We start from the raw sequence: 141,621 nt of genomic DNA, 5'->3' as shown, positions 1-141,621 counted from the left end.
ACTAATATCCAGTGGGAATTAATAAAAACAAAACTACGAGCCACACTGAAAGAGGAGAGTCTATGGACGGGTAAATATGTGTGGAAGGTTGGCATTAATCTTTGATGAGCAGGCTGCTGCCTCCTGATACTCGGGAAGAAGCTAGAGGGGGAAGAAAGCCAACAGCGTCACAGATACGGCAGACGTGAGAGCTTTTAGCTAAAAATCCCCGGAGGGACACAAACAAAATTAAGTACTTCAAGAAGGTACATATGGTTAAACTAAACCCAGACTGACTTCTTACATGAAATAACAGAGACAATTAAAGGAGGGCTTGGGTAGGACAAAGCTCGTGGTCTGGATAGAAGATATTTCATTGTAGCCTTCAAACTTGCAAGAAATAAATGACTCTCTAATTAGCAAACTTCCTCCATGACTCATTAAATAATTGGACACTATGAATTAATACATCATTACTCTAAATTAAATGAATTTTAACTAAAATGAAGATAACGTTTTTAAACTGTTTGCTTAGAATTTATTTTGCTTTAGCTACAAACAATAACCAGTTCAACAAAGGGACTCGTGTCCCTGGACGTTTTTAATTAAAGAATCAAACTGGCATTGTAATATTCTATTTCTGAAGATATCCTGGTAGTGTGGCATTTTGAATGCCCTCTTAAAACGCAGGGAGGGCTGAGCTAACACTGAAGGGGCAGGGAGAGCCAGCTGGGATGCGGGTGCTGGCAGCAGAAACAGCTTGTGTTCCCGAAGTGATCATTCCCAGAACTGTTAATTTTGGGGTGTTGTTTTAAAAGATGGAAAAACATTTCTAGAGCAAGCAGCATGAGGTTTCAATGCTAAACAGTCTCCGCGTACATATCAGTGCATTTGACTCATTTTTATCCATGAAGCTTTTTGTTTCCAAGTAAAGGAACAAATGAGTAAGTTGCTAAGATTAAATTGGAAAGCAGCAAACTCTGGCAACGTGCCCCAAATGATTAATTATTTAGTAGAACATTTGGTAATATGGTCATGCCCAGAGCCACTTTTCACAGAGGGAGATTGATGACATTAATAATAAGGTGATCAAGGGTATAGTGTAAAATTTATCACCACTTGACACAGTTCAGCTTTGTTAATGCTTGAGTACCTCTTTAAATTCCTCTCTTGCATTTTCTCATACCACAGATATACTGCCAACCTAGCACGATAAATCAGAGTGCCATTCAGGTATTAATAGTATGATAACCCCCCAAAACTGAAATTTCCAACTAGAGGAAGGCACATAAGTGGGTTAGGATCTGTAAAACAAGCTGCGAGGCGCGCTCTGCAACACTGCCGCACCCCGGAACCGCCATACCATGAGAAATTGTGTCACCCATGGAAAATCAGAGGCAGGATTAAAAATAGAATTTATTTCTGCTCTTGAACTGTCTTGCTCAAAAGCTGCCTGTCTTTTCCTAGGCCAATGAAACGTTATAGTGGAGCTGACGGCGTCAAAGGCAGCCAAGAGGAATCAAAAGCATCGAACAATGAACAGTGGCTCGAGCCTGCAGAAAAAAAGGTGATCCCTATGGGCTCCAGCGACAGCGATGTCCTGAGCGACCAGTGTCTTACAATACACTGTAATCATCAAATAGACCACAGAAATGTCCAAGCCCAGGTCCGCGTCCACGTCTGAGCCCTCCACACTGTTCATGCACCAGCGGCTGCTCGGGCTTTGCTCCGTGGGCACGGATGCTTTGGGCATGCGGCAGCCCAGTCCACCGACACCCCTTCCAGCCTCGGCTCTCCTGGGCACAGCACAGATTTAAGATTGCTTCTTCATTAAAGCAGCACCGGCCACAGAGCCCTTTTGTTTTTTAGACCACCATAGTAAGCCTCACCAGATTTGTCTGGATTACCCTGTGCCCACCAGGTCTTTGAGAAGGAAGAAGGGAAAAAGCCACTGCCTGGGACAGACTTGCTTTCTTCTGCAATTCTGAATAAGTAAACGCGGTAAAGATGCAGTGTTACAGATAGAGCCGGTAGTTATAAACCCTGTAATGCAACAGTGAGTGGCTAAAACGACCCAAGAGCGCTTTCCTGCTGTAGCAGGTGAACGCTGCAAAGGATTCTGATACTTTGCTTTTATTTAATGGGTTTTGTTTAGTCAACTACTGTGCAATGTTTGCATAAAGCAAAACCATTTTACAGTCTAAGACTTCAACCAGGAAACAAACGTGGCCAAGGGCTTCCAAAACAGAAGCTTAAATTCTGGCTTTTCTGCAAGTCGGATTTTTGGGGTTATTTGAGAAAATTGAGGTAAACTACCGAGTATTTAGCAGTTCGGGAAACACCATGACTTAATTAGGTGCCTGAATGTACCCGAGACGCGTTCTGGGAAAAGGTCCCCCATTTACCTGTCTCCTGTGCAAACCACATTCGTGGGGGAACTTCTCCCTCACATTCGCAGTGCGCTTTTTTGTCTTGAGAGGGTCTAAGGCTGTTCAACAGTTTCATGAAATAAGTCGCTACTACCCCATCATATTTGTCTAACGTTACTTCCAACATTCAAATCTGAGGATCCTAACCAGCAGGAAAAGTTCCAAGCTGAGAAGCAGAAAGAGGGTGAATGAATGCATTTTCTTTCTCTGGGATATTAGGTGGAGATGAGTATCAAAGATGCTTCAGAGCAGACCAAATTTCAGACACAAAGTTGTGACTAAGTGTAACAGTACTGGATTGATTTATACTGAAAATGAATTAAATTTATACTGGAAATTAATACAGAATTATAAAGGTAGGAGTGAAAGGATTTAGAGTCCCGCCTAAACTATGAAGCAAGCTGTGAAATCGGTCAAGCAATGGATGCATACACTGCAGGTTCATCAGAAGATGAACATCTGACTATAGAGAAGTTATTCCTAGAAAGACAAAGGTGAATTCTATATACAAACAGGAATTCGCGCTGTCTATCTCGTGATGTGTGAGAACCAAAAGTACAGTATACCTTTTGAGAAAGAAGGCTATTGCACTAAGTCCCAGGCCTGGTGTGTAAAACTCAAGTGTTTTGTGACTCGCAGACACCAAGGTGCTGTCGATCAACACACTCAGAGCCTGGTTATTCAAACCACATTATGCATTCGTACATGAAATAGATTTTGAATCCAGGGTTGTCTGAATCCTAACACCTGCATCTGATTTCATTTTGGCGTAACAAATCAATCATTTTAATACCTGTGAAATTTAGTCCGCAAAAATTAGAACACACTTGGATTTCCTTTGCAGTGAAGTACAGCACTGCTTCAATAAAATTGTGAAGCTTCAAAAGAATGGCTTTCAGTGTGCTTTGCATAGGAGGGAACAACTCCCTTCCCCCTGCCAGAGATACGGAAGGGCAGCCATCCCGCTGATTTCACTAAGCTCAAATAGGGGATCCTTCAAAAAGCTAGGGATATAGCAGAGGTGTCCAGCTTTGCAGGCCGTGCTGGTCACTGCCCGGCTGTCTGCTGCTGGACACCTGCAAGGCAACGGTTGGTTGTGTTCAGTGCGGTCTGTCCGTCACGCTTCTGCAGAGCACTTCGGAGACCCTGCAGCTACGCAGCGGCGGAGCAGTAGACCTGAGACGTGCTGGTAGTGGGTGGGAGGGGAAAAGAAGTTAACCGTTTTCTTAAAGCCTCATTTATGACATTTGTACACGTGTAAAAACAGGGGTTATTCAGGGGCTTACATGTCCTCGGGTTCTTCTGGGCAATGCTGAGCAGAATGTCAGATCTGCTCAATTATACGTTTACATCGTTCCTTACCGATTGCATCAGACAATCCATACAACCTACCGCTTAAGGGAACCTTCGCTCTTGAAGTTACTCCTCAGTAATGATAAGAGGAGGTTTATTTAAGTTTTGGCTGATGGACATACTCCTTTGCTGCATAGCAATTACTTAGATATCGAAAATCTGGTATCAGAAACAGCAGGCAATGAAACAGAACTTCGCTAGCAGCTAGATTTTATATGCCTAATAAAGAGTAGCTGCAAAATTCAATACATTTTAGGGCTGTCTCACTGCAATACCAGACAAAGGGATCACTGGTTTAAAAACAAAAATAAATTCTAAATCAAATACTAATATGCTTAAATACACACCAACATTCTATTCTGTATTAGAAAAGCATATTAGAAAACACATTAGAAAGCCTAAAAAGCACGTAGAAAGCATTAGAAAGCGTATAGACCTGAGCGCTCACAGTAACAAGTAAAATCAGAAAATATACGGAGAATAAAAAGAAAATACGCAGAGAATAAAGACAGGAGGATTTAAGAGAAAGGTCTCATTCAAGAATTCATAGCTGAAGGTGCAATAATGAAAGTATGATCTTATAATCCTCCTACGCCTTGGCATTATTCTGGAGTAAATCTAAGAAGGCATAAATAACTGAAGACAGTGCGATCTCTTTGATGATTAAAGCAATACAACACTCTGAGTTCAGATGTAGGGTGGTTTGGGTTTAGGGGAAATAGGCCGGTAATATCTGGGAGCACATGGAGCATTCATCCTCACCTGACACAGGAAAGGTCTAAGGATTAGAATTAAGGATTAAGATTAAGGAAGACAGTTCCCGCGTGAGGAAGACTACAACCACGCTTGCTTAACAGCACGTAAAGAGGACATCTGTGTACCGTGATCTGCAGCACTGCAAAATGTTTGCTTCATCAGCTAATGGATCATATGCGTGTTCTTCAAAGTACTGCATTCCGTACCTCTTCTCTCCTCCGACATTTCTAAGACATGAGCATTTCTTCTAAGAAATGAAAGTAGAATATATGCAAATGTCTATAAAAATTAGAAACAACAAATACTTTGTATGTGCAGTGAATATTTTTTAGGGATTGTTCCCTTAAATCTTTCCCTTAGGAGACCGAAAATCTATTACATTTGCAGGAGAACATCATAACTCAAAGAAATCTTGAGTCCCGAAAGGGTGATCCAGCTGAAACACGAGCAGTATTTCCTCCTGAATACTGACCTCTCTGGAGACAACCCGTTCCAAGAAGTTCTACCCCCAGTCCGAATATCCATTACCTTTGGCAAGAAGACAACGAACGTGAATTTGTCCTCTCGAACTATAACTTAACTCACAAAACGCATTTTGGGCTTGTCCGTGCTAGCCAGTTCAGCACGGGAAGGACACGATATGCTCAGTACTCAGCGTGGACAAGGACCATTGCGTTCCTGTGCAGCCAGCTGTCAGCCGACAACACGACAGCGCAGGTATTCACAGAGACCTTCCACAAACAAAAAAATGTGTGGTTTTAATATATTAAGCTTTCATGCTTATGCCAGCTTGGGATAAAAATGGACGTACTTTAGCTAGTGATCACCTAGTTACTCACTGTAAAATTTTGAAACTGCATCTGCACTTTGTTCGGTGTTATTTGGGTTGTTTTTAAAGGCATTTTGTCTCCTCTGTTTCTCTAGTTGAGACAAAAGCCTGGAATTGTAAATCATAGTCATTAGCACAGCTCACCAAGGTCATGTTCTCACATAACCTGTTTTGCTCCTGGGAGAGACAGTTCTGAGAACTCAATTGCACGTACTGAGTCAGCTCCCTTTTCTTCCAAAATAGGATGCTAACACAGGCAACAGCATTATTTGTGCTCGTAGTACGGTATCGCTGTTTACCATGGGAGGGTTTGGCAATAATTGCTCCTCATGTAAACAAGCAGAAATGAAGGATGGTTTCTGGAGGCCTAACTAAAAGTCTTGTTAATTTATTGAAAATATGCATAGATGTAACATCTTGCACCTAATAAATATTAAGTCATTAGACACTTGAAGTTCTATTTCATCTCAAGTTAAAGCAGTAAGAGCAATTAGTTTTGTAGTACGCTGATGTGTTAGAAATATCTGCAAACCATAGGGCTGGTTTAGCATACGGTATTCTTAGAACAAATTAGAGCACTATTTTTTCAAGATTTTAAGTCTGTAACAGACAACTAGACTACTCCGGTGATACTGTAATTAAGAGTGATGTAAATGTAATAGTGAATAATGAATGTAGTTACTGAAAGTGTATTGTGCAATACCTAATCAATGTGTGAAATGCGGATGCCTTCAGGATACGATCGGCTAGAAGAACTGTCATTGGGTGTCATTTGCTCTGTTCCTGCCGAGGCAAAGAAAGCATGATACAAACCATTGAGAACTAACATTTATTAAGAAACTTACTTTGAAAAGCTTTAAACACTCCTTATTACCTCCTTATTTTTCTTGTGCAGGGGATACCAGATTTTATAACAATATTAAGTTTCCTCTGACTATCTCAAAGAGCAAAACTCCTGGAAAAAAAGATGCTTAACTGCTCCGTCTTTATTTCTATCTATCTTTAACAGTTTGCAACACCAATTCATGAAGCCCTTTACACTTTTTTATTACTCCATCCATCTCCTCCTCAGTACACAGCCCTGAAGGTAACGATCAGCATCATAGTCATTACGCCATGAAAAGAGCAGTTATTTTTTAAGCGAGAAAAAAATCCCGCTTGCAGTTTGATTTTAGAAGTTGATTAGTACTATTCTGCAAATATACAAAGAATCATGCAGTGTGGAACAGATGACACCCCATCACCCTTATTTAATAGTTTGATATTATATTTAGTAATATCTTTTGCCTGGAGGAATACTAAATAGCCGCGCTCTTAATTCTAAGGCACCAAATGATCTCCCAACCTGCTGAAAAGCAGTGCTCCCAAAGCACTTCTAGCCCTCACAGTCAGCCTTGGGGGAACCCGTGGTTTTCTTGCGTTTCATTTACCACAGTCAAATACAAAAGAAAAACTAGTCTTCATCTAAAAAAACCCCAGCAAAGAAGACATCAGTGCTTGTATAAACAAAGCCTGAAATCTTGATGGGCTCCGAATCCAGAATGCAAAGGATGCAATCTTAGATTTGCTATTAACGCTCTTTAGATGTTCTGGGGCACAAGTAAAGATTTTTTTTAAAAAATTAGGCTTACAACGTGGCTTTTGAGAGACGCTTGCTGCCTACAGAACCCACTCCTTGATTTAGGAAATATATACATGCTATGATATCATGGGAATTGGCTAACGTAAGTCCCAAAGAAGTCATGTTTGAAGTGCCAGCTGTGGAGCAGCCCAGCGGTGCCCAGCTGGAAACGCAGGCAGGAGAACTGCCACTGCCATTTCAAGAAGGTTGTGTTATATTTCAACAATAGCTCTTCTACAAGAGCACAACAAAACCGGTGCCGAGGAAGGAGAGGCCAACGCATAGGTAATCCTCCTGTTTATAACTAAACTTTTGGGGTCCCCTGAAAATTCTGATTTTTCCCCTCCTGCAAGAACCGTAGTCCTCACGAACAACTTTATCTGGAGCAGGCTGTTCCCAGGGCATAACTCAAATGCTCCAACTCAGCTGCTGTAACCCCTGCTCTCCATCACCTTTGCCCTTTTTCTTTGTCTTCATCGCTTGTTGTGGTACATGGAACACAGCCCTTGGTCTTACAGCAGTTGCACTAGACTAAGATCAAAGTTTAGAGGCTGGCAAATTAGCGTAGGAGACTCCAGCCACAAGGAAAAGGCCTTTTCATACTTGAAAAAAACCATGCATACTTCTGCTGCCTTGTAACTAAAACCATAGTTATGGTTAGGCACATGATGATGAGTAACAAGGACACAGATTACTAGCTCTTGAGTGCATGGAGATGTGTTCACGCCATCCGAAATGCTGGCAGTGCCAGGATTCATCACTAGCTTTTAGTGACACCTCCCCCTACGCGCCTTTATTTTTCCATCATGAGCTAAAATTTCCAAATGTGACAGTAAGAGTTAGCTATGGGTATCCTGAACTGACAAACAAGTGGTTATCCGCAGAAAGCCGGATATATTTAAAAAACAATGGGAAGCTCGTGCGTCCATATCCCATCTCGTCGGCACTAATTGTGGTAATAGCCCCTCTTCATGACAGGTTTAATGATCACCTCTCAACGGCTGCATTCCCTGCCCCTTAGCTCGGCTAACCGCTGGCTGACCGCTTGTGCTGAAACGAGGCGGGGAGGGGAGTTCAAACCGACTCCGGTTCTCCAGGTCTTGGTGGCTCAGAGCAGCTCTTGCTCTTGGTTTTCAGTCAGTCCTTCAATGGGTGACGGAAAAGACGGGATAGTGGGCCTTTGATGTCATTCTCAGCGGTAATTCTGGGACCTGCAGCCGGTGCTGGCAGGAGGACAATTCTCACTGGGGTCAGCGGAGGCACTGCTGCTCCCCAAAGCCAGTTATTTTAAGTCACATCTAAACAAGGGATTATCAGCTTAAGATCAGCCTTTCTCCCCTGCAGCAAGTTCAGTTAGATGCAATACCTGGTAACTAAAAAGCAAAATTACATCCCTCTCGCTTGAGCCAGACTCCTGTTGGCTTCCGTGGGTGTTGGCTGCTGCTGAATTCACAGCCCGGCCGTAGGTATGTGGGTAAATACCTGGGAGGGTGACGTGCCCTGTGTGCCTGTTTGCATAGCTGGATACCGGCGACGGAGGCACAGCAGCCTCATTTCAGACACTACTCTGCATGCTAATTACAGACATCCTTGCCTGCAGGAGGGTAGGTGACTCCGCACCATCTCTTGTACCACCTGCCTGGCACCACCTTGCTTTCTGGTGGTAGTTGTTTGCCTCCTCTCTAGCTCATCCCCTGAGCAAAAATAAACAAACACACCACCAAAAACTATCAGTCACCGGACTCTTTACACTTCACAGCCTGCCCCATGCACGCTCCTTTCCCTCCTTGCTGTCTGTACCCTGCGTTCTCAGTGAGTATTTGCTGCTCCAGCCATCGTGCATTTAGTGGCAGCATATCCGCACCAGCGGTTTGCATCAGGTACACTGCTATAATCCAAGCAGAGGCTAAAAGCCCGCTGCAGACAAGGTCTTAGAAACATGAAGAGGCTTGCAATAAGGAAAACAAAACAAAACAAAAACGCTCTTAACACATCTGTGGTTTTTTTCTATGAAGCTATTTTATGGGGGGTTTTTTAATCCATCACTAGGTCACCTATACAGTATTATTGCCCATTAAATAAAAAGATTTACGTACCAAAACAAAAAGACATTTTATATTTGCTAACAACCAAATCCCAACATCTTTATTTTTGCCAGGCCCAGCTCAGGAAACCTCTTGCTGGGCTGAACGGCTAAGCACCAACCAGGGCACCCATCAGACATTTATATTGGAGATACCACCGGGCAGTGATGGCCAGCTCCAAAGAGTGAAGCTAGGCCCTCCTTTTCTCACCGCTGAATTGAAAAAAGCATGGGTAAATCCCCTTCCCCCAGGAGTCAGAGCATTTCTATTAACACCAGGTGGGTGAAGACTTCACTCTATATCCAAATACCTCTGGAGTTCAGGCGGGTGCAGATCCAGGGGTGACACTCATGTCTTATTGACAGCCATGATATTGCTCCTCAGCTTCCTTGCAGCTCTACCGGCCCATGTCTAAGGCTGTGGCTCCACCGAGCATCTCCTCCGGCAAGCCAAGCGGCGCTCACCCGGAGCCCCCTTCTCAGCTGCTGTGCCCTCAGCCTCGGTTACCCCCTCAGCTCCTCCAGCTCACTCTGGGTATGTCCGTCTTCTCGGCCAGATTTCTGAAATGATTCAGTTTAGGAAATAAACAAAATGGAGCTTCTCCCCCGGGGGAGAGGCATGAGCAACAGGTCAGCAGCGAGAATACCAGCAACCCGCCGTCACAGCCTACGACTCTCATTACCTTACGTTGCATATCATTAAGGCCGTGATTTAGCCTCGCTGAAGTAATTTGTTCCGTCCTCATCACTTGCTTTTATTGGAGGGGAGTGATCTGAAAGCAGCTGAAATCACGGCATTGGGTCACCAGACGTGGGCTTCGGCCGTGAAGTCAGGTTCCAGATTTGCACTCTTCAAACTTAAAACCAGGAAACTCCCATCCAGGCTCCTCTCTAGTTCTTTGTGCATATTTCTTTAGTTGCGAAGATTTGCTTGAAATCTATGATGAACCAGGAAACTTTTGAAGAATCCGACCAGAACAGAAATCCAGGTGCGTATATACATTCTGAAAGATTTCACTTAATTTCATCAATATTGCTGTACTAAGCACAATACTTTTGAGAATCCAGGTACGCACTTCATATAAAAAGGTGGAACAAGCCCAGGACTGATGACGAGAGTGCTGATGGAATTAATGCACATTTAAAACATAAACCCCTTCCCTTTAATTTGATCTGGGGTATAGTAGAGCAATGACAACCCTCAGGTTGCTTTACACACCAGTAAGTTAGACTTCAAGTGCTTTATGAGAGAACTAAGAAAGCTCATGAAAAGAAAAGCCATCATTCAAAATTACTAAGAGCTATTAGGAGTGGAAATTAGCTACAGAAAGTTCTGTCATTTTATTACATACCTGCACACGCATGTATAGATGTACACGTATGTGGAACTGCTTGTTTGCTCATTAATTAACTTTTTACATCTCCCATCCGTTGTAGCTCCTTTGCTGCGAGCCCCTAACCAAAACTTAGGGGTGGCTGCAAAGCCCTTTTCAAACGTTAAAAGGACCTGGACATTATGTTCTAATTCTTTTAATTTCAGATGTTTATAAATTATTAAACTAGGAGATCTAGCTAACTGTGCTGTAGAGAAATCATGTTTTACCAATGCTCAGCCTGATTTTTTAACAATACCATTCATTTCAACACCTGATAAATTCAAATATATTGCTAGTGAACACGCAACGGAAAGCTATTTTTCTGTTGAAAATTTAATTGAAAGTCATCCCAAGGAATAATGAAAAACCATAGCAGCATTGGCATTACATCAAACGTCAGTCCTGGTGCATTAAAAATGCACCTCTGTACCGTTCGTGATCAGAGAAAAGATTAAACGATACAGCGGGTCGGCTGGTGGTTTTTTAATAAGTTCTGGCAACCGGGTTACAACTCTGGAGGGTGGCCAAGAGTGCAGTTTTCACGTGCAATCGAGGCTACGGCTTAAAACAGAGAAGGAATCAAATGCCCCTCTGCAGTCAGGGCTGGAGAGGGAACAAGCCAGCAGGTGGTCGCGGTGGAGCCCGGGAGCCATGACTGGGGACGGTTGTACGTTACGCTCCAATTCGTTTTCATATATTGTTTTAATGCAAGCAATTAAATAAAACCACAGCTGTCCCTCTGCACTCCCCGATGGCGGCTGGTTTTGCCTTCTCACAGCTTAAGTAAAGCCAACCAGTCTCTTGTCACCCACTGAGACCGCTGCCCATTGATGTCAGTGACCGGTTCGGCCCCGTTCTCGCTCCACCCGTTGACCGTGAGCAGCGGGTGACTCCAGCGGGACACCACCCCGGCGAGTGCCATCTAGATGCCCTCGTAGATAGGCCAAGCTGGGGAGGCTGTGCCTGGCTGCTTCTCCACCATGGGGCAGAGCAGCCCTCCCCTTGCGTAGATGGGGTCAGGAGCGGCAACAAGCTGAACAGGAATTGTGAACGAAGCCAAAAGCATCGTACCCAACAGCCTCGCCTTTGAGGAGCACCTTAAATCTCAGCACACAGCTCAAATTATGCCCTTTTGCAAACACCCCTTTGCGTTAAGCAAAGAAGTTGCGTTTACAGCAGAAGGTGTCACAGGGCCCTGCAATACGAACCTTCACTGGAAGCAGAATCAGATTTTTTTTTGATGCAACTGTGCAAGAAGTGCAATGGCACGTGATTAGCAATTTTACACGGAAAGAGCCAATTTCACGCTCTTCTCTATTTTTCCTAGCTTTTACCACCTTGCACTGTGAAATCCTACACAGCAAACATAGCAATATAGTCAAGCGCTATTAGAAGAATATCCTTCCAATACTGAAAAGGGTACATCACATACAATGTTAGCAAAATTGGTAGTAATGCCATATGCATATTAAGCGTGTCAACATTAATATCCAGCTGCCGCCGTGAAGGACTGTAGACAAAGAGTGTAATAAACATTTTTAAAACTCCAGATTTCCATGCAGGTATCCAAACCAGTAACCTTTCTCCCAAAAGTTTACGAGTGCCAGGCTATCATCGTACAAAACCAGGTGAAGAGATTCTTGTAGAAACAAGACATGGGGTTTAGGATTCCAGTTAGTAAAACAATTAGTTGAACTTCAAAGTCACTTTATGTTGTTACATTCATACTTTTGGTTTTGTTCCTTCAAGCGTGGATCACTTTCTTACGTACTTTGTTTTTTACTAATGGTTTCACTATAAGTAATGTGTCCATTTCATTTTCCCGTCTCTTACAGAAAAGATCAATTACGGAGTTTATACCAGCTTTTAAAACAAAAATTATTGTCTAAAGGAGGAATCTAGGAACTGTCTCTTCTATGAAGGTAAATGTCAATGCTTCAAAAAGAAGACCCAAGTTGGTGACAATATCACTCACTAGTTTTATCTCCGCTGGCAGCATGCCCAGACTGAGATAAGAATCACAGCTTTTCACACCCACCAGTGGTTTTCTTCAGAGGGAGACGAGCTTCTCAAGAGACTCTTGGTAGGGCTACTCACCTCGCAGTGAGGGTCAGGTTTTCAGCACTGGATTTTGAGAGACAAGGAAATTTAGCGTTCGCTGGGATCGGGCCACTAAAATACCTTATTCTCTTCTACTTTTTACGCTAGGGTTTGTACCGATTGGTTATTAGAAGTGGGGGCCCCAGGTGCCGCAGGGGGAGCAGCCTGTGACAGAGCCGTACCCGCCAGCGAGCACCAGCAGGCTTTGGTATCTAGCTACACTTTCAGCAGTTGGCAGCAGTAGACGCCTGGGAAGCGGTAATGATGCTGCGGCCAAAGAGGAAAACCGAGGCGCAGAGGACGAGGGCCTGGTCCGAATCCCAAGGCAATCAATTAATGAACTCTGGTTTGTTTATTACAAAATGGTCAGCCCTTTGTGAACCCGTTCCCCGTTTGCCGACCCACTGTCCTGACTTCTGGACCACGTTCAGACTACTGGATCAGACCCGCTTTTACTTGGTTAAAAGGACTGAGAAGCCAGCAGAAGAACAATTTTCTCATTCGAATTTGGTTTTAAACGCATGAGGGAAGTCGTTGCACCGTCAGTACCTGTAAGTGGAATCCTCTTGAGCCGATTATCCACTGGCACAAGTAACTTCTCCCAAGTTTACTACGAGTTTTTGAGACTGAATTAGGGCTCTCTGAAGCGCTTCATTCCCATGGGGTTTGTGGCACAGCGCTGAAGCCCATCACACAAGGTTTCTGTTCACTTCAGCAGTACGCATTGTCTCGACGGTTCCTAAGACATCTGGAGTGCCGTGGGACCACCTGGGCAATGAGAAAACTTCAAGTGCTTTGCTCTGAAATGTCCAGTCTCCGAAGACAACACTACCAGAAAGGCAAAAAGGTCTTGAGAACACATTCCTGCGAGGCTCGCAAGAGGACCCCGAGTCTGAAAGTCAAACAAACAAGAAGCCCACATGGTCTACGAGGCAGCCCGGATCAGCCCTTCTTCCTTGAGCCCTACAAATTTCAGACGACCTGCTGGTGACTCCTAACTTTTGCCTTACGTAAAACTGAAACAAGCTTCACACGTAAGACCCGGGATAACACGCTATCTACTGGGGGAGTGGAGTCTTCTCAAGTTTTCCTGCTGACTTCAAGACCTTTCCCCTGGCACCGTATGTTTTCAAAGAAGGAGAAAATGCTACAGTCAAATGCATTTCACCCTTCCCTGCTGATTCAAAGCAGATCTGAATTAGCTGCATCAGATATATTTAAGGGTTGCCATACACCAGTGAAAAGACACGTCGCTTTGGACTTATTTCTGTAGTGCTTGTCGGGATGGATGCCTTAAAGGTTACAAGATGTTTGGTCACTGAGCAGAGTCCAGAACCTGAGGATAGCGGCTGGGGGAAATTATTGACGTGGCTACATTAGCATTTTAGTTCCGCTCGGGGATGGGCGTTTGAACTGAATCTCCCAGCACAACAGTAAGAGTTAGTTAAAGGTATGACTTGTGATGAGTAAACACTGTAAAAGTGAAGGAGTGAACCCCTAGGTACAACTTCACTTCTCACCTGGGAATAACACTTAACATAAGGTTGAAAATGGAGCCATTTCTTCCCTAGTCGTTTGGATTCAGTGAGAGCTGTGGATACCAGTGCCCGCACTGCCTTTTCAACACACCTGTAAGATATTCAGCATAACCTGACTCCTCAAAAACAACGACGGTTATTTGGGCTTGGCCGTGTGCATCTTCTCTCTCCCTCTCACTGTTGCTTGCGGCTGAAATTAGCTTCGTTTTCTTCTCCCCAGCTGCTCCCCAGCTTCCCACCTTACAGAGTCTCTGCACCACAATATAGAGGACACACTGCAATTCAAAGGCCAAAAGTTGCTAAAGCGCTTATGCTAGTTAATTACTGTGCCTGTTTAATCCCACATAATGCAGATTAGCGCTGTCGGCTACTGTTCGGAGAGCAGTTGATGTAACAGGCTGGCCCGTCAGCAGGGAAACCGCTCTCTTCAAGAGTGGCAGAGTTGCTTCAAGTGAGGAAACGCTGACCAGCACCGGCAACAGAAACCTCTCACGCTGTTCCCCGGTTGCTGTCAGGACGGAGGAGGCGGACGCAAAAGCTAGATATGACAAGCAGGCAGGTTTAAAGAAGGTATCGCACCCCTCATTTCCAGAGAAAATTGTCAGCTTTGACCCCTCGCCCCGCTTCCGCGTGTTCACATGAAAAACTTCTACGTTTCAGAGAACAGTCCCACGAAAGACATCCTTACGTCAAGACGTAAGCCAGAATGAAGTCAAGCCACTAGCCGCTATTTTCACCTGAAAGTAAAAATCCTAATACATGTTTCTATCAAAATTAATACCGATGGGCCAAAGAAAGCCGTCCAGTTTGAACAGCCAGCCATCCCTATGGGCAGGAGAAGGTGGAAAGGTGGAGGGCTTCCCGGGAACTTCAGCTTCTCACAACTTGAGTCCAATCTAATTGCATTAATTTACAGTCATTACTGGGGTAAAATGCCCTTTGGCATCGACCTTTGTTTACATAGGGCCTGCTTATTGCCCAAAAGAGTGCAAATACAATGTGTTCAGATGGGTAATTCCAGAAATTAACGGCATGTAATATTTCAGGATTTCCAACAATGCTTTTCCTGTTCTGGAGGGGTAAATAATACCGGTTATCTTGATTTGTAAGCGGTAGCCAGGACTACAGCATTTCATACGACACCATTGGTAACTGAGCTACGGTAATAACGCCCATTTCCCCCACCCATGCATTATATGACGGTTAAGCAAATATTTTCCACCTCAGCAGATTTTATGGTCAAATTACAGACTTTTCTCTCTCTGGTTCACAGCTGACAAAACTTTGTTTGATGGAGGCAATAATGACAGAATATGTAATAAGGCTGTCTACTGCTGGCTGAGAGCCAAGGCACGGGATACTAAGCTTCCACGTTTTTAAAAGCTTTTCTTATTCCACGTGACTTGTAGATGCAGTAAGATTGAATCATTATTTTAAAAAAAAAGGATAATTAAATACAAATCACATCAATACTTTTTCAGCATTAGAAATCCAAGTCTTTTGTATTCTAAAAAATGAGATTTTGCAAGCAAAAGAGACATGAGACTAAAAGACGAACAAGTGTCTAGAAGTTTTTAACCTCGCACAGCATGCTTCGGCTGTTAGCCCCGATGCCTGAGGAGGGACAAAAGTTTCTCTTAAACCTGCAGCCACCTACCTCAAGCTGAAGCTGGTTCCCTTAAAATCGGTCAGCTGGGACCCCCCCATGTGTGGCATCGCAGTGATGCTCTCCCGGGATGATGCTCACAGGTGAATGCGCACGAGTCTTGGCGGCGGACAGAGACGTTCCTGCCCACACCTGCCTCTTCCTCGCGCCCCTGCCAGTTGCTGCCAGCCTGAGTTTCGGTGATAGCTTGAGGTAAGATGCCAGGCTGAGATGCGGACACGCATCTTGTCCTACCAGCCCTGCTAAGGGAGTGCTGACGTCCACCGGGGAGATGGGGCAGGCAGCAGAGGGGTGACGTCTCAGCCGCCACAGCAAGACCTGCAGCAGCTCATGTACCAGACACCCCACTTCCCTCTGCTTGTCCCCAAGGACAGTGCGTATCCAAAGAAAGAGGGGCGTTACCTCTGACTTTGCAGGAAGAGAAAGGAGGCAAACGTATCGGTCAATCATTAGCCAAGCCACTCACTTCACACAGCACTGGAACGGAAAGTCATAGAATCATAGAATCATTAAGGTTGGAAAAGACCTCTAAGATCATCGAGTCCAACCATCGACCCAACACCACCATGCCCACTAAACCATGTCCCTAAGCGCCTCATCTACTCATCTTTTAAATACTTCCAGGGATGGGGACTCAACCACCTCCCTGGGCAGCCTGTTCCAATGTTTAACCGCTCTTTCAGTAAAGAAATTTTTCCTCAAGTCGCAAACAAGGGAGGCAAAAGCATCCCGCAGGGGCAACATGGCAAGTACAGGACAGCAGAGTGGGGCTTGGGAGAGAGGCTCAAAAGGATGAGCACGCTGAAAAATAAACCCTGCTATAACACAGGTTTCCAATTTGAGAATATTAAGGTTTTTTTCACAGGGTCTTTTTTTCTTTTTGCTGAAGATGATATATTTCAAATAGCTTCCAGAGCAACAACAGTTGTGTTACCTTGTCTTTGCCTTCCTTCCTCCTCCCAGCCTCAGGAAAAAAAAGGTCAAGCTACAAAGCCATATATAGAGAGGAATTTTTCAGGTGAAACACCGAACCAGAAGGAAAAAAGATGGAAGAAAGTGAGATAGTAGCAGGGAATGAAGCCATTTGAGCAGCAACACCTTCCTCAGCACAGGAACACAAACACGCAAAGTCCTGAGCACTCAGGAGGCAAGGACTCTGTGCATTTAGTGCCATAAAGCTTGAGCAAGCATCAGCCCCGTAGTTCCCCCAAGCAGGAACAGCAAGACGAACTCGCCTCCTCCACCATTCCCTCTCATCCCACCTGCCTTGGCTTCCTGCTCTGGAAGCGAGGAGAACCGGGAGTCACTCACGGCAGGCCACACGCATGCGGCGGGGCAGGGAACCCTGCCTGGGCACCGTTTCGTCCCGCTTTAGAAGCGCGAGTGAGCACATGCCTAAATCTTGGTGCCCAGGGACAGATACTCAAGAACATCCCGCCCTCGCCTGTCCCTTGGTGCCGAGGCCTGGTTGTTGGCTAGTCTCAAAATACTCATTTGTGACTCTAGTGACCAGGGTAAAACCAAAATTCCGCACCACTTTGAAAATTCGTTCACTGGTGTTGGAAAAACCACAAAGCTGGGCTCTTCAGGAAAGCCTGACTTCCAGGTCTTAATTTTCACAGATTTCACACGCCTCATATTGGCTCCGCTTGGAGCTTTTTGCAGCGAGCGCTTCTGAAAATCTGCCTCTAAAAACACAGGCGGGCGAACGCCAGCTGAGCAGCAGGCCTCCCTGCGGGGGCAGTCACGGGCAGCGCCTTCATCCTCCTGCCGCGGCTTCACCCTCGCGTTTCTGCCGAGGCACCCACCTCCGAGCGAGCTTCCGAGTGGCTGAAGAGGGACGTGCACCCGCGGTTAATTGCCTGTTTGTGCCTCTATAAAATACACGGCTTTGAGGCACGCTGCGAGCTGTTAGCGGCACGGGCGCGCAAACGTCAAGCTCTCCTCTGCGGCACCCGGCGAGGAGGGCCGTGACCCCGGCATTACGGGCTCCTCGCTGTAACTTGCCGCCCGCGGAGGGGGTTGGCGCTGCCCGCACGCCTCCCCGCAGCCTTCACAAGCCCGCCGCCGGCACCCCCCCGGTCCCCCGGCCCCGCCGCCGGCACCCCCGGTCCCGCCGTCCCCTCAGCCCCCCTCAGCGGGGCGCGGGCGGCCCGCGCAGCTTCCCGCCGTGGCCGCGGCGCGGCGGCGCCACCTGGCGGCGCGGCCGGGCGACGGCCGCGGTGCCCCGGCGGCAGCGGGCGGTCGGTGCCGCCTCTCCCGCCGCGGCCTGTCCCCGCCCAGCCGGGGCAGGCACGGCGGGAACCGGCGGGCCCTCACAGAGCCGCCGGGGCAGCTCCTTCCCTTGCTGTCAAGGGCCTCCTGCCTTTCTTGAAACCGCTAAAAAAAAGCCAATACTACGCGACTTACCGAAAAAGTTCCTTTTAAACGGCAGAGCCTTAGGCCTTCGTTCATCCAAACGCGTGCATCTAGTTTACCGAGCAAAGCACGCGCGTACTTACGTGGCAGGGTAAGGTTCGCCACGTGCCAAGCCCTCTCCTGCGAGCCAAAGGCAGTCCGGCACCCAGCTGCTCTGCGTCGGCTACGGGGGCGGCTGCCACCGGCTTCCCCTCGGGGTCAAGCCCCCGGGGTAGTGAGTAACGTCCTCACCCGAAACGTGTTTTTCCGGAGCTGAACCGAGGTCACGCGTAGGTAACTACCGGTGGTAAGTGATGCTCCGCGCAAGCCAACGGGCAACGCTCAGCCCGGCCTGCCTCTCATCTTCTGCGAGAACCACAGTGGTAGAGGGTACACAGGCCGCCCTGTTTTAACTGGATTCTTTGTTTAAACAGGCCTTTACTGGGCAGGAGTAATTTGGGAAAAATCATGACAAAAAATGCTTGCTTTAAATAGAAAAATTAGGTTTTACTGCGTACATATGCAGCAAGCAAATTTAGAGAAACAGCACATATTTCAGCCACGAATAAAACACCTAGTTCCGTTTTAATGCGGACTTTTACTTCAATGCATTTTGAAGCACTTATATGTCCATATTATTATGTCTAAGAATTGGTCCTTAAACAAGGAATTTCCCCAGGAAAACACTGCAATTCATGTCTTCACAGGACAGTCTCTGCCCTACAAATAGCAAGAATGCCAGTTTTCCAGCCAACAAACCTATTCTCTATATTTAAATACCTCTTGCTGACTGCAGAAGGAAAAGATGAGAGCACCGTCGATTCACGTTAGCCAAGCAAAGCTCACAGCCAACATGCCGGGCTCGCTCTTTGTTTATTAAATTTGATCGTAACCGTTCAAAAGGCAACGGGGCTCCATTCACGTCGGTAGGAAATTTAACTGAGAATAAACTGCACGAACAGAAGGCGTTATTTGGCTAACCAGTTGCATTTGTTTCCAAGACGGAAAAGGACCCAGGTTAGGTGTTGGCCAAACCGAGCACACACAGGCCACACAGGCCCTATTTCTTGATCCCAGCACGCATCAAGAGAACCTCTTCCTCTACGCACCGCAAAAGGTTCTTCCCGAGCTTGCGCTATTTGTGAAACTTGCTGTTAGGGTATGGAAGGCGACCGTAAAGCACGTGGTTCCGCACCTCCTTCTTTCTGCTTTTCAGATGGATATATTTCTCTGGCGTATGACTACATTAAGTAAACGAATTCCCTCCTTTTTCTCTTCTCCTCTTCCTTCTCTACAGCGCCAGTCAGTCTGTTGAACTGAGAAGAGACGAGGGGCTGCTGGGGGCTGCAATACAGGCAGCGCTCCGGCAGTTCAGCTGACGTGAAATTCGTACCAACCTTAAGAAACGGCAGCCGAAAAACCATCTACATCCTTCAGTTCACCCGATTCCCTTCGGAGCCGGCTACTTGGGTGCGGAGGTAGCATCACTTACCTGCCACAAGCAGTCATGATCGGGATTAGTGTTGCTGCAGCACTTCAAGAAGCAGGAAGATTCGGTTCTCCATTCCTCATTTTTCCCCGGATCCTGCTTTACCGGTATAACTTGCTTCTTTTTAGTATTTCAGCAAAAACAGGATGTGATGCTGATCCATTGATAAACCGTGACGCACCTTCCATTTACACACACGCGGGTATAATGAGACTCCTTCAAAGCAATCCAAGGCCGCTTCACTTTTCATCCATTTTTCCCCTTTATAGGACACCGAGATGCAAGGTGGGATCATTCCGCAAAGAAAGTATTAAAACAGTGACAAAACACGATAAGCCTTTCCCAGGCTTGGGAATTCATATCTGTCACTGCGGCTGTTAGTGTAAACGTTGCCATACTTTTAAACAACCCTAAAATACATCGCTGTTTTAAGGTGGCTGGTTTTCCTCTTCCCAACAGACAGGTGCAACGCTTTTTTTTTATTCCAAGCAGCTATTTAGTTCCCCAGTTCCTAGAGTTAAGCGGAGCCTCTGCGGGGTTTGTTCTTCTTTCTAGGGTACAGATACTAAGATTTGAACTCCTTGATGCAAGTTTCACTTAAAATTCAAACTTAAAGTTAAGCTGAATTCAACTCCAAAAGCTATTATTTCACCAATTCCTCAGAGGAGTCGCCCACCCTCCTGTGCTCCGGCTTGCCTTCTGCACCCCCTTGGCACTGCGTTCCTGGTCGTGGGCTGCTGCAGCCCAGCCCTTCCCTGCCGTGGATCACTTCTTCCTCAGACCCTTTGGGACTGCCAGCCGGAACCTGGCTTCAGGTGATCCCTCAGGAGACTGCAGCGAGCAATCCGTCCGTCCGTCCTTCTGTCCGTCCTCCCTGCCGCCCTGATTTCTCAGCACTTCTAGCTAGTCTGATATGACCTCGAGTTCAGTCAGGCTCCTAAGGTCCGAGGGGTGAAGCCCTTACCCAACAGCGGTGATGCCTATTTGAATTCCACTCAACACAAGCATGCTTTGGTACAAACCTTTATTATCTCACGCCTCCTTGCCGCAGCAATCATTGAGACAACTGACATTCGTATTTCACAGGTACCATAAAAAGTTACAAAGTGTAAAATACGCTTTGTAGTTCACACAGTAAAAATTCTTGAGGATTGGCTTTCTATAAACGAAATTTGGCAGTGACGTTCACCCACAAGGGAACAGGCAGGCATTGTCGCCTCGAGCACACTGGGGAGGCGGTGTTTGCATGGTACAGAGGCAGAGTATCTATCTTGTTGACAGATGACTAGCTTCCCTGAGATTACCCATGTCATCAAAAGGCACGAAGAGAAACACACCCCAAAGCAGGCCCCAGGAGGTGGGGGCATCCCACCAGAAACCCGAGCGCCGCCTGCTGCTTCTAATCACAGCTGGGGGGGGGGGGGTGTCACCATTCCTACTAGCTGCTCGCTCTTGCTTTGTCAAGCGTGAATTGCAACCGAGGTCTGCGTCGATACTTACTCTAACAAACACGGGAAGCCTCCTCCTTGGCCGCAGCAATGGTAGGATCGGTGCCCGCACCAGCCGCGACGGGTCTACAGCTTCCAGGGCTCTGGCCTTTAAGCTCAGTATTGCAGGGCTGGTTTACAAATCCACATACTGACACAGAGGTAAATATTTTAGATGACGCCATGCCTATCAGGTTTAGAGACCGATATCCCATTTTAAAATAGCCCTGCAGGGCTGGTTTACAAATCCACATACTGACACAGAGGTAAGTATTTCACATGACGCCATGCCTATCAGGTTTAGAGACCGATATTCCATTTTAAAATAGTCCTAGATACGCTAGACAATTTGTTAATAAAAGATAGTTTGGGAGGACCATCGTAAGCAATATGCAGCAGTTATTGAGCAACATATACATATCGAAGTAGCTTGGAGATTTTGTTTTCTTCTTTTCCTCCGTCGTCCTCTCTTACAAAGCGATGAAAATTGCAGGAGTCAGAGTGACACAATCCCTGCTTGTTCTAACTGTGCCAGTTATGGATGGTATTCAGAGCCCACAAATAATTTTCTCACGGAATTCAGAGGTAAGCCTGTTTGTAGGGTACCCTCTGGACCGGATACTGCCCCAAAAATCAGTATCCCTAGAAGTTTTGGCTAATTTGATCAACAACAATCCGTTGTTACTTCCCATCCTCAACCCAACACTAATGCTTTTAAATTTACATCCTGAGCTTCTATATCATTAAGGTAATGGGAAAAGAGCAGACTGAGAATGAGAGGAAATATCTCATTAGAGCAGATGATCTAGGAGAGAGCAGTCTGACACAGACTCCAAATTCTTCTTTCATGAGCAATTGGCACTACTCATCAGAGCAGGCAGCAAGAAAACCAAATCCAAAGGCCATTTCACACAGCTGGCTGGGCAAAAATGACTCCTCGGGGCTCATCACTTACTACAGTCCTCGGGACCCTGGAGACCTCTTCCCAGGTATCAAGCCTGCCGTGTTTGACCTCCCTAGACATGTGCCTTTCCAAGAGCTGAAACGATCCCGACCTTAAGCTCGTGTTAAACATGGACAGCCACAGCGCTTCCTCTTCCCAAGCCCTGCTCCTAAAATCCATTTCTGCTGAACGATAAGCCACCGCTCAGTATTTTGTATGCATACATAGTCCTTCAGAGATCTTAACCCAGGGAAAGATGGACAGAGAGTGAGGAAGTAAGATGTCTACACCACAGAGCAGCAAAAGCATGGGAAGGGAGGGCAAGCACACGCGGCGCCAAGAAAGCTCAAGTAGAGTAGAGGTGCATTGTGGGCACATCGACAGCAGTCTGTCAGGGAAGAGGGGGCTACTCCTTCAGGCATCACGAATTCCAGCCCTGGCTCCCAGAAAGACATCTGTCATCCTAGAGAAAGCGAGAGCGGGATTCACCGGCTCGGTGCGGGTCTCATCTGAATGACAGATAGGCATCAGAAGGAACAGCCTTCCTAAGGAAACCGACTTGTTGCGGGAGGTTTTTTCAGAGCACATCAGATCAACATACATCCGCTCTGTCTGGCAAATATTTATTCAGCTTTGGGGCTTTGGTTCATTAGGAGTCCACTCCATAGGAGTCGAGATATTTCCACTCTTTTCTTTAACCACCTTCCTCTTGCTAAGATCTTTTCTTTCCAGAGTTTTAACTTTTTCCCACAGTCCCAACCGCGTTTCTTCTAAGGAAACTCCAGCCCAGCAAGCACACAATGTGTCCAGTGCCTTTGTGGAGCCACTCCTGCTATTCCTGGAGCACCCCAGTGCTGAACTGACCCAGCTGCAGATGCCCCAGGCTGCCTGACAAGCCTGTGCATGTCCCGTCAGAGCACCTAACTGACATAATATTCAGGCACCAAAACTGCTTAAAGCAAACCAAACGCTTCAATAGAACCATATCTGCAAGGCCCACGTGCAGATAGAAAGCATTTACAAATACAAGGATTTATCTCGTAAAAAAAGCAATAATATACTGTAATTCTCTTCACACACCACCATCTCCAAGACCTAGGCATTTTAACTGAAAAAGAGTTTGGCTAAGATTTTTTTTTCTTTTCTTTTCTTACATGGATATCCACATTTAGGATAAACCTTCTCTCAAATTTAGGCACCTGCTTTGTATAGAAAGCATCCTCTTAACCTGCTGCACCCTAGAGCTGTGCTCACCCTGCCTTGGCAATTACAGCTGTGTCACACTGCAGCACACCTTTCCACATACTTCCCCACATCTATCGGTGGGGAAGAAAAAGGCATATATCAAGTACGCTTTCCTTGGTGAAGTTTCAGAACTAGACTGAAACTGGGATCCTTTCCTTCTGTGGAAGCGCCTGGCATATGATCATTTTTAAGTTGCACAAGATGTAAAGTTCACGTGATTCCCCCACTAGCTTCCTCGGTACACCTCTCCTGTCCTGTGCCTGCCATCTCCTCCGAGGCTGGAACCAAACAAAGCTGCTTCATCTTCCAAACTGGCGATCCAAAGCACAGCTTGTCCAAAAAAGTCACATCATTCAGTGCTTCCCACCACCCAGCATATACGTGCACACAGAAAACTCAACGCACTGTTCTCCACACAGAGGGTTTGCTCTGCTCCGTAACTTGGACAAACCACTTTTGCCGATATCCTATACAGGGCAGAAAGCTCCTATTTCTTCTTGAATTCACATGTAAATGGCTTATAATAGCCATCTGCTGAAAACATACACCTTCATGTCTATGAAGAGCAGCAGGGTTTTCTGATATTCAGAGAACAACCCGATGTCATGTTTGAGACATGCTGGTAAGTCTCTCAACTTTTAATCAAAGACTTCCCAGGTTTATGCTTTTCCTGCTTGTGATCTCATGCTGGGGCAATTTCCTCTGCTCAAGCTATGGTTAGGTACCATGGTGGTAAGAACATCTGTGTGGAGTCTCTCACTAGCATTTCTGGTACAGATGAACCTAAAAAGACAACTCAAAACAGTACTGGCTTCGAGGCTCACACCCTAAGGATTTTTTTTCCCCCCAAGAGTAAGATAAAAATCAATAAATCATCTAATAATCCCTTCTTAAAATTATTCCTTACACAAGGATAATTACAGATTGCAAAATACAGATTGCAAGAAAGGCATCTTTCAGCATACACTGTTTTTTTCCATGAGATTTGGAATTACAAATTGCAATTTGCTACTCAAAGATGAGAGATTTATGCTCAGGGATCCCATAATTTCTTTTGTGTTCTTCAAATAATTTTCTTAGTTTCTGTAGATACAATGCATGTAGCTCTTCAATCTCTTCAGTGGTGGGGTTCAAGTTCCGTTTTACAGGGATGGGGCTTCCCACTGTAAATCAAACACAACAGCAGCATTAGCTTCATTGACGTCTCTTTTCAAGTAGAACTGCTCTCCCTCCTGTAACAGCTCCACCACAGCTCCCAGCGAGATGGCAGAATCACAGCACAATTCTCTTGCCCTGCGGCCTGATCCTGCCTTTCACAAACCTGAGCCCCAGGTCTGGTTCTCCACTTCCTCTTGCTCAAGTTCAGATAAAATGAATTTAAAAGCCCCATCATTTCAGTCTGGCAGCAAAAGAGCAAATGAGAAGGGGGTTAAGCTCTAACTTGAAGGAGCAGTTTACACGTCAACATACAATCCCATGGGCTATGTGCTGTCTTGCCATTGGGGTAGTACTCCACAAGTTCAAAATAGCATTTAAAAAAAAAGTACCTTCTCACCGTCTTCTGTTCCGATCTGAATACTAAAGGTATCCAATGTGAGGGACATGCCTAAGCGGACAGTGGTGCCCTCAGCCACATAGCCACATGAACAGGACTGAAGGAAATGCAGGTATCTTCCAATTTATTCAAAATGGGTATCACTGCACCAGTGCCAGAAATGTTGTTGGCTGCTTCGGCCTAGGAAGTGGTAGCATGTACAACCCCCAAACCCTGTAAGGTGTCTCTGAACCATCCATTGCCCACAAATATCATTCCAACCAATATGTTCTCCAGGCACAGTGCAAAGCCTGCTACCTGCTCTGCCGGAGCGAGAGCAAGAAGGAGCATGGGAGGTAATTCCACGGAAGTCCAGAGGGCAGCCGCCTCCTCCGCAAAAAGCTATGGCTAAAAGAGTCTGCAATATCCTAAGAGAAGCTTCCCATGATCTCAGTCTTCCTTGTGTTGTTCAATCACTACAGATTTTGACAGCTGTTCTTGTGCTGACAGCACTGAGAGCTTAATAGACATCACCGAGATTACAGAGGAAGTCTGTAGAAAAGCAGAGAGTTAAAAGCACCCCCCAGGAGCTTTTACAAAGGCACCTGAAAATCCCTTTCAACAGATATTGCCACTTCAAATTGGATGGTGTTGACTAAAGGGAAAGGAAGCCTAGCCAGAACCACAAAGGGGCTGATCCTGCATTTTCATGCTGCAGCCTCAGCTGCCAACAGCTCTCGGGCCCTACACGGTGCTGAAATTCAGACTTTACATGGCTAGGGGTGGGAACCCAGCCCTGGCATGAGCAATACCTTAGGGGGCATGAAATCAATATACATCCAATACAGGATTTCCAGAAGCATGGCTGGAAACACCAAACAACCCCCAAGCCCTTCTGCAGCAGTCTCTTCTCCTAAGAGTGGAGATTTCTCATGGAATTGGAAACTACACATCTGTAATTTTCTGTGCAGCTTTAAGCAACCTGCTTAATTTGGTATTTTAGAGTGGATTCTATTTCTGAACAGCAGTAATAATTTTCAGGTAAAACAACAGTACTTCACTCATCAAGCCCAAAACACTCAGACTTCACAGACCGTGGTTTTGCTGAATTGCATCTCCTTGCTTTAGGAACCACGGCTTTTGAACCAGGAGGAAACTCACCGACACCTGGCCATGTTGTCAACACGGCTAACCAGCTCGGGTGGAGCTCAACGTGACTGCAGCTTTCAGGTGAGCTAACACTTTCAAAGCCGTGTTGAGCCATACCGAGACACCCCCCCCCCCCCCCCCCAAGAATGCAGGGACACAGTGATAGTTTTCAAACATGAGGAAACAGAGACACCAAAGATAAGGGATTTCTTGAGATCATACAACAAATTCTGTTGCCAGATTCTGGTCTTGCTGATTTGAAGCACTCCTGTGCCTTAGCCACGGACCACCTCTGTCCTTGCAGTAAATATTACAAAGATGAAAATTTGCCTCAAAGTGAAAGACATTTTAAGCTTCAGAACAGTCTCAATGTCATCCACCCATGGAAAAACCACAGAAAATACGTTGCACTCATTCCAATGCTTTGAAAACTTTTTGGCTTTAAGATAAGTGACGTTTTTAGCCTGCCTGTGCACAATATGGGCTTTAAAAATTAAATCTTTTCTAAAACATTTCACTATATGCACTGATAAGATACAAAGCTGCATAAAATTTAACATAAAAAGAGCTACATTTTTGTCTGAAACATTTTTATTTGATCCATACTAAAATCAAATCATCCCTCCGTTAAAGGGAGGGCCTTCTTAAGTGTCCCTTGTGGAATACCAGAAAAGCTCAATTTACTTTTCTGTAGAAATTGGCTTCATTAGTTCACTCAGCTCAGAACCTGTCTAAAAATGATTTATCCAAAATATATAGACAGCCAGTTATTCTCTTCGCATGATGCCCAGCACAACTTTTTCTAAAGGTGTGGTTGTCAATAGCACTAGTTAAAGCCATTAAAAAACCCAAAAGACATTCAGTCCTACGCTCCAGTGAGAGTAGATGACCAGGGATGAAAGCTTTTGGGGAAAAAACTCTCTTCCAAACTGCCTGTTGACATGGCATGCATGCTCTCAATTAAACATGAACAGATCTTTCCATGAGGGAAAAAAAAACAACAACAAAAGGGAAGGAAACGCCCTAGGGAGCTGCAATGTCATCTAAGCAGCAGCTTGCTGAAGCTGCCGCAAGGCGCCCTCTCCCTTCCCTCCTCCGTCTCTCCCCTGTCCTGATGAGCACTGGGTCAGGACTGCACCAGCTCTTTCCAGTAGCCTTGCTCTGGAGCACCGCTGCGGTGGCCGTGCATCAGCTGAAACACCCAACTGCTGCTTCTTAGCTCTGCAGGGCTAAGAAATGAAGGTGCTGGGCATCTTACAAAATAACTGCAGCATTCAGAATCCGCAGCAAGAGCTGCAGAGCTATGGCAGCCCTCTGGTACGGACTGGACAAGCCCTTGGGTTTCCTTGAGGATTGCTGAGGATAGAAGCATGTGAATAACTGTGAATGAAGAAGAAGATTTGGCCTGGGACAGAAAGGGGAAAGGGAGAAAAGAACCCCCTCTTTTAATTGGGGGAGGACAGGAATTTAAAAAAAAAAAAAGGAAATATTTATTTTAAAGCTCACATACTTGGCTTTAGATGCACAGTAACCAATTGTTTCTGTTAGAACAGATTTATAAATTTACACAGATATTAGTAGCACACTTACGCATTTTTAAACATTTGCAAAAGCATGAGAAAAGGCACAGGGAACTTACCAACAGTATGAATAGGTTGCCTGTAAGGTATTAAGCCAAAACTGTATTGAAATATTCCTCTAGCATGAAATAGCGGTAAAGCAAAGCCCATTATCTTTTGCAACTTCTCCTGTACATTTCTGAGCCATGAACCTTTGGGGTTTGCAACTTGCTTGAACAGTTCATTTTCACCAAAGGAAAACACCGGGACCAGATGAGCCCTGTAAAACAATGAACGCACAGAGAATCCCACATCAGCCTGCACTTGCACTGCGGTTCACATCAGCAGCGTGGAAATGGTTTCACAATAACCAGCACAGAAAGCTTCAGCAGCTCTAGACTTCATCAGCAACAAGCATTCAACTCTTCTGACACGCAGCTGCTTTGGGTTTTTTGGGTTTTAAAAAAAAAAAGTGATTGGCATATAACTAGCAACTAGCTTTTGGGCAGTATTTAGCTGGTTGCTACCCGTCACAAACTTTTATGACTGTTCATAATCCTAACAATGAATAAATGTATATATCATAATTATGATTATGATCTTATCTACCACGATTTCAGCAAGTCCACCCTTGTTGCACTGCATTTTCTCCCTTGGCAAGCAAAGAAGCCTCACTGCTAACCTTATAATGCTCCCAGCTGGGTGGCTTCAAAACCAGATTTTGGCTTTCCTCTGCCTTTTGACCTGAGTAATGCACACACTTGATTTCAGCACAAAAAACGTGATAGAAAACAGACATCCTTACAGACACGAGTGCAATGCCAAACTCCTCTGCTGTCCAATTCCCAGTGAAATCCAGCTTCCTCCAGACTTCTTCGAAAACACTAGCCTTAATACAGTATTACCAGAGGTCAAATCCTACCCACGTAAATTATACTAACTCACTTTGGCTCCTGCACAGCCTAATGAATTTTCATTCAGTTCATGAATTGGCTTCAGGAAAGGCACTGACTAGCTCCTGGACAAACTACTTAGGCTGATGGAATCAGTGCAGTTGTCTCCAACAGGCAAAAACACCACTATATTTAAAGCCTTGTCCTGGTTTCGGCAGGGATAGAGTTAATTTCCTTCTTCGTAGCTGGTACAGTGCTGTTTTGGATTTAGGACCAGAACAATGTTGATACCGCACCCATGTTTTAGTTGTTGCTAAGCAGTGCTTACACTAGTCAAGGACTTTTTAGTTTTCCATGCCCTACCGACTGAGAAGGCTGGGGGTGCACAAGAAGCTGGGAGGGGGCACAGCCAAACTGGCCAAAGGGACATTCCATACCATGGGACGTCATGCTCAGTACATAAACTGGGGAAAGCTGGCCAGGGGGGCCGCTGCTCGGGGACTGGCTGGGCATCGGTCGGCGGGTGGTGAGCAATTGTACTGTGCATCACTTGCTTTGTGTATTATTATTATTATATTATTTTATTTCAATTATTAAACTGTTTTTATCTCAACCCACGAGTTTTTCTCACTTCTACTCTTCCAATTCTCTCCCCCATCCCACCGGGGGTGGGGGGGGGAGTGAGTGAGCAGCTGGGTGCTCAGTTGCCGACTGAGGTTAAACCACAACAAACCTTGACTGCAGTATGCTTTTTGATTAATGTTTAGTTTCATTAAATAGTATTCTACACAGTTCAAAGAAAAAAGAGCAGGGTAATCCTAAGCAGTCTCTGAAGGATACAGAGCTGTTTTATTTGCTTTACTTAAGTCTTAGCTTCCGTATCTTAGCTCCATTCAGCCCACGCTATCTTTGAGAAAAACCTTACTGTAAAATAGCAGCATTGCTCTAATATTGTCAGGATGAATTACTGCAGAGCTCTGAACACCTGAGGAGGATGCACCTAGGACAGAGCTGGCTGGAAAGTACTGTGGACAATCAAAACCCACCTGTATGGAAAAAACAACTGCTTCTCCAGCTTCTCAAGCCTGAGGACCCCCAAAGACTATCATTCCCACTCACTATTCTGACTGGTGTTTGCTCAAAGGTTCTTTCTCAAATAGAGCATGTATCACCCAGCCACCTGCAGAGGAAATATCGGAAAGCCTGGTACATACTGTGGCTGTGCAAATACTCCACTTTTTACTACAACACTAAGACAAACAGGAACATCTTGTGGCGCAATAGCACCCTGAGACTGGGATTTGTTTTAACCTGGTAAAGGCTTTTGCAAGATGCTCTGTAGGAGGCTGAGACAGAGAAATAAGTAACTTAGGATTGTGAAACTAAAGATAAGTTAGCTGATTCATCATTTGTTTCATGTCTTTAGGATTTCTTCACCTCATATCAGATATCTGTACTACCTCGGACCAAAATGCCTTTTCCAGAAGTGCAGAGGACTTTTGCTGACATATTCAGACCACATTTGACAAGTTCCTAGCTGAGGAACCACAGCTTCTCTGGGCTGGCAGTACAGGAGCCAGGGCCAGAGAGCACGGGTCTCTGCATCGCCCCTTCCTCTCCTGGTATTTGATGCTGCAGATCAAAAGCACCAGAAACATATGCAGGCACCGATGGCAGGCGGTTCTTCTCATCCGCCTCCCGCAAGCCTCCCTCACCCTTTCATTTCCACGTGAGTTGGAAGCTTGTTCCATATTTTGTTAATTGTTCGAAACAAAATGTTAAAACCAGAAGCAATTACTGGACGCAGAGTCTTTGCACAAGAGCTCAGGATGGCCGACAGTGCTGCAAGAGCTGTAATGGCTACAGTCACGCTGTCCTACTGTCCCACAGCCCTACTGTATAGAAATGAAGTCAGGATTCCTACGCTTCACGTAGAAGCGGTTTTTCTTGCCGGTGCTCAGATCCAGAATGACTTGTAGCCTGGTGGTTAAGGTGACCATGTGTGAGGTGTAGGTTTCAAGTCACTGGGGCAGAGACAGGCGTTATCACCCTGGTGGAGGGCTCTAGACAACTAAGCCTCTTTCTTAAAGAGGAGAACCATCATTTGAAACAAAGGACTTCATAAGGAAAGAAGTAGCCATTCCCGTGTTTTGTGAGTGTCCTGATCTTGTTGTTGTGTGTTGAGGATGCTTTTGAAATCAAGGCCATGAGAGGCACAGGTGGATCTAGTTTCTCAATCCAAATCAGTTTAGATGAGAGATAAACACCAACCTTTGTGATCTGACAGATCAGACATTTATGGACGTGCTCAAAGAAAAAAAAAACTCATAAATATTCTTCTAAATTTATGGTTAAAAAAAAAAATAAAAGCTACTGATAGTGTTTAGGATCCCACTGGATTAATCAGCAGTTGAGCTGAAATTGAGTAGAGTCATTTAGGCACTAAAGTCCTAATTTAAATACACAAGTGTGGTTTCTGGGTACAAATTAGACTGAAATGTTACTTTCTATCAGAGAACAGGTCCTTTATGAGACTTCTAGTGAAACCCTCTTGGAACATTTTGACACGAAATAGTTTCTAGAAAAAATGGACCTTAGCATCCTGTGTGAAAACAGAGCTGCTCTTCTCAGAGACCACCTTTTTTCCAGTTAATAGCTTAAAAACCTGTTACTGATTTCTCAAGACTAATATTTTTTTTCTCACCATTTCACATGTCAATATATAATCCTGGGAGCTGTTCAGAAAGCTTAGCAGGAACAAGTCATTGGTTCCAATATTTCTGGTATACAAGACATTTAGATCAGTCCAGCACAAACACAATAGCTTATACTGTGTAAATCACTCAAGAGATATTAACACCATCTCTGTTTAGTTACACACCGATGGCTGTTTGATAGTAAAAGGTAAGCTAGTTTTTCTTGAGATTTTCACAAAAAATTCCCAGAAACTTACTTTTGCAAATAACAACCTTCAAAAGAAAGTCTTTAGAATAAAGGTGAAAACAAATCTTCCTAGACCACAATTTTCAGTGTTTTAATAAAACAGGGCCTAGCATTCTATTTTTTTTGTTTGCTTAAAATGATAAGAAAATTCTATCTTAACATAACTTCAATTTACAGAACAGGAAAAAGAATGTCTGCTCCACTCCGCAATAACAGCCAAGGTTTACTAATATTGTTTCATAATTCTTACTCTTTGCTAGTGCAAAAAACAACTGAAACAAAACACCAAGATATGCTAATAACACCTACAGCTTACAAATTATGAAAGTCAAAGGGAGTTTTCAACACTCCCAGATTGGATCTAGGTGGACAGACTGGCTCTTATGCCAGACATCTGCACGTTCTTAGACAAGTAACTCTTTCAAATTCTAATTATATGAGTTTACTATATGTAATATGAACTATATTTAAGAATCGGTCTGTATTCAAAGCATGCTTACCACAGCAGCCCAGACGGGAAACCTACCCATGTTTCAAGGCCATTTTAATAAAGCCCTTCCTCTTGAGGATGTTTAAAGTTAAACTTCCAGGATGTGCATTCAGAGATTCCTCTGCTCCTCCGATCACGATGACGGACGCGTGGCCACCTCCTTCCTTATTCAGGACGTACGAGACGCTCTCCTTGGATGCAGAAACCATTCCTTCAGGAGCAAACATTTTAAGAGTGACTCGCTAGATCTTCATGTACAAGTACAGTGGAATTTAAGAAACATTTTAAAATACCTAAACAATGTTTCGAAATGATTACAGCATAGGACAGTGTTCAAAGATTTGGGTTCAACCCCCTAACTCTGCAACAGATTTGCTCTTAGGTAAGTCCTTTGATTTAACACTGATGAGCTAAATGAAGGAATTTTGAGATCTTCAGGGAAGAGCATGCTCTTCTGCCAACTTAACTCCCCCTCAGAGAGATTCTGTGCCTGAGAACAGAAGAGTTGAATGGCAGCAGATACATACTGTCGAGAGGCAGTAGCTAAAGCCATAGAGCAGGTGCATATAAACACAGGCACAGAGGGTTTAACAGAATGAATAGAGGACTTGTTAACTGAAACACGGATCTATGGTGCCAAGCTGATCCCCTTCGTTCTTTTCAAAGCTATAAAGAAGCAGCTCCATCTAAGGCAATGGCACAACAGCGTCAGAAGAAGCAGAAAAGAATGTACCATTCCCGATGACTGCATCAGCTCGTTCTCTAGTAACCAGGACCCGGCATTCATCAATCTATTTAGGCTAAAATAGCAGAATACATGAAGCTTTCCTGATCCTAATACTTCTAATCAAAGGCACGCTGCTGTACAAGCCTTTAACATCGACTTAGACCTTGCTCTGAACTTGGTGCTTTGGAAAATCCCCTTTCTAACAGATATGCATCTGACCCCTCCAGAGCTCCTTTGTGCCCCAAGTTTTACTTCAAAGGCTCATAGTGGTACTATTTACCCAGATGCCGCATTTAATTACATTGTGTTGAATTAATATAGTCTAAATGACAATCTAGAGATCAAGCCTAGTTTGTGGTGGTTTGTTTGGGCGGGTTTGGGGGGTTTTTTTGGTTTGGTTTTTTTGGGAGGGGGGGTTGGTTGTTTGTTTTGGTGGGGGGTTGGGGTTTTTTGGGGTTTTTTTTTGGTTTTGGGTTTTGTTTTTTTTTTTTTAACAGGGATAGTATCAAAGCATGCTCTTTTGGACACCAAGCAAATACTTCATCTCCTGTTTTCTATAGGTACGTCGGGGATAAAAGGAACACAAGGAAAAATGTGGGCCCTCTCCAGAACAAAACGGGAGACCTGGTTACCTGGGACACGGAGAAAGCAGAGGTACTCAATGACTTTTTTGCCTCGGTCTTCACCGGCAAGTGCTCGAGCCTCACCACCCAAGCCGCAGAAGGCAAAGGCGGGGACTGGGAGAATGAAGAGCCGACCACTGTGGGAGAACATCAGGTTCGAGACCATCTAAGGCACCTGAAGGTGCACAAATCCATGGGACCCGATGAGATCCATCTGTGGGTCCTGAAGAAACTGGCAGATGAAGTTGCTAAGCCACCATCCATCGTATTTGAGAAGTCGTGGCAGTCCGGGGAAGTTCCCACTGACTGGAAACGGGGAAACATCACCCCCATTTTTAAAAAGGGAAAAAAGGAAGACCCGGGGAACTACAGGCCAGTCAGTCTCTCCTCTGTGCCTGGGAAGGTCATGGAACAGATCCTCCTGGAAGCTATGCTAAGGCACATGGAGGACAGGGAGGTGATTCGAGACAGCCAGCATGGCTTCACCAAGGGCAAGTCCTGCCTGACTAACCTAGTGGCCTTCTGTGATGGAGTGACTACATCAGTGGACATGGGAAGGGCTACAGATGTCGTCTATCTGGACCTCTGTAAGGCCTTTGACATGGTCCCCCACAACATTCTTCTGTCTAAGCTGGAGAGGTATGGTTTTGATGGGTGGACTGTCCGGTGGGTGAGGAATTGGTTAGATGGTCGCATCCAGAGGGTAGTAGGTCAACGGCTCAATGTCCAGATGGAGACTGGTGACGAGTGGCGTCCCGCAGGGGTCCGTATTGGGACCGGTACTGTTTAATATCTTCATCAATGACATAAACAGTGGGATCGAGTGCACCCTCAGCAAGTTTGCAGATGACACCAAGCTGAGTGGTGCGGTCGACACGCCAGAGGGACGGGATGCCATCCAGAGGGACCTGGACAAGTTCAAGAAGTGGGCCTGTGTGAACCTCATGAGGTTTAACAAGGCCAAGTGCAAGGTCCTGCACCTGGGTCAGGGCAACCCCCGGTATCAATACAGGCTGGGGGACGAAGGGATTGAGAGCAGCCCTGCCGAGAAGAGCTTGGGGGTACCTGGTGGATGAAAGGCTGGACATGAGCCAGCAATGTGCGCTCGCAGCCCAGAAGGCCAACCCTATCCTGGGCTGCATCCCAAGAAGCGTGGCCAGCAGGTCGAGGGAGGGGATTCTGCCCCTCTACTCTGCTTTGGTGAGACCCCCCCTGGAGCACTGCGTCCAGCTCTGGAGCCCTCAGCATAAGAAAGACATGGACCTATTGGAGCGGGTCCAGAGGAGGGCCAGGAAAATGATCAGGGGGATGGAACACCTCTGCTATGAAGAAAGGCTGAGAGAGTTGGGGTTGTTCAGCCTAGGGAAGAGAAGGCTTTGGGGAGACCTTATTGCAGCCTATCAGTACTTAAAGGGGGCTTATAAGAAAGATGGGGACAAACTTTTTATCAGGGCCTGTTGCGACAGGACAAGGGGGAATGGCTTTAAACTAAAGGGGGGTAGATTTAGACTAGATAGAAGGAAGAAATTTTTTATGCTGAGGGTGGTGAAACACTGGCACAGGTTGCCCAGAGAGATGGTGGATGCCCCATCCCTGGAAACATTCCAGGTCAGGTTGGCCGGGGCTCTGAGCAACCTGATCTAGTTGAAGATGTCCCTGAGCATGGCAGGGCGGTTGGACTAGATGACCTTTAGAGGTCCCTTCCAACCCAAACTATTCTATGATTCTATGTTACCCACTTTCTTTTTTTCCCCATTAGGGACATTACAACGTAGATTATAAAAATCTCACAAGAAAGGCAAGATGATCGTGATGTAGTTTTGAGGGCTGGCCACCAAGAAAAATAGCTTGCTCCTGGAGCAAGTTCAGAGACCTCAGTAAAAAGCTATTTCAATTTGCCATATATGTCTCCACAGCCACTGTTACTCTGAAAAATGCAGCTGACCTGAGACTCACAAATAATTTGAGTGATGCTCGTTCACCAGTCGGCATGCATTTTCTCTGGAAGAGAAAGCAAGAGCCACTGCCTTTCCCCAGGACAAATTTATGTTCCTGCTGAAGCAGAGATGTCAGCCTGCGTGCAGGGCACTGCTCCCCGCTCGCTCACACAGCAGCTCGGTAGTGCTGCAACTGCTCTTCCCGATGACGACAGCTGCAGCCTGGCAGGCTTCGGAGACAGGGAGCGAAAGACTAGGAGATGAAACAGTGTGCTAGGAGCATGGCTTTCAGTACATGGAAGATTTTGCAAGTGTTTTATGATTTGACTGATAACCTGCATTATACCGAAGGTCCCCTCTGGTTTATCAGCTACATACCTGTGAAAAACGAGCTACAATGCTGACTATTCTTTAGCATGCTTTTTACTCAAGTCATTTCTCATCTAGCAGGTAAATATTTGTTCCTATGGGTCAAGATGCCAAAAACGTGTAAAGCTGACTTCCAGGTTAGGCAATGTTTAAAATTGTTACCTTCCACCACTGCCAAGCCCTTAACTTTACAAGCCTGAAAGAATCCCCTCAGAAATAACATTTGCATGGAAGGGCATTCTCTATTATTTTGAAGTATACATGGATATACAATTCTGATATTAACCTGAACAACATCCTAGGCATGTTTCTACGAATGGAGCAGTTGCATAGCTTATCTGAAATCGCAGCATCTGTGCTGCGGTCAGGAATAAGAGCTAGTTCTCTGTCTCCCAAACCTAGTCTTGTGCACCAGACCGTACTTACTCAAATGCTCTAGCTTAATGAATTTAAGTAAAATAACTCCTGTATTAAACCACTGTGGGGGGACACTAGTCCTGATTTCATTACACATTCTTCTGTTCCCCAAACTTTATTGCTTGTTATTTTTATCTTTTATTACTGCAGTACCAGTCATGAATATCACCCCTTTATGACAAGTGCTGCTCAGAACAGAAAAAAAAAGTTCCTGTCTTTAGAGTTTACATCTCCATTAAAATTACACAAATTTGCAATATGGGACCTCACTCAGAAGTAGGTAATTAACTTCTGACTAGAAAGATATTTGAAAGGAGTAGGACTTTACGCCTTTCAGGTAAGAGATTATCCTCAATTTGTTTTACAAGTGTCTGCGCAATGACTAAATAACGTTATAAATTAATATGCCCTTCTCTTCTTGTAAATAACTGGTACTCAGTACTGCTGTCTCATAGTTCAAGGGAAAAACAGCAATTTCTTTCAGAAATAAAAAAAAGCTCAGTGATATAGTTAAACAAAACTATTAATAAAACCTTTCAAATCGTTTTGCAACAACAGTTCATCATAAAACAGCGGTTTAATTTAGCACCAACGCCGCTCCTGAAGTGAAATTACTTACCATTTATAGGTACAGGAATAGGCCCTACATTTGAAGCAGAAGCTACAATACAGAGCAACAGCTGAGACATTCTGCTTTTACCTACCAGCACTCATTACGTATTCTCTGAAGAAGGGACAGCTGAACCAGATGGGCATGATATGAAGATATGGAGTAAGCCCAGGAAATAAATTTTTGAAACTTGGACCGGTGCAAAAGTTTCCGAAGGCTCCAGCGACCAGGACCCCATGAGGGTGAAAGCCAAGTAAGTAGTTGTGATTTGGATTCAGATCAGAAGTTTTTATAAGCTGAAAAATAGAGACGGTGGAGGACATTATAATACTTACCTCAGAAAGATTCTCAAAAACAACAAGTATGGAGATTGCACATTGACAGGACGCAGAACCGATGACAATTCTTTCTGAGCACTTTAAACTACTGTCCCGTTACACAGCTGAACAAAGTTCAAATAGATGTGTCTCAAGATATCATGTCTAGCATTTACTGTGCTGAGGCAGTATCTTGTGACCCAACAGTCCAAGTAGAAAATCAGCCCCTGCTCCTTTTTGACGCTAGATCTCAGACTTCCCATGTTTTAAAAAGCAGTTAAGGTCACCCTGGAGTAAGTACTAGAATTTCACCAAAGATGAGTCTTAGACATTTGTCCACGCTCATGGCTATTCAAGCTGTCTCTGTTCCAATGTTTACAGTTCTGTGAGAAACGTTTTACTCACGTGAATGGGGAAGTATTCCCTAAAGTACTTCCAAACAGTCCAGCTTCTGACCCACTGGGACCGTCTGCCCCCTGTGCATGGTGTTTCCCAGTCGAGGTACAGCCACAGCAGGTACAGAACGGCAAGGAACCAGAAGTTGCCTAGGATCAGGATCACAAAGAATCCACAGCAAAACTCTGCTACAAGAGACAAAAAAGGAAACCATAACAAGCATTAATCACACCTGTCTCCTTTTAAGACCTCAAATTCCCAGCCCTGATATTTTTATTACGGATGCTACTCAAAACGCGTGCAAATTGAAGTTAGCTTATTCCACATCGTGTGAATGTTGTTACACTGGGGGTGAAACACCTACAAGGGTGCATCACCTCAGTCTATATTTCTTACCTACCACACAACTGGACAAATAAGCCTAAGGTCATGCTGGTTTACTTTCATAAAACAAAAGCATAAGTGGAGAACCAACACACTTGTCTTCTCCCCATGGTGAGGGTGAACACTAAGGTTTGGTAAAGAGCATCTGGGTTACCTAAGGCAGAATAAAAGGAGACCGCAAGAGCTAACAAACATGTGATGCTCCAGTGAGCGAGAAGAAGGGAGGAGGGCTAGGGAAGGAAAGAGGGGAAAGGGGGCCACAGCAAGATCTCTTTTCTGATGGGAGTGATGTCAGGCAATCATTTTCTTAATTTATTTACCTATAAAATAGGGATGATAGTTCTCCTCCCTGTGAAAAGTGCTCTGTAACTGGCCAAGGAGATGCACTAGACAAGGCCAAAACATTAAGAGGTTCCATTTCAGCCTCTAAACATGTCACTGTCAGTGGAAACTCACCATTGCTATGGGAACACAACAGGAGTTTCAAGTCCCGATACTTTCAGACGCAGATTAATAAGAATTGTAACATCCTACCACAATAACGACACATAGGAAGTGTATTATACACTATTCAAAAAGCCAGAAAAAGTTGTTTGATTAAACAGAATGTGTTACTTTGGGGCTCAACTCTGAAATAATTATTCAGGGCAACTCCTTATGGAAATACTACCTTTGTAGGACTTGCAGAATTTTGCACTCTTGCAGCGACTCAAGCAGCTACGGACAGAGTCGGCTGAAGCACAGTACAGCAGTACCTGCTGCTCTCCACCCTGTAGTACAGCCTGCAGCAGCCTGCACGCTCTGATGTCTTGTGAACAAAAACGCATCAGGCTCACAGATCAGGGTAATTCAGCAGATGCTGAATTCCAGGTTTGCAAGGGAGCCAGGGCTTTAGCATCGTGTATTTACACAGTGGCAAGCAGAAGAGGACCCAGTCCTCACTGGAAGTCTCAACAGGCAGAGTTGTATGAAACAGGCGTTTTTCTGTGATATTTTACAAAGCAGAAGTAGTACTTTGTCCCACAATTGACTGGCTTTCATGAGGGTAATATCCTGTTATGTCCTAAAAGGAGTTACATCAGTGAAATATATTGAGCTAAATACGTAAGTAAGTAGAGCGGAGTAAAAAATTAACAGAAGTACATCAGGCAGTAATTTGGCTAACACAGTGTAAATATTACCAGAACTGAAAACTTTCACATAAGCAGATGGACCAACAGTAAAAACCACTCATCCTTACTAAGATCAGCTTCATTCAAGAGAGAGAGTACTCGGGCATTGAAAACTCACAGCAGATTCCCTGTACCAAGCAGGTTTCAAGCTGCTGAAATTCAGAGCTTAACCTGGCCTATGGGCACTCTTGTGTCTCCTCCAACCTGAACACTTATTTTTTCTGAATTTCTGCCAACTTGCCCTTGTGCCTACTTTGACTGTGCCTTCAGAGAAGAAATGGATATATTGTCACGGGATAACTGAGAACTACTGCAGAATCCAGCAGCAGACAGAACAAGCAAAACTGCTGGTTAGATTGAGTGGGAAAGAAAAGGATAAACATTCCCGTTTCTGGCAGGGAATGAGCAGAAAAATAAGGAATTGCATTTGCTCTGAGGAAGGGAGAAGGGAACAACCATAAACAAAACCAGAAGCAGGATCAAATCTACTGTTTTGAAGGATACTCCATTCTTCAGTACCATCACTACAGAAGCTCATTGCTTCCTGCCTAAACAGGCAACGCTGGTCTTGCACAGAGAAGCACCTCAGTAAGAGCTCTAGAAAAATACCACAGCTAACTGAGGCCCACGGACCTCCAAAGTCGACGTGGAAAACTCTCAAAAGCTGCAACAACGAGTTCTAGAGAACATCGTTAATGCAGGATGAGTAACACAGGTGAGAGACGACACTCAATTCCACTGCTCTGGAGGGAGAACTCACCGGGAATCCCACACCAGCAACACTTCAAAATAGGGCACAGAAATATTTTGAGGGAAAGTCATTACCTGTTCTTTGAAGAAGAGATCCTGAAACTACAGAAATTTCTAGGAATGCTAATCTGTACAGGATGCCAAGGTTCACGGTCTAAGTTTGAGTAAGTGTGAGAAGTTTTCTTAATTGCCATAAATCAATTAATTTCAAGTTGTTATGCAAAAATTGGAATGTATTTATATTTCCTACCCTTCCTTTCAGAAGGACTTTTGGCTCAGTGTAGAATCACATGACTTTTTTTACTATCAGTTTCCTAGCCAAATAGCTGAAAGGTGCTTTGGATCGAAGCAACCTTGCTGTGAGAGCTAATTAAATCAGCAGTGGTAAGTGCCAGATAGCACTATTTAATACTATGTAGGCAAACATACACGAAGATCAACAAGCTCACTGCTTTGCTTTAGCTAGAACACGTTCCTGCATGCATGTAAGGTATGGGGAGATAAGTATGCTGTCAGCACTTCCTAAGGGGAGCTCAGCATCTCATAGGACAAATTCGCAATGAGACATGCAAAGCAAATTCCTTTTACCATACCTCCTTATTATTTCAATGCATTAACAGCCTGCAAGATGAGTTAAACACTGGTGACTCAAAACCAACCAACACAAAACCAGTGTTTTCTCCTTCAGAAAAGACACTGCGTAAATAAATGGCAACCACTTTACCTAAATTCATAAACAAATTTCAGGCAAAAGGTAACTTGGAAATCGGCACTTTACTATATCATTGCCTCCTTGGATGTAGTTCCAATGTACACTGTAAGCATAATTTTTTGCTTAAACTTGAATTAAAGTTTTGAAAATATCTCTGTGGTGTATTGGAACAGTGGGGGAAAAAGGGAAACAATATGGATCAAAAGACAAATCACTGCCATGGGACTCTGAACATTCGGTTTGCCAGCCAACATTGGCGAGACTTTACATCCCTTTTCCTCTATTTACAACATGTGGATATTCATCAGCTGCAGGAAAAGGATGAAAAATATTATATATAGTGTTAGCTAGCAGCACTGGCAGCCGTCCTGCCCAATGATGTTCGACCACCTGATGCTTCACTCATTAAATAGGCTCTACGTTTGCAGCTGTGGGCTCCAAATTCATAAAATAGTTAAATACCACAGAGATAGGAAGTAGGAAACCAGCACGTTGGGTGGGGAAATACAGGTGATCCAGGCAACTGGAAGCTCTGAATGCATTTGCAGTTACTAAGGAGTCAAAAATGTTTGAGTAATATCTATTGTGAGGGCCACCAAACTTAAGATTGTCCACTAGAAGAAAAGCCTCCCATTACTCTCAGAGCAGTCACAGACCATGTCGGCCAGTGCAGGCGTATCCTAGGTGGCCAGGGCGCTCGTCTCAATCCAAACAGCACTACAGGCCCTCCGCAGTACCCCAACAAAGCCACGCAAAGCAGCTCGCACCGAGACCTCCGGACTGCTCAACCAACTCAGGTCTGAACTATGAGCCAGTTCCTGCTGTTTCCCACATGCCCTTAGCAAAGCTTTCTCTAAACACACTGTGCTGCTATATCTTGCATGGGCTGGAGACTTTCACAGTTCAGTGATTTGAACCTCAGCCCACAAAGGACGTGATAAACAGGACATCTTTATCCCACTGGCATTCTAGTGAATACACAGGTAGAGATGTGATTTTTAATATTGTACTTCTCTGGGCTTTATGAGTACATGTGCATACCAATACACAAAGCAAGGTGAAAAGCTCATTTCTTACATCTACGGCCACAGGGGGGAAAAAATAAGAGATGGCACATTCTTTAACAACCACGTTGATGTACCTACAGCAGAACAGTCCTTTCCTCATCGTCAGCCTTCAGAGCAGCAACGCCTCTGAAGCTGGGTGCCTGAGGAACAGAACATTGGAGGGAACACACAAGGAAAATTGCACAGTGATGTTTTCATCCCTAACGAACATTTGCTCCTCTCTATTATCCCTCAAGGTACCACTGATAAATTGATTTTGGCATTAAAAAAAATTATTTTCCCTGCTTAATGGATTCTTTTATTAGGGGAAAAGAAAAACAAAATAAATTTAAAATCAGCCTTAATTTCTGGAAATACTTTCTAAATTATTTATAAATCATACACAAAGGGATAGAAATTTCAATGAAGTAACACATACAGCAAATAGACTCCAACAGTCCCACCAAAGGAAAACCTGAGACAACAGGCAACACCTGAGAGGAGGCAACCTGCCAAGGCAACAGTAAGCAAGTTCATGCCTCTGCAGAGTACTGTTCTGCAGCTTTTACATAGAAAGTGTCTTTTTAAAAAAATGCAGTCATAATGTTAGTACTATCCTGTTTAGAGCCTACTAGTCTATGCAATTCTGTCAATATACAGATTTCCAGCAGAAGCACAGGAACTTGCTGCTACTTTTTACCCATGGGAGATATGGACTCCCCAGCAAAGAACAAGCTGGGAATTAACTAGCTGCACTGGAAAATTGTTGAAGTCCACAGGAATTTGGTAGCCATCTCCAGGACTGAGGTGATAAAGAGGTCAGCATTTGTTGAATATGTATCAGTCTCCTGTAGTGGAGGTCCTTTGTCAGTTTATTGGTCACAACTGGTAGCCCCGGTCACAAGGATACGTGAGCATTCCTACCAAGGGAGCTCTATTTCAACACTACTATGATAACAAATACAAATCCTCAGATGCCAAGGTTTGGAGGCTTGTTTACTCTGGTATTTGGTTCCAGTTCCCAAGCAAGCAGACCTTCCATTGGCAAATACTGATAAACGAGAGATACGGAGCATTAGGCACTATTGACCTGTAGATAGAGTGGTCTGGATACAGTAAATCCCCGAGTTACTAATTACCAAATCCCGAGCCAGCGTGCCAAATTTAGTCTACATATTTCCCATTTCTTTTATTTCTCCTTAGGCATCCACTATCAGTTATGTTCACATACAGGTTGCCAAGCCAGGGCCTCTGGCCTGACGCAGCTCAGCCATTTTTCTCTTCTTATTCTTGAAGGATACAAACAAATATGCACAGAGACATGGTTAAATTCCTTCCCTAAGATGCAGGTAACAGAGGTAGCAGTCCTAGAAATACTAGTCAGTCAAGCATCAGTAAGTGCCCTGTTATTCTCTGTGATCACACACCAGTCCCTACGCATGGGCCAGCAATAAGCTTCAGGGATAGATGAATACAGACCAACAAAAACAAGTAGCAATACCAGCCAGCTTGCTAGGAAAGGCTCATAGAGCTCAGCTGAGTTTTCTTAGGTATCAAAAAAGAGCTTTTTAAAAAAGGCTTTGAGGAAGAACGAGACCATTTTAGTTAGCCAGCTACAGCTGAGGAATTAAATCAGCACCAGGTAACAAAACATGACATGTTTGGGGAAAAGGTTATTTTTTGCTTTAGCACATTACACTGACACCTGCTTTCTCAACACATAAGCCACTTACTATTCCAGCAGCAGTATCTCACTCTGTGGCAAAGGTTTCATCATTTCTATTCTTTTGGGGAAGCCAGATCCACAACTCAAAACTGTCTCCATCCAAGTTCAATTTAACAGAGGGCTTCATCCTACATGCTACATGCGCAGGAGTTTAATCACTAGAGAACAGGATGTACTTTAATATACACCAATGTTATTGTTTTGTGGCTTCATGCATATTAAAGTATACCTTTTATTATGTACTGATTTTGTACTATTAAGTATTTTGCAAATAAACACAGGAATGCATGCACAACAGTCACTTCCTAGGTCTCCAGCAAGGAGAAGACCAGCATGCCACTGCTGGACCTAGAAAGTGAGCCATAGAAGGTGCACCATTCTCCCCTACCGCCACCTTGTCAAAAGCAAAATCCTGGTATCCTTGTCACAGGGTTAAATTCTCTCTCATTTCCATCTCTCATTGTCTGGACCACGACACCACCACTCCACCCAAGCTACCCAGCTCTGCATTTGATTTTGTACATGCCCAAATTCCACTGTCCCTTTTCACATCACATGCACAGAAGCTGGCAGAGAAGCTCACCGACTCACCTTCTAGCTTTATTTTCTCCAAAATGCTGTCATTTGATTTGTGTACATTAGAGAGGAAGAAAAACAGAAGGCTAAAGCACCTGCAAAGCAGAACTTAAACCAAATCTCATTGATTTTTCTTTGTTTAAATTGTTTTGCCTTTAAATGAACCCTTTGATCTACCTCCTGCCTGGGTACTGATCACCTCCTGATACAAACTGAACCTCGCTGGCAGATGTGCAGTACTGAGGCACACAGCTCACCCCTGCAGCACGCTTACATACCAAGGGTGAATCGCTGCTCAACTACTGTGCAAGAAACAGAAAACCTACAATGGTTCCTAACAGGAGGATATCAGACATACTATTAACTGCAGCAAAATTAATTCAAAGTTCTTAAGAAAAATAGTTCCAAGCTTAAAAACAAAGATTTCATGCTAAACACCAGGGACATCCGTTGCATTCATCGATGGTGACAATTTCTTTTGTGTAGATGTACCGTGAAACCTACAGTACAAAAATGGGAGGGATGCAACCTCTTTGCTCTCGCCCCCAGTCAGTCCAGCAGCACTTACAGGCTTGGGAGATTTCATTTCTCCAGGTGACTTTCTGCCTGGGGTTGGGCTGGACAACGGCACAGAGAGATCACAAGCAGATATCAGCACACAGCTTCAGAGGTGCACACGATGTGGGTGCTGCACGAGCTTGGAATGGGGCCAGACCTGTCCCGGGACTGTCAGCCCCTGGCCAAGCCGATGAACCTCTAATAACAGTGATTACAGGCATAAAACTACATCAATCAAAATTGTCTGTTTCAGCTTTTTTTTTCCAAAGCAGGTACTCTGAAATTGCAAAACTTCACATATTTGCTGTTGCAGCAGTGAAACACTAATGACTTGAAATTACGCTTCAGCCTGAAGCTGTTTTGGATTTCTACTCAACACAGCAAGAAACAACATCATTTTAGCGTTTCCTGTTTTTCAGTTTTCACAGCTTTAGTTTTCTAGACTCCAGGCTGATGCCACTCTTCTTTTCAAAGAAGGAAACCCATTTAAAACACTTTTTCATTAAACTTTACCTAAAGTATTTTAGCCTGCTGCACTTAGAGCACGTAAGATAGGAAACCATATGGCAGTTTCAGCTGGCACACAGTGGGAAACTATGGGATGGGCATTTCTCTCATCTGATCCAGAAGCTCTTAGATGCAGATCACAGTATTTCGGAACTTATTTTTGCTTCTGGTGTCATGCCCCTGGATAACTAACAGAAGAACCACTGCTACAATGAAAACTTGTCTTTTCTGCTTGAGGGCGAAATTTGGCAACTTGCAGTACGGAGCAGGGAAGCACAGGAACCTACACCCGGAATTTTAAAGAGGTTCCTTTTGTATGTAATGAAATTCTGTGCACATCTGTACAGCTTTTTCGAGGCGGAGGCATGTTTATTCTGCCTACGCTCTACAGCGGAAGCAATGTATCTGTAGTGCCGACCCAGCCCAAGCCAGTACGCTGTGAGAAGGAGCAGAAATTTCTTGTTTGTACCATGCTACCGCAGCTATTTGTTCGGTATTCGTTGACTGATTCGCTCTTTCTACAAGTGGTGATGAGATTCACGGTCTCCAACAACTATTGCATGTATGTATTTCAGGCCAACTTGTAAGTAGCCTTTAGTCACACAAGCAAGAGGGCATTTTCAATCATCAATTCCACAGTCTCAGAAAACCACGCAGCATTACAACAAAGCAAGCCTGGAGAGCAAGGGGCAAAGACCAACACAATGTGCTTTTTACATTAAATTCAGCTACTCTTAAGGGTCTCGGCCAGGAAGATAAAACCAATGCTTGATTTTGAGAGTCTTCTATCCAAGTCACAGTATGGATTCTAAGTTGTAACAGACTCACGTTCCCCTTACGGCTTACTCTGTGTGACAAATCATGTTTTCACATGTCACTTCCCAGATTTAAAGGATATCATTACCCAATTCAGCTTTTGTCTTTCAGGGCACTAACTTTTACAGTTATCTTACTTTATCTGTTAGTCCTGTCAGTCCGTTTTATTAAGCTATGGCACCTCACCACACACCCAGATGGACAACTTTAGGGACTAAGCCAGTACCCTATTTATGCACTGCTCTAAAGAGAATCCCTAGACCTATAATATGAATCATTAGTTATCATGTGGCCTTGTCTGTTCATGTTTTCACATGCAGATACTTTTTACATAAGAAAGACTGAACCTACAGAAGATCTTGCTTGGCATAAGCTAATTCCAGCCGTATACCAACCCCCAAACAACGCCTACCCCTCTAACCTATCCTGTGACGAATTCACACAGTATTTCACTTGTACTGGGGCATCCCCTGTGTGATTTGAAAGTGTCACTTTTGAATTCAAGAGCTTACAAACAATGTTTCCATACTTTTTCTGCTCAGCAGGCAAAAAAAAAAAAAGGCTGAAAAATCCAGACATAATGGCAATCCAGAACATCAGAAACCAACCCATTTTTCACTTCTTTCAGCCATTTAGGATTCAGCCATCTGAATTTTCCTGGAGCTAATTGAAACTTTTTGGCCAGATCGCTCCGACTGTCCTACGACTGAAAGGGTACACCTACAAAATGACAAGGTGACCTTGGATAGCTCTAAAGATAAACAGCCCCATGAAAGCACAAGCAGATTATTATTATTAGAATCAATTTGTCCACCAAACTTTGAGCATTCTTGCAAACAGATTTTTTCATGATCACGTGCACTCACTATGTTCAATGTAACCTGCCATAAGACCACTTCCTTGTTGATTTTCCTTGATGTTTATTCCCAGGCAGCGCCAGCTGCAGAAGACAGCTGCCTGCTTCTCCCACTGAACTGCAGCAAAAGTGGATTTTCTGCAGCCCGATCACTTCTTGTAAGGACAGAAGGACATGATTTTCTGCAGCAGCATTGTTACCAACCAGGCTAGGATAAAAATTGTTTCCAATGCCACTGCCACTGAACTTCCACTGAATTATCATTATACTGGAATAATGGGATATGCCAAGTTCTAATTCAATAACAGAAAATTAAAAGCACAGGCTATTTACAATGTAGCCACAGACATGAACTGTTTATAGTCCAACCACATATAATTTAGAGGTAACATAAACCAGCCAAGTGCTAAGGAGAAATCTGAGAAGGTGCTTCATACCCTCCATGCTTCCCCCACATACCTGAATCTTGTATGTGTGGGCTAACAACCTAAAAAAAAATCGTCTGAAAGACATCAGACCACCATCTGAATGATAATGTATCTGCAAGATATACAAGGAAGATACGCGCACATTCCTCTTCTCCTTTTAAGTCCTAAAGCACAGGTGATTATAACACGTTCCACCGTTTCCAGTAACACACAGGTAGTCAGTCGCTTTACACCTCAGAACAGTTTTGTTCCACACAGACTATTCAATAACCGTTCGCCAATTTACACAATCCATGGATCTGGCCCCAGAGAGTTAACACTTAGCTTACCTTATCAAGTGACTCATTTTATCAAGTTCAAGATAACTACCCATGAGAATAAGATTTGCTGCTGTGAATAGATATTTAGTGATAGGAGTCTATTAAGGTATTAGGAAAATTCCCTATAGAGGAATAATCAGTGGAAAAAGTTTACCAAGTAAAATTGTTAGGAACACTTTCTTAAAGCAAGTGAGGACCTTTTTCATACATTTACGGAAGTGGCTGCATTTAAGCCAGTTCACTGTCAATCCTTATTAATTTTTGTCACCTAGTTAAATGAGCATTTTATTGAACTACAGTATATAAAGTTATTTTACAAAATCAGTAATGAAAACAGCATTAGTCATGTACCAGCCTTTATGCTCACATTCAATAAAAAGTTGTTAGTTGTCAGAAATCTAGTGGGCATCTCAATGAAAAGACACGGTCACTAGCTTTTTAAGATCATATTTGAAACAGAACCCGTGGAAAGAAATAGACCCCCCCAAAAAAAAAGAGAAAAAGCCATCCAAAGCCTTCAGGGAAGAGAAGGCCCAAGCCCAGAAGTGCGATGCTCTTGCCCGCCCCGGGACAGCCGGGGAGCTGCTCGCCGCCCGGCCACCTCTCCTCCCACACGGAACCACAGGGTGACACAGACCGATGCCCACGGGTGACGCCGGTTAAGGAAAAAGCCGATTCTTTCCCTTTTCTCTCTGGGGCAAGGGCAGGAAGGAGGAAGGCTGTTACCCAGCAGGAGGAAGGAGAAGATCCACTGCAGCACGGCGACTGTCTGGATCCTTCTCTTTAGGGGGACGTTGATGGGGGCAAACTCGACCTTCATGCTGACGGCGGGAGAGCAGCGCGGGGAGGCACGGACCCGCCGGTCCCGGTCCCGGTCCCAGCCCGCCGCACCTGCCCGCCGCCGCGCCGCTCTGCCGCCGGCAGCCGCGGCTCCGGCCACCGGCTTGTGGCGCAAGGGACGCGCCCCCTCCCGCCGCCGGCGCTGCCCACGGCCGCGGCGCGGCAGCGGGGCCCGGGCGCGGCCCCAGCAGGCGGGGACGGGGAGGCGACCGCCCCGGCGCAGCCCGCCCCGGGCCCCGGGCACCTTCCTCCCCCGCGCCCCGCCCCGGCCCGGTCGCAGGAAACCTGATCCTGAACCGGGAGCGGGCGGAGCCCGGGCGAGGCGCGTCTCGGAACGCCGCTGCACCCCCCTCCCTTGTCACAGAAACGTCCGACGCGGCTTCCACAGCCCGGCGCTGCCCCGGCCTCGGCTCCGAGCCGCGTAAACGCCGCACCTGCCCCCGGTTCAAACGGACGGCACTAGGCAACGGGGGCGGAGGCACCCGCGGCCCGCACCGGTCCGAGCTGCGAGCCTCGAGTCCGAGGAGCCAAGCTGCGCGGCGGAAACCTTTCTCACGCTGGGGAGTTTTGGCGGGTCTTTCCCCCTCAGAGCGGCCGGCGCCATTTCTGTCTCGTCCCCAGCGCCCCCCGGCGTACCCTCGCGCTTAAGAGCCTTCTAATTAAAAGGCTTATGGAAGTTGACCGAGAACTTCGAATCCCTGTGGTATTCGGGCTTAACTCTTTCGTTTCTAATCAAACCAGCGCACGCGCAACCTCCTCCCACCCCCGGCACTTAAGCCGGGGCGTCAGCGACAGGTATCGTCAAAAAAAACCCCACAAACCCAAAACACCCCAAAACTTGCAGAAGCGCTGTCCCGGTTGCACCCACTTTTCCCGTCGGGACAGCGGAAACGCCGCAGCTCGCCGTCCAACGCGGGCTGGTGCCGCCGCGGCCGGGCGGCCCCTCACGCCGCCCGCACCGGCCGCCTCACGCCAAAGGACGCCGCTGACAGGGAGCGGGGGCTCCCGGCCAACGGGCTGATGTCACCGCCGTAGCTGCCCGACGCGCTGCCGGTGCTCGGCGCGCTGCCCGCCTCCTCCCCGGGCGCAGGAGACGGGCGGACCCGCTCCACGGGCGTCCGGCCGGGCTGCCTGCGTAGCGTCGCGCCGGGGAGCGAGGGGGGGGGCGGCGGTGGCGGGCCGGAGGAAAGGAGAGCGGCCTTCAGGCAGCGCGGCGGGTAGGCGCGGCGCGGCGGGGGCCTGGCGGGCGGCCGCGCAGGCGCGGTGCGGGCGAGCCGGGTGCCGCCATGCCGACAGTCAGCGTGAAGCGGGACCTGCTCTTCCAGGCGCTGGGCAGGACCTACAGTGAGTGGCGCGGGCGGGCCGGGGGCTGCGGGGGACCGCGGGCTGCGGGGGACCGCGGCTCGCCTCACGCCGCCTCCCGGGCGGGCGGCCGGCCGCGGGGTGCCGGGTCGGCGGCTGTAGGCGGCGTGGTGCAGCCGCCCGCAGCGCGTCCTGGCTGAAGCGTCCCGGGGATCCTCCCGTTGTGCTTCAGGAGGCGTCCGCGGCCCTGCCGGGCGGCTCCCTCCCGTCACCGCGGCCACTGGGCCGCGATCGGCCACGGAGCCTTCCGCCGGCTGCCCGCCCCGCCCCGCCCCGGCCCGGGCAAACCCCTGACGGGCGGCGGAGATGGGGCAGTCCGGCCGTCCACCGACGGCACCCCTTCGCTCGCTGCTTATCCCGCGTCCACGGAGCTGAACTAACCCCCGGGGGAAGGCCAGGCTTCAGGCCAACAGCGGCGGCTGCATCAGGGCTGCCGCCCAGCCGTCCGCTCTTCACAAGCCGGCGGCACGCCAAAGCCATCTACTCTCCCCGGACCCTTCAGCCTTCTGCCCGCATACATGCTGTCTGAGTCCAAACCACTCAGGAAATCGGAACCACGCATTTCCAAATCGCGATTCCTGGTTGGAGTTTCGCCGTTTGTTTTAGGAACTGGTTAAATCAAAAAGGAGAGGGAAGAGGTGGGAGCAGGCAAAGCAAACCACTAATACTGTGTTCTCGTTCAGTCCTTCCCCGGCTCTTTAGAAATGGGGCTTAAGAACTGTTTGTTTGGCCGAAAGAGCGTTTTTTTAGGGACATGCAGCAGTTTATCTGGCCCTCACTGGAGTTGGTAGGCTCTTAAGACACATGGGTGCAAATCTCCATTTTCGGATCAGGGTTGTGTTACTCGCGTGTCACAACGCAGCTGATGCAACCTCTGTGTGACAAGCTGACCGATTAAAAAAGTAGCTGTTGGCAGAAACTGTCCAATTGCTCCCTCCTGTTGTCATTACCTGTTCAGGCCAGAGTTACTCTGACAAACTTGGCTGAGGAGCTGGTAGTAAAGCTAGGCTCGAGGCTCAGAAGCCCTTGCTGTGACTGTAAGAATAATGTGTCAATAAACGCAATATGTAGTAAAGAAACTGCTACTCAGATGCAAATATAAGCAAAATTCTTTAAATTACTTTCACCCTTTTTTTCAAAATAGCATTTGTTATCTTGTTTGAAAACATTCAAAGCAAACACAAAAAAATCACTTTAAAAGTCTGAGGTCTGCTTATTAACCAAAATTCACCTTCTTTCTTGACAGCTGATGAAGAATTCAATGAGCTTTGCTTTGAATTTGGTTTGGAGCTTGATGAAATTGTAAGTAACGTTTTTATTTGTTACTTTTTTCAGTACTGACAGCATTTCTATTTGGGAAGAGTTTGTACTGCATTATTTCCAGCATATTCCCTGGTACCGTGTTGGCCAATGCCCTCTAGCATGTACCAAGAAAATGTCTAGGCAAGGTTTGGAGGATGCCAGGCCCCAGGTATCCACAAAAAGCAGTGTGGACAAGACTTGAAGGCCCCCTTGGCCTATGCAGCCTTCCAGCAGTACCGCAGCAGGCTTTTCATCCTGAAACATCCTCGTGCATCTCCATACCGCAGGGCAGAGCATGTTACACATACCTTTAGGTTCCTGTTATAAAATACTGTTGTGATAGACTGTATTAACACAGGTGGTTTGAATCTGAAAAGAAAAACAGACATACAAAACTTACCGTCTTGGAAGCGAGAGACCCCAAGATGGCGTATCGCTATGCTTCGTGGAGGTCGGCAGTCTGTGCCACTTGGTCTTCAGTCTCTGGCCCCACTTTATTTAGCAGCATAAATATGGCCACAGACCATGTATTGAACATATTTTACAAGGTCTGTTTGGTTTTGTTTTGTATGCATTCTTCTGTGCAATGTCCACAAAACTGTATTTGTCCTGGACATTGTTACCTAAGTTGTAACTAATTTACATTTGAAGTTTTGATTTAGATTCTGTACTTGTGAAAATTTGCTGGCCCTGTTAACTGTACCCATGTAAATCTTGTTCAGGTAGACCTGTTTTGGTTTTGCTTTTTAATTTGAATTAATTGATCTTTTAATGACGTTTATCAAAAGACATCTGAACATCATAAGTTATGCTTTATCTCAGAACAGACTTGATATGACAAGTCATTTGCCCATCGATTGCCAAAGTAAGGTCTCAGTTCTCTACTGGGATCTGCTAGCCTCCAGACTCTTGCTTCTATAATCTCTTTTTCAAATTCTAATAGTGAATTTTTTTTTCGGTGTACTGCATTACAATCTCCGAATCTGAGAAAGATTTAGATTTTACATCATTTCTGGTATTTGGTGTGTCCATTTGCTGTATAAATCCAAATTACACCTTTAAACTTTTAATTAATACAATTTTTCCTATTGTGTTATCTCACTATCATACTCCTGTCAATGTTGAGATATTTCAGGTTAAAAAGACATTTTTGCTTAATTTCAGACATCTGAGAAAGACATTATAAGTAAAGAAAAAGGTGAAGAAAAGGCAAAGGGCGCATCTGATACCGTTCTCTATAAAATTGATGTTCCCGCCAACCGTTACGATCTTCTTTGCCTTGAAGGGTTGGTCCGAGGGCTGCAGGTCTTTAAAGAAAGGTAATGCAGAGTTGTGAGGTTTTTGTGTGGTTTGTTATTTGTTTAAATAAGAGTCCATTTCTGGTCAGTAAACAAACTTGCCACTTGCTTGGATTTTGAGTACGATCTCATGTGTAGATCAGATTTGTCAGATCTTCCTCTGGAGAGGATCTATTGTATATTTTTAAAAAACTAGACTAGAATGTTACTGGGTTTTGGATCTGTTCTAAAAATTTTTCAACTGCTGTTCCATTTGAGACTTACCCTCTGTAAAGAACGCCTGCAGAGGAACTTCCTTGTGATCCTCTGTAATAAATACCAAAACAAATCATTTATTTCACTTTTCTGCTGTGACTTTATCTTCTTGAGTCCTTCCTTTCTAGTTCAGTAATCTGTTTACCATCCCACAGAAAACAAGTTTTAAACAGTAAGCTAATTTACATGCCAAGAAATGTTACTAAGAAAGTTTTCTACATATAATTGTTGCTACATTTCTAAAGTTTCCTGCATTTGGGGAACTGTCTTTCTTTCAGTTACAGACTTATTTCTGGTTTTATTCTAGGATAAATCTCCCTAGGTACGAAAAGATAATACCAGCTCAGGGTGAAGGTCAGAGGCTGATTATCACTGAAGAGGTAAAAGTGCTGACTGCACCTTTGTAAATTTGTTGAGAGTTTCTGAACTAGCAAGATAGGTATCAGTACCAATTTTAGAAGAGCAGTGAGACTGGAAATCTTATTTGCAGAACAAGAGCTAAAGAAATTTAATTATCTCTACTCATTGCGATTTACTTCTAGGGAAGGGGAGGAACAATAGACTAATTATTTTGGGTGAACCTAGTAGCAAATCAAATCAAAGTTTCAGATGCTCACATTGCATTGACCTTCTGGGCCATTACACAGTATATTGGAAACCTCCTTGTCTCTACCAGACCTGGAGTGGGTTTGTTTGGGTTTTTTCCCCTTTGGGATTCTGGTGTCTTTCCATGAATTTTCCTTTTGATTACTACTTTACAAAAGAGGATTTTATGACAAAAGTGCACATTTATTCCGTTTTAGTTTTGTATATTCTGTGTACTTGAAATTTATAATGTGTTGCTGTTGTAAATTGCAGACTGTCCAAGTCCGTCCTCATGCTGTAGCTGCAGTCCTTCGTAATATAAGTTTTACCAAGGAACGTTATGATAGTTTCATTGACCTCCAAGAAAAACTACACCAAAATATTTGCAGGTTAGTGCTCAAATTTAAAGTAGCATATAGTGTCTATGTGCATGTTAAGATTGCACATCCCTGTTGCAGAGAGGCATTATATTTATTTTTATGCTAAGGAAAATGTTTTATAGCAGCTCTCTTGATCCTTCTTATTTTCTTGCCTGTTTCTGCCTGCTCTCAATATTTTTCAACATAAATAGCTGTTACAGCTCCTACAACAGTTGAGAAAGAAGCGTTTTGCAACAGTCCCATTGGATTTGCCTTTGACTGTTAGGTGTGTTGTTAACATTTGTTAAGATGTTATTCATGAAAATAATTTCTAGGCTTCTCAAAGTTGCCCTTCTGCTTTTTCAGTAAGTTCTATGGATGCATAGGAGTGTAGAGCATCATGAGATATTATCTCAAAGGAACTCCAAATATTACTAGTAAAATCATTATTTTGTCTTCTTTCTTTCTAGGAGAAGAGCGTTAGTAGCAATAGGTACCCATGACTTGGACACCATCTCTGGTCCATTTACTTTTACAGCTAAAGCACCTTCCGAAATTAAATTCAAGCCCTTGAATCAATCCCAGGAGTACACAGCTTCAGAAATTATGGATCTGTATAGGGTAAGTGGGACTTTTCAGACTGGTTGCACTAAATGCAGGAAGATCAATTTCAAAGGCTCAATGTCTCTCATATCCTTGTTATTAAGAGTTGTTCTTACAAGTAAAACACAGTTATCTTCTGTAGCTTCAGCCAGTGAACATTCCACATTTTGCTTATTCATGAGAAATGCACAGTAATACTTTATTTTTATTGTCCATTAAAGATACATCATGGTGTTCTGTAGCTAAGCATAACTCTTAGTGGGTTTGATATTAACCCTCTAATTTATCAACACGAAGACTGCTTTTCATGATGCTCTTAATAATACTGTAAAAGGGTTGTATATTTATCTATCTACACTGGTAAGATACTCAGTGTATAAAGCTGAGAAAAGCTTGGGGTAGGTAAGATCAGATTTTTTTAACGTTACTTTAATTTGTCCAATTTACTTGGGGAAAATGTTCAATTATTTACCCAACTACATATTAGGCAAGCGTAGCTGTGTAAAAGGCTCAAGTTAAGACTGGCACTGCTCTTGGCCCAGCAACCTGATGAAACCAGGTAAATGCTAGGAAAAGATTCTATCGGGTCTAATTTTACGATGTTTATGTGGGCCACTTTAAATGTCAGCATTTGAAAATGATACTATTATCACTGTCATTACAATATGCAGCCCTGCTGGAGCACACATACTGGCCATAGAGATAAATAAATCCTCAAAGATCTCTGACTAAAGATGAGTAAGAGAGCTAGGAAACACGGGGTATCAGAGAGACTAAAAGTAAATGATGGTTTTGGTACAGCATATACCTGTGTCATTGGAACAGATGTAAATTCTGAATCAAATTTAAGCATAAATGCGTCAGTATTCAGAAATTTATAACTTAAAGTACTGTAGTGCTAATTTTTATCACTTCTAAGGAAAGTTCTATAAACTAAGGATGTGTGCCTGTGGGTTTGGCAATGAAAGGTGAACAAAGGCATCGTTTGGACAGCATGGCCTATGCATCTTTGAGAGAATCCTTAAAGAAATAATTTTTAACACTTCTGAAGAAAACCAAAAATCCAGTTCTCTTATTTCAAAGTTTTCCTCTTCTGAGAGCAAACAGCTTTTGCTAGTGAAGTACCTAGCCCTAAGCCCAATCCTTCCCTCTTTCAAAACTCCCATTAATCTCTCAGTAAAGGATTGTGGCACCATGGAAGTTCACAAGTGAGCTAATGTGAAATTTAGGTTATGCTTTGTTTCTCCAGACTGACAGCCACCTTCGGCACTATTTACACCTAATTGAAAACAAGCCGCTTTATCCTGTCATTTATGACAGCAACGGTGTTGTTCTGTCCATGCCACCAATCATCAATGGTAAGATTACTTATGACTAGTTTATACTGTCGCTGCTATTTTGTGTGTGAGTCAGTGTCTAACAGAAACGTTGATGTGTAATAAGGATTATTCTGTTTTCTTAAAATTGTTTCACTTATCATTTCATATAGTCTTCTTTCCTTCTTTCAGTTTAAATGCAGCCAAATTTTTGGCTCCCTCCCCAGCCTGCTGGTGTTCCTCTTTTCTCATCCTCATCAAGAGGATGTAAAAGTCCCACTGCAAACCTCTGCATTTAGCTTCTCATACCCTTCTAGAACTCAAGAAAGGTTCCTTGCGACAGGAACCTTTGTTAGGAAAGCATTTTGTTTGCATACATAAACATTGTTCATCAGACATTCAGCTAAAAGAAGCGTGTAAGAAATTATTTTGTAAACTGGTAACTGCAACAGTCTGCTTTGTACTCCGTTTTATGTGGTCACAGTAGGGAACTTTTCACCTAGGTCTTAAGCCCAGTGTATTTTTCAGCAGTGTGAACCAGTTCTTGTGGATCCTTTTGCTGTCACACAAGTGATTCCAGAAGACTTTAATGGCTTAAAAAGAATAAATTGGTCTAGACTTTTTTGCATTGTTTCTAAACATGGGTTTCCTCTGAATGCAAAAGAAACTATGGGTGATTTTTGAGAACCACGTTTACTGAAGCCAATTAACGACATGGTAGGAATTACTCCTTTAACAAAGATACTTTAGTATACCTATATATTTAGGTCAAGAATCAGTAACTTTCCCTACACTGACCAATAAAATCTGCAGTGATAACTTCTTTGAATGTATTTTTCCTGATTGACCTTACCCATATCTTAAACAGCTAACCCAAATCTTCTTAAAAGGCAGCTCAAACTCTGTGGCAGGGACTGGTAAGAACAACCGTTCTGAACTGAAGGTGGTGTCAACCATTGTGTCTGATCCTTCTTTGTTAGGCTCATTCCAACTTGGGAGTGTTCCATGTATAAGCATTGCACATTGTTTACATTTTATCAGTTAAAAAGGTTGAGCTAAATTTAATACCTGTCTCTATTTTAAAGAACAGTGTTTGAGAGAAGCTTCCAGGTTAAAGGTACTTTTTAAACAGATAATGAAATGTAAACATCTGTATTGTTTTTTTGGATTATCTACAAGCATTTAAGTGAAAGGTTATGTTTGCTTTGAAGTGAGTCCAGAAATGCTGAATATATTCCGTCTGCAAAGAGGTACAGCACAGCATCAAAGGGAAGGGAATACAAGATTGCTCAGCCTTGAGATCTTCAGTGCACCTAATTTTCAGTCTAGCTGTGACCTAGTTTCTCAGGTAGAAAACTAAAACACAGAAGCTGAATGACTTGCTCAGGGTCAAACAAAGGAAGCAAGAATGCCCATGTGTATCCAAGCGTTTGCTTCCCTTTGCCTCCTGTGGGGTGCATCTGCATTAGTCAATGGTGCAGTGAAAGGCGAGAAGGACAAAGAGGTTGGATTTGGCACGATCCCATACAATTCTAGGACTGCGTATGTCCACGCTGCATGGTTACCGGCCATGAAATTCATTCAAGGTATGAATCCATCCATACCTAGCAGGCAATACGAGGCAGACTTCTGTACAGCTGCTCTAGATTGTTGTGTCTTACTAACAGAACCCCACTTTTGTAGGGAACCACCTACTGGGGGACTTTGCATCCAATTTGCAAGAGAGACACTTTAGGTGATGCCCCTAAGTGTATGTTCTACCTTGCTGCTTCCAGATGAGAAACAGTTTTGGCTGCATCGGTGATGTGGTTCAGTGCACACCTCATGACTCCCGGTACGGACACAAAGCAAATTCATGCCTAGAAGGAACCCATACTAGGACCTGAATCACTAGTGCAGACAAACCCAGAGTGTATCAGCAGACAGTGTCAAGAGATCTTGGTTATTCACAGAAGTAGCTATGGATATTCATCAGTCTAAATCACTTTTTTTAAAACCATTTAATTCATTCCTGTCCAAGGCTGCTTTCTTACGCACATCACGCATCAGATGCAAATATGTTACTAAAGCCAGGAGAGGTGAGATGCTCTGGAGGTGCAGAACTACTTTGCAACCAGCAGATGGCCACTGGTCTGCTAGTTTGCTTTTTCAAATGGTTGCTGAGATACCTGTAGATTTGTGTGTCTTTCAACGTAAAGCATAACCTGGTCAATGAGTCTGGTCTGTCTTTTTCTTCTTTTTGATTCATAAATTTAAAAATAAGAAGAGGTGCTATTCTGGTAAGAATTGTGAATGCTGGTGGCTTTTTAAGCTGCGGAAGACGACAATGATCTTTCTGAATCACAGAAGGAGTCAGTATCATTGCAAGAAAAGTAATAACATTTCTTAACATGTTTTTGTCTTCACCTGTTTTAGGAGATCATACAAAAATAAGCGTAAACACCAGAAATGTGTTTATTGAATGTACAGGCACAGATATTACAAAGGTAAATTAACCTTTCCTGCTTTTGATATGCTGTAATATCATCGTTTTCCCTTTAGGTGATAGGGCTCCAATACAAAGACCTTCAATAGCCAGGCATTTACTTTATGGAGCCAGCCTCCCATTTCAAAAGGGCAGGATAGTTGTAGGGCTATGTGGAATTCCCTCAACACAGTTTTAGGCTTGCTCTATAGACAGTGTTGTATTTTCACTGGATTCTGTTTTTACTGTGTCTTTCCGTTGACAGCAAGTGTTCAGTTTGTACGAGAAAGTAATTTAAGTAAATTAGGGGCTTTTTTTGTTGTTGAGCACTTTTTCTAAATCTGAAAGGCTTCGAAAAGAGTAAAATTCACTAAGACTGCCTGTTTTGCCAGAATACTCTTTGTAAAGAATCATTTTGTCTCCTACTTCAAATTTGGGCTGAGGGAAAGAAGACGACACTTTTTCTTCTTAGTTATCTTTTTCAAGCAGGGATGCTGTGCAAATAATTGTTGAATCGAAGTCTTTCCATATGCAAATTCTGTAACTCAAAGCCGAAGCATGAAAACCTGGCAGTTTTAATTGCCTGTTCTTGAATATAGGTTGTGCATTCATTGATAGTTTCCCTAATGTGTGTATCTTGATGCTTCAGAGCAAAAACGCTTTTAACTTACCCTACTACACAATGATATGTTAACGACACAAATAAATTTGCACGTTGGGGAGTGCCTTCTAAGCAAACTAATAAATAACTGCTTCTTGCTACTGCTTGCCTTGATAGTAAAAAAAAAAAAAAAAATAATGCTGTTCTGTTTACGTGAAGGAAATTATACCGTGAGGCATCAAAAAACAACCCTTGTAGATTGAGAAGGTGATCTGAATCTCATGATTATGTTCTGTTATACTAATCTGTTAAAATATTAACTGTAAAACAAAAGAGTTTGCAGATGAGGTTATTTGACAATATATTTCTAAACAATGCACAGTCCTTCAGTCCCTGCATTCTCACTTGGAACTTCAGTGAAATGACTAATCAGACTAAAAGTTGGGAAGACCCAGTTCCAACTGGTAATAAAGACCCTGTGTATCTTCAGAACAGAGTTTAGCAAAGATACACAAATGCTTCAGAACCTTGAAAACCAAAGATTTCAAGTTTTTGCATAAATGTCTTCGCAGCAGAAGAAAAACATTTTTTACAATTCAATCTAGTATTCTAGACTGCTAGGATTTTGGTTGTTAAGTTATTAAATAGAATAGAATGAAGAGAGTGTAAGACAAGATCTTTTCTTCCCCATTTTTTGTTAAGGTATTTCGTCTACTTCAACACAAGTAGATGACAGATTTCAATGTGATTATTATCTTTATTTTGTAGGCAAAAATTGTTCTTGATATTATAGTCACGATGTTCAGTGAATATTGTGAGAAGCCATTCAGGTGAGTATAAATCTCCAGTCAGAAAGACATTACATTTGGGCCATGTGTTAAAAACATCTTTACTTCTGTTTTTCTGCCCCTCTCAGCGTTGAAGCAGCAGAAGTAGTTTATCCTAATGGGAAGACCCACATCTACCCGGTAAGCATGGTGATACAGTGTCTCAGTATCCTTGGGGAAAGGATTTTATTTACACAAAGTCTGGTAAGAGTGACATTGTCTTCTTTTTCTGCACAAGCAGTATATACTGATTCTGAGGTATAGTGTAAAAGCTCAGCTTGGCACTTTCTGTATATTAGTGAATCAGGACCTTCTCTAGCCCCACAAAAAATAACTCCAGGTCCAGCTTCCCCTTATCTAGGAAACTCATTCTGAAGCTCCGCTAATTTATGATAAGGCTAAAAATACAGGCTTACTGGCATAGCCTGATACTCCAAAAAGAAGGGTAGGGTTTAAAATTACGAGTGGTAACCCCTGTTGTGGTTTAGAGTTCACGTGATACAAACTGTTTCAGGAACAAGTAAAGATTGCAATCAAAGGTCATAATCTGTTGTCTAAAGCCTTTAAAACCTACGTGTTCCAAATCAGGAAAAACGAATGCAGGAAGAGGTCCTTCAGGCTTAAACCAGTGGACAACTGAAATCAGCCTCAGCATAACTTACTTATCAGATCTGGAAGCTTTAACGCCCTTCAGTTAAAATAACCTTGTAACACTGGATTCTTCAGCCTTTCACTTTATAAACTCCAACTATATAAAGTTCTATAAGGCAGGATGTTGACTTCAAGTGCCGGTTTGCCTGCATTCAGAGTCCCAGGCAGACCTCTCTGCAGTAACGGAGTCTTTCTTTTTTGTTCTCTTAATAAGTATAAAGAAAGCAATTCCTCCTGTTTCCTGAAGGTAACTGAAGACAAACAGAGATCTGGCCGAGTTCATAAAATCAGATGTATCAAGCAAGTACAAACTGTTTAGAAGGAAAGAAACTTATTTTTACTGAGAGTTTTTCTAGTGGTATTTTAGCTTTTTCTTTTAGCAATGCCAGCTTTACTCAACAGAGGAAAGACCTAGAATCCTGAAGAGATACCCAGCAAAACAGAAATCTCTGCAGTAACCAAAGTAGCTTCCCTAGAGAAAATAAAGCAAAAAATCCCCCAAGTTTTAGATGCTAAGGTTTTTAAGGATTTTTGTTATCTAGAAGTTTAGAAACTAAACTTTAGAAACTAAGTAAATACATACAAAATAACTTTCTTAAATACGTTGCAAACTTTTTAAGTAAAATACCGGTAGATATTTCTGTGCCAATACAGAAATAGAAAGTTTTCTTTCCTTTTCCTCCTAAAAGTCATTTGATCTGTACTAGGCCATGAGATCTCGTGCATGACCATTCACTGCTTTAGGGCTTGACTTAGGATGAACTGGTGACTAGAAACTTTCAGAAACTGTTACTTGCCTATATCAGAAATGATCGGAAGTTTCAATAACAGGGATTTCATGCTGCATTCAACCTTCTAGCTTAACCGAGAACAGCTTTTGCATCACGTGCTATAATATGTTTTCAAAAATCCTATTATCTTAAAATACTAAGTTTAGCCTAATACTCCACACTTGTCTTCCGTGGATGTCATTTTAGTATTGTAATTAGAAGAAGCTAGATTACCAAGATGTCAAAATTGAATCCTCTTAGGTAGAAATGGCAGGCATTGTGTATGCTGAAAAGCTTTGTCCTTCTTTTTAGGAACTGGCTTACCGAAAAGAGAAGGTGAAACCTGAACTCATTAACAAGAAAGTAGGAATCAGGTGTGTTATTGCAAATGAAAACATAGTTTTTACTCATAAACATTAATCACGAAAAAGGTACTAGAAAACATGGATTATTGCATTGTTCTAAAAATGTTTACACTGTGATTTTTTTTTTTTTTAAATTTATCAAAAATTTAGGGGTTAGCTTGTGTAATTAGATAAACTCTGTAAGACTTCTTCCCCTGTTTTCAAGGAAGGTGAATGATCCTTTATGGCCTCACACAACTGTTAGGAAGTAAAGCAAAATAACCGTCTCAGGAGTCAGAATCTGAGCTGGTTCTGATGGAATGCTGAGTCTATGTACAGTCCATAAAGCGCCTGGAGATTCTTCAGGATATAAGGCAATGCAGCAGAAACATTGATTACTTTAAAAAGCCAGTCGATATACTGCAAGATCCATAAATTACTACTCTCTTGTCTTGTTTCAGTGAAACTCCATCAAGCCTTGCAAAGCTGCTGACTAGGATGTGTTTGAAGTCACACGTCATAGGGAATGGGAACAATATAGAGATTGAAATCCCTCCTACCAGAGCGGACATTATCCATGCATGTGATATCGTAGAAGATGCAGCAATAGCTTATGGTTATAACAACATTCAGATGACTATTCCGAAAACGTACACCATAGCTAATCAAGTAAGATTGCCCCTTCAAATAAACGCTCTGTTGTCAGTAAATGACTAGTGCATGCCAGAAGGGCTTTGGGGAAAACAGAACCTAGGAATTAAATATTTTGACATGCTTTGCCGTAAGAAGTATTTACCATGGATAGGATACAAAACAGATGCCCCGCTGATCTGAGTAAGTCCAAGACCAGTGGTTGCCGGTACTTGAAAAAAAGACAGGGTTTAAGTAGGGAGCCCATATTAAATCTCTAATTGGGGGATTCATTTCCTCAGGCAAGCCTAAAGGCAGCTGGCTGACGCTTTCAAAAATTTTAAGCACAGAAGCATAGTACCGCCCTAGTGAATTCACCGTAATGTAACAGGCAGAATCACCTCGGGAAAGAATAGAAAAATGTTTTTAGATGGCAGTTGAAAACTGGTTTTTGTTTCGTTTTAGCTCCCCCTCAATAAGCTCACAGAACTTCTGAGGCTGGACTTGGCAGCTGCTGGATTCACTGAAGCACTCACTTTTGCCCTGGTATATTATACTGATTTCGTATTTTTCTTAGTTGCGTGTTGGAACAGCGATGCAGCCAAAACTGCAGAGGATGGTCTGAGGATATGCTGTTGTGTAAATGTACCAGTATTATCCGTTACTGTTTTGGCAGGTGATTGTTTGCTAGTGCTTTGGAATTACAGTATAATATTTTATGAGTTTGTAGGTCAGAGAAATTGAATGAGTCACTGTTAATGTGGCATGTAGTTCTGAGTATAGAAGCGAAAATAGCTGCTGAAGTACTGTTTTTAGTTTAACTTGATAGGATGAAATTGTAAGACAGCAAGTCTCTCTCGAGACTTTGATCACCAGATGTGAAATTCATCATAGTTTGATAATCTGGAAAACAAACAAAAATTTAGTACTTTCTGGTGGATATTACTACAGTTTAGAGATTACCCTGTTTCTATTTGTCTCTTTTTAGTATTGTCACTTGCCCATGATTCCTTGCATTAGATACCAAGCTGATACGTAGTTATTCAGTCAGCGAAGAGTTTATTCTAAGAATACCTGTAAAAAAGTTATAATGCACACTAAGGGGACACAGATTCCTCTGTAAATTTCACAGGTGGTTTTTTTTTGCATGGAAGAACAAATAAAAATATAGTAATCGTTGTTACCACTGGTTGCAGGTATTATTCATATTATTTGCTAAAGCCATGCAGGTAGTCTTTTACCAAGAATTAGGACTCTGGAGCAGCATGTGCCACTCCAGTACTAACGGCTGGCGTAATTTCTAATACTGAAATTTTGCAGCAGGATTCTTTTGTTGAAATAAGATGTTCAGCAGGAAACACCGTCTTTGTCATGGCCACTTGTTCATACCCCTTTGCCATAGTTGTGGAGTGGATCAGAGAACGTACTATTAAAAAAAAAAAACAAACAATTAAGTACACCCCCATGCCCTCCAAATGCTTATGGCAACTGTCCATACGTGGAGATTGGCATAGTCAGCTATTGAAAATACACTATACATTTTAGAAAATCCTTTTCTATTGCAAGATCCTTTCTGTTGCAAGATCTGCTCAAAGCCTTTGCCTTAAAGTGCAATTTGTGGGCATCTTAGCATATGGGGAGCTACCATCACATATTGTATTAAAACCTCTGTGGAATTTCTCAACCTTTTCCTGAACTTAAAACTTACTAGATGGCCAGAAGTATACATCCCTGAAAGTACACAACCTTTTAAGAGGTAGTTAGCTGATCACAGATTATTTTTTGATAACTTACTCAAAGATTTTCAGAGACAGTGATGCAGGCTCCTAAAACACTTCCACGCATTTGAAAAGTTCAGGTATTGCAACAAAAGTTGGTAATCCAAATGGATCGAATAACATTTTAACAACTTCAGATTTCATGGAGGTTCAAAAGCAAAATTTGGACTAATTCTAAAGTCTGAAAAATATATTCCAGTTTTAATATTTTGTTATTAACTCATTTAAGTAACCAGGACAGTGACTAGTATTACTTCCTGCAGTGCTAGTATTTGACAAAGATATTCAGACTACCTGTGGTAGTACCGTGTTGGGGAAATAACATGTATAACATGGTCAAGCTTCTATAGATTTTCCTTATTCATTAATAAATATAATTCCATTTTTTCAGCACTGAATAGGTAATACGCTTAAAAACATTGAATGTATTACATCACTACAACTGAGGACCTTTATGAACTGCAACAGCAGAATTTTCTAAGATCACACAGTATATCATGTTATCACATTACATATTTGTATTTCTGCTGTGGCACGATGAAACCCACAGTCTGCTCCGTCACCAACACTTTATTAAAACACCAATGTGAGGCCTATGACTATGACAAATATCATTTATGTTACAACATTCTGTAGCCCAGTGTTATCTGACAAACACTGCTTATGTATCTGTGCCTACAATCTGTTTCTTGGTTTCAGCCCCAAATTACACTTGTACACAATAACATTGCTTTCTGTGAGGAGCGCCAATTTAGCCAAAATGCATTTAGTTAAATCACAGTAACATACCATGGTTTAGATACACATCTGAAAACTGTTTAACACAGTTTTCTCCTCCTAAGGTCACCATTCATTTAAGATTTTATTTTTTTTGTATGCAATAATCCACTTTTTCAGATGGCATCATCTGCTCATTTTCCTCACATTTGGTCTATCAACACACTTTTCGGAGTGCTGCCAGTGCAAAGGGAACACTTCTGGGAGACTGCAGTATACTAGCAAATCCTCAATTACATGCCTAGTCTGCTATTGGTTTCTTTAATACATTAATAAAGCTATAAATTCTGGAAATCTATATGTGGATCTTATCAGTAGCATCTGTTGCTGTATGTGCACAGACATTGTCTGAGCCTGATAAAGTGCATGTGTATTGCTTTACTGACCAGCTTTTACACCTTGAGAATAAGGGCTTTAAAAATACTCCCAACTCAAGAAAATGAAAACAACAATGAACTATGAGAATCCTATGCAGCTATGAAAATTGAAGGCTTGGCCATATGACCCGTTCTTCATAGACAGTACTTTACTTTCTGTAAGTAGCCCCCAAGGGATTGTTTTCTTTGTGAGAAAGCTCGGGTACCATTCCCTTTGCAAGTGCTATTTTCAGAATAAAATATCCACTGCAAGTCAGGGGGCAGAATCTGAGCCTCTGTTTTTAAAACAGATGACAGCAATCCATGACAGAAGCCTAAATAAACACTTGCCTTTTTTTTTTTTAAAAACTAGCTTTATTTTGGTTAGTAATTAACATTTGTAGATAAACCAGTTTGCCTACTTAGTCTTAAGACTGGGGCTTAATTTTTATTATGAGTGGGTGTTGCACATAAGAGCATATATTATGGGGCCTCAGAGCAAGTGCTACAATTGCATTGTTCATTCTTGATACCAAATTTCATCATTGGCTTACTGTCTATTTTAATTACTTGACCTTGGTGGTTTTTTGTCTCTTCCTCTCAGTGTTCCCAAGAAGACATTGCAGATAAACTTGGCATGGATATCTCTGCAACAAAAGCAGTGCGCATAGCAAACCCCAAAACTGCAGAATTTCAGGTGAGATAATTCAGGTCAAATTTTGAGAGCAACATTGTCACAGATTCTATATTTAAAAAGGAAAGAAAGGAACCAACAGGAAATAAAATTTATAAACTATAGAGCTGCTTTTCCTGCATTAAGAAGGTTGTGCATATTTATGTGCTTAACTTGCTAGCAGTCGTTTTCTGTTACTCTTTCACTGAGAAATACCTTACTCGGTGTGAAATACTATGAGCTTTTCAATAAAGTAAAACCATGCTCTGTATGACAGCGTGTGGCAAAATTGAGCTTTACAGAAAATCCCAGATGATTGATAAACTCCCACATTTAGGAAAGCCATTCAATATGAATGGAACTACTAGACCTGGCAATCTCTAAACTTCCTGAGCCCTGGATAGGAAATGGTATTTTAAAAATTATTAACTGTTATTACTCTTTTTTTTCCTTAATTCTGTATTGCTCTAAGTATTTTAATACCCATTTCTAGATCATTTGATCTTTGCTAGAGCAGAGAATAACTCAAGTACAGTATTCTCAACAATTCTGAAAATACCTAAAAGTGTACCCATGGTTTTTGTATTTCTTTTAGAGAGTGTTTTTTTAAAAAGATGCTTTCTTTAGTTTACAGAGAAGGGAAATTTAAAGGCTTTTTTTTGTTTCTAACCTAAGAAATACAAACGTAAACACTCTTTAGAAAGGTTTAGAAAAGTTTCAGCAGTCTGTGGGTATTAATGTTTTGTGATTTGTGGGTTTTTTTCCTCAAGATCATCTTCAGTAAGTCTGATTTCTCTGAGTGTCTAAAATACCTTTCTGGATCTTATCTCTAATACTAAAACCAGTCTTCTGCTGCTCTCAGATTCAGGAACAAAATTTCTGGGTGCCTTCGTATATTTTCTGTTCTATTTGGTACCACAACTAAGCAGTCATGCAAGACACTGTTGTAACCTGTTTAGACTATTATCACCTGTTCATATATGTGATTTGGCATGGTGATTACAACTGAGCAATATAGAATGTACCATGAACAAACAATACTGAGTGTGAACAAAAAGAGAAACAGTGGCAGCCCCTCTAGCCAGGCACAATTTCAGATTCCTGTTCTTCAAAGACTGCAGGCCTTTGCAGTAGCAATGCTGCTAAGCAGTTATATCATTGGCTGAATATTCCTTGTGGCAAAAATAGCCTCAAGCTTTTAAAATCTGTAGGCCTCCCTGAAAAGTGGGAAGGATTACTCATTGTGATGCACTGTAAACTTTCAGCTTTAGATGTTAACTGTGATGGGATTCTCAGGATGGCTTTTCCCCAATCCCCTATCCTCTGCCAGCAAGACAAGGGCAGGATGATGCCAGGGACCGTCTTCCAGCCGAGTGTGCAGCTGGAACTCTTCATTGGTTAGGAAAAGTAGAATAAATAGACAGAAATGCATGCCTAATGATGAGAAGTAACTATGGCTGAGCATGTGGTAACTTTTTACCTGCAGTCAAGCAGCAGACAGTCACTCCCATCTCTTTTCCATTAGATTTTTTTGAATCAGACTCTTCCAGTTTGGAAAAAAAAAAAAATAAAAATGGTGCACTTCTAAGGAAATACCTGAATGGAGAACACAGGAAATATGTGTGAATGTATCTGTAAGAACACTAATATGATTGCCTCCTGCCTTGGTTCTTTGCATACGTTTTCTACATATTTCAGGTTGTCCACAACTGCAATCTGAATATATCCATTTCTGTTACTAAAGTTCTGCCTATATCATTGATTGCTATCAGGACTTATCAAGATAACATTTCAGATAGCATTTAATATTTCCAAAATAACACTTAGTGTTTACCTTTTGCATAAGTGAGATGAAATTTATGGGAATTTTTTTGCACTTCGTTCTGTATTGTTTGTTTTTCTACCTTGCGCTGCAGCTCAAGCATCTGTGAAATGATACCTATCCTTAAGCTCACATATATTTTCTTTCAGAAAATGCAGTAGAAAGAACGTGCAGAGAATGTACATTTTCAGGTTTAATATTTCTAAAACAAAGATGCTCAAACATAAGAGATTAGTGCAGTATTTGCACCTGACTACTTTTAAACTCCTGTTACAAGTGAGCAAAACAATAAATTAAGAAATCTAACATGAGCTATTTTGGAAGGTATTTCACTCGCAGCAACCATGTTTGTCCTGCAGGTGGCACGTACAACCCTCCTTCCTGGGCTGCTGAAAACCATTGCGGCTAACCGAAAGATGCCCTTGCCTCTCAAACTCTTTGAGATTTCTGACATTGTAGTAAAAGATCCTGATACAGGTAAGAGAAGGTTCCTCAAAATCTTTGATAATGGAAATATATGTTTACATACTAAATGGTAATAGTAAGTAAATCTGTATTTCTTTAGAAATATAATAATCACCACATACTACATTCTGGTTTTTGATTTACGTGCAAGAGTTAAGAGATTGGCATTACAGGCTAGATTTTAGAGTGGCTAGAGATACGATTCTCAGAAGTGCAAGTGAGTACCTTGTAAATACTTTTAGGCATCGATACCCATTAAAATCTGTCAAGAACACTGCAAGACTCCAAGAATAAATGCAAGACAATATTGCACCAAAAGAGAACCTGCTCTAAATTGCTTATGTTGATGCACCCATTTTTACTTGCTCTTAATCTAGTGCTCCTTTGCATTCTTATCAGGGCTGTAACTCATGAGAGAAACTCCCTGCTGGTAATGTTTTCAAGTGGCACAAACCTTGGAATGTAGTAAACATCGAAGGCGTGCTGCTATTACAGTGCTAGAACCTGTTTAAACTGCTGCAGTCTCAAAGATGTGCAGTGCTGTGCCAACTGAAAAGCAGCGTGCCTCGAGCCTGGGAATGGCGAGTTGTGCTTGCAGACTGATTCTGTTCTGGAGAGCTGTAACTCAGAAGAAAATACTGGGGTCAGTGTGTCTCAGCAGGAATCCCTTTTCCATCTTTCCATCCTCTTTAAACAGAATTGCTTGTATTTGTTCTCCAAAATTATCTTCTGGAAAACTGACAACCAATATGAAGAATTAGATTTGTAGCACAGATACAGGGTAAAGCATGGAGCAAGTCTGTATATAAAAATGTATAAATAAATAAAAAGCTCCACAGTATAAAATTTCCCCTCTCATCTCTAAAAAGATTTTCCTTATCTTTCCACTTCCTCCAGCTATGCTAAAAAAGCGTGGCTGCCTTTGAATTGTTCTGTAACCTTAATTGTTTTAGGTGAAACAGCCAAAGCAGCTAGTTCAAAAGCTTCAGTGAAATCCTTCCTGTGTGATGGGGCCTCTTTGCATTGATTTCACTGTACAGGATCAAAATTTCAGATTATCTTTTTTATCTGGAGAAATGTATCCCAGTAAAATGAACTGCAAAAATGGATTTTTAAAATGTTAAAAATTTGTCTAAAATTTACCAATTAGTTTCTTTCTATATGGTGTATTAGGGGAAAAGGAGCGCACAAGCTACAACTTTTGGGAGGACGCGCTTGTACGCTGAGTTACAACTCTGAATGAAGTTTTGCCTCTCAGTGAAAAAGGCTGACATGACTTTAAATTCAGCAGCAGAAATGGTTCTGTTGTTTCATTATCTGGTTTCAGATTTTAGTGGTTGTGTTTAAGGTATCTGGGATCTGCAAAACAAAGGTTTATATAAGGCATAAACAAAATGGCAAGTAAATTGCTTTGGTGATGAATTTAATTTGTAGATTACTTTTTTTTTAAAGGGAAAAAAAAAGCCTTGCCAAGCAAAATAAGCAGTTTTAGCAAACCGTGTAGTGTTTTTTTTTTTTTAATTAAATACAGACAGTTTGGTGGTGCAGCTCATTCCTTGTTGGGCATGGAGTTAGCTAGAATGCAAAAAACGTGGTACAGATGGCAGGATAGCATCAGCATTCTTCAGAACCAAGAGTGGGGCTATTTATCTTGGAATAAGGCTTTATAAAATTTATAAAATATTATGGCTTTACAAAATTTGCAAGTTAAATGGATTACTTTTGTTTTGTGTGTGTTAATTGTAGCTCTTGAAAGCCCTGATTTATGTGGATGGCTGCTTAATGGTTTTATAAAGACTGATTTTGTAGTGTACTTCATTTTGATGGGAATCATTGCAACAGATGAAAGATAAAAACTTCTGAGGCAGCAGCTTTGTACCCTAGGCTCTTGGGCAGCCCTCTCATGGGTTGAGCACTTGCAGACTGTGAACAGTATCTGAAATTGTTTTTAATGTTGTGTTTAGAATAACTACTGTCTTTCCTAAATTTAATTCCAAAATTAAACTTGCCTAATAAACAGTTTGAAAGGGGAGGGGGGGGAGAAATAACTGGTAACTCTGCAAACACTGAAAAATGTGGGGTTGTCCTCTCACATATGGAATGAGATTTCCTGCAGAAGGCTTATGTCATCAGACTGACTAATTTAATTTTATTATTTCATGATTTTGGCATGCAGAATTTCCAATTAATAATTTAAAAAGTATGGGTCAAAAGAGTACTGACATTAACTGTATTTGAAATGGCATCTTGTAGTCATTCATGTGTGAATGAACCTAGCTCTTTCAAACACACTGGTTTTTAATAAAATACCTTCTTACACAGAACTCATGCTTACCAAGGTGAACTGAACATACTTCTCTTTAGACATATCTGGCAGAAAGGTTTGACGTACTAAATTAGCAAAACGTGTGCCAGATTTAATATAACTAAATGGAACCAAATCTGAGCAGAAATGTTTCTTCTCAAGGCAGGAGGAAAAGTGCTGATTTTGAGTATGTTACACAGCATTTGTGTGCTTAGCTTGTAACACTAGATAGTCACTTCTGGTAGGATAGTTACACCAGTTCAGCATATAAATCATCACCTTATACCACCAGGCCTAACAGAGAATACCCTTGTAAGAAATTAATCCATTAGAAAATCACCTCTGACCAGTGATCTTGGAGAATCTGGCAAGCTTATGGTAGCACACATTTAGCATAATTTACATCACTTGTGATTACAGCTGCTGCCATATTTTGAAGCATTTTGCCAAACTGTCTAGAAAGGTTAGTTACATGCAGAAAATACTTCGGGATTTTTGTGAGGCTGCGAGACAAGTTTAAATGAGCAGATGCCCCCCTGCAGATCACCCAGTCATTTTTCTGAAGCATCTCTAATTTGGGAGGGGGCAGCGTACAACACTGCTTTATCTTCCTCTGCACTCTTTTGGCTCACATATTCCTAACCAGCTGCCCATCCTTTGGATTGTTGTTCAGCAGCATCCCCAGGAAGTGCTTTGAAGTCTCAGAAATATATATGTATAATTTAGGTTGACATACTTGGCAGGCTCATTTAAAAAATAGAATTGTTTCACGGCATGACACAAGAGATCTCTTAAGTGAGTTATAAAGAACCAAAGCATTTCTAACATCCGCCAGCTTTTGCATGCAGTTCCTAATACTTTCTTTTTTCTTCCTGTTGCCTGTTGTGAATGAACTTCTTGTGTTGTAATATAACTCTGTAAAGGAGTAAGTTTTATAACACTGTTTTTTGAAATGCTTGAAAGTGTATCCTTTCCTTTACCAAGGATTTTTACAGTTGGCTTGAAAACATGAGGTATAAAAATTGTTGTGTATGTTTATTTCTGATGTATTAGTTAAGAATAGTGATCTGAAGGCAGCATTGACTATCTGAATAATAACGAAATGCAATTCAGATAGTTGTCACAAATTCTGCTAGCGTAATGAATTGCAGAAAAAAAGAAAATCATTCTACTGAACGTCTAGCCCAAAGAACATGCTGTCTTAGGAACAAATAAAAACTTGGGGAAGGAGAAAACATTTTCTTCTTTTCCGTTGCTCAGTACAACATGAAAATAGATTATCCACCATTCATGACTGTGTATTACTAATTGGTATCTTAGAAGAGCTTGGAAACAGAGATGCATAATGATGGGACTGAACAGCCAGCATACTCAGACCAGAAATCAGATGTTGCATTTATTGATATTTTCTCTGTGGCCTTTACTTTTCTGTGTTGCCATTTTAACTTCAGGACTGGATTCGCCAGCATTATTTAATACTACAAATTATTGTAATGACAGGAAAAAGTTCTTGAGTGACAAAATACAGACTTACTACCACAGTAAGTTCAGCTTTCAGTGACTGTCGAGAAAACTTGCAGCTGTATTGCCAAACTGCTGCTCTAGAAGTTTTGAATTACTTTTGGCTCAAAAAGGCCATGCTTTCATCCTTTGTGTAGGGTCTTGCTCCTGTATTTTGCAGTCTTTTTTAATCCTTGTATTTCTAGCCACTTGGTAAATGTTTTACTGTTTAGTTTTTGGTAGATATTTTTGTTACTAAATGGTTCATTGGACCAAATAAGAAATTAGACTTTTTTTTTTTTAAATTAAATTTACATCTTGCTTATGTGGTAGATATTAACAGTTCAGGGAACACCCAATGAGCACTAGAGTTTCTGCTTGTATTTAATCTTGCTGTACATCGAGCACAAAGATTGGCAATGGCGGGTCAGACCAAAGGCTCGTTTAGCCCAATAACCTGTCTGTAACACATGAGAGCATATAATACTTCTAGAGTGCTCCCCTGTTCTCCGGCCACGAGTAGCTCAGGGACTTCCTGACTCAAACGTGGTTCTTTGCCTCTAGTAACAGATTTATCTCCTATGAGCTTCCTCTGAGCCGTGTAAACTTTCAGCATCCACAAAATCCCATGGGGAAGAAGTTTCACTCCTTAACTGCATGCTGCTTGAAGAACCCACTCCTTTCCTTGTTTTGAGCTTGGCTCCTGTTTATTTTCATGTCCCCTAGTTCTCGTATCGAATGCAGCAGCAAATGATTGGTGCCTGTAGAAAAGAACCATCTCTTGAGGTCTGAGGTGCTCAGTTCTGATACTTAACGTCCAGAACTACGTGGAAGTACAGTTCAGACTGTAGGTGCAGCTATAACTCCCATGAAGTCACTAACTGTATAGGGATCTTTAACCACACTCTTTCTCTGGGCAGCATGTAGCGCAGTGCCTTTTTTCAGGGAACACTAAGTCCAGCTGAGATGTTTCATGACCAGAGGTCCTGACAAATGCCCACTGTGCACACAATTTGACTGTATAAAGAACACAATTCACCCTGGCATATGCTGGATTTCATGTACATTTCTTTTGGGTAATTTCTGGGAAAGAAATATGAAAGCCCTACACGTGCAACCTTATGTCACATGGTGCTGCCCTACCTTAACTTGCAGACCAGGGAGAGCTGTTCTTTGTAGTCCTTCATTCTTAATTTTTTCACTACTGAAGAAGTTCTTACTCCCTCTTTCCCCTCAAACATTACAAGTATTAATAGATCTGAAGGATTTCCTTTTTTTGTTGCTTGTTTTTTTTTTTTTTTAAGGTAATTCAATTGCTGTCAGTAAATATGTTTCTTCCCCATATCTAATCATCATTAAGTGGAAGAGTTAAATATGAGAATGGCCATCTAGACATGAGCAACTAGGAGACCACAGATGCCAGAGGACTCTCTAGAAAGGGAAGAAATCTATGCATGAAAACCTGGCTGTAACATATTGCACTATATGTCAATATTATGAAGCAGTGCAGTATAGAAGGGGATCAGCCGATGACTCACAGTCCATGCTATATGCATGTAATTGGTCCTTTTGACTAGCTCTGGTCTGATTATGTGTGCTGAATGCCCTTGAGTGATTGAAGGTATTTAGATGCCCTTCTGGAACACCTGCCCTGACTTGAATTGCAGCTGAAAGGATTCTGGTTTATATGCTGCAGGGTTGCTTTACAGTGTGAACAGAAGCACGGTAAGTGGGGATGATCAGGAGATTTCCTTCAGAAGTGCAGGTCTGGTCCAAACTGAAATGCAGTGTATACACTTAAGAGGCTTTCGAAGCATATGAATGTCCAGAAGAGGACAGTCACATAAAGAGTCCTTCCCTGGTTTCAGCAAACTTTGCCCTTGTATACGCCAGCCTTGCTGAACGCATGCTTGCACTTTAACCTTGAGAAGGTAAAGACCTGAGGGCAATAAACAAGTTTACTACATTAATCAGTCTTTTGAATTTCACTGCTACTAATTGGCAGCTGTGACAATACACTTGTTACTCTGTTCCTAGATCATTCTTCTCAAAAAGTGGAAACGTTGAAATCCACAGTGAGTAAAGCTTTGAAGTGGAGCACAGTGGTCCTAGACAGTGTACATTGCAATGGTCTAGCCTAAAAGTACAAGTATAACAACATATTACTATATATTCATTTTGGAAGTTTAAAAAAAGAAAAATGGATTTTGACAAAATCAATAATGTAAGAAAACTTACAGCAGGGAGAAGGCAGGGTTTTGACTTAGGGAACTGTCCAAAGTGGGGGACACTCGTGTCACAGTCTTGAGGTTGTGAAGCACAGCATGTTTTTCATAGTCACTTGGTTTCGGGGATGTCCAAGATGATCATGAAAAGCATCAGTTGTGATTTGGAAAGCTGTGTGAATTTAGATCTTTTCATAGATCACCATGCTAATATTATTACTCATTTCAAGTTGTGGGCTAGTTGTTTTGTACTGGTAGTTATTCTGCAACCGAGTTCTATAAATATTTAGCTTTCCCACCAGCACCACAACTTTCCTGATGCTTACTGAGTATTTACCTTTTGGCTAGTCTGTTTTTAATTTCTTTAACACTTAACTATACACTTGGTACCTGTCACTGTGTAGAAAATACTTATGTTTAACAAGCCTATTTCCTGCTCAAGGCATAGGATACTTTAAATCTTTCTTTACAGTTCTGACTGTGAGACTCCGGTGGGTTAAAGAAATCCCATTACTTCCTCAGACTATATGACAAGTGTGTCAGAGAAGCCATTTTACATACTTATTTCTCCTTTCAGCCACAAGAGCCTCACAGTACAGCAGAAGAAAACTAATGCAAAAGGCAAGGTTAAAAGCGTGATAAAGTTTCCCAGATAATGTAATTGTTTCCTTTTTCTTCAGATGTAGGTGCAAGAAACTACAGGCATTTCTGTGCAGTTTATTACAACAAGAGCCCAGGGTTTGAGATTATCCATGGTTTGCTGGACAGGGTCATGCAGCTTCTGGAAGTACCACCAAATGAAGAGAATGGATATACAATCAAGGCAACTGAAGGTAAGGAAGACAGAGCTGCAGTGTACAGCAGAGGTTGTTCTGGAGCTCAAAGGAGCTACAATCTGAGGTGAACTTTTGGTTCTCAGCAGTAGGCACTAAGAATTAATATTATTATTATTATATATACTGACATACTGCGGTATAAGTGAAAAGGCATTAACTGTATTCACTGACTGCAAAATGGGATTGCTGTCTTTCTGTCAGCTGTTCTGAGTAGTTTTATATAAATTGCGAGTTGACAGCTTTTTAAGGAGACTTACAGTGACGTGTATCCCATGAACTTCATGGACTGTTTACAATGAATTAGTCTGCTGATGCAAGGGTAGGTAGGAATTCACTGAATTGATGAATATGCCAGGTACCCACTGCATTCTCTTTGGCTAACAGTACCTGGAAAAGACAACTTCTTACACCTGATCTTTTAGTTTATAGCTTTATCTATAGCTTCTATTCATATATACCTTTTATTTATATATTCATATGAAGATATATGCCTTATATATCTTTTATTCAAAGACCTGCTGTCTTTGAGACTGAGCCTGCTGCTTAGACAAGTATTTGTATAACAGCCCTCTTCCTTCTCCGTACAGGGCGAGCTGCACATGAATTAAAAATAACATCCTTAAGTGCAAAATCTGCTCTGTGTATGTGTATATGCATGTAAGAGAGAAAGCAAGCAGGCTGACCCCATTACTTCATTGAGAGACCGTAGGTTGATGCAAGACAGCATCAGCAACTAATGTGTTCTGCTACCTAAAATAACAGCGTAGTAAATACAGTATAGAAAAGCAAGACTGCAGGGATAGCAGCTATGATTCTCCTTATACATCATGCATTGGTGTTCAGAGATACGAGACACTGACTCAAACTGACACTTGAAGAAGTACCTCCATTCTGCACTTACTGGAACAAGTGCCACTGACAGAATCCCTGACAACCTGACCGAGCTTACCTATTCATAGAACTTTAATGAAGAATTGTCAGGTGTCTCCCTGTTTTGCAGTGCGCTGCCAAGGTGCGAGACATAACACTTCAACTGGTCTCCTAGCACTTTAATGCATGTTTGTGTCATATATTGATGCTTTTTTTTCCCTCCTGTTTTTTGACAAAGTAGTATTTTGCTCAGTATTATTTAGGCAGACTATCAAAGGATTTATTAGAATATTGTTAATAGGATTCCCAGGTTGACCGGAGGAATGTTTAAACAATTGTACTTTTTGTTCTAATTCTACCAAGCACAGAACAGGTAATAGCAGAGCTTCTTATTTGGAAGGGGGCAAGGGGGGGTGTGTCATGGTTTAACCTCAGCCAGCAACTAAGCACCACCCAGCCGCTCACTCACTGACCCCTGGTGGGATGAGGGAGAGAATCGGAAGAACAAAAGTGAGAAAACTCGTGGGTTGAGATAAAGACAGTTTAAGAGGTAAAGCAAAAGCCGTGCACGCAAACAAAGCAAAACAAGGCATTCCTTCACTCCTTCCCATCGGCAGGCAGGTGTTCAGCCATCACCAGGAAAGCAGGGCTCCATCACGCGTAACGGTTACTTGGGAAGACAAACGCCATCACTCCGAATGTCCCCCCCCTTCCTCCTTCTTCCCCCAGCTTTATATGCTGAGCATGACGTCATATGGTGTGGGATATCCCTGTGGTCAGTAGGGGTCAGCTGTCCCGGCTGTGTCCCCTCCCAACTTCTTGTGCCCCCCCCAGCCTGCTCGCTGGTGGGGTGGGGTGAGAGGCAGAAAAGGCCTTGACTGTGTGTCAGCACTGCTCAGCAGTAATGAAAACATCCCTGTGTTATCAGCACTGTTTCCAGCACAAATCCAAAACACAGCCCCATACCAGCTACCGTGAAGAAAATTAACTCTGTCCCAGCCACAACCAGCACAGGGGGTTAGAAGAGCCTCTAGGAGCTGAGTACTCCGCTGTCACTGAAGTCAAACCAAACTATTAGATTCCTATTCAAAACTCTTCTGTAGCTTGTTTTTGAACAGACATACCAAGAATTTGCTTTAGTACTGAAAATATTTGCAAGTGGTTTATATCCTGTACATTTCAATGATGTATAGCTGACTTCAAGAAATTGGGAAAAAGATCTCAAAGAATAATCTAAACACAGTGAAGAAGTTATTTGTAGATACTAGTGCTGTTTAGTATTCCTGATGCTGTGGGATTTGTAATGCCTATTCAAAATCCCTGCACTCCCATGACATTACTCCACAATGCATTTAGTGTAAAGGATGGATTATGCCTTGTCATATGCAATATATTACAAGCAGTTTGTGGCTTTTGGCTATAGACACAAAAAAAAAAGTGCCTACTATTTTCTGTTCCTCCAGTGATTCAGAAACTCTTCTGGGATGGCATGTAGATTCCTTGCAGTTCTCCTGACATTGCAGTTTAACCTTGGTAACAGTGGAGATGGCTGATACTCTAGTGCCATAGTGAATGCAGTGTCACTGCACCAACTTACTTAAAAGACCTTGACTGCAGAGATGGTTGACTGCAGAGATGGTTGGAAGTCAAAGTAGTGGGGGGGATTTGGTTTGGGGTTTTTTTTTGGTTTTTTTTTAACTTGCTTCACAATATGTCAATTAAGCATGTGCGAGAGAGAAAATGTCAGCAGATGATGGAGTAAGGTCAATTGCCGAGTAAAAAAAAAAAGATATCCTGTAACATCTTAAGAGACTGCAGCATACAAAAATAATTCAGAAGAACAGTGCAAGTTACTTCAGAGGTTTTAAATCAGGACATTATACATGGCATGGATTTTTAGATGCATCTTTATGGAGCACGCTTTTTTATTGCCTGTGCCAAATTAAGATTTGTACAATGAGAAATGGGTTTATCCTATGACTCTGATTTGGAAAGATCCTAGGTACTTCTGCTGTGTGTGATCTTAAGCAAAACTTGAGACTATAAGCAACACAGTGTAAAGGTAGGGTTTTAGTCCAGTTGTTTTTATTCCTTGTGTAACTGATTAAAATAGTTCCAGTGATTATTGGAAAAGAATCCAGGAAAAAATGTTGTTTTAAATGAGCAACAAAGAATAGACAGAGCTGTATTTGGCACATATTTGCCTCTTTTCCAGATTCTCTTTGAAAAATGAAATGCCTGTACTATAGTCCTGTTTGGTCCATATGTGCAAATCATGGTTATTTAAGCTCCTTCTGTTCTACCAACACCTAAGTGCCCTGTGATTTGACCTTAAGGTCAGAGCCTTTTTGCCTTTATAGCAACACCTGTGAAAGAAGTACAGATGCTAGAAAATATGGGTGAAATTGTGATGTTCCCCTGGCCTTTGCACTATGCTTTGGTGTAATCTGAGCTAGGTAGTAAATGGAGAAGAGCTGTTTAGAGCAGCCTTAAGGAGGAGAGGGGTTTGAGTGACTGAATTCAAGGATTTCAACATACATTTGGCACTCAATGCTTTTCAGTTTCTTAAAGTTAATAATGGAACCATTTTTTTCTTATTACCACTCAATATACAAAATTATAAAGTTTAAGACAGACCTCTGAAATACTACACATTGTTTTAAAATGCACAGAATGGACTTTTTGATGCGTTAGTGAATCCTACAATTACTAGCCTAGAAAAGCATTTTGGTTTTTTCTTTGTTTTATAGCACAGGCATCCATAATCAAACATAGATTGAAAAGAGTACAATTATTGCATCAATCCTCAAATTTGTACGTGCTCCATAATAAAAATTTTTGCATAAAACTCTTGAAATTTTAGCCAGTTCCATACCATTAGTAAAATTTAAAGATCAGTATGGATGTGTATGATTAGGAGGTAAACAAAAATCAAACTTTAAGCAATAAAAATATGGGTAGAAAGAGCCAACAAGTTTGGTCATATGTTGCCAGGTAATTTTATTTAATAAAATTATTTGAGTTCACTTTCATTGGTTTCAGTTGCCTCTAGTTTTCAATTCAAGGGCTTCTGATATTTATATTGGTATTCTTAATTTCAAATTTTAATCTCGGTAGAAATGGATATGTTTTCTGCAATGTTTTGGTCATCTTGTGCTTCTAGATGACCATCCGAGATGACTATTTTCTTCCAGAAATCAGGACCGTGATCACAGGAGGTGATGTTAATCATGGGATTTGGGTCCATAGGAAAGTCTTACTTAGGCTAAAAAGAATGAAAAGGGCTTAGTAAATACTGACAGTGGATTCAGTAAATACTGACAGTGGATTCTATATTGCAGTCTTCAAAGGAGTGGTGTGAAGTGTAAGGTATAATTATCCCCGCTCACATTATAACACTTGGAATGACTGTTCCTTATCTAAGGAAAGAAACCCTGGTTTTGCAGTACCTTCTGAGAGTCTCTGTACTTGGCAAATGGAAGTTAATTGGGCACAAACTGCTTGAAAAGGGAAAATAATATCCGTATTTTATGAAAATGAAGCCATTTGACAGGTTCACAAAAGATGTTAATGGTAAATCTGTGCATCGATGCTGCTTCGCTGTCTGCCCCACTGCCTTCCATGACAAAACTGATATTTGATGAAATAGTATTCCTTCATGTGAAAACAAACAATCCCTGAATAGTGTGAGCTTGTGACATGAGCTACTTTTTTTGTACATTGATTCTTGTGAATTTCAGCTAACTCTTGGATTTTTTTTTTTTTTTTAATTTTTATTTTTTTAGTAACTGTTCATGCCATTCATTCTTTTAGGGTAATCAACAGCTTAGTAAAGCTGGGAAGTCAGCCTGTTTGTGTTCAACATAAATGTGTACTTAATAAATGCATACTAAGTCTTGCTTCCTTCAGTAATTGACAGTTGTCTTTCAAGAAAAAAAAAGAAATTGTACTCCCTTCTTTTTACTGCCCTTATTTAATTAAATGAAAGGTGTGGTAAAGTGTAGAAAATTTTAATTCCACAGTAAATCATAGTAATAGCTTCTCATTTAGTAAGGTTTAGCTGTGAAATTAGAGGTGTAATAGTTATCTCCATAACTAAGAACATCAATAAACATTTGCTTTTATAATAATAATTATACAACAAACAACTTTAAAAAAAAAAGAGTTAGACTGTGTGAACCTTAATTCACAAGACAAGAGGAGGGAAGTCTGGGACTAATTCTGAGTTACATGTATAGAATTGCACCCCAGCATCCATCTCTGGTGATCAGTTTAAATTGGGAGACTGTAATATACACAGATGTTTAGTACCCGTGTTGAACTTGGCATTATTAATACCTGTTTTATTTTAAGGAACTGTAGCTTGATTGCTCTTAATGGCAATCCTGGCCTTTCAGTTGCCTGTCTTGGCAGCCATTGCATCGTTCCTGGATGTCAATAATTGTGTATTTACTCATAGATAACTAAAGGAAATGTGCCAATTTTACTATGAAACCTCCAAATATAATTTGTGACATACTAGAAGATATCAGTCAATTCTTATTCCAGTTATTTGGCATTCAAAAATAGATACTTTATATTGCATCCTTGTAATTGTATTTATCTACCAAACTTGTAATTTGGAAGACAATAATCAGATTTATTTGACAACATATGTTTTCAGTAAAGACATACCAGCTGGTAACTGACTGTATTCTAGTCCTCTGAATTTCACATGTGCCAATTCCCAAATAATTTTTTTTCCTCACCCAGGATCAATCTAGATCATCCACCTTGGAATACTGGCACCACACTAACAGTGTTCGAGTACTACAGAATTCCCGGTGTTGTTACTATAAGTTAACAGCAGCAGGCAGGATATTTGCTTTGAGAATGGCACCAGAATTCTGGTGCCTAAGACTCCTAACAGCTCAGAAACATCCTAGTCCCAGTAGATGTAATCAAACATAGTCTTGATTTTTTCAGTGGACTGGAAGACACCTTATTATAGTCAAGAATAACCTTTTTTTCCCCCAGATGAAAGAGAAATATTTATTAAAACCTTACACATTTCTGTCTCACATAAAAAGTTCAACCAGTCTTGTTAGCAGATGAGAGTACTTTGCCTACAATTTGTTTCCAGTATTCTTAAAAATCTTTCTAATGCTGTCTTTATTGCTGCCAGTCATTGATCTTTCCTAAACTATTCAGTTTCCGTGAGGAATTTTCAGCCACTGTTATTAATCATATTTGATGAAGTGCAATTTATTCCTCTCATATTTGTCTGTAAGTAGCTTTTCTGATTTTTTGACCACTTTCACTTCAGCACTAAATACGGACAGGGTTTTAGCCAAAAGTGTTCCCAGTTTTTGTTGTGAAACTAGTACTACTCATTCATCAAATAAATTGTTCTTGAAGATCTCCCAATCTTCCACTCCTAGTTCTCTGTTTAGTTTCTCAACACCACCACCCCACCCCACCCCACCCCCAGTCAGTTTCATGAATTAACACTAAGAGGTAAAGACAGTTATTTGAAGTCTGACTGATTTTAGTACTTTTAAATGTATTACCCTAATTCTGCAAGGGGTTTCAGGAGTCCAGCGCTGATCATTACAATGACTTAATTATAAGCTATCTTGCAACACTGAATGTTTGACACTAGTTCTTGTGGCTTTTTCCAGTGCTGCCCACTGCTTTGAGATCGTGGGAATTTCTAATTAATTTCTCATCTTTTTCTCTTGAGCAATTTTCCCTGCAGCATCAAGGGAGCCTAGTTAAGAACTACAGTTCTAACAACTCAAAATGAAATTAAATTATCTAATAAAATGGGTGTGGCTGCTCATGTAACATCCCTTTAATTGTCTGTTATCTCTGCTCTTCATTTCCTTCCTGTAAATACAGGATTTCAGATTTATAGGAACTAAATCCCTACAAACTTAGGCCAAGTTTATTTCTGTCTTACCAAGTATCTTCCCACACCAGTGTTGATGCCTCAAATTTGGTTGTAACCGTTTTAACACCCAAGGAGGTACATGGCAAAGATATGAACCAGGCGAGTTGCTTATGTTATTTCATTAGCCAAAGTGGGAGCTTGTGGTGTCTTGAGTTCCTCCAGATAAACCTCATTTGTCAAAATCTGACAGTACACTGTACCACTGGACATCTCAGAGGTGTCTTACTGTTGCAAGTGATGCAGTTATGCCAAGCAACACTGAAATAGTTTGTGGCAAAACCCATGGTTTGTTTCTGGAAATAAGCCTCATTTCATTAGCTTTGTGTTAGACAGTTGATCTTTATTATGAAAAGAGAGGCTATCAGAAGTGGGTTTGAGGAGGGCTTTTTCCATTCCTGTGGTCATTTCAGCTCCTCATCTGAAAGTTTTTAAATGTTCCTTCCCAATAACCTTCAAATACAATGTTTGCACAAACTCATCCCCACCCACCCCCCCAAAAAAAAAGATGTATCAGGTAGAGGAAAAGTACATTATTTTAGCACTGCACAGGATAATAAAAGGTTTGACAGGCTTAGATTTGTGTCTTTTAAACTTTCATCACCAAATTATGTTTGGCATGCTTTTTCCCCCCACATATGAAATTAAAAAGTTAAATTAAGAGAACAAAGAACATATTGTTTCTCAAATGCAGAATATTATTTCAGAAGAGAAACTGCTTTGAATTGACTCATTTAGAAGTATGTTTCCTATCATATAATAGTGGAAGGAAAAAATCTATGGTAACTGCAAAAAATATTCTGGGGAGGGGTGTCAAGTCAACTTGTAAAGAGACACAAGCTATCTTATCTTCCTCTTTTTGCAAGTACTAACTAATAAAGATTACAATGTTTTTCTTCCCATTACATTTATTCTGACAGATTAGGGATGCTCCAAGAAGTAGTAGCGTTTCTCCTGACAGACTTTTCGTTTTCTACCAGTTTCTGTCAACTCCCAGAACCATCTAAAACACTGGCATTTGTGTTCCTGAGCTCAAGGTGTTATTTCTTCTCCCTGACGTTAAGTCTTTGCTATTCTGCTGTTCCTTTACTGGGGAGGCCTCTTCAGAGTTTAATTCTTTTTTTCCCCCCACCAAAGGCAACTACCTTTTTTAATCAAACATCATAACAAGTCTAACAGATAAAAAAATCTTCCTTGCATCAGGAGTTTTAAACATCTGGCACAGCTTACATTCTATAATACACAATTAAGTCCCTTCCATTTTTTCTGTCTGTCTCCTTACATTTTGAAATAGAAAATTGTTTCTTAATCATAAACTGTATTTTCAATGTTGCAAAGCCTTCTCTAGAAAAGAAACGATTCATCCAAGCCAGCAGCAGAAGTAGCAGCAAATTGCACATCTCCCTTCTCAGTGAACGGGGGCAGCGATCGAAGCAGCGGGGGTCAGGGTGCAGGTCTGGTTGCACTGGCTTCTCTGGTGAAGTGCTACACTTGACCAGTGCCACAGCTCCATCCTTCGATTCCGTTTTCACCTCCTGCACAGCCTGCTATGGCTAGAGGCCAACTAAGTGTCTGTATGCTTTCATTTTCACTACAATATTAATATTAATGCTAGCAATTGCGATCATGTTGAATTTATAGCTCATAGTTAAGAAGTTCTCTGATCTGGTTTGATTTTTGAAGTGTGATATGGAGGCAGAGGGGCAGTGCTTCAAATTTAATCTTACATACATTTTCTAATATTTATTTATGCAATAAAACTTTAAACAGGAATTTGCAAGATTTTGGCCGAAACTTTTAGATCAACGTGAATGCAGGATCCTAAGATTAGTGTTGCTGTTGCCCGTGGTGGAGGAGTTGACTTTACCTTTGCTTACGGTGCACGTGTTAGAAAACCGTAGATAGCAAAGAAATGCTGAGCTAGCGCAGACTCAACCCAGCACATGTGCTGGGCACGGATCCTCCTTGTTTGGGTCCAGAAGCAGAATAGCCGTATTTGTTGTAGACCCGGTATTGCGTCTGGTCCTGGGCTGGCTCACATTCAAGCCAGTTCAAGCATTTCTGTTCCTGACAGTGCAGCCATGTGCTTCAGCCACAAGGCGTTGGTTTGCGACAGAAATCTTGGTTGCTAAAACTAAGTGATTAACAGTTCCAGTGACTGCCGAGATTCATTGTTTAATTATGTATTATTCCATGCTAGTTTGTCAAGTCATTTTCTAAGAGGCATGAAATGTGGTAGCTGTGGAAAATAAAAAAAAATAACAGCCACCTGATATTATGCATCTCAGCAAGTAATGTCAAGTCATTGGGAGGGGAGGACAGCTTGGTCTAGGACATGAAGTGAATAAACAACATGCAAACTAAATACGACATACTAAAGTAGACTTGCAGACTGACTTAGTGCGGGTTCTTGCTATTCTCTAATGCTTGTATGAAAGCAGAGATGAAAAGCTGAAGTCTGCTGCCTTACTGTGCGTACATAGAGTAAGTTACATCCCCTACCATAAAGAATATGGTTTATTGTTTCCTAGTTTCTGACAGATTCTGATGTTTGCAAGGATGAATTATTCCTTTAGATATTTAAAGAGGGATAAAAAGTCATGGAACAGAAAAAAAATTCAGGTTTTTAGTATTCAAAGCTTTGTGTTCTCTAACTCAAGTGAAATAGCAAGACATCTTAAAAAAAAAAAGGAGCACTTTATTTGGGATTAGGAATTCTCTAGTTTTATAAGTAGCTGTGACACAATATCAGCTTAGGTTTGTGACTTTTAGACAGGACGAAGTATAACATTTCAGATAAATCTGATAAAACTGGCCTAAAAGCAAAGATTAGCTCTGTAATGGTAACTCTACAGTGCAGCTAAACTCCAGTGTAGAATTGCTGTTTCTCACAACTGCCACACAAATGCAAATTTATTGAGCTTTATACACAAATACTGATCTCTAGAAAAATACACAGAATTTGATAGATTTCTTTCTAGGTTTCCTACTTCAGATTTTCTGTATGTATTATTTAAGCAGCCACCCTGGTGCCCCAGCACTGAATATGTGAAATCCTGTTACCCAAAACGTCTGCTTTCCTTAGCCTCAGCATCCACCCAAATATTACCCTCCATTAGGAAAGGCAGGAACACAGTGATTTTACCCAAATGATCTTCACTGTCCGACACTGCCATAATCCTGAGAATAACACAGGCGAGTAAAGAGGAGCTCCAAACCTATTACATTCTTGAACCACTTCCCAACACCCAGCAACACCGAACACTCTCTGTTAAAGCTCCCGGGGCACTCTACAGCAAGAACGAAAAATAAATCTAGGCTAAAAGTCTGTGTTGGTCTCTGTTCTCAAGGCAAATGAAGGAAAGCGACTGCTAGCTGCACCAGTCCCCAGTTCATCACTGCAACACACTTCAACGTGACTAACAACAGTTGACTCTGGACCCAAGCAGTATTATGATTATTTCCACGCTGCTGACAGCGTATTGTAAGTTTGCATTTGTAAAACAACATCACTGATCCCTAAATAGTTTTAAATATAGTCAAATACAGAATAGAATATATTCAGTTGTAGATGAGGGTTCTTAGGAGATAGAAGAATTAGTTTTTCCTCACACCCTCCCTGAGATACAAGTTAATAAAAATGCAGCCATTGACTTAGTTGTGACATGAGAAGATGATTAATTGACTGACCCCTGCAAATTTGTGGATGATTCTCCATATTCCCTAGCCTCATTGTCTGCACAAGGACTCTAATATTCAGCTCTGGTTTTGGATATCCAGTGTACCAGTCGAGGTAAATAATTGATTGTCCCTTTACCCTCTTCTGCTATGCCCTGTATGTGGAGGCTTTTGAAAAAAACATGGGAAGAAGTCAGGATGAAAGGTGTCCTTTAGACAGAGGACATATTCATGTCATACAGATATTTCTTCTGTCATCTTTTCAAGCATTAATTATTTTCTGGGGGGGGGGGGTGGGGGGTGGGGGGTGTGTGTGGAATAAATCTAAGGTGCTTACCTTGAATTTGATTGTACTGATTTGAATTTCCTGATGTGTCATTACAGGTAGGTATGATCTGGGGAGTGGAGGTTGTTCTGACGTGGCTTTAGTCAGGAGTTAAAAACCAGGAAACTAAAGTTAATAAATATCTCACTGATCCCAAAGTATGTTTTTTCTGGGCATGAGAGTATGTGGGGGAAGAACTGCTGACAACGAGCAATTGGTCTCTCAGTATGTTCCAAAAATCATGTGAGATTTGAGATGTCTGTGATTTTAAAAATTAGCTGAAGGTAAATCATCTCATGACAAGCTACGATTTTGAGGTTGCTTTGCAAGAGGTTCTGGGAGCCTGACCGCACTGCGTACATGAGCAAGAAAAAGTAGTTGGCTTTTAAAATACTGACTGACTGGTCTGACAGTGTCCTGTGACTTCGCATTTGAGCGTATCTGGCAAAAGAAGGAATTAGTTGAAAATGCGAAGAACCTGATCCTAAAAAGAAAAACAACATCTAGCCTCACAAAACTAAATTCCATCCAATGTAGCACAGGTAAAACACTTCGCCAGGTGAGTCAGGATCAGGTAGTGAAAGGGCAGCTGGAGTGACTAAGGGGATGGGGAATTAAGATGAAAGACTTCAGAGGCCAGATGAGCTCTGCTCTATTACCTTCTTAAGCTTCAGCTTCCTATGTTCCTTCAAATTATAGGAACAAACGAGTGGGTTTGAAGGCTTAGTGCAACTGTAGGCCTATAATACTACTTTAATCTATTTCTTTTTGAAAAGGAGGGAGAGTAAGGTAGAGAAAAGAAACTGTGCAAGGTGTTTGACAACAAAGAGTGCAGGGAACTCGGAGCTCTTTGAGGGTCAATTAGCCAGAAAATGTGCTAAAGACTACATGCTCTATTGGATTATTGGCCAAAGAATTACCCCAAAGCAATCAAAGTGGCCCTGTTGCCTGAATACAGAGTGGCAATTACAGATTTTGAGGACATGCTACAGAAGCTTTAATTAAAGGTATTACTTCTGCATCACTGAACATTGGAAATTAAATTCTTACTTGCAGCCACGAGAAGTAGCTTTTGTCTTTCGCTTGCGAGTAGTATGTCAGCGTAAGACACGGCTGGCTTTGGCATCTCTTCTTTAGGAACGCATATTGTATTTCACCCCACCCCTTCTCGTAACTACCAATTATAGTGTTGACATATTAAGAGGTGGATTTCCATTGCTAGACCTTCTGGCTTCCTCTGGCATTGTATAGGTCTCTATCATCAAGGACAATATGATCTCTGACTACATTTCAAGGTGAAGTTTATGAAGTACTATTTGTGTGCAGAGCAGAAAGGATTAACTATATCAAGAGTGATAAATCTGTTATCCTTAAAACGGATGGTATAGTAAACTACAGTTTTTAAATTAATTTTGGCTCTCGATGTGCTTGATGTTACAACCAACTAGACCTACAAGAGCAGCCTTTCAATATAATTGCACCGGCAGCAAACGCGGTCCCTCCCTAGCACACCTACTGATGATGGTGCCTCCAAGTGTGCTCTGGTGGCTGCTTGACTTGTGAAAGCTTTCTTCAGGAAGACCATGCTCTTCACAACCATAGCGTTCTTGATGATATTACATACAGAGATGGAAAAAACTACTGTCAGCTTTGAGCTCCTGCTCAAAAGCTGCAGGTCACAGCTGCTAACTTTTCTGGGAAGGCACCCTTTGGACTCCTTTTGGCATCAAGACTTTATTGAAGCTTTAGAGCACTGGGCTTCAGCTTATGGTGCGATTTATTCAAACGAGATAATAGCGCGTGCATTTTTTTTGCTGATTCCCCATATGTGCAAATAGCATACACACGTCTTTCATACAGCCTTGACTCTCGCTCTAAAGTTTTATACTTCAAGAGTTGACATGATAGTCCAAGTCCATAACAGAAGCTTTGCTAGAAATCTAAAACACCATTGCTATTTACTTGATAATACAAGAAACACGCAAATCAGGAAACAAAAAAAATCCTTACCTTTGGTTCCTGGTTGTTTTGACAAATCCTCTGGTTTGCTGTCCCGCTCTGTGGGTTGCTCAGGTCCTCCTGCACCCGTGGCTTGTCCTCAGCACAGTGAGGTTCCCCCAGCTCAGGTCTCCTTTTCTAGTCGTGGTTGGTCCCCCGGTCAAAGCATTCCCCCCAGCTGCAAAATGCTCGTTTCTCTTTTCCCCCCTTTCTGCTCAGATTTTTCATGTTTCTCCTGAGTTTTTTCTTGCTTTATGTGCTTCCCTTTCAATGTCTGAATTTTTTGACCTGAAATTTATATTTGCTCCAAATTCTCGTGCCCTGGCAGGGATACATGGACCAACAACAGCCAGCCTCAGGCATGAGCCAACTTCCTTCCCTTACCACGTGTGTGGTCAAAGGGGGAGTCACCAAGATGAGGAAGACCTTAGATCCCCCATCTGTGGGATGCAGTCTGGAGGCCCTTTTGGCAGGCAGGAATACACTTTGAAGCATTCTGTAGTGCAGCCAATTATCATAATAATAGTTTCATTATTAACCAGAGTTCATAAACTCTCTGTAAACCTATTCCTCAGCTCATGTTTCTTTGGCGCAAGAGCCAAGTGTTAGCTGGACAGATGGGGACCCTAAAGCTTTTAACAGGTTCTTTCATTTTTGTTTGCTTATTGTCTGATCTCTTCCAGTCACAGAACTATACCCTGCAAGTGCCATGTCTGCAAAGCACCGGGCACGCTAGTGACTGCGCTGTGAAGTAACCGACATTTCAGGGTTAGCTTAACTAGAAAGGGGGAAGGTGATTTGAAGGTCCTGCTTCCTGCACTTCGGGGAGCCAAACGTTCCCACTTGATATTAATTCTGTATTTACCTCTTCACTGCAAGGAAGCGCAAATTAAAATAAATAACATCATGGTCCAGCATCGGTTGCTGCATATGAGACGGCAAATGCGGCTGACCGCCTCACCCATAGCCTGGAGCAGCGGATTCAGAGCCACACTGAATGTGCGGTTTCATGGGAAAGGCTTCAGCCAAATTAGCAGCTTGTCCCACTCTCCTCCCCTCTCCAGGTGGAAAGCCACCACCTCCCTTTTGGCGGTGGCGATTCACTGATTCAGTTCACTTGTGTTACGAAGCTGTGCTGTAAGCTCGTGGTAAGAAGGGATAAATTTTATCGGTGTTAAGATTCTAGCTAACGTAACTCTTCACTTTATGCCATAATTGTTAAGCCATTTCATAGCTTCCGATATAATGTCATGAATTGCCATCAGTTTTCAAAATTTATCACAAATGCGTATTATTTAGTTAAATGCAAGGGAACTTCTACTGAAGTTAACCTTCTAGGGAAGGTCAGTAGCGGTGGATGTGAGGGTCGGGTAAGGCTTCAAGTCCACCCACTGCCTGTCCACCTTCTGCCTAACTTCTGGCCGGGAGACCGACAACTGGTGATGCCCGGATAGCAGAGCATTTCTTGTGCCTGAATACATAAAATTGTTTCACGCAATGGGAAGCGGCACAGACCTTGGAAACTGCCTTTGATAGATTGACTGAGTGCAGTATTATTTTACACCCCATCCAGATGTCTACAACGAGTTTAAAAACAGTTAAGTCTCATGATATAATTGGGCCTAGATGTGCAAGAAGATAAAGTAACTTTCCCAAGGCTACACACAAGGCAGCTCAGAACAACAGACAAGTCAGACTCACAGCTTTTTAACTAACCATATTGTCAAAGCTCTTTTTTCCTATAATTTTATAGTGGGGTACCATGCCAACGTTATTAACTTCTGCTTGGTTCTTGCTCTTGTCCCAGTTTAAGCTTACAGTCAAATTTCTAAAAGAACGTCACTGTGTGCCGCTCACATCCTTGGTACAATACCAGCTTTATTCACAAATAGGAAAGCCTTTATCACTAACTACAAGGGTACTTTATTTTTAGGTTATGTTTTCACCCACAATCTGCAGAGTGATCTGTACATGTGGCGGTTTGTTTCTTTTCTAAATTTGTTTCGTCAAGTTTTATTTTAACACTTGTTTTGAATGGTGCAGCTTGGCAGTGGCAAGTGTCTGTTTGGCTAGAGTCATGTGCCAGTAACATCCAGGGGCTAGACAATTTCACTTTTGTACATCCAGTGTAAGTAGTTGGTTTGCGCTCGTAGCTAAGACTGGAACTCGATGATTTAAAAGATGCTGGTTCTGAATATTTTTTTAGAACAGCCTTTAGGTAATGTTACTGTGACCGTTTACTCCTGCCGTCAGATTTCACAAGGCAGCCAGAATTGGAGTACACGTTTAAGTTAATTTGCACTTGCAGCAAGTTGGACAAGAAAAAGACCTAATTGCTGTTCTTATTCTTGTAGCTGCAAGTTACGACTACAAACCTCACAGGAGACACTTCTTAAATGAACTATTTCCATTGGGGAGCTAACAAAGAATATATCTCTGGGCTTGACCGCTAGTGATGAGAGTGTCATGAAAATGTTCCTGAGGTTTGAGGTTAATTTGGCCCTTTATTGCCTTTTTTAAATAGCTCCTTGTAAACGCAGTAAAATGTCCTGGGCTGATCCTGAACCTTACATGGCATTTGGAGCAACCAGAGAGTAAGTTGCCATTAGGAAATTCTTGCAACCCTTTTGCGGGATGCGGAGGATGCTGAAGGGCTGAGTGCCGTGTCGGTAGCAGGCAGGGAGCAGGACTGGAAGCAGCTCCTCAGCTGCTGTCTTCGTACTGGCACAGAAGCAAGTAGAGCGGGGACGTTTCTCATCCACACTGATGCAACCTCACGCATGCCCAATAACCAGCTCGTCTTGTAGAAGATGCTTCGTTGGATTTTAGCCTATTGAGATAAAGATGCAGAGCAAGGGGTGAGGGCAGGGAAGCTGACTGGTCCCCGACGCTGTCCCTTGCCGACTTCTTTAACTTCCGAGTGGAAATCTAGTAAAGGCCCCTTCCCTCTCTGCAAGGGCAGTAGCATTAAAAATGTGGAGGCAGCTTTCTGCAGGAGGATCTGTAGGATTCAGTGGCCTTGTTTTCATCCTCTCCCCTTTCCTCCTTTGAGTTCACAGCATTGCCTGCAGCACTGCTCGCTGGAGGTCCTGCGCACTGTGCCTTGCCTCCACTCACTTGTTATGAAAGAGGTGGCTTCAGAAGGAGCAGCTTGCTGGTTTGGTTTTGCCTTTTGAAGGGCTATCAGGTCACAATGCCACTCACCTCAGGACAGAGACAAAAAAAAAATGCAAGCGTAGCTGCTATAGACAAGCTTGAACGTATTGCTGGTGCAGCCACCACGCACAGGTACGTTCCCAAGCAGGAAAGGCTTTCCGTGAAAAAAGTCTGCACAGCTCCTCCAAGTTCTTCATGGCCGATTCAACTACTTTTTTTTTTTTTTCTTTCTTTTTTTAAAGTCCCAAATAACATTTGAAACCTGGGGCTTGGTTTGAGGTAAGAGGAAGATGACCTTCGACTTCCTTTGAGTTGTTCGTTGTTCCACAGTTTTACAGTATACATGAAACTGCTTAAAAGCTCTTCTCCAGATGAGGACTGTAGGTTGTTTTTAATTATGTGACACGTAATCAAGCGTGACATGCCTACTTACCCCTTAGATGACAGCAAGCTTTATTTCCTTAAGCAGAGTAAGGTGGGAAACATTCAGGTGTTAAACAGCCTTTAGGCCTGCAAAAGTTCTTCATTTCAGTAGCCCTCTGACTCGACTTACCTGTGCTAATTTCTATCATCACAGGAGTAACTCAGTCAAAACAACCGGAGTGTGAAAAATGCCCACGCTTCGGGCTTCACATTTTATTTTTAACTCAGAGTGTTTCCTCGTTCTCTATCGATCGTGACAACTGTTAATGCAAGAAAGTGAGAGCCCTTTCTTAGCATCTCAGCACAGAGAACAGTTTAATACTGACAGCTTTGTTCTCCATGTTGAATGCCTATTGACTTCTTTGGCCCGGAGAAACATTGATTTTTCTCTCGCTTTCTTTACAGGCTCTGCTTTCTTTCCTGGTCGCTGCGCTGAGATCTTTGCCAAAGGTCAAAGCATTGGGAAACTTGGAGTCCTACACCCCGATGTTATCACCAAGTTTGAGCTCACCATGCCGTGCTCTGCCCTAGAGATCAATATTGAACCCTTCGTGTGAGGACGGGACTTTTATCCTCCTACAGCCATCCGCTGTCACATGCAGCACCCTCTGCTCTTTTGTCTTTCTCTGCGGGGGACATCTGCTTACGCTTTTATATTCCAATAAACTAGAAAAAGAGAGCCTGGCTAAATATGTTCCTTACAGTGCAATTTGGCTAGCTTCTGCAGGGTAAGAATGTGGCATCTCGGACTAGACCGTGCCCTCAATATTTTTAAAGGGCTGGGGGGGGCGGGGGGGGGGACGGACAAAGAAGTTGGGTACAAGCCCAGTGTTTTACAAGAGAAATGTAATGGCAGAGCACATGATTAGTTTTCAAAATCAGAAATGTTCCACAGACACAGCTCCATACTGTAACTGATTATGGCTGCATAACAGGAATCTCATTCTTTTCTTATTGCATGAAATAAGATAATTGATTAGAGCAAATGCTGAGTGAATGTGAGCAGAACTAAGGAGTTGAGCTTTTATTCTGTACGGTTGTCATGTGCTCATCAATGGCTGGGGGAGGAAAATAAACTTGTTTCATGAAAACCAGAGCTATTTTGTAAGCAAGATATGTGTAATATCTGCTTCCCTACTCCAGACATAACTGTTGATCCTTTATCATTCTAAATTCAGAAAGGGGAGGGGGTGGAATTGAATTTTTTCACGGTTGATGTAAGCCTAGTGGTTTTTGAAGCTCCAAACCAAATTGGGGAAATGCATTTAAGAGCATATGCCAGTGGTCTTTTGCATGAAGAGCTGAAAAATATCAAAGCCTTTGTCCGACTGAGGCTGGCATATTTGTCTGCAGAGGTTAGCGTGGGCCCGCTGCACTCACATATTTGTCTGCAGAGGTTAGCGTGGGCCCGCTGCACCCGCATAGCCCCACCAGGAGCTTTCTGAACCCCAGCGGCACAGCAGGGACCACGCGGCTTTCGGACAGTTTTACTTTTCTCGCAGTTTTGCCCCTGACGATACATGAAAAAAACCTCTCCCGGGTCCGGCTTTTCCTCTAGGTGGCTTTCTGGCAGCAGTTACGCTGCAGCCTGGCGCGTTATGCCTCTGCTATCTGGGAAACTGAGAAGCTCCATCCAGCACGGCGATGCCCGATACATCCCTCCTGGTGTAATGTCACTGAGTGGGTGGCCAGCTCAGTACGCTGAAGCAGGCTCTTTACTGGCTTGCTAATGAAGCTGGCTGTCCCTCATTTGCAATATTATAACCGTTGCTAATGTTGCAGGCTAACAATAGCGAGTATTTTGCATTAGGCCAATAAGCTGCGGCTCGTTTCCGTTGTGAGAGCCAGATAGCCCCAGGAGGGGATCGTCCAAGGGTGGACATCTGGGTGATGCTGGAGAAGGGTGTTAACAATTAACTAACTGGCTCGACAAGAAGAGATACGCAACGGCGAGGGTAAGGTAAGCTCATAGTTTTATGAGCTGCATGTCTGCGCAGTTCCCTGTCGCTGGACCCACGATGGCTTTTCAATGGTAGCCCTGTTGGTAATCTTAACAGGTGGGAGGGCAACAGGCAAGGCTTTTTGGTGCGAGTGTTAATCCAATATGAAAAATGCACTACAATTACCCATCTGGAAACCCTACAGTTCCCCTCAGATGGAAGTGTAGATTTTAGTTGTCTCTGCATGACAGATGTGAAATGAGAATATAGCTATTGCCATACGTTGCACGACTGACACCAGTGCCCACGGAGAGTGAGAAAACTGCAGTTCACATTTTAAAGTCTCCCAAGGGATTAGCCAGCTTGTCGTTTGCAGTATATATCTCTCCATGATGCCTACACAACTGTAACCAAGCAAGCTCACAGTGTGGGAAGCAATCTGTAACGCAGATGGTAAGTATTAAACCCCCCTGTTTATTAGTGTGTCATGCACGGGGATTAGGACGACAATAAGGCAGATTTGCATTTCAGCAGAGTACAGGCATATTTGCGTGCACTAAATATATTTCTCTACACAAAATTTTTTCGCTTTGGGCGTCCCAATTCTCCTGTGAATTTACTGTCCTTTGAGCGTAAAGACCAGATTAGGCTGGGACTAAGGGCTTGCGCTGCAGCGGTATGTGTTGCGAGGCTTTTAGGAATCACCTCTCCCTTTTCATACCATTTGCCCGTGTGTCGGTAGCCAAGTGCTTCACAAGCAGGGCGTTAGCTCCGTCCCAGGGAAGTAGCATTGCTTGCTAAAAGTAGAGGAAGAGAATCGAGAGGTTAAAAAGCCTCCTCAGAGCCACCGATCCCTCTCACAGCTAGACGCGGTGCCGGCAGCCTTGCAGAGGCTGCTGTAGCTCTGAAATTCAAGCTTTGCTGTAGTGCCGTGCTCAGGATTAGCTGCGAATCCTGACGAGTGGGACACTTCATACAAGTCTAGCATATTTATTGCAGGGCGTTGTCTTTCGTAGCCCCAAACCAATTATCTGATATTTACAGCTTGCTCATAGCAGTATTCAATAATCAAGGTGTGTAACACACAGCTTTGTGCTAGAGAGAGCCGCTGTGAGCATTACAATTTCGCTCTTACCCTTTGGTGTAGCTATGGTCTCTGGCAAAGGAAACATTGCCTGCTGATGGTGGTGACTTCTGAGCAATTTTTGAACACCTTTTGAACTTTGAGTATTTCTTTAAGGAAGAGTTGGAAGTTGGATTTTTTCACTAGTGGTCCCCAGTTATGAATTACTTTTGGCCTGCTCCTGCTGGCTGTGGGTACTGGGTCATCGCCCGGGATCTGAACACGAGCACAAAAGGCTGGAGAACTGGTGACAGCGAGGTCAACGCCCGTTTTAATGTGCTGTCTGGGTGACTGCTGGGTTCATTTCAGCTGGACACGAGTACTGACTTTTGGGTTTGTCCTTGCTGTGCTTCGGTCCTGCGAAGGTGCTTTTCCAAACAGCAGAACCCCTGAGACAACCTGGCTCCAGCTCCCAGCCACAGGTCTCTGCGCTTGCAGGTCACTTGCTATTGCCCGTGAGCGTTTATGGAAAGGTAACGCTTGGGACTGTTTCCATCTCCGGGCTGGTGGCGTGCTTGCTTGCAATTTAAATCATTCTCGGTTTGGCAGGTGACTATGGAATAGGCCGAGCAAAAGCAACGGGTGCTGCCAGGAGGCTGCCGTGGGGATCACGGCCTCGGGCACACGCGACACCTCTGACCGCCCGGCGCCCTTGAAACCAAGCCCGGCGCGAGGGAGGACGAGCGGGGTGGCAGCAGGGACTGCAGGCAGGCCATGGCCGCGGGCTGAGCGGCGAGCGTGGTCCCACGCAGGCAGCGGGGGAAGCGATGCGCTCCGACAGGAACAGAGCTCGGTGGCAGCAAACGAGGGTCACGCTTTACACGTTTTAGCAGATGTGCAAGATCCCAGCCGCTGCTAGAGCCACGCTTCCACCCTGTTCAGAGATGTACCCCTATTTCCTAACTTCTACTTGCAGCAGGCGCTAGAAAGGTTAAAACTGAAACTGAGACGATTTTCTTTTTTTCCATCCCCTAAAGCAAATCACCTGTATCCAGAAAAGCAACCTGCAAGTCTGCTTGCAGTTTTACCCAGAAGCTTGGAAGGATGAGGAGACTGGGGTCATCACAAAGTTACTGCTAGAAAATTAAACTGGGCAAATTCAGTGCTTGCTGGTTTGGTTTTTAATCCCTGCCGAGGGGTGCCATAACATCTGGCTGCTGCGTAGCTGGTCCTGCGCCGGGGGACCGGTGCACGCAGAGATGCCCTGCGACAGGAGGAAGCCTGGATCGGCACCACGCACCTGGAAAACCAGCATGTCAGGAGGAGGCAGCCTCAAGGAGTGGACACAGAGTGGACTAAGCTAAGGGTGAGAGGCCTGCTACATCCCTCTTGACGGCGTAACGAAGGAAATTTAGAAAAAGATTGTCTTGGTACCACCCCTCCAGCTGAAGAAGGACGCGGGACACGTCCAGCTGTAGCGCTGGACCAGGAGGTACGGGACAGTACTGAGGAGAAGTCAGCAGCCCAGGCTCCAAGGCTGATGGTCTGTATCTGGAAGTTATCTCCTACCCCGTTCACATCAAGAGCAGTGTTTGACTCTAAAAACCGAGCACGCCTACTCAAGAGGATTCAGTTGATGCCTTCGTGGTACTGAGTACAGAACACGACCAGCAAACCAGCCGCAAAACCTCATTTTCTACCATCACGCTGGAGGTGCAGAGGCACCCGAACTGCGGGGATGAATAGGTGGGGAGCACGTCCAAAGACAGCGGAGACACACACCGGATCGTAGCGAGGACCTGGTGCTTCAGGTTAGTGAAATACAGAAAGGGTGGCGCGTCTTACCTTGGCAGAGGACTTGCCTCTTCAAGCCTGGCCCCGCGGTCCCAGGCTGCGGTGCTGTGAGCGTCCCACGAGCACAGCCTGAGCACGAAGCCCAGCTGAAAGCCTTGCCTGCTCCCAGCCAGCCCAGAGATGCTGCAGCAATCGGAGCTCGCCCCAATCAGCTGTGGGCACTCGGGGGTCCCTGGGCACGCCACTTCCAGCCAGGACGTGATGCTGAGGGCAGGACACGGCCCTACTCGGTTTCAAATACACATCCTTGACAACAAAACCTTGTTAGGCTCCTCAGTGAACATGAAATATTCTGCAGTTTATGGGACTTCACGCTATAACTGCATATATTCATTTAAATTCAAATTTGGCTTCCAATTAACTGTTTAGTCTATTAGAGGTAGATATTGCAGGTGAAGAAGATTCCAGATGCCCAAGCGTCCCTCATCACTGACAACACGGCAACTCGCGTGTTTCCACTTGCAAAGGACATAACAAATAGTTGTGAGTAGATCAGTAGTCTTTTTTTATGGTTAAAAAAACCCCAGGCTGTTGCTGCTGAGCCTGGAGGAGCCGAACTTGCAGCTAGACTGAGCAGGGGACGAGGGGACGCAAGCGGGCCAGCTTGGGAAGAGAGGTGGGTGGTTGCATTTGGGAGGCTTTGGAAACGGCAACTCATTCCCCTCGCATCAATCATTCACAAGTAGCAACGGAGGACACAAAATGAACAGAGAAACACCAAATTTTGCAAAATAGGTATATTTTAAAATTTGAACCAAGTACACTTTGCATGTATTGCATGAATCACATGCAGGTGAATGCTATAAAAGATAAAAATACCTGTGCGCTTACTTTATAAATCCAAGCGTTTGTATATAATTTATAAAATTCTCATGGCATAAAATAGCTGTGATTCAGAACAGAAATTTTACAGATAAAACTGCATGAACGTCCCAGCCAAACCGTGCCTTTCTTGGGACCAACTGATTTCACCCCACGGGTTCAACACTCGGCTCGCTGTCAAGTTTTTTTTCCCAATTTTGGTCCCGTCCAGCGTGACGTGGTCCCTCCACAGGGCTTCAGCTCGGCCCTGCAGCTGTACGTCATAAAGCAGCAGCCTTAGCAGAAGGTGTTTAAAGGCGTTTTAAGGCCTGATGGCAGCGCTTCTGCGGCGTGTGGGAGGGAGGGAGGGAGGGAGACCGAGGACGGGACGCCGTGGCCTTGGTGGCCCGAGTCCAGCGCTCACCAACGGGCACGTGTGAGCGGGCACGTGCCCTGCTGAAAGACTCGTTGAAGCTGCTTGCGTGCACGCGTCAAGTCCACGCAGCCTGATTTAAAACAGTTTAGCCACAGCCTGGGCAAATCTAAAAATGGTCAAAATTTCTGCCTGCATTTCTTCCGGAGACTGCCAACCTGGCTTTAAAATCGCACGGCGCTCTCACGTGCACGTCTCCCACTCCTCATAAAAAAAAAAACATAGCTGGGAGTTTTGTAACTTGATTATTTTTATCCAAGCGGTCAAACTGATGGCAAAGCGCCTCCTTTACATACTTCAGGTTAATTTTTCTTGCAGCCAGGAAGACAAGGGTGCATGGTTAAAAAGCTGGCTTTTATGTACATTCTGCCAGGGAAAGGCACAGGGGCCGTGCTTGAAGCTCCGCGTGAATAGTGTGTTACATTTTTCCAGCCAAGCAGACCACAATCACCGCTGTATTTCTCAACAGCTCATTGGTCCAACAGCAGATATATGTATTTTTTTTCTTAAATAAGCAGCCTGAGTTATAGCGACGACCCTCCTATGAACACTCCTCAACCGCTATTCTACAAGTGTATACACGGTATTGCAAGATGCACGGAAGACCAACCGTAACGCTGTGCAGCACCAGAAAATGATGGCATCTTATCATCGCCACACATTGTAGTCACCGGAGTCACCACTCGGCTCCTTCCACAACGCGGTTTAAGGACACTACTTGTCACCGAGCCCCTGCACGATAGGAAGGGCTTTGTCCCATCTCCTAGACAGGGAAGCTAAATCAGAGTTAAACAGTTTGAACACAAGCCTCAACATTGCGGTAACAACTCTGCTCGGTTGTATGTAGGTAAAGGATCCTTTAGCGGAGGCTTTCTTATTACTATTCAAGATTTATTTGTTATAAATCACTTAAAATATTTTGTGTTGGATTTTTCTTTCTTCTGTTTTACTTTGTTGTTGGTTTTTTTAAAGGATTGCAGTGGATAAAACCACACACACAGAGTTAGCCAGGTCTGGCAGTGCCGTCAGAAGACACTATGACAAGCGACAAGTACAATAATCATCAGATTTCTTTAGGGAAATGCACAGCCGTACCCAAGCGTGGCCGTCTCTGATCTCTGCCAACGCTGGTTGCTGAAGAAACCTCCCATCTTGGCCAGCAGGACGCTCCCACCGAAGCCCGACAGCAGGAAGGTGCCAGCACTTGAAAAGCCTCCACCTCCTCCATCTCCACATCACCTTCCCATCTTCAGCCACTCTTCCTTCGCCCCCGGTCTTCAGGGGATAGCGGGGCACAGACAGAGCTCTGCACGCCCCAAGGACGGCGCTTAGCTCTTGGCTGGTTGCCTCTTCCCCCACCCCACCAGCCGCTCACTCCCCCATGCCCTAAATGTGAGCCTTTCCTCGGCTTGCTCTCCTTCTTCAGCAGGAGCAACCCCGCAGCCAGGCAGGCAGTTTCGCAGCCCACGGGTCCGGCATCCCACAGGCCCAGCCACGCTTCCCAGCACCCCCGACCCCACGGCAAACCAGCCGCTGCTGCTGCTCCGGCAGGGATTTTGGCTTTGTACTCTGTGCTTGTCATCTTTAGTCGTCTGGGCCAGGGGTCTCTAATTACGGGACACGGTGGGGTCAGTGATTTCTAACCCGAAGTTATTCGTGTACAGCGATTCCCATGAATCAGGTATTTTAGGCCAGTGCAGAAAGGCACAAAACACTTTTTGGTCAAGTTACCACCTTGATCAGCTCATCGCATCTCTGAAATTGTGGTGCCATACATTACTTTGTAAGGAAGGCACTGCGCTCACATCAATCCTAACAGCTTGTGCAGCAGCGGCACAATCACGGTAGCGCTGAAGCCAACTGAAGAGTACGTTATAAATTTGTACGGCACTTCGACTTCCAGTCGTCTTCGGGCTTCCAGGTCGCCAATGGGAAACTTGTACCGATAACCCAGCATGCCAAGGACCACACTCTTCATGAGCTGGCGCGTCAGTAGAACAACAAAGATCCCTACGAAGAACCTGGCTAACACGACCACCACTATTTTACTGGTAATCAGAGGAATTCCAAGCTGCAAATTTTCGCCGGTGTAGGCTGGCGCCGCGTACTGGTTATTTAACCAAAATCCCACAGTTGCTCCAGCTCCTGCTCCTAAGATAGTAGTGGTGTCTCCCCTGGTAGGGCTGTAATAGTCTAGTTTGGGGTAGTTGTAACATAAGACAAGAGGCACAACTATGGAAAGCAGTGGACAGAAGGGACTAGTTAACAGCAAGTGATCTATCGTGTCCCACGCAGGATACAAGAGCATGAGCAGCACAGCCGAAATCAGTGCTCCACCGATCACGTCCTGCAAAGAGATCACGTTTAAAAGCTTTGTGAGACCTGGCAGGTAAAACAGATATTCTCGGGTGATGATAGAAGACCAGTATCTGCATTTGTGAGCGCGCAGCAGCAGAGGAATGCCCTGAATTCGCAGCGATGGCACTGCCCACCCACAGTGACAACCCAAAGCTTGCGCTAAACAAAACGCGACAATCTGTGAAGCCATCCTTAGCCTCGTCCGTGAGAATATATCTGTTGACTCATATTTTCCCCCTGAACAAATAAGATTCTTCCCCTCACCTGCTTTCACGTTTTAAGGGCACTCTGCCAACGACCTCAGTGGAAAAGGCACATGCACAACTCCATCTCAGGGACGGTATCGCAGTCAGCTGCCTTCGTACAAACCCTTCCCCTCCCATAATCCTACAAGTAATTTCATCGTATCAGTAGGATTATCGCTTGCTTGCTTTGCATGAATGGGAAGATGCTGTCTTTTGTCAGAGGCAAGCACCCAGTCCAGGAACACAGGCTCCCGGGGAGAAAGGTGCAGAGCTGCGGGACGCGGTGCCATGATTTCTGCTGACCGGGGCGAGAGGTAGGCACCGCCGGGCAAGAATCCGTCAAGCAGAAATTTGTTGCCCAAGCCTCTGAAATCCAGCTTGTAGTTAAGCGCCCGAGGCAAGCGCATAGTTAAAACCTAATTTATTAACAGAGGCAAATAAGGTGTTTTGAGAACTCGATTGTTGTCGACCGCAAGGCGGGGAAAGGAGACAAGAGCTAACCCCTAACAAAAGCTGTCTGTATGAGAGCAGCCAGATAAAAAGCAATATAACAAGTCTCCCCACGCTGCTCTCCCGGCGTCGCTCAGGAGGCAGCAGAATTTGTATTCTGACCGTGAAATGCCCTGCAAAAGCTAGAGTTAATCACAGACAGAAACGTCCGCTTCTGAAGATTATATCTTTTTTCACCGAGTCATGACAGTTGACTACTACCATGCTTGGTCACAGTATAAAATGAATTATTTATGAGAACTTCATTTATATAGTTAGGCAGGAAGGAGGGGACTTTTTCACAACAGAAATATTTAATGACTTTCTGGTAAATGCATTACTCCGGTATGGCTGAACTCTAGCTGTTTACAGCTTCCAGGCAATAGATTCACAACACATTTGGTTTTAGGCAACTCCCAGAGCCATTTTGCACACTCCTAATCCAAATTTCCACTTACATTTATTCCCTCATCCATGACATGAGGATAGCCATGGACATACGCAAAGTCGTTCACAGATGTCTAATATGTAAAATACCATTAGGTGTCAATATTTCACAACATCAAGATTTTTAGATGATAACGTTGCACACAAAGGCATGTTTTGGCCTAACAGTAACTGCATCGACACGAAAGAGCTGGGGGTTGCTGCCAGCACCGACGCTCAGAAATCCCATCACCTCTGTGCACCTCCCCTTCCCGCCTCACTGTTTGTCCACGTCATATTAGAAGAAAAAAGCCCTGACATCTCAATACCCCCTCCACGTGCGATTAAGGAGTGAAATTCAAAAGCTGTTCACGTGTTTCTCTGTTCCAGTTGAAGACATTTAAACCAAACATTAACATTCCCCTAACAAATGCTTTGCTCGGATTTACCCAGCTGACTCCAGCAGTTCCCGGCCGGGACGCAGACGCCCTCTATTTACAAACCTGATGAAAGTTTTCTGAATTTTATTATCCTCCTGCTTAGCCCCAGCGCACTAACACGGTCCCTGTAGTTTTCAGGCAGGACCCAGATAACCAGCTCTTGCTCCCAACCAGCGGCTTATACCAGCGGTCTCCAAAGTGGGTGCGCAAGGCAACCCATCGGGCTGTGGGAAGAAAATACTTTCTGCACCACTAATAAGTAAAGCAAAAAAAATAGATATATATTTTGAAAGTAGTGTTTGTGTCATCCTTATCTCATCCTTTTTTTAATTTCTATTTTTCTGTATGTTTTATAATGTATCTATCGGTATAGTAATACATGTATATAATTCATAAATAAATATACATATATTGGGCGTGCATGCTAAAAATTTTTTTACTGATGGGGTGCATGATCGAAAAAGTTTGGAGACTAGTGGTTTATACTGGTTTTCCCCCCGTCCACCAGTATATGGGCTTCTCATTTTGGAGACTCCTTACTAGAAGCTGCTGGAGAGCGGGGGACGTACCCAGCCACAGCCCGTCAGCAGCGACTCCCTTTGGTTCTGGTCCGCGCGGGCAGAGGTTTGATTTTTCTGAACACCCAGAAGAGGTGGGCGAGTTCAAGACTGACACTTTACGAAGACATTTAGCGGTGCAGAATTTATGATTTCCCCCCTCGCCCGTTAAACTAAGGAGAAGATGGGAAGAGGAGGGATGGCTTCGATTTCTATGAGAAAAACTGCTTTTCTGGAGTCTCCCGACTGCGCACCCAGGCACGGGACCTTAGCTTTTCCCAGCGGTGGAGCTGCTGTTAGCACTCCCAGGAAGCACATTCTTGCCTGTCTGCCTGTGTAAACAGATTAGCCTCTTGCCAAACCCACAATTATAAAGGAATTTTTAAATGAGGGCAGGCACGGATTTTGCTCAAGGTGCAGCACTACCGGCAAAGCTTAAAATCTCCCGTTTCCCTGCTGGGATGCTCCAGCTCCCTCAGCACTAACAAGTGCCGCGGCAGTCCTTCACAGGCTCCATCCCTCCCAAAAAGCCCCCCCGCCACCGGGCAGCTCGGCCCCGCTCCCGCACAGCACACACACACCCCCCCCCGCCTCCCCCACAGCGACGAGCATCTGCCCGGGTTCCACAGAAGGGAGGCCTCGCTCCTCTCGATTTTAACTAGAAAGCTGTCATTTTTGCTTTGCTACCTAAAGAACAGGCCGGTGTCGGGTCTCTAACGCTGCGAGCCCTCCAAGTTATTTTCCTGTGCTACAGGTACGTAAAGAAAAACAACTGAGGTAAAAATCCAGTTGCACGCGATGCCTGGGACGCAGGACTGGGGCGCTTCAAAATGTTTTCTGCCCGTCCCCGAGGAAGCACGGCGGCGTCTGTGGGCACTGGCACCGCTGCTGCCGTTCTTGCGCTGGGCTGGGGTGGTTTTTTTTTTTGTTTCACAAGGTCTTAGACCACCATTTGTTTTAGGATTGCAAAAACGTGTGGTCTGGCTTTCCGAAGGCAAGACTGCAGTTCTGTGCTCTTCCCACTGAAACTACGGTTGGAGATGTAAACACTCACAAAAGGCCCCCGGAACATCGAACCAGCACCCCGAACACGGTGGCACTCGAGCATCTTCCCTGATGTTTCCAATCAAAGCAGAAATAACACTTTTCCTATTCTGTCTTGTATTGCCCGAATTCCCTTCACGTTTTCAGTTACAGTGTGAGACGCTACTCGCTCTCCTGAACAGAAATATCTTACTCGCTTTCCACTCCTATAGGTTACTCCGTTTCATCCCAGGAGAACTGTAGTGCCGCAGTGTGTGAAGTGATGCCAATGGACTGTTTGTCAGCTTCAAAATATTTAAGATAACTTCAGGATTAATGGTGGTGGTAAAAAACCTGAGATACGGCACAGCAAAGGAGCAGGGTGGGGGCTACCGAGAACCCTCTCCCGAGGGTGGTGTAATCAGCAATAAACGCATCAACACTGAACCGGTGTATCTCGGGGGGGGGGGGGGGGGGGGACCCCAAAACAAAACTATTTCCTTCGTTTACAGAAACAACTTTCAGGTTTCTTTTTGGTCATAAAAAGTGACCTTTTGACTTCTCCCTGTAGCCCACCCCGCACACTGGCCGGCACCGGGCATTTATCGCTTTTAACTCAGGGCAGCGCAAGTGGGAAGCTGCAGTACCGGTAAGGCTGTCACAACATCAGCTGTGGCTCCGGAGCGCCTGTCTGCTTCCCCAAGCCCCCGTCGCTGGCTGGAGACAGGGCAGTATGCATTACACCAGGAGGAGATCCAGCTCTGCCTCCACAGCGAACGCCAAACCCATTAGCTTGGCGCATTAAGAAATTCCTACGGCTGGCCCTGAAGGGGTAAAAGAAGGCTAAAAGCCTCCCCTCCTCCCCCCAGGTTTGGGGGCCGCCCTCGGCTGATGAAGTTCTTCCCGATATGATTTGCGGTGATCTTGCTCGCAGCGTTTTGGAACGCTGTGCGCTCACACGAACACCATCGCTCGTCGTTTCAAACACGGGATGACTCAGATGTGCTCCAGCGACGCTGAGACAGAAAAACTTGTTCATCTCACTGAGACAGGGATCAAAAATTGGGCCAAAGCTTTAAGATGGGGAGTAAAGGGATGGTTTCTAAAATACAATTGTCTGGGGAAAAAAGCAAACAGCAACAAAAAAAAACCCCAGTCCTATTGTCCCCAACTGCATTTTGTTCCTTAAAAATAACCTCTATAAAATTACAGATTCTCTGCTTCAAAATCTGTCCAAATTTTCACTTTGCCCTTTCCAGGTAACCGCAGATTCCCACTTCCCCAGCTCCTCAGACTCCATCATTTAAGACCTAGAAGGAAGGACCCTGCCTTTCCCCTGCTTCTCCACGCACACGGGATGTTCTCGCGTTGAGGTGGTGAAGGCGGATTGCTGTAATTCAATTCTCTCTCAGCAGCGCAAGCGTATTGCTTCCACCCCCTTCTCTAGCTGGGTGATGCTCTCCTGGTAACAGCCCGGGCAACGGGTGTTTATTGCCTTTTCCCTAAGCATAGTATTCGTTCTGATACGGCTATAACGATGCAGGTAGCTCTCATACCAGTTTACTGCCTCTCCAGAAGGTCTTTAATGGTAACATCTCTTCCACTGACACGACTGTGCTCTTTGAGGCCGCTCCCGATCCAAAAGCAATGCTGAAATACAGACTGATTTGTAGAGCTGAGGCTACAGAAGACGAGCCCCCCGCGCCGGAGCTTCAGCTACGGCTGTAGCAAAGCACGGTGCAACCACCTTGCCACTCCTTTTCTGGTTCCTCAAACGGGACAAATTCAGTTACACTAAGTTGGTGGGTATTATTTTACCCATTCATTTCCTTTACTAAAATATTATGATTGTTTAATACATAACTATGTCCTGTCGGTATTCATCTTCTATTAAAACCTCAGTTAAGAATTCATTAGACAGAGGCTGTTTCGGCTGGTGGCTTGGCCGAGAGGCCGCTGTGCCTCGGCCCCGCGGTATCTCGGGCAGCTCAGGCTGGGAGCCGTCCCTCAAGGTGTGGTAAATGTCTCTGAACCGCGCGTCTTCCCCGAAAGAACCTGTCGTTGCAGGTGGGACGGATGGCGCCGCAGAGAGAGGGGGGTTGCATTTGGGCAGCTGTGACCATCAGCCGTTTCCCCAGCTCCGTCCCCACCATGGCACGCACGGGATGAAGACCCCGGCGAAGTACGTTTGCCCTTTTGAAAGGCAGCATTGCTCACAGTTCAGCTAAGGAGCCTTTTTTATTTTAAAGCCCTTTTTTATCATGTCAAAGGCACAAAGGACTTTTTCTTCTTTACCCTAAAATCCATCTAAATTTAGAGGAGTCTTTCATTACGATGGACCAGCAAGGGAAGTATGCGAAGAATTTTTACTGATTGACTTAAGGTCACTAGTCAAGAAAGGGTGTCTCCAGCTTCGATTTAAGATATTGTTTTGATCCACTAAGCCTGGAAGGGAAGGTCAAGCTATATTTTATAGATAACCTTAATCTCATAAGGGCTCCCTTTCTTACAGTCATCAAGTCTCCTTATTACAAACATAATTAACACTTAGTAAAAAAATGCAATTATTTATGCATATGCAACCAACAAACAACGCGTACCAAACTCCTGCGGGGAAGTAGCCGGGAGTTTTTATCCATAGTTAGGCAGCTGGACCACCCCTCTGACCATTATATGTAACAGATTAATAATGTTTCCTCTCATCAGGAGGGAACCAGCTACTGCCTAATCAAAGTTACACTGAAATCTGTTCTTAAAGCAGGGCTGACATCTCTAAACAACTGTGCCCAACAAGGCTGTCATATAAAGTCACAGATATTTTATGATTATTTTTGAACGAAGCCTGTCTGCATCTCAATCCTTTAAGAATGAATTTCCTACCAGCTGAAAACGAGAAGCTTGTCGTAATATTTTTTTTTAAGTGCCATGCCCCTGTACGGCAACACGAGACAAGCTGTCCCCCAACGGCAGCTCACTCGTCACGTTCTACCTTCTCCTCCGCTCTCCGCTGGTCGCCGGCGTGACTCACCCACCTGCTATTCCTTCCCTGACACTCCCAGGCTAAACCAGCCCGGAATATTTCTCCCTGACAACAGTGATACTATTGCACAAAAGGCTTAGCCAAGGAGCAGCGTCAGTTGCCCAAGTGCATTCCTCGCAATTAAAATTTCAAAATAGAGAACTACAATTCGGACGCCACACCGACCTCACCCGGCTCCTCAACCCACGTGCACTGCTGCTTCCCTAATGGTATAAATAATTCCCCTGCGGATTCAAATAGCAATAGCCCGAGGGTTTCCTCACATCTGCCTTTGAATGTACAGCCTGAAATTTAGTGGCATGACTCCTATATTCCTGCAGTGGCCCGGCCGAGGCAGGACGTACATCGCTTGAAGAGTGGGAGATGGGAATCGCTGTAGGCAAGCAGAGCTGGAGGCATGACCGGCACGGGGAGGAGGAGAGCATCCTTACCAGGACCGTGTGCATCCCCGTGTAGAGCCTGCTGAGACACACCAGCATCGAAAACACAAAGGCTGCGACCAGGCCTAGTTCGAACGGATACTGTGAAAAGGGGGAAAAAAAGTAAACACACACATTACACAGTCATCCACTTTAACATCAGTGCATCTCTGAAATAAAACATCCAAGCAGCCGGACTGACGTAAGGATCTCGTGTTGGGAAGCGGCTCCTGAGCTGTACTTTCCCAAAGAGACTAACGTGACCCGAGACGAGACCTCACATCGGCCAACGTGCAATCCTGCTGGAAGGTCCTTCCGTTATCTGTGGTGCCCACCTTTGCAAAGGTCTAGCCTCAGCGCGGGGAAACCTGGGAAACAGATGGCATTTGCAGAGCTTTTCCCCACAATATCCACCTGCAAAATCCATGTTAGTGCTAAAGACCTTAAGGAAAAAAGGCACAGCACGTTGTACAAGCGATGCCCGAGGTTGAACTGCAGCCTCAGATCACCCCAGGGGAACGCGATAGCCGCAGGGCCTGACCAGAAGCGTGATCAATAGTCCTCGAGCAGCGGGCTGGGAGGGGAAAATCAATGTCTGGGCTGAAACCGCAGTCCAGCTATTAGAGCAGTCAGGACCGCTCTTCCCTGTGACGCTTCAGGTTTAACCGTCTTCTGATGAAGCTGGTTTTGCTTAATTCCCTCTCTGAGTTGCCTACGAACATGGAAAGAAGTGTTGAAATAAATCAATATTTAAAAAGGAAAAAAACCCCACACATTTGGTAAAGAATAAGCTTAACATATTAGCCCTTAATCCACCCATTCAAATCCTGAACCCAAGTGGGCCGGTGGGCTCCTTTCAGTCCATAAAGGACATTTTTCTGAAAAAAGTAAACCAACCCAAAATATAAATCAATGAAATTAATTCACCCGATTTGACACAAAGTCTCCATCTACTGCCGAGGGGCTGACGACCGACCAGGGTGGCCGTAGGTCAGCGCAAAAATGCTTCTGTGGAAATTTTAAGCATAACAACTCGCTCCTGACCCTTTCCCCCTGGCGTCCTCTAGCCCCCGGAATAGAGGGCTCAGACCCGGCTGCAGATGTCACTCCCCGTTCATAAAACGCTACTTTTTTTTCTCACTTCTCTAAGCCTTCGGAGGATTTACGCCCACTTTATTCCCCCCTCAGCAGGCAGCCTGAGAGCTAGTTCAGATCGGTAATTGATGACTAGGGCAGCTTTAGAAGATAGCAGCATAACGTACGGGTAGATTTTTCCTTCTTAATAGAGGCAATTAAATCATTTAATTATTTTACAGCAGCTTTATTGTTTCATGGCAGTTTCCAGGAAGTACAAGACAGCCCGTGAAGAGCCGCGTGTCCCACGGGTAGCTTATCGACCGAGGAGGAGGAGAAAGTGCTGCTGACCAGATCTTTTTGCCAGATCGGACGCACGGGATGGATCTGGCCTTCCAGGGCTGACAAATATCCCATCTCATGGCTCCCCCTCCCCGTCCCCATCCCGCTGCCAAGCTGCTCCGACCAGTTACCGTACAATGACCAGGGAGCAGGAGGCTGGCAGCGCAGCTTTGGGCACCGCTGACCCGCTCGCTCATCCCTGCACCGTGGGCAGGAGCAAAGCCCGCTGCTTCACAGCTGGGACCAGATGAGTCTGGAAGTTAAAATTAATTCAGAGATCTCCGTTTCTATGAGTTACAGCCCCAGGACACAGCACCTTTCATCAAACGGGTGGCCACCTTTTCTCCCTGCACACACGCTGGCACCGCGGGGAGGACACCCAGGGACACTGCGACAGCGAGACCCCCCGGCCGTACTGCGAGCCCTCTTGGTTACCTGGGTTTCTCTTTGAAATACGCTTGAGAGGGCTGAGAAACACACTTAAATACGATGCAGCCAGGAAGCTGTTATTGCTAGAGTACAGCAAACACGTGTTTGGATTCATAAAATGAAACAAAAATAATCATCGTGGAGAAATGAGTTTCCAGAAAATAAACCTTTTAGAAAGATAAAAGGCTGAAGGTTTGGGGAAAATAATTATGAGATCTCCCCAGGCAGCCTACAGCTCCAGTGCAGTGAAACTGCTGTCACTTCTCTGACAAACAGGCTCTCAAATCGTGTTGTGTGCTACTAGTCTAACACAGGTTAGAGCCAGGGGGTTTCCAAGGATGCTTTTCCTGCATCATACAAAAACCAGGCGACACAGAGCTCCTTTGGTTTCCCTGGGAGCCGGCGTTTCCCCGACGTGCAGCGTTGGCTTGGCGGGCACGGGGCGAGCACAAAACGCTGACGCCGGGCAACTTCCGCAGCAGCACGGCGGCTCCCTCCACGGTCACCCCGCGTGCGAAAACACAGCGAACACGCCAAACCGCGGCAGGGCAGCGCAACCCGCCCGCGGCTCCGAGCGGGCTTCGTGCTAAAGAAAGGAGATTTCCGCTAAATTTCTTCTTGTGTCTATAATCGGCCAGCTACGGGCAACAACAGGGAAAAATACACTGTGAAAAGTGTAACACAGAGCTCCTCTGGAAGCTGCAACAGCTTTGGATTTGCTAGTTTTCTGTAGCTTGCTGGAAGCAGACACGTCCTTTTCTTTTTTTTTTTTTAATTTTCTTTGTTTTCTTTTTTCTTTTTGTGACCCCTACCTTGTACTGGTTCGTGGTTGCAGTGAGAAAGGAGAAGGAGATGGCAGTGGCAGCCATGGCGTGGGTGGAAGGCATCCCATACTCCGCGTCCGTCCTCATTTCCAGCTTGACGACAGGTGGCGAGAGGGGCCGAGGCCACTTCAGGATGTCCTTGGAGACCTGGCCTATGTACATCACTATCTGGGGAGAGGAAAGGCCACAGGGCTGTCAGTCAGCACGGGCAACCCCCGCTCCAGCCCACCCGAGAACCACCTCTATTTCTGCGCTTTTTCCTGCAAAATCCACCACCCGAAGCGCAGAATTTTATCCCCTGAATTATTAAAGGGGTTTCCATTATCCCGGTCAGCGAAGGAAGCGGCGGTTTTACTGCACCGTGTTATAACCCGATCAGGAGCGGGACCAAAAGGAGGGTTCGCTCACGAGATGCAGCAATACAGGATGGTGTGAGACGGACAGCTGGCTCCCACCCCGCGCTAGAGAAGTTTAAGTTTCCTCCCTATCCCTTACAACCCCTCTCCTGCAAAGCAAACAGGTGTAAGAGAAATTTTTCTGCCGCCACCTTTAAATCACCACCTTGCCCAGCCGCGTCCGTCCCCCCCCAGCTCCACGCAGCAGCTCTCCGAGGGCAGCACCAGCTCTCCCGTTCCCGGCAGCTCCCGCTCCACCCACCGCACAAGGTGCTGCAGGAACCCCGCTGGGACGCCCCGCCGGTGTGGTTATTAAATAATAACCTTAGCATCCTTGGGGAGGCAGCAGAAAGAAAACTGGACGAGCAACATAAAGTACCAGTTCTCCTGCCTAACTCCCTAACAACAAAAGGCTTTTGTGCCCTGCTTGGGACACCAGAGGTGTAAGCAAGGGCTCCATTAATTAGCTACTGAGCGCTGCAATGCAGCGATTTTGGGGGAAATGTTGTATTCTCAGGTCGCTGCAAGCAGCAGTAATGGGAAGCAGAGGCAGGAGGCAAAGCCGGCCAGCATCCCCGAGAGGTGCAGCCCATCCAGCAGTGCCCAGGGCACCCGCCACGCTGACATCCTCTGCTCCTCAGCACCCCCTTCCCAAAGGCAAGAGGCTCTCAGCATCCACAGCGAGAAGGATGCGAACAAAAGGCACCCAGGCTGTCCCTGGAGGATGTATTTGCTTTCTATTGCCCTCATCCTTCCTTTGGATAGTGCAGCAAGACACGTGCAAAGCAAGCTCTACAAAACAAAGCAAACCTTTTTTTTCCTTTTTTTTTTTTTAATACAAAAATCAGGTTAACTGGCGTCTGCCATGAAAGCTCAGTTGCTGCGCGAAATGGCTTGCTGCTCTGCTTCTCACACTTCCACTAGCAAAGGAGGGGTCTTAAAAATAACACCCTTCCCATGCTGGTGTTAGCCGTATGCCAGAACGGCGACACGATCATCCGCTGCCACGGTTATCGCCAGCCACGTTGCATCCCTCTCTCTCCCACCAGCCATCTAAAAAATGGCTTCGCATTAAAAGAAAGTCATCAGGATTCAGGATCCACGAATCAGGACCAGGGAAAAGTCAAAACGTCACGTTCCTTCAGCCCCCTCTCTACAGCAAAGAGCACGCCACGGGGAGCGCTAGGCTTACAGCCAGCACCAGAGCCTGGAAAAGCGACTGCTGCTGCCTTTGCAGCCTTTATCCCTCCTCCTCACGTGAATCACATCGCCACCTTATTATCGGCACCACCTGTGGCACGCCTGGCTGCTCCTACTTCGCCCTGATATGCGGGGCATAGGACAGCCAGCAGATACCCTGCCCGGACTGTTCACAGCAAACAAAAGGCTCAAGGAACAAGTGTCTTAAGGAAACCACCGGGTGGGTTTACTTGGTTAATGCCACCAGTTTCCAAATGGATGCAGGCACATCTTTGGAAGTTAATTAAATTCCAGGGTTGAAAGCAAAATTACTCTCTCCAACAGAACATAAAACATTGAGGCTACCATTCGTGATACCATCTGAGAGGCAAGGTGGGATGAGCCAGTTTATCAGCAGTCCTTTATAATAATGACTTCCACTTGTAGAAGTATTATTAGCACTAGTACGTAAGAGTATTGCAGAAAGGGAAATGAGTCATCTTTGAAATGAAGGCTATGCTAGGACTCCTCTGATGGTGAAAAACAGGCTGAATGCTGGAGGTGGTATGTGTAAGCAAAAATACCAGGCATCCTCACAACACCTTCCTTCCTGGCATTCCACATTAAATTCTGACCCTTATATTTTTTAAACACACATATGGTATAGACACGTACAGTAATGAGAGGTGAGACAACCTCCATAAAATATGAAGGGGAGTCCAGAATACGTTCAGACTAAGCACTGCCCTCTGAAGCACCAACCTTTGCCTTCAGCTTATCTGGGTGCCGTGCGCGTGGTTTTACGTGCAATGTCCTGGATTATTTGGCAGAAGCGGCGGTTGTGGGTGCGGTAAAACATCCCCCATCAGCCGAACTGGCAGGCTTCCCCGAGAAGGCGAAAGATGACAAGTGCACCATTGCTAAAAGCCACCCAGCAACGGTGTTGCTCTGGTTCGCCTGCCTCCCCACGCGCTGCTCACAAGCGGCTGGAGGAGCGCAGGACTGCCCAGGATCCGCGCGGGCTCTTCGGCTCGCAGCACGGCGAAGCAAGCAGCCCAGAGCTCCTGCCAGATCTGCCTGCGGTGGGCAGAGGGGTGCCCTCCCCGGGGAGACGGCCCCGCAGCACGGAGCGGGGCAGGCAGAGCATCAGCTGGGACCTGCACATCCCTCCCCAGAGCATCAGCCAGTCCTGCCGGGGACCGTCACGCAGCTGGCGGCTGAGGGCAACACCCCCGCGAGTGTACCAGGCACAAACTCCCAGAGCTCAGCCACAAATAGTTTAAAAAAAAAAAGAAAAAAGAAAAAAAAAAGTAGGAGGCCACCACAGATGCGGTCACTACATGACAAGTGTTTTGCAGAAACACACTTACAGCACTATATTTCATTGCAGGATATATCTGAATTGCACTCTGCTGCGGCTCTCATCTCCTGAGGATGGTAGGTATCTGCCTTGGCTAAGTGGCATATTCTCTCTCAAGCCACATTTCATTATTTCCTGACCTTATTTCTCTGTCACTTTGGATTTACTCTCTAACAGTCCCAGGAAAGAAAGCAAGCAGCCTGAAAGTTTTGGCCGGTTATCAGCTTTTTATAACCCGGTTATCAGCCTGTTATAACCCTGTAATAAACATTGTGAAGCATAAGCACTGAAGCGCTGGAAAGGAGGGGAAGGGAGATGGAGAGACGAGCATGGGGGACAGGCTAAAGATCAACACAGAGCTAAGCCTCACCTACACTTGACTTGAATGACCTATTTGTGCAATGCCAAAAATCTTTGATGGCCCTGGAATAAATTTAGCACGGGCAGAAATTACAAGTCCAGACCAGCAAGTAATTTGGGATTGCTTAAGTCCACAGGACTGGGTAATTTTGCTGTGCTTTCCAGCCTACCCTAGGTAAGCCAAACAGCACATCCACGAGGGCTTCGGACAGACAAACAGGGGAAGGTAGGTTAAGGCTTGACCCAGGAGCGTGTCACCTCGTAGCAGCAGATCGGCAGCAAGTTTATGGGTTTCAAAGTCTAAAACAGGGTGATCCCTCAAGCCTGCAGCGCTGGGCTTCACCCAGCGCCCCTTTCTTCACACAGGCTGGGAAGATTTAGGGAGGAAGGAGGGGCTGGGCTCAAAGCATACTCACCCCAGATTTAAATTAAACCCATTCCAAAAGTCTTTACGTGCTCGTGGACTTTTCCACCCGATGGGTCTCCAGGCCCAAAGCTGAACGTTGGAGAGAAGAGGGAACAGGCCCTTGAACACTGAGCGAGCAGACACCGCTCGCTCTCATAGGCATGGCAAAGAAAAGAAACCTTGAAGCAAATAAATTCTTCATGCGTTATTGTTCTCTTTGCTTCTTTCCTACGTTGCTGACATTTTTTGCCTACCTAGAGTGCTATATTACGGCTCTCGGTGCTGTTCTTCTGTGTTTATTTCTAGACCAGGCTCTCTTCCGCTCCATCCGAGTGACGCTGATCAACTGAATTTTCTGCAGTTCTGGTGGAAAACAGTTTGCAGACATCTTCAGCATAAATAATTTTAATCTGCACATTAATAAGTACCTCTGTTTCTGCATGGGGAGTTTGTCTGAACCTGGAGACTTTTCCGTTACCGAAGCAACAAAGTCAAAGCCATGATGGATTGTGTTGGACACAGTTAGCTGGAGAAGATAACTACACAGAAATGCACAGGAATTTAGCTGAGATTTCAGAAAAGTTGATGGGGTGGGCATGGCTAATTCCCTTTACTCTGAAAGCTGGCGGCAGCAACTCTAACTACCACGTACCTCGGACTGTTCCAACTTTCCAAAATGAAATATAACCGTTTCACACCTGAGTTACAAAGCTGTGTTGGCAAAAGAGGGGGGCTGCTCGGGCTGGCAGGGAGGGAGGGGAGCTGGAGTTCAAGGCTGGGAAAGGGAAAAGGACCACAGGTCAGCACCGCAGCCTTCCCGGGTCACTGGACACCCACAAGCAGGGCCCAAACCCGGGCAGAAGCGAAGCGAAGCTCTTGGGCATCAGACAGGTCCGTACAGGGAGCCCTCGCCCCCAGACCCTCACCACAGTTTCCCACAGGAGCGCCCTGTTAGGGGAGGCAAAGGGACTCTGCTCTACCTCTATTTGCAACTCCTACAAGCTACGGTTGTGACAAATGCCGCGATGCGAGTCCTTACTAAAGGAATGATGGCAAAAGCAAGGTGGACCATGGCACGGGAGCAGAGGTGTGGTGGAGAGGTCGCTAGCAACAACCACGCACACACATAAGGCAGGGAAACGCCGCTTCCCCTTCTGTATGGAGGCGTGCACACACACACACACACACACAAGGAAAAGTTGCTTACATACCGCTGCCGCGGTGGGGACCCTCAGGAAGTTATGTCAGCTCCCTAATATTTGCAACATCACTTGACAGTGACACAGCAGCACCAGCTGGAGACGTAGGAAATAAAACGCATCCCCCCAGACCCTTCTTCCAAAGCCACACGGGCATGGCCCGTCGCTGCGGGGCTGTCCCCACCACTCCTCCCTGCCTGCGTGCTGCTCCGCTGCGGGCTGCACAGCTCCCATGTCCCCTGCCGCCGCTCTGCCTCCGTGAAACGCAAACCAGGCGCTTCATTCATGCGGCTGAATCCACGAGCTGCATCGGCAGGCAGAGGAGAGCCCAGGGCTAGGCGAGGCAGGCTTTTCCTCCTGAGAGCTCCTGCCCTGCACTGCAAGGGAATATCTTACCCACATCTTGTCCTGCTCCGTGGTGAAGCAGTAAGCAGCCTGGCTTACTGAGCCACGCTTGAAATCTAGGGTACAGCTACCCTAATCTGTTCAGAGTTGAACCAGCCTCTACCGTTTCTGCGCTGCCAGGTGTTACCGCATCAGCTCGGCACGCTGCGGTCGTGCTGGGAACGCAATGCGGCACAGGCTGCGCCGAAGCTGCCGTCCCTCCCGGGGGTCCTGCATTTATAACTGCGCAGGCTGAACACGTGGGCCAAGGCAGCAAGCCTGACACACGGGAGCATTTTTCTAACCCCATGCCCACAACACCACTATTCAGTTTGGGATTTTCTGAATTTCCAGGTGCTACGCAGATGACTCAAGCCTTCAGAATTAAATCCTTTCAACAAATGCAAGAAGCATTTAAAAATTACTTGGGTAAAGACCTCTTTCTCGTTGTACACGCTTGTTCCCCTCTCAAAGTCTTTTTCCTGTAACGCTGTAAGCAACTTAAAAACAAGACTTTCCTCAGACTCTGCTGCCTACCATACTGCTGCGGCAGCCTGGGCTGCGTGAGGGGAACAGCAATCCTTCAGAGCCAGCGCGTCAGGTGAAGGAAAGACAAAGCTGTCCCACTATGGGTCAACAGCATTACATTTTACTACAGAAATGTAATTAGCAATTGCTAGCAGCACAACAGCCTTTTTCTGAGGTTTCCTCTGAGTCCCAGATATGGTCTGTCTCCAAAAATACATCCTCACCTGGGGCTTGGTACTGGGGTAAACAAAAGGAATCTATCTTTGTGTTTTAACAGATCTTGCTTTAGTGAACAACAACAAATCGAGGCATTGGCAGGGTCCAGGCGCCAACGTATTTGTCCGGGGGTCCCTCTGGGGTGAGGGGCTGTTCCCCTCCCTGTGGGCATCACAGTCCCAATAAAGTGACCCGGCTCCTTGACATTCGCATAACTCTGGTATCGCTCCAATAATTTAAGAAGTGGTTTTGCTCACCTGCAGACGTTGCCTGGCATTTTCACTGGTTTTCCCTCGCTACTCTTGCAATCGCTGCGGGCAGCACTTCTGTGGCAGGAAGCAAGAGAGCTGCACATATTTACCCCCGCGGTGCAGACCTGTACGAAGGCACATAGACACACAGAGCCGAGCCCGCTCCGTACGCAGAGGCACGGGACCGGTGCCTCAAGGCGCAGTTTCCCCTCTGGAACATTTACGTGGCAGCTGCCCAGACCCCGAATCTGGCAGGTTTTAGGAAGCGGGCCCAGTGCTGCAGGCGTGCTGCGTGTGGCGCGTCCTCCTCACGGGCCAGGCATCCCTCCTCTGCCACAACCTCCGCACGGGGACGGACACACCCGACCGTCCCACAGGCGTGGGAAGGTCGGGAGGGGCAATTCTTTTTGCACTCTGTAACATTTTGGCTAACAAAGGTGACCCAGAACGTATTTATTTTCAACTTCTGATTTTGCATCTCTCCCATCTCCGCTATTGATCTATTAAAAGGACAAGATGAAATTCTAGAGAAGACGTGGGGTGAAACAGCATTGGCGACTTCTTCCCCAAGACTCACGCTCTGGCAGTCTGACTTTGAATCTGCTGTTTTGGCTCCAAAACAGAAACTCTGTAACCTGGCTCTAGAAACCCTGCCCTGCAATAGTATTTGTCGTCTTCCCAGAAAGGAAATTTACAGTTTGAAAATGATGTTGCTTTTGTTTTTATCATGATCTCTGTGTGCTGATAGGAGTGATGGAGCACATCGGGAACACTGGAAAGAGGAGGAAAAAAAAAAATAAGGATGCACTATTAATAAACTGGCATTTGCAGGAGATTAGTCAAGCAACAGCAAAGACTGTATCCTGAAAGTGCCAGCTATTTTTCGTGGTTGTCAAGGCAGGCGTGACTTTGATTCACCATACAGAAATTAAACCAAGCATCCAGTCTGCACTGTTCACAGCTTCTATTCTCAGCATCCCCCAACTAAGGCTCAAGTGAACAGATAACACTGCGACAGAGAATAGCTGTGACTGTGCCCCTCGAGCATCGCTTGGTTCACAGTGAGAGAGGAGCAGAACGAGGAAGAGTATGTTCTTCTGGAGACGCTCCTCCTACCCCCAAGACATTGCCGAGAACTAAGGTTTGGCTTCAGGGACACAACCACGAAAGGCAGTGAGCAGCACTGCTGGCCTTTTGCCCTGGTGGCAGCCCGGGTGGAGGAAGCCCCGCAGAGCCCCAGGCACCCCCAGCCTGGGGTGCCCTAAGCCACCCTCTGATCGCATCCTGCTCCCCCATCCCCTCCCCGAGCCACGGGGATGCCGCCCACGTGCAGAGATGCCAACAGTGACCGTGAGGCTGGGCACCTCCTTGAGGCACACGCACCTCACGGGAGAGGGCGGCTGGCTAGGGGAGCTCGAGGATCCGCCGCCTCCAGCGCGGTTACTGTTTTCCAGAAAACACATCCATCTTGTGCTAGCTGCGCGGGAACTTTACACGACGTTTGTCAAGGATTTGGTCAGGTGCAACGGGACGTTCAAGGTTGCATCGAGCCGGTGGGATGCTCGAACGCTTATTCCAGTTGTGCCGGCCACGAGGTGAGCAGCACATCCACGAGGTGAGCAGCACATCCACGAGGTGAGCAGCACATCCACGAGGCAGGTCTCCAGCCCACCACCAGCAGTGCCGCGCTGAGCGGCAGCGCAGCGTGCATGTCACGGCAAGGGGCAGCAGGGGACAGGAGGAGGGAAGAGACAGCACAGCTTCTTAAAATATACATATATACATATATATGTATATATGTACACACACATATATATATGAGGGAGGACTTTGGCTCTCTGAAGTCACACTTCAGAAAAACAAAACCAGAACAAGAAGATCAAGAGAGCCTCGTGCCTCCAGAAGCATAACCAACCAACGTCCTAGGACGTTCACTCTGCCTTTAAAAGAAGTCTTCAGACAAAAACTATAACATAGCTGGCTATCTTGTGATGGGTCTAAATAAGAGACATTTGGGCCCGCAGTCTCCTGGTAGGACGAAAAACTGCTGTCACGTTGATCTGGTTTATCATCTAACACCTAAAACTGAGAAACTGTTACACCTTGTAGTTCTAGTGAAATACAAAACATTTCCAATTTAAACTTCACCTTAAATTATTCTGACTGAAATTTAGCAGTCTTGAACTGACATCAGGTACGCGGTGTTTACCTTAATTCAGCATCTCGGTTATGAAAGCTTCACTGGCACTTTTTCTTCAAGGGTAGAGTACAGCTATCAGCACGCACAAAATTCTCTCTCAATAAACACTTCATATCATCTTGCACATGGCATTTTCTTTCATGGACCATTTATTTCTGTATTCTGACATTTTGTAGTTACTGACATGCTTGAATACAGTCTTACATGTTCTTATGCAGTGTAATATATGGAGCTTTAAAGAGTTTGACTTTCCAGTGACTATGTTTATCAGCTCTTCCAAGCTTGTTTTGGTGAAATGTTGCAAAAGCACAAAAACGTTTTGGTGAAGTGTTGCAAAAGCACAAAAACTAACACACACACAAAACCCACTAAAACCAGAGTTTGCTGCAAAGCGCGTTTTCAAAGCAGCATCCAAGGATTCAATTGCCACCCATAGTGACTGCAGGTAAATTCCTGCTGGTTATTAAACTCCTGGTTACTCCGGGAGCCAGAGTTCAGGGCTAATCATTCCCAAGTAACTAAATGCTGACAGCCTTTGGAAAACTATTCCTCTGAAAAGCAAGACGGGAAACTAAATTGCCACGGATTCAGACCCAGGACCTTCTCAGACCTGCCCGTGCTGCGCCCAGCACCGCTTGGGCCCCAGCCGGGGTGAGCCCCGAGGGGCACAGGCAGCCCGGCGGGTGCCCGCCTGGCACCGCCAGCCACCCAAACCCTGCCTTCCTCCGGAGATGCCGCCTTCACCTGGGTGAGCAGCTTATCGCTGTCATACGCCGACAGCTTTCACACCTGCCCCGACAGAGTCCACGTTGGCCAGCTCTTGCTTATATTCTACAAATTAAAGTTTTTTAGGCTTAAAAGAGGTGTGAGTACATTTTACATCCACACACCCTGAAAAAAACCAACAACAAATTCCAAGCATGCTGAATGGCAAGCAGAAACTGTTAACTATTTTTTTTTTCCAGGCTGAAATTCCACACCAAAATAAAGCTTTCAACCCTGAAGGGGTGCAGAGATTAAAAAACCAAACTGAACTTTCACCTTTCGAGCCGAGACATGCGGTAAATTTGAAGTACATTTAGGGGCTGGTTCACGTGAAGTTATTTTTCATCTCTGCGCTTCCTGGTTGAAGTAGCAAGAGTCACAGGCAAAGCCTCGTCTGCGCAGATTCAAGGGTGTTCACTGCAAAGAGCTGAAGAAGGGAAGCGAAGACACCAGGGTGCCTTTGGCACTGACCCAGCATCTTGACCGGAGGTTTCAGGCTGTTATTTCACTTGTCCATCCGTACAGGGAAAGGTAACGCATACATACATACTGCGAACACTCGGAGGACAGGCACCGTGGAAGCGCAACGTGCCGCTTTAAGCTCCCAAAGCGCCTGGATGTGGCCGCAGCCAGCGTTTCCCTGAGCCGTCCAGTTAAACAGAAAGCCACGAGCAGCCGGTTTTGGGGACCCAGGACTGGAGAAGACATCCCAGGGCACCAAGTCCACTCCTCTGCTGCTGCTGCTGCTGAAGTAAACTCTCTTTGTAGTTTTTCTTACTGCCCTTCACCCTTCTAGAGCTATTTCACAACCGTCAGCTTCAACTTAGCTTATTTACAACTGTCTTATGCATGTTTCTCCTCATGACTGTACTTTTATTTTAAGAAGCTCCTTCCTTCCCCTGGCGTTTACAGCCAGCCCCATTCTCTCTCCGACTTCATTTTGTTAGGGACTTATCTAAGCTTTCAGTCTCTGCTCAGAAAATAGCCTGTTCCCTAATCATCCCTGGCCCTGCTCCAGTTCGAATTTATCTCTCTCAAATGTGGGGGACTGGCTCTGCATAAACTATGACAGATAAGATGGCAGGAAGGCCTTGTAAACAGCACTAATACTGCTTTCATTTTTAAGGGAAGAAACTCCCCTGATTCATCCTGGGACCCCGACCCTGTCATTTCCACCTCGCAGCCGAAACTCACAGGTTTAAGTCCCCAATAGCACAAAATGAAGCACCACACTCCGTACCACTTCTGTTTCTCCACCGCCCAAGGGTAAGCCCACTTCTCCCAGGCGGTGGTCTAACCCCCTTCGTCACGACCATCCCTGCCCGACGTGGTTTTACCAGCGCGTGTTCCCAACGTACCCGTGCGCTTTGCACCAGGCTCACGAAGAAGTCACTGCTGGTCCATCATCCCTCCCTGGGAGCTTCACTAACAACCTCTCCTCATCCCAAACAGTGTTAAAAGGGAACTACCACTACCTTCTCCTTAGGGCTCTCCGTCCGATACCAGCTCCTTTCCCCAGCTGGGTAAGAGCCTCCTGCAGACCGTGCCTGGGTGCTGCACTTGCCCCTTAGTGCTCTTCCCAGCCTTCTACCGGCAGCTGTTGTCAGAGACTATCGGGCTACCTGGATTTTTACTTTCATCTAACACGGCTGTTCTCCGCCCCACATCGTCATCCGTGCCGAAACAGAAGCATTTCTTTAAAACTCTGAACTGCAGATAGCCTGCGGATCTGCACTCCTGCTCACCGCGGTGTCGCCAGACAGGCGTCCTTCCAGTGCTATCGCCAAAAACCTTCCAGTAAGTTAAAAGCACAGCTTTGTCACACCGAGCACCTTGGCATTTCCCGTGCAGCTAAGCCGATTCTGCTGTCGCGTACACGACCAAGGTGTCTAAGACAGACCGACACCACCTACAGCACCACGAACGCCGGTGCCTGTTCACAGCCTGCTCGCCAGCAAATAAGCCACCCAGCCGAGCTTGCCATAACGTTAACACATAGCCTGCACAGACGTTTTTAGCCATTTCACAATTACGTATAATTAAAATGTTTTTAAACTGCAGATTGTCACAAGTCTGTGTATTTAAAACAGCTTCTCCTTTTCAGTATAAAATGCAACTCCAGAACTCCCGAAGTCAAAGAATAATATTAATAATCGTAATATCACACGCTTGAATACTCTAATTAAACCAGCCTAGATCTGGCCAGTACTCAGACGGACCCCTTGCAAGGTAAAGGCAAGGCAAGTCTGCAGAAAGGCACGTGAGGAGCTCTAAAGAGTCATTTTTTGAGCAATATGCAAACCCAGAAGGCAGTGACTACCAATTATCATCTTCTGTGGCACGTTTCCAGAAGCAGTAGGTGTACTCCTGGCCAAAACCCAACTCTAATTATACAGTGTCCACCTACTCCTAAATTTCATCCGCAAGTTATTTTTCATGTTCTCTTTATAAAATGTATCGACTAGGGTTACTGGCACAGAACGACTGATGCCTTCGGTCCAAGGCCGGGTGCGTTTGAAGGGTATGAGCCAATTCGGATTGTTTTTATTTCCCATCATATTATTTGGACAAAAGACAGAATATTATTAACCAGAATTGACTAAGTCAAGGAGAAGCTTCACTGTAAAGAAACAAAGCTCGCATCCAAGTTTTTAACAAGCTTCAATTTCTTAAATCGATGTAGATTGACAGCTAAACCTCCAGGGTCTGCCATCTGCCAGAGATGCTTCCTACCTCCCTTCTCTGTTCTAAAACGGTCTTATTTGGGCAGCAAAGATCTGATCGATACCAAGATGAGCAGTGGCAGCGACAAAACAACAGCCATTCCCAGATTGAAATGCCTGGTTATCTACTGGTTTCCAGTGCCAGAATGGAAATACATTATTCTGGACACCCCAAACCGCATTTGTGAAGGCTGAAGCAATGCTGAAGCCAGTTAATTTGAGAATGCTCTGGCGTTAACAAAAATCAATGCTTTTAAGTCTTAGCCTTCAACAGAGAATCTGATTCCCCCCCCAAAGTGACTGCAGAAGCACCCTGTTTATTCTGCTGCAGCCTGCAATCCCCTTCCTATTAGGTTTATACTGATTTCAACTGAACCAGAACTATATGAACAGGTTATGCAGAAGAAATCGGGGTAAGAGAAAGATTTCCTAAAGTTATAAAGAAGGATCCTTAAAATACCATGATAGCTTGGGAAGGAGGTGTTTTCCCAACTCTTCTGTGCAAACCCCATCAAAAGCAGCTCAGTCAGTTGTTGGGCTGAAAAAATAAGTCAGTGCAAGACGTACCGGAGACGAACAGACAACCTGCGTCAGCTAATGCCTCTCGCCTCCTCTCTCAGCGTCGCAATGCCTCTGCTTCACAAACGCACGAGTCACACGTCTAAATAACGTTAGCTTTTTTTTGTTTGAAGGGATTTTGTTTGTTTGAGGGGTTATTCTTACTCTTAAATATTCATTTGCTACAGTTACAGAATTAACAAGTACGTGTTTAAGTCATAGAAATACTTACAGACCAAATAATTATCATCCTTCTAGACACAGAGTGATCTATGTTCCAGTAGGTAAATGGAAGGAAAGTGATATAAAAAATCTCTTCACCCAAAGCAGCTGAAAACTTGAACAAGTAGTAGTAGAAGTAGTTCTTCACAATATACTTCTGCGCGCAACCCTGGAAATGAAAGGATTTTAGAAAGTTTTAGTGAATTAGCAAATTATATAAAACATGTAAGATAATTTAACTGTTACAGTTACCAGCCCTTAAACCAAATAATTTGTTGGAACAAGCGTCAGGAAATGAAGTTCAATTTTTATAGTAAAATGAAGACTACAGCGATGGCTCAGTTACATTTCCTGCAGATCAGAAATCTATTCAAACTAACTAAGGGTAGCAGTCACATTGACAAAGATTTCCGGGAGATCGGATCAGTTTTTCCTCCAAGGAAATCAAGTATATTTAAGAACGGGTACCGATGCGTTAATTCTGAAGTTTCTACATCTGTAGATAAAAAGAGGCACCGTTGCTTTCGCTGGAAATGTGTTTTGAGATGAAAAAAGTAAACTGCAATTACTGAACCACTTCATTTTAAATTTGCCTCATTATAGCAGGCAAAGCTTACCCCGCTAGTCCCTGAAATTTGCCGTCGGGTGCCGCTGGTATCAGCATCCCCTCCACCGCCCTCAACACCGGGCTCTTGCGGGCGCTTCCGACCCCGCGTTCCCCCACGGCGGGACGCTCATCGTATCGCCCCGCGCTGAACCGCCACGGCTGTAAGCTACAGCCCGTACACCTGAGCTGGCTCAGTTACAGCCGCTGCATGAGCTGATCCGGGGGAAACAAGGCTGGGAGCGGGCAGAGAGAAGAGCTGCCCCTGTCACCTCCAGTGTCTTTAAGTCACAACAGGCAGGTTGTCTCCTTAAACAGGAGATACATTGCAAACTGTTTAGGACTTTATTCATTTTATTAAGCTACGGATTTCACTGCTCTCTGGATTTGGCAACTAGATGATTTCATTAGATGCACCCCACCTAAAAATACTTGTTTTTCTCTCTTCTAAAAGGCTGCACCCAGCCCGCCGGAGCCGGGAAGCCACACGACAGCGTATATTATTAAGGCCACGACTTTGGTCACTTGCGGCGAGGTTTGCTGTTGCTGCCGTTTGGGACTAGTAGACCACTAAGAAGCCTCCCAGCCTGTTAGCAGGAGCAACATGCAAGTGAATCGCATTTTATTTAAACACCTGTACACTTTGGAAAAAAGGAGATATATATGAAGAGGATTTTTGATTTGGGGGCAGGAGCAAGGGAGCCAATCTAGTCTCTCTCCATCTCCCCAAAAAGAAAAAACAATAAAAAATAAGAAGTTGGCTGTGTAAATACGAGGTGAAAGAACTTCCTAAGGATGAGAGCTGAGAAGGGATCATGAAGGTTTCAGCATAGACACACTAAGTTAAGATATAGCTTTGACATAAGCTCCTAAAACTCTTCTAAGAGGAAAACTATTATGCTTGGACTTGACTGTATAACTAATCTACCAGAGAGAAATTTTCATCCTACGTGCCAGTGAGAAAATGTAAAAATCATCTAAGGAGTCTAGACATGCATCTGTGACTCATCATAAAAACCATTAGAAGTTCCAGTCCCTTAATCTGCTTTCAATGGAGATGAGGCAAACCGCATGAAGACAACAAAAGCAAGATGGAAAGAAGTTGCATCCATTCACCTACCACAGAAAAAAACCCCAACACCACATTTAAATTGATTTTTGCATCAATAAACAGAAAAGATGAGTCAACGCTTTTGAAAGACTGGGGTGACAGGAGCGTTCCCCCAGGTATTAGTAATAGAGGTCACAGATGAGTTACTGGCATCCCTCTAAGATCATTCAGCAGTATGCTATGGCTGAATAACAGAGCAATCAGCCTAAGTGTCTCGAGTCTCATACGCCACTTCGAAAACACCCCCAGTGCAATTAGCAGCTCCGACGCTTCTGCCTGAGATCCTGAAACCGCATTTGGCCATACGCACATTGCCCCAAAGAAAGCTCTCTTCTGGCATCGCTAATTCCTCAATTAAGCATCAGTCTCCAATGTATTAGGAATTACGTGCTCGTGTGCTTTAGATCAAAGATGATCAGACATATCCCTAAGGTAACTCTTTTAGACTTGGACTCGTGGGATGAGGGATAAGACTTTCTAATTCCAGTAATCTGTTTGTTTGGGGTTTTTTTTGGGGGGAATAATTCTTCAGGTTCTAAAAGAAATCTGGAGTTAATATTTCCAGGCAGAAGGCAGGACCAAGTCTTTCCACATGATTTTTAAAACCTTTCTTTTTTCTTTCTTCTTTTCTTTTCCTATCAGAAATCACTCCCCAGTTGTTTGGGGGGTTTTGTTTGGTTGTTTTTTTAAACACCTTTTTTTTTTTTTAAACACTACACCAGCAGCTGTGGACAGCCCAACGTGTGAGGCAGGGGACAAACAGATCACATCTGTGACACACGACGGTAACAGCCACGTGTTAGGCACGCAAGGTATCACACAATCGCTCCACTTCATTTTAGGTAGTGTATGGTAATAAAAAAAGCGACATTTTCATTCATTGCGATCCTAAAGCATTGTAAGTACAGAAAGTCCACCCCGTGCACCTTTGTACCCTGGCCCATGAGAGGTCTACGTTCCGTTGCAGCAGTTAGCTCACATTTACTATTTATATCCATTATTTCTGCAGAAAGCAAAGACTACTGTGCTTTGTGAAGCGCCTTCCCTTTTTATCCTCATTCTAACTCCAGTGCAGGAAAAAGCCATTACAATTGTTTGTGTGAACATTTAGCATCTTCTAACACTCTCAGAAGTTTATTCAGTCTCTACTTTTAAATAACCCTGGATCTTTAGACTTGTTTGTATTTAATGCACTGAAGTGACCTGATGCCTTCCACAACCTCTGAAGACTTTCAATGAGTCAGCCCCTCCATCCATCTCCGTCACTATTCCGTCTGGATCAGAGACGTTTTAATGGGCAGTAATTAAGGCTGTAGAGAATGTCAGAATTTTAAGAACATTTCAGAAGCAAGGTGTAATAAGCCACGACATTCGCAGACACAGACGACAGGTAATTTCACACAAATGACCCTTCTCATCAACTATAAAATATCTATTTTGAAAAAACTTAACTGCTCAAATTACAAGAGACTCACACATTCATGTGAGTCTCCATAAATTAAATACTCACCTGAAGTACTGGCACAGAAAATGGCTCTTGCAGGACACCCTAATTTCTCAATCTCTGCACGCTGGTCACGGGTGGGTCACCCACGGCAGGCGCTGCCCCACGCACGCTCGGGGGTCCGAGGACAGCCCCTACGCTGCCGCAGCACCCACCCAACCTCCCCCGGAGCGTGGGAGCATCCCCAAAGTCTCCCTGCGGAGCGGTAACAACAGGGCCAGCAGAGCAGATCAAACCACCACCCTGGTGACCCTTGGGAGATACTAACACAATGACACAGTACGGCAGGAATCCATCGTTTCAGACAGCACATACATAAAGAACATTTAGCCTTTATAGCTGAAGTAAAGGAACAGCAGCTGAACCACTAATGTAATGGATTTAAAATGTATTTTTAGGCAGAGGTATACCCCCCACAAGACAAAAAAAACCCATGTAAAGATACCACTCCTTCCAATTCCTGTAGGATCTCTCTTGTCGGGCGCCGGCTTTCCCTGCCCTGTCTCTAGAGACAAGCTTCGCAGCATCAGACGTCTAAGGCTCAGAGCCCTGACCCAGAGACACCATTAACCAACGTTTTGTTCTCAGCTCTCAATTACTTTGGATCTTTCAGAACACGTGCATGTTTAATTAAAGTTCTTGAAGTCCCTTGCTTCCCTTCCAACAGAATTGCCTTGCAGAAGATCAGGAATTTCCCTCCCAAAGCCCCGAGTTAATGCATTGCGATACCTCTCACTTAAGGGAGGGGAGTTTTTTATGCTGCAAAAAGGCACAAAATTTAGAGAAACCACCAAAGACCAGGCACGAGAATAAAAAGCCAAAAATTCCTGTCTAGATGCTGCTGTACACGGAGACAACAGAAATCAGACAATCCAGTCCCGCAGTGCAGTACTGTGTGGAGCATAACCGGTGGGGAAAAAGCCTTCTGTATTGCAGTATTCTGTATAAGCGGTCAGTTTTACGTCACTTCTATGTTTCTTAACTGTACCCCGTTAATAAAACAACCCATCACGTCACAACCAAAAATTAGGTACCGGTGATCCGATTGTGGAAAAATAAGAAAAAGCAAAACCCACGATATCAAAGGCTTCAGCTCTTCCATCCATCTGCACAGCTAAGTGTCAAACAATCTCAGAGTTTTCTGAAGATCCAGCTGAGAGCAGCCAGTAACATCACCAGTAACATCTCCAGCACCTATGCATTCACCTCTCCTGGGAGCACCAACGCTAGAAACTCACCGCTCCAAGATGGAAGAACAGGGTGGCCAGGAAAAAGGGGCTGTGCCCCAGTGAGAGATCCTGGTGTGGCCGTGAGCCCCTCGCAGGGAGGGGTTGGGGGCACAGGACCGGTGGCGAGGGAGGAGGCAGCAAAGGAGGGATACAGACACACGGAAGGAATTGCAGAGATGTCAAAGAGAGCAGAGGGGAAGGCAGTAGCACACAGAGCCTACAAAATGCACATAAGGAGTCCCAAGGCACGAAAAGCTTACCTAACCCAGCTCATATCCATGTGCAGCTTCCCGCCCTGTTCAAGCGCTTTTAATCAGGTAATTATTTTCTCCCCCCCCCCCCGAATGCGATGCAGCCAGTTAACAAGAGTTGTCCAGGTTTATATAGCGTCCTTGTTGTTGAAGAGACACCTAGAGCTAACTGAAACCCGAGAAACGTGGGGATGGCGACAAACAGAAATCACGAGAAAACCCTCCTTCAACGCTATAAAGTTCTGACCAGCTCTGCTATTAGCAGAGAGGGCTTGTTTACTACGCAAGTAGGCAATGTCCAACTCGCAGCTGTTGCGCACGCATTTGTAGTGGCATGCACTAATGGCATAATGATTAGGGACATGGCCTTGGATCATCATTTGATGCAGAAGCAAGACAATCTCTGCATGAGAAGTAACAACGTGCGAGCTTCAAGCCAGACAACCATAATGCTTTCAGTAGTCTCAGGCACAGGACAAGCAGGGAGTCCAAAAATCAGGTGGACTTCTGGTAGCATTTCAGTAGTTTCTTAATTCATTCAAAGCACCAAAAAAGGCCATTATGTAAAGCTCTCAGCAAGGTACTTCAGCAGAGCAGTGCCGCACGGCCAGCGGCACCAGGGACGGCTGGAAGCTGTCAGGCTGAAATGGGCCAGGCTTTGCAGGACCAAAGGCTGAGACCAGTCAAGTGGGAAACAGGAAAGGTGCGTCCAGGACTCCCACCAGTGCTGCCACGCCGGGCACAACGCTCGCCCAATCGATGTCGCACCATTCATCACCTCTTAACGTCAGTGCATCTTCATCCAAAGTTTCCCCCTTCAGTCTGTAAAGGGCGGTCAGCTGAGACAGATACACACACCTGCATGATCAACACACACTCAGCACACCGCAGCTAGGACGGGTCCAGGACATAGTTAAGACACCTCAGTTTATCCCTGAAGATTTCATTTTTTTAATCTTCAGATTATTTTCCCTTCCGCTCTCATTAGTACCCGGGAGGTAGACTGAATTATAAGTTATATTTCTATACATTGCTCTTGAAGTAACATAAGAGGAACCCCTTCCTGCAGTGATGGCCAGAAATCCTGACTTACCTGCTAAAGGGAAGGTGACTCATAACATTTGCACAGAATAAGACATGAAAAAGTTTGATTAGACAATCTGGGATTCTTTTTCTAAATTCTTCGAACAGCCCTATGGTACTGAGTCATAAGTCCCTGTATACGCTGAAACTTCTGCAATTTTGCTCTCAAGCTGCTTCTCAGGACTTCTTCGCAGGAATCATTTTCCACAGAGAGGACACATGATGCTGTTTCTGTTAAAGGAACACAGGTAGATGTAACAGAATCTGCCAAGTCATTTCAATATAAAGTGGAATAAAATAAGACTAGAGTTGACAGAGCACTTGCTTCGGCAATTAACAGGAAGACTCAATGAAGGAAAAAATTGATTATGTCGTCTTCCTAAAAGAAAGCCTTCTTAATTAAAAAAAGAAAAAAGAAAAGCCCGTAAGTCTCTTTCAGAGACACAGGGGAATGGCTGCTAACGAGACTGGGATTGCTCGTGAAGGACTATGCCTGCAGTCAGCTGGAAGGACAGCCTCGTGTTTCCTGAAAGACAGCCTCACCAAAGTCTAGTCCAGCCTGTCCACCAAGGACAGACAGTTTACAGTCCCATCACTCTGACAGAAGTTTGTCTAACCTGTCCTTACTGATGCCGATGGTGGAGGCTCCACTGCTTGCTCCAGGCAATCTCCGTGTGCTTTGCTCTCCTTGACACCTAGCCTGAAACTTTCTCACTGAAATGTAAACTGATGGCTATTTACTTATCTACTGCAGACAAGGAACAAATTGGTTCCTTCCTCCGAAGGCTGACATGGGAGAAGCTTGTTACAAGCGTTCAAAAAGGACGTAACTGTCCTCTCTTCCACTGCTTAATCGCCTGGTATTTCTTACAGAAGAAATTTAGCATTTTCCAGACACAGCACTTAACGTGCCTGCCTTGAATTATGGTGCCCAAAGATCAGACGTGACACGGTAATGCTGAAGGAATAGTCCTGCACAATTTCATTCATTTTGCAGGCTGTTTTCAGAATAGCGTGCCACCATTGAACCATGCTCAACCTGTGACCTCCTCTAATACCTTTTTTCTCCACGAAAGCCTATTGCTTCCCATTCTGTAGTTGAGTATTTATTACACCTGCTTGTTCAATAGGTATCTGCACCTATTGAATAAAGTCAGTTTCCAACCATACCTTCATCTTGATGAGACTATTTGATTTCTGTTCTTGTCCTCCAGTCTACCCGCAGCTCCTCCTAAATTCATCTCACAGGCAGCGTGCCTCTCACACCTACATTTCCAGCTAGTTACTTCCGTGTGGCTATAAAACCTATTCTGAAGAGCATCTGTACTCATCGTTTTCCATCAAAATGTGTTCTTCGTGGCACTCAAACTCGCAGGCCATTCAATTTCATATATTCCTTTCTTAGCAGATGCCTGGAGAGTTGACATCCATGATTCCTACCAGCTCATATGCTTTGGAGCTTGTGCTAGTTGCTAACAAAAAGGCAAGATCATCTGATCTTCTCCACACAGTGGCCTCATGGTATCGGAATGATGTTTCAGCCCTTTTCCCCCAGTATCATTCAGAGAAACCCAAAGAGGTCTACCTTCCACCACGGTCTTCAGACTTGTGAGCAAACACCTATACACACATCCCCGACAGGGAGGGTAATGCCTTTGTCTTTATTTCCTTGCACTCTCTTTATGGAAAGTTGTCCCTCTCACGGCTGTTCCAGTTGCCCGAGTAACTCCTCGGACATGCAGTTCTTAACGCTTTTGTTTTTAATCTCTGATGAGCATCAACAGGAGTTTCATACCAAGAAAGCCGCACAACACCAGCATAAGTAGGGCTGCGTGCATCTACTTCTTGATGAGCACTGTGAAGGCGGCTCACCTCCTTCATCCTCTCAGCAGGCGACGACCAGCCCTGCTTTGCCGGCCAGAGGTTAGGCAGGCTGGACACGGCTGTTTCAGGTGCCCCCGACAAAACTGGTGGGTGAGCTTCCACGTGCTTCAGCATCCTCCTACACTCCTGGAAGAACTGGCTGATTTGTGCAATAAGGAAGTAACAGGGCAAGAGAGAGGCAGGAGAGGGAAGGGCGGAAGGAAAAGGCTTCCTTCCTCCCTGACTTACAGTGGGAGAACAGGTTTGTTTAATTGCATTTTAATTTGTGAGAATTAGATGGCAATTTTGTGAGGTGCACCACGGAGCCTACGCCTGAAAGTGTCCGAGGAAGTAATTTTAAGGGTTAGGTAGCTGCAATGACTGTGGACAGAGGCGGGGGCAAGCTTGAGTTAAGGACCAGAAAAAGGAAATTGCCGACGGCTCAGAAGGAGGGGGACTCCTGCTTCAAAGCGGAGATCAAAAAAAAATGCCTCTGAAACTCAACCATATTTCATATCTCCAAAGGCTGAGTGTTACTGAAAGTGGTTTTGGATAGGAGAAGGATGTGTCACACAACAACAGTTTTCAAACCGCACAGCATTAGACGGCCACCCTGCCCACACGCCAGCTCCCTGCGAGCACCGCCACCTCTCCTTTTTGACTTCCTGCCAAAACACATGAGTCAGAGCGTTGCTAGGACCTGCACGGCTGCTAGATACCCAGGCTGCTCTCCAGAGATCTGGAGAAAGAAGAGTGGGAAGCCCCTCACTTTGCTTTTTCCCCCAGCACGCCTGGGTTTGGGGAGCTCCCGGCGGCCGGCAGCCTAACCCAACAGAAGCATACGGGAATAGCCAAGTGACCAAGGACTTCAATACTGTGTTTCTTCTCATAGCAAAATGCTTGTTCTCATCTTAAGACTTGCTTTTAGAAATTAACTATAGCCTGGAAATTTGACACCGTAGATTAGTCACGTATTTCCACCCAGCAGCATCATGAACCCAGTCAGCCGGCTTCTGCACAAAGATCGTTTCCACGGTAGAGGTCTATTTTGAGAGGCACGGAGCGGCAAGGCTTCTGGAAGATAAATGGGCAGAGTAACACCGTACCATTTTCAGACAACTAAATTATTATTTCTTTATAATCTGTTATAATTAGGCAACGGCACAAGGAGAATTGACTGTTTCCCCAGCAGATAGTTCCAGGATTCAAGTCAAAGAGCAGTTTCCTAAGGCAGTGCCGAATAAGGCTTCAAGTTAACTGTCACTGTAAATACGCCAGTCCCAGGTAGATGTGCCCCTGGAAGGCAGAGACCACTGTAAACAGGAAGGGACACGGCGTTCAAATTGCAGCCGTGACTGTAGAGAGGCATGCTGGAGGACACCTCAGCAGCCAGCCAGCCCCTGGGGACGAGAGCAGTAGATAAGACGTTCTCAATTCACTCGCTGCCTCATTATTAGTTGCGATTAGTGCAGGCCATGCCCATGTCAGCTCTGTTTCCAACGGGGAAACACACAAGGAGACCAACGGGTGACCCGATGTCACCGACAAGCGCTGTTCAAGCAGACGGCCAGGATCTCTTATGCCGCTGAACAAGTGACTCTGTGGCTGAAGCCCCCTTGGCACCCCAGCAGCCTCCACGCGCCAGCACCGCTCGGCACATGCTTGCAAGGTTTAAGGCTTCAGTCTGTGCCAGTTCACTATTCACCCCGGCACCTCACAGGTAGGGGCGACACTGGCATCACAGCCGCACTGCCGTACATCCCCCCTCCTCCTCCCTAGACCCCTCTTACAGTCTTTTGCTTATTCTGTCCTCTGCTTTGTGCCACACATCCTGGTCCACGGGCCTTACATTTGTCAGGGAACAGGCTCCTTGCTGCTAACGCCTCTGAGCCCTTTCCCATGCAAACATTCGGTCTTTGTGGCACGACTGAGGTGCCTGACGCGCCTCTCCTGGAAAATACAGTATCTCAACGCCCTCCCTTTGCACAGAGAAATAGGGAACACTGAAGGCAATACACCTAATTAAACTGGTTAGCATAAGTAAGCAGATATAATTATGTCAAGTCGAGCTAGCTGCAAAGGGGATAACAACAACCTGGTCTGCTGTCACAGGATGATCACACAGCTTCGTGCGTACCAGAACTGGCAGGCTCAGGGAACTCTTATTAGCAGTAGCTTGCAACAGCCAGTTGTCTTCAAAAGGAAGGATTAAACATACTTTTTTTTTTTTACATCTAGTAATAAATATTCACAAATATAGTAATACAATAAGATAGTAATAAATTAGCAATGTAACCCTATATTAAAGCATTCACATACCTCTAAATCTAGACCAGTATCAGTTTACCTTGGAAAAATAAGTTACAGGTGCTAACTATACTGAATTGATATGAAGCCCTGTAAAGCAGGAACTTGAATAGCCATTTTAAATAAAAATCTCATGGTTTAGGCAACGCTACCTGTACATTCTAGACCTCAGATTTACTTGCCGTAGCAGTCAATAGTCACCTTCCATTGCCCAGATGACCCATAAATACTCCCTGCAGAGCATATGCACAAGGTGAAGTAGAAGAACCAGCTGTCCAAAGGAATTTTCCAGGGAGAACAGATTTTCTCTGGCCCCTCGCTCGTCAGACCTATTCCTGTTCTCCAGAGACCCAAAGGAGAAAAATAACAGCAGATGAGCTTTTATTCTTCCCGTTGATATCTGAACTAATGGCCTAAGACATTCAGCAGAATTGTAAAACAGTAAGTGGCTCACCTCCAAGTACTGGAATTAATCCTAGGATCCTGACAGCTCCTCGCTACGAGGTCCAGCAGCCTCCAAAAAGATGACTCAGGCTGTGGGCCGGGAAGCGCTGAGTCACGAAGCACCTAATCACCGGCGTAACGACTCGGGCTCCCGGCACAGCCCCTAGCATGCCCCCTGCACCGCCACCCACCTCGCCGGCAGCAGCTCCCTCAGCAGCAGGCACCGCACAGCCACGCAGGATACCCATTACAATCAGCAAGTTGAGGTTTCACAAAACGTTGTTAGCATCAGGCGTTTCTGCAGCAAGATCTAGAAGATGACTAGACACTGGTAACAAATGGCACGGGCCCAGCTTTGCTGCCTGTTCTCCAGAGGGGGACACTGGTCTTCTCGCTGAGGAGCGGCAAACCCAGCACTAACAGATCTACACAGGGTTGCCGCACGCTACATGAATCTTGGATGCAACTGTACCGTCATCTTCCAAAGGACCATCACCCACAGGGCTGGCCAAAACCATCCGATGAAACAGTCTCGTTCATACAGACTAACAACGTCCCCTACCAGCTGCTTCCCACGGAAACCTTAAAACAAAAATCGGACACGTGCAAGACAGGCAAGCTCCCTCGGCCGCCACACCGGGTAGGGGAGAACTGAACACAAAGTACCAGAGCAGCGGGAACGATGCTGAGGAACGTGAGCCTCGTGCTCAGCCCATCGAAATAAGAATCTGGACCTCCTGTTTCTCCAGCTGCAGCTCCAAACTGAGGAACTTCCAAAAGTTCAGCCATATTCTCTAGGAGGACAAAGCACTAGCACTTGAGGCAGAAATGCCTTGCTGCCAGCTCTCCTAATGGTGCTCATGGGCTTTTCTCACAAGGGTTTGTCTCACCTGCTGAACCTACCTTAGCTACTGTCAACTTACTGCTGCATGGAAAGGGAAACAACGTGAAACCAAGTAAGCCAGTAATACGATTTAAAAAGGAAAAGCAAGACTCTGAGGCTGATGCAAAAATCTATTGGAAGGGAACACCACAGAAGAGAGACTTTGACTCAAGCTCCAGAGCAAGTCTACTTCACATTACCAGACATTCCATCACAGCAAAAGCAGTGCTGTCATCTATGTCTTGCCAGTAATTAACTACATTTTTGGGGATTGCAATACACCTCAGGCGGATGTGCAGTTTTTACCTACCTTTTCCGTTTCTGTTACCATCACCTTGCTGGTATCCTGGTTATTAGCCGTCTCACCTAAGGCACCACCAAGAACTATACAATCACTGAACGTGATCAGGCAGTTTATAAACATTGCACCAGTTCGGAGCAGTTCTGACAGTTAAGGTATAACTACAGAGTAAACATGGACTGTACTCTTCCAAAGGCAGAAAGATAGATCTCAAGAGATGATAAAGCATCTGGGAAGAGTGGAGAAAAACAAACAAATCTCTACAGAGAACTCTGAATGAGAGATTTTTTTGTTGTTGTTGTTCCCTTTAATTCAGGCTATCAATTTCAGGAGCAAAAGTCCATCAGGAGGTTACAGATAAGCAGAACTCTACTTTTTAAATATATGTAACATTTATTTGGCCACTCACTAAAACTGGACAAGTCTTCAGAAAGTTGGTCAGTATTTTTAAGTGTGCAACTCGAGGGCTTCATACAGAACGTCAGGAAAAGGTATCTTCCAAGCAGATTCAGAAAGAAATTCCCTGTGAAACAAACTAATATTAGAGAGGAGTGCAGAAAAAGAAGTATTAGCTAGAGACAGGATAATTACAAGAACTTACTGTCTTGTCTTCCGTAGTAATAAAACCCAACAGTTCCTTCACTAAAAGCCCATGGGTTCAATATTAAGTCCAAGCCAGGGCATGATTCCAGCTAGCGCGTTGGACTAGCACCGTTTCGTATCATCCTCAGATACCCGAGTTCTCACTTGACGTATTAAAAAGTGTTTCTAGCTGATCTGGTAACCAAGGGAACATCAAGAACATGGGCTAAGCAACCGATTCAAATATTTAAGAAACACGCAGCCCTCGCTGTCACATCTAAGCATTTCATTCCTTGTCTTGTCATCTCAGGGCAGCTCCTGCGGGGCAGACGGGACTGCATTACAAAGATTCAGAAATACAGCCACTCACTGCGCTGCTGACCACTGTAATGAGGCCTTGCTAACTTTTTTTTTTTTAAAAAAAAACCCACTTATAATCAACAGGTTATACATAAAAGAAGACACTGATGCATCACGAGTAGCACTGCTGGCAACAAATGCATGCAGGTAGTTAGAGGCCTCCTTCTCCCAGATCATGAGCTGTCCTGTCTTGTTACCCTCCTGAGGGATCCCCGTCTCTCCATGCAGTATGGCATCCGTCCCTACCAGGGGTGCCCATCCCCTCCCAAACCACCACCAGCCGGTAGCCCTCAGCTCCCTTTTCCCCAGAGTCCCTCCAGCCGGGCCACCGTGGCCCACGATCCAGCCCACATCAGATGCGGGGGGCTGAGAGCTGGCACAGAAGAAAGGGGAATGTCCGAGGGAGATGGAGCTGTGACAGCCCCAGCATCTGGCCAGCCGTTCACGTCTTCTTCGCTCAAGCACTCAATCATATACTCTGTTTTCACAGGTATAACCTACTGATCATTCAAGAACCTACACAGAAGAACCTGAAAGCTTTTAAGACTACTGCATTGTGACAGTAAAGAGAAAGTAATACAGCCTCATAGAAACCTCCTGTCCTGATAATACAGACTTCGAAAGCCCCAAGCTTCAGAAAGGGATGCTCAAGTTGAGCACAGAGCCATCCAAGGTCACCAGGAGCGAGATGCAGGGGCAGTGCTCAAGCACCTGCCTGCAGCCAAGAACAAGAAAATGCCACTGTCCATGGAGAGTTTACGGCCAAAGACTTCGCTACGTGTACTAGACTCCTCCACTTCTTTGCAGATACATCAGGGCAACCCCAGTTCATTTAGCAACAGAGCAGCGAGTGCATTTTTTGGCATAAGGAAGATCCAAATTCACTTTCTGCATCACCTGGCAGGTTGCAGAAGACCGTCTTTGTATAAATGGATTTTCACAGGGGCAGAGAGAGTCTGTCTTCATAATTCTAGCACTTCATCGAAACATCGGCCAAGCCATTACTCCCATCTCCATTTTCTTTGGATTTGAACCCAACTTTCACATGTTTCAGAAGCGAGTGTCCAAATTACGTGGAAACAAACTCTTCTGCTTTTACCTCCGGGTCTCACGAAGCCTTACCCAGGACATACTCACCCTTCAGTAAAGGTAGCTGTTTCTTGTTTTGTGAAACCCTAAACAATTGCTCCAGGTGAAGTGAACGGCTCCGTTCATGGAGCATTAACTTGGACAGGGTTTTAGTATCAATACTGTTACATTAATCATGTCACCGTTCAACAGCAAGTAGTGAAAACAAATCTTTTAGTGAATTATCTGCATAATTTACTGAAAATAGTTTACTGTAGTTCAGAAGTGAACAGACTGAAGGACTACGCCGATTGTCCTTATCTTCTAATTGAGAAAGAGTCAAACAGCGGCTGGTGATGAATTTTAGATGCTTGAAATGGGAAACCAAGCACTGGATGTAGAACAGGGACGGGTAAAAATAGTACGAGAGGGGAGGACTGGTAGAGCCGCGGCGTTCACGGCCGGCCCGTGTTTATTTTGCAGGTAGAGTTTGGAAGACAATTCTCACACCTCCTTTCCGAAAGGCACCACAAAGCGATCTGCTAACGAATTAAAGTCATTACAGTAAGAGAAAAAGCAGGTTATCCAACCTGTACACATGGGTTGCGTCACGCCCTTCCCTGTTCCCTTCAGATACACAAGGGAATTGCAGACCGTGCCATGAAACGCCGTGACCTGCTTGGCCGGCGGGAGGCACAAAGAGCGGGGCCCTGCCTCCGCCAGAACCCCGGCCGCAGCAGAGGGAAACCGACCGGCACCGGCCCGGCCGGGGGCGACGGCGGGCAGAGCTCCCCCGTCCCAGCGAGCAGCCGTGGATCAGCGAAGGGCCGCAGCCCCCCGGACGGAGGGACCGCGCTCCCAGCCGCTGCCCACGGGAAAACGCGCGTCCCGGGGAGAGGCAGCGCTGCCGCGGAGCTCCTCCGGGCACCGCCGCAGGCAGACCCCCGCTCGCACCGACTGCTTCATTTCGGGGGCGCCGACGATAGAGGGGAGTGGGGGGGGGGAGCGGAGAACCCCAGAAACGCCTCCCCGGCGGGACCGGGATGATGCCGGGCCGCGGCCCCGCGCAGCGCGCCCCGGCGCCCCCTCCCCCTCGGGGACCCCCCGGGGAGCCCCGGCGCGCACGGCCGCGGGGGGCGGCTCTGCTGAGTCACGGCCGTGCCCGGCCGCTCCCCCCCTCCCCTCCCCCGCGGCACTCACCTGCGGCCGGGGGCCGCGGCCGGCGGCTGCCGGGCGGCGCCGGGCGGCCGCGCCGTTGCAGGCGCCGCGGTCCCGACCCCCCTCCGCGGGGTCGCCGCCGCCCTCCTCGCCGGCGGGGAAGAGCCCGCAGCGGCGCTGGAAGCGCGCCACGGGCTGGGAGCTGCGCAGGGTGCCCAGCAGGCGGGCCATGCTGCCGGCAGCCTCCGCGCCGCGCAGCCCCCGACCCGCGCAGCGCCGCGGGGCCGCGGGCAGGTGCGTTGCGGCCCGCCCCGCCCCCGCCAGGTACCCCCCCCGCCCCGCCCCCGCCAGGTACGCCCGCCCCCCGCCCCGCCCCGCCCCGCCCGCACAGGTGCGGCGCCCCGCCCGGGAGCGCCCCCTGCCGGCCGGGCCGTGCGCCGCCCTCCCCCCCCCCGCCCCGGTGCCAGTGGGAAACTCGGCCAGTTCCTCTTTTTTGTCCTTTTTCCTCCCCTGACAACAAAAAGGAACATGATCTGCCCTGAGATCAGCACAGCCCGCTTGCTTCGCCTGAAGATAAAACCCGCCCTGAATCTCGCCACGAGGTTTCCCTGGAAAACACTTAAACGTGGGTGCCGTGAAGAGGCGGGCGAGGAGGACTGCGGGGGGGGGGGGGGGAGGGCCTCTTCCCCTCCCCACGCCAGCACTCACGCTACCGCACCTCTGGGTGGAAGGGCTCCCCCGGCTCGCATCCCACCGGTCCCCCTCTCGGGTGTAACACGTACCCTGGGCTGGCCCCGGTTCCGTTTTTGTCCCGTCTTTATTTTTTCTCCTGAATTTTTCTCCTGAATATTTACACGTCGGTATTGTATACATACACATGTACGCACACCCAAGCACACGTCTCTTAAGCGTTTTCTCCCTTAAATGCAGCTATGGAGTTTCCCACAGAACGAGAGACGTTACCGCTTGGAAGATGCCCCTCGAGCTCCGGGGCTGCAAAACCTGCCGTGGATGATACTCGCCGATTTCTGCTCGTGAAACGTTAAGGACCTTAGTTTTGTTGGTGTATTTGACTTTTTTAGAACATTTCTATCCCTATTTTGTACAAAGATTGCAAAATCATCATTTGCTCGATGTAGGCTCGTTGCACATTCGTTACTTTTCCCCCCTCTCAAACACCCCAAATTATCCAGGATTGCGCCCAGGCTTTTTTTTTCCAGAGCCCTTGAAAACCAAAGCCCTGCTCCTCCGCTTTTTAGAAAGCGGGTTTGCCTCCCGTGCCGTTGCTTGTGCTGACCGCGGGAGATGCTCGCCCAGCCTCCGCGAGGCACTGGCAGGGTCGTCTCCTCACCCGGCCCCGGCTTGGGCCAGGCCAGCTCCGCGGCCGTGGGCGGCGTGGCCTCCGCGAGGAACTGCAGGGACAGGTCTCCTCCGCTCCCGTCCAGGCTCTAGGGCAGACTCCGTAGATCCCATCTAATCGTTTCGCGTGATTCATTTTCTTTTATCTTCTCAAAATGTAATCTTCTATCGTTCGAGGTTTGCCCAACCACAGCTCCAGGTGACATCATGTTTCAGTGATGCTTTCCTCATTGCTTGTGCGCGCACGCACTCATCCGCGGCCGTGATGACAGGGTTGCGGCTCACTTGTTGGCAGAACCAGTTCACGCAGGCTGAGGAGGGAGGCTGCCCCTAATAAATTAATGGCTGTGTAATTTATTAGGTGCACTCATAAGTATCGGGGAAGCTTTTCTGTTCGTTTTCCCGTTTCTTGGATATGCGAAACATCCGCAAGTGTGGAATTTCAATTAAAAATTGCATTTATATTGCTTAATTCCTTCTACATAGACCGACTTCAGTAGAGCTGGATGAGAGGTGAGTTTGGTCCGTAGTTCCTTCACGGTTATTTTCATTGTATTACAGGAAGAGCCTTCAAAACTATTTCATTCTTATTTTATCCACCCATATGACAACACGCATGAGAGTTTTTAACACGTTAATTTGAAGAGTAAAATTACGGCCCCGCCGGCGCGGCTGGGAGTTTTGCCGCTGATGCCGGTGAGATAGGATCTCATCCAGAGACACGGCGTAAAGCAGGAAAGCAGGAAGGAAAGCGCGTGGCCGGGGCCAGCACTCGGTAGGTATTTTAAAACATCTCTTTGTCAACCACAAGTCAATATTTATCTGATCTGCCCACATACTTGTGTCTCCCCGTTGTCATTATAATACTTCCCAAGTATTAAAATAGAACTAACAATTCGTAGCCAGCTTCTACCTAATTCTTCTTCAGGCAAACACGTAGGTCAGTAGGAGAGTGCCTCAGCGAGGATGTCAGGATCCAGCTGATAAGAACTCAGGATGACTGAGATTTTTTTTCCCAAACTTACTCTAAACCTAATAGAGCCAAAAAAAAAAAAAAGGGGGGGGGGGGATTTCTACCTGTTGTTAATTTTAATCTGCCTTGTCCATGTCTTTAAGCACTCCAGCTCTTAGTTTGTCTTTATTCGCTAAGGCTTCCAAGAAAGCCAAAGAGGGGGAGGGGGGAATCGACTTTTAAGAATTTACCATTTTCTTGACATTAGCTTAATACAGCTGTGACTTTAGATTGGGTTAGTAGATTATTTCAGTGGAGGCATTCGCGCAGAACAACTGCATGCAGTTTTTACCCCCGTTATTTCCTTACGCTAGCCTGAGTAGCAAAGCATTAGACAAACCCAGGTCTAAGAGACCTTCCTACTGCTATGTGGACTGGGGAACACCAGACTAAGCAAGCCCTCTCGGCTTCCCGGGGGAAGCGGCACGCAGGTACGATCCACTGGGGAATGGGACAAAAAGCAAGGCCAGAATTGCAGCGTCATTGAAAAAAAAAAACCCGCAAACCGGGTTTGAAGCGTGTGCCGGATCTGAAGGAACTTTAAGCATCCCTTCAGTCAAGACTGCAGTGACCCTTTGTCTCTGCAAAATAAGGCTGCGTGTGGAAAGGATGCTGCCCGTCGTTCCCAGCTTAGAAATGAGCTGACCCGAGTTAGGTTGGAGGTGTGGGGGCATTTTATAAAGGTGCTTTGGGGGCCCAGGGGTGCAAATATCCAGCAAAAAGGGATTTGTGCGAATGCCTGGAGAGGCCAGACGCCTAACACTCGTTGAATCAACATGAGCGACTATAAGTGGTACATAAGCTGATGATGGAAGTTTGTGACCCCTTTTTTGCTACAGAAGGTGAAGGGATTTGTGAAAGTTATGTTCCTAACATAGACTGATATCTGGAATGAAAGAAACATTTCCGTTTGGGATTAGGGCACGAAGTTTTCATGAAAGAAAACTCGTTGATGGCTTTTGGAAGTTTTCTTAGGAAGATAACCATCAATCTGATCAATCTGCCTCTGCTACCTCCCCTCAACCAATTTTTGAACCATCTGGCAAATTCAAACCACGTTCATCATGGGAGCAGAGGTTTCCGCAGACCTGCTGTCGTGGTTTAACCTCAGTCGGCAACTGAGCACCCAGCCGCTCGCTCACTCCCCCCCTCCACCCCCGGTGGGATGGGGGAGAGAATTGGAAGAGTAGAAGTGAGAAAAACTCGTGGGTTGAGATAAAAACAGTTTAATAATTGAAATAAAATGATAATAACAATAATAATGATGTAATAATAATGATAATACACAAAGCAAGTGATGCACAGTGCAATTGCTCACCACCCGCCGACCGATGCCCAGCCAGTCCCCGAGCAGCGGCCCCCCCGGCCAGCTTTCCCCAGTTTATGTACTGAGCGTGACGTCCCATGGTATGGAATGTCCCTTTGGCCAGTTGGGGTCAGCTGTCCTGGCTGTGCCCCCTCCCAGCTTCTTGTGCACCTCCAGCCTTCTCAGTCGGTAGAGCATGGGAAGCTGAAAAGTCCTTGACTAGTGTAAGCACTGCTCAGCAACAACTAAAACATCGGTGTGTTGTCAACATTGTTCTCACCCTAAATCCAAAACACAGCACTGTACCAGCTACTAGGAAGGAAATTAACTCTATCCCTGCCGAAACCAGGACACCTGCACTCCTGCACTTTGCGGGAGAAATGGCAGTGGAACAGCGGACGGAGACACAATTCGGGCTGCCTGATGGCCCCACTCAGGACACACTTATTTCCAGGCGTGCTACTCGCAATTCCACCTCTTGCCTATCTGGTACCTAACAGATACGGGCACGGCTGCAGGATACAGCAGCGTGGTTTTGGACCACCGGGAAGAGGGAAATAAGAGATACTTCCAGGATGGAACAGAGGATCGTAGGAAGGTCCGTAACACATCAGTGGGAGGTGTTTGGGCCACGAAGAGGATGGAGGGTTTGAGGAGAGAACCGAGGGCAGAAGACTGACTATTGCAGTGGAAAGTGCCTAGTAACATGGAATAAAAATGTATAGGAAGCTTGTTTTATCATTCACACTGCTCATGGAACAACTTGCTTATTCTTGCTCAAAGCAAGAGTATGAACCATTCCTCTTCTATTCCTCTTTAGAACAATGCTCTAATCACCTTTTCCTGGGACCTACCTCACAGTGTCTCTGATGGCCAAGGAAAATACTCAGGGTTTGAAAGATTTGCTTTAGGGAAAAAACAAAACAAAACAAAACAAAACCCAAAAAATTCAAGAACTGTCCCACGCTTTGTATGCCCCATACAGATTTTCCGACATGTCGAAAGGCAGTTTTCTGTAAAACCAGTGGAAGCAACATCACTGCAAAGGACTAGATCAGTAGCATTCTGAGAGTGTTTAAAAGAAGCTATTTACAAACTGTCCTGCTGCGAAAAACATTTTTAAAGCTTTAACTGGTGAAACTGCCTCATCTAGGGCCAAAATTTCTCACTAATAGCTGGTCAGCATTCAGCTGCATTTTCACAAGGGAAGAAAATCACCTCTGGGCTGAGGATCAGCGTGAGAGATGAGAATACGAAGGACAACTTTTGAGAAAGCTGAAAATAGTGCCTTGCGCTGAAAGCATTTCCTTAACAACAGTGGGTGTCACCGTCATGAGGGTGGATAATTTTGCCTCCAGCATCAACAAAGCTAAGAGCGAAGTACCGATTCCACGACGGGGGGGTGTGAATGACGATGCTAGGAGAACACGGCTCAGTTTTCGGATGCCAGCGTGCGTTTGCAATCCTGACAGCCAGACAAGTCTTGTTTTGACTCATAAGCCGAGGGAATGGGTCTGAAGGAGCAAGTACGAGCATCACTTCTACAGTCGCTCTACAGACAACAACCACATTTCACTGCGGAGGATCGTACTTAGAGTTACTTCAGCTGATAGCCCTTTCAGGCGGCGGGGGGTTATTAGTTATACACACAAATGTCAGAACTGCAGCTTTCCGAACAAAAAAACACGGGGATGACATGAACATGGACAAACCGAAGCCTCCGCTGAAACTGCCGTGGAGCAGGCGCAGAGCCGCTGCATTATGAGATGTCTCTGGTACCAGGGGAAAAGGACTTACTAATATCTTTAATACCTGGAGGGGGGATGAAGATTTGACAAGGTAGAGCTATAAAAACCAGCACGCTGTGACCTGGGACCCGCAGAGCGTGATGGCGGGATGTGGGCTGTGCCAGAGGGAGGGGTGGGACTCAACTTACTGTTTTGCCACGATCCCTCTTCTTCACCATTTGAAGACGCTTGGGGCTAGACGCAGAAAACCTTTGGCCGTGCAGTGAAGACAGAAATCCCACCAACTCATCAGTATCATGGCACATTGCATTTAAACAGGCTTTGGACAAATTTTCTTTCCCAGCTTCATCCCGTATGTTTTTTTTTTTACCCTCAGTCATTTTCTCGATGTACTTTAGAGCCCAACTCTTACTTTCATCTTCCTTCACCATTTTTTGGAAATTTGCGTTTTTCATTGTTTATATTGCGAAAGAAACAAAATTTGTATGGTTTTAATACCAAAAGTTCCGAGTACTC

General features: G+C 44.9%; 3 protein-coding genes and 1 long non-coding RNA gene across 6 annotated transcripts; 1 reads left to right on the top strand and 3 right to left on the bottom strand.

Annotated features, from left to right (window-relative positions):
* Positions 1-20,623: 20,623 nt before the first annotated feature.
* MOGAT1 (monoacylglycerol O-acyltransferase 1) lies at positions 20,624-48,016 on the bottom strand. Its single transcript, XM_076340862.1, has 6 exons — positions 47,833-48,016; positions 37,265-37,443; positions 36,637-36,838; positions 31,896-32,070; positions 27,614-27,813; positions 20,624-24,454 (listed from the first exon to the last, which is right to left on the bottom strand). The coding sequence occupies exons 1-6, from the start codon at positions 47,924-47,926 to the stop codon at positions 24,300-24,302; spliced, it is 1,005 nt and encodes a 334-aa protein (XP_076196977.1). The 5' UTR covers positions 47,927-48,016; the 3' UTR covers positions 20,624-24,299.
* A 1,188-nt stretch (positions 48,017-49,204) lies between these two features.
* On the top strand, positions 49,205-91,525 carry FARSB (phenylalanyl-tRNA synthetase subunit beta). The gene is made up of 17 exons (XM_076340858.1): positions 49,205-49,290; positions 50,555-50,610; positions 51,775-51,929; positions 52,471-52,543; positions 53,022-53,137; positions 53,578-53,728; positions 54,960-55,068; positions 57,442-57,512; positions 58,860-58,921; positions 59,008-59,059; positions 60,652-60,713; positions 61,145-61,352; positions 61,779-61,859; positions 64,829-64,921; positions 67,079-67,196; positions 73,895-74,047; positions 90,835-91,525. Exons 1-17 carry the CDS (start codon positions 49,233-49,235, stop codon positions 90,984-90,986), a joined length of 1,770 nt encoding a protein of 589 aa, XP_076196973.1. The 5' UTR covers positions 49,205-49,232; the 3' UTR covers positions 90,987-91,525.
* Positions 91,526-96,018: 4,493 nt separating this feature from the next.
* On the bottom strand, positions 96,019-135,923 carry SGPP2 (sphingosine-1-phosphate phosphatase 2). 3 transcript variants are annotated; one of them, XM_076340859.1, is made up of 5 exons: positions 135,723-135,923; positions 120,943-121,101; positions 108,175-108,354; positions 105,530-105,619; positions 96,019-98,867 (listed from the first exon to the last, which is right to left on the bottom strand). In XM_076340859.1, the coding sequence occupies exons 1-5, from the start codon at positions 135,909-135,911 to the stop codon at positions 98,322-98,324; spliced, it is 1,164 nt and encodes a 387-aa protein (XP_076196974.1). In that variant the 5' UTR covers positions 135,912-135,923; the 3' UTR covers positions 96,019-98,321. The 3 variants fall into 3 exon arrangements, with proteins under 3 accessions (XP_076196974.1, XP_076196975.1, XP_076196976.1); XM_076340860.1 differs by lacking the exon at positions 135,723-135,923 and having other exon boundaries at positions 121,032-121,050; XM_076340861.1 differs by lacking the exons at positions 120,943-121,101; positions 135,723-135,923 and adding an exon at positions 114,471-114,511.
* On the bottom strand, positions 132,886-133,458 carry LOC143161725 (uncharacterized). Its single transcript, XR_012995588.1, has 2 exons — positions 133,114-133,458; positions 132,886-133,035 (listed from the first exon to the last, which is right to left on the bottom strand). It is a non-coding gene; the product is annotated as an uncharacterized LOC143161725 (long non-coding RNA).
* Positions 135,924-141,621: the final 5,698 nt, after the last annotated feature.

The sequence above is a fragment of the Aptenodytes patagonicus genome, chromosome 6 (assembly GCF_965638725.1).
Source record: "Aptenodytes patagonicus chromosome 6, bAptPat1.pri.cur, whole genome shotgun sequence".
In the NCBI taxonomy this organism is placed as follows: domain Eukaryota; kingdom Metazoa; phylum Chordata; class Aves; order Sphenisciformes; family Spheniscidae; genus Aptenodytes; species Aptenodytes patagonicus.
The sequence above is the reverse complement of the archived record's forward strand: the minus strand, read 5'-3'. Positions and strand labels throughout refer to the sequence as shown.

Coding starts and splice junctions, on each gene's coding strand:
- MOGAT1 (XM_076340862.1), bottom strand. CDS start 47,926: ATGAAGGTCGAGTTTGCCCCCATCAACGTCCCCCTAAAGAGAAGGATC. Junction 37,444..47,832: donor CTTCTCCTTCCTCCTGCTGG/GTAACAGCCTTC, acceptor TGTCTCTTGTAG/CAGAGTTTTGCTGTGGATTC. Junction 32,071..36,636: donor AGAATACGTAATGAGTGCTG/GTAGGTAAAAGC, acceptor TTGCTCCTGAAG/GAATGGTTTCTGCATCCAAG.
- SGPP2 (XM_076340859.1), bottom strand. CDS start 135,911: ATGGCCCGCCTGCTGGGCACCCTGCGCAGCTCCCAGCCCGTGGCGCGC. Junction 105,620..108,174: donor CAACCACGAACCAGTACAAG/GTAGGGGTCACA, acceptor CCCTTTTCACAG/TATCCGTTCGAACTAGGCCT. Junction 98,868..105,529: donor CGGGGATGCACACGGTCCTG/GTAAGGATGCTC, acceptor ATCTCTTTGCAG/GACGTGATCGGTGGAGCACT.
- FARSB (XM_076340858.1), top strand. CDS start 49,233: ATGCCGACAGTCAGCGTGAAGCGGGACCTGCTCTTCCAGGCGCTGGGC. Junction 60,714..61,144: donor AACAAGAAAGTAGGAATCAG/GTGTGTTATTGC, acceptor GTCTTGTTTCAG/TGAAACTCCATCAAGCCTTG. Junction 64,922..67,078: donor CCAAAACTGCAGAATTTCAG/GTGAGATAATTC, acceptor TTTGTCCTGCAG/GTGGCACGTACAACCCTCCT.